The sequence below is a fragment of the Pinus tabuliformis genome, chromosome 4_1 (assembly GCF_031772625.1).
Source record: "Pinus tabuliformis cultivar Carrire ecotype Pingquan chromosome 4_1, CPIR1, whole genome shotgun sequence".
In the NCBI taxonomy this organism is placed as follows: domain Eukaryota; kingdom Viridiplantae; phylum Streptophyta; class Pinopsida; order Pinales; family Pinaceae; genus Pinus; species Pinus tabuliformis.
The window spans coordinates 214,241,000-214,352,728 of NC_142303.1; the positions used below are offsets into that span (position 1 = coordinate 214,241,000).

General features: G+C 39.3%; 2 protein-coding genes across 5 annotated transcripts; both read right to left on the bottom strand.

Moving 5' to 3' along the window:
• Nucleotides 1-27,148: 27,148 nt before the first annotated feature.
• Nucleotides 27,149-94,081, bottom strand: LOC149174994 (uncharacterized). Of its 4 annotated transcripts, none has more exons than XM_089419473.1 (9): nucleotides 93,993-94,081; nucleotides 93,746-93,847; nucleotides 93,025-93,290; nucleotides 91,864-91,995; nucleotides 91,614-91,736; nucleotides 74,819-74,971; nucleotides 29,352-29,605; nucleotides 29,011-29,164; nucleotides 27,149-27,822 (listed from the first exon to the last, which is right to left on the bottom strand). In XM_089419473.1, exons 1-9 carry the CDS (start codon nucleotides 94,048-94,050, stop codon nucleotides 27,604-27,606), a joined length of 1,461 nt encoding a protein of 486 aa, XP_089275599.1. In that variant the 5' UTR covers nucleotides 94,051-94,081; the 3' UTR covers nucleotides 27,149-27,603. The 4 variants fall into 4 exon arrangements, with proteins under 4 accessions (XP_089275599.1, XP_089275598.1, XP_089275600.1 ...); XM_089419472.1 differs by having other exon boundaries at nucleotides 27,149-27,825; XM_089419475.1 differs by having other exon boundaries at nucleotides 27,704-27,940.
• On the bottom strand, nucleotides 76,055-85,020 carry LOC149174995 (uncharacterized). Its single transcript, XM_089423855.1, has 4 exons — nucleotides 84,892-85,020; nucleotides 84,473-84,768; nucleotides 76,410-76,492; nucleotides 76,055-76,204 (listed from the first exon to the last, which is right to left on the bottom strand). The coding sequence occupies exons 1-4, from the start codon at nucleotides 85,017-85,019 to the stop codon at nucleotides 76,055-76,057; spliced, it is 657 nt and encodes a 218-aa protein (XP_089279981.1). The 5' UTR covers nucleotide 85,020.
• Nucleotides 94,082-111,729: the final 17,648 nt, after the last annotated feature.

Consider the following 111,729-nt stretch of genomic DNA (forward strand, 5'->3'; position numbering starts at 1 on the left):
GTTTCTTGTGAACTATTTCACAAGATAATTAATGATTCTTTTAGACATATGTGTGTGTCTTTATTACGATAGTACTATTACTTTTCTTCTAATAACTCACTTTTCCTTTCACTTTCGTGAAAGAACCTTTATACACATTGCATTTGAGTACTTCACAAGGCTAACTTACTTGCTCATCTCGAAAGTATATGCGTACCTTCATATGTTGTTTATGACAGTCAAGAAAAATCATAAAGATTATGGTAGTTGGGCCTATTTCCTGGATGGGGATCCTATTTCAAACGGTGTGAGGTGTAGTTGGGACTTCATATCGGGGAGACCCCCTATATGTTGGAAATTTCGAGCAATGTCAACACCTCCTAAGATAGTGTCTCATCTTACTAGGAGATTTATTGATCAATAAATTTTCATAATCCAATAATCTAATCCTCATATTAGATTCCTAGGTCTTATATCATCAAGGGTAATTAAATTCAACCATTAACATGCAACCCATACTTTCTCTTTAGCCATTTGTAACCTCAGAATTATTTTTCATATTTTTATTAATAACTTAACAAAACATATTTACATAAGGTAACTATCAATAACACAATACTAATAAAGTAGTCCCAATTAATTCTTAAGTTATAACATCTAGCACATTTGACATATGCAATATTCACAAATAAGTACTAAGTCAGGGGATATCACATAGAGAGGTTGATGTATTTTACTTCCCTTACTATTTGTAGCCTTAGAAGATTGTCTCTTTGTTTTTCATGCTCTAATTTCTTTCTAAGGAAGTCTGGCATAACAATCTAGAGTAAGGGAGAAAAGGGTAGCCTTCATGCCACCATATTGAATCTTTGAAGAACCATGTGGATCTGGCACTGAATTAAGAAGTGATCCAAGGGTTTTTGATACAGGAAGAGACCTATGTAATGAATTAAGCCAAAACCTCTATAGGACCTTAAATAAGAAGTTGTGTCTAACTCGATCAAAGGCATTGGCTATCCAACTTGATGATCATATTTTTTTCTCCTTTGGAATGGATGGAATGGATTGTTTCATTGACTAAAATGATATTATCAATGATATGGTGTTGTCCCACAAAGTCCATTTGATTGTAAGAAATAGTATTTGGAAGAAGGTGTTTAAGTTGATTAGTGACATTTTTTGACAAAATTTTGTAAGAAATTTTGCATAGAGAGATGGATTTAAAATGCACAAATGAAGATAGGTTTACCTCTTTTAGAATAGTGTTATAAAATAAGTTGATGCCAACACTATCCAAGATGATTTATGAACTTACTGGACCATTTGTATTAGATCATATTTGATCATGGGCCAACATTTACTATAAAAATGGATTTTCAATATATCTAGTCCCGGATCCTTATTTGATTCAAAAGATTTAAGGATTGTCCTAATTTACACTTTTGCAATGGGAAGCATGAGACATTCATTCTCAAATTTGTTGATAAGGGTTGGGATATGTTCCAACATCATGTATACATCCTCAATATTATTATTATTTTCCTTAATGTATAGGTCACATAAGTGTCGAAATGCTACTTCTTTGATGATGTCATAAGTATTGAGTTCATTTCCCTATGATGTTGTGATTTCACTAATGATGTTTCACCAAAGACACATTCTAGCTTGCTTGTGAAAGAATTGGGCGTTTTTGTCCCCTACTCAAAGCTAGAGGCTTCTTGACTTTAGATGCCACTTTTCTTATTCAACCATTAAAATTATCTGAAAGCAATAAAAAGATTCATTTTCCTCAATCAACAGGGCGGCCATGACACGACCCTATTTTATTTGACTTTGAACGCTTTCCAAACAATATTTGAGATTGTCAATCTCCATATCTGAAGATTGAAATTTTTCCTTTTCCCATGTTTTTAAGGTAATATTTGCTTGTCTAATTATCTTTCTCAAATATCCATTGGTGACCCCACAATCCAACAAATCTAGGCTTTATATACCACCTCAAAAAAGGATGGATCATGGATCCAAAATAGTTTGAAACAAAATGGAAGTGGTCTATAAACTTCCTAGTCACATAGGAGAATATAAATGGGGTGCTATTCAGATATTCTTCGAGCCAAAATGTGTGAGGAGAGGGACATAAAGTCCTCAAGGAGAGAGTTAAGAAGAAGAAATTGGATAATATGCATTACTATGTGTCCCAATATCTTCCTTCCATTTATCCATATGAATATAACTTTGGCAAGGTGAATGCCAATCATATAAAACATGGATTTAGGTCCTCCGTTCATTCTTCAAAGGGGTCATAAACCAATTTACTTCATTTTGCCTCTCAAGGATGAAGAATAGTGTTTAAATTCCTAGTGAAGGAAATACTTGAGCAAAAATTATGTCAAAGCATAGAGAGAGTTTTGACATTCTACTTTCTCCTTGTATTGGCAATGGACATATACACATTAATTATATTGAATTTTTTCCCAAAATTAATGTGGGTTAGACTGATCGCCAAAAAGTGAGATAAATACCACATCTGGGAGAGGCTAAAGAGAGATGAGTTCCAAAGGGTTCACAATATTGATGAGCACCCATAAGAACTGAGTGTTTTTCTTGAGCTATTTCACCATATGTTATTGTACTTTTGAATGGATTCCCAGTCCTCCAATTGAGAGTACTTGAGAAATGGGATTTTGGGATTTTTGCATTTGGTCAGATAATGAACTAAAAATAATTTTTTGAAGCTATCCAATCCCCAACAATCTACAAGATAAAATTCACTATTTACTTGGGTTCTTTGTGTTTCCTCCCTTGGGAGAAACAAATATGCCTTGATTTTATTTAAACTAGAAATTTTGTTGTGTATACCACTAAGTGTAGGCTAGTAGATCCTTATCCATGGCTATTTATTCTTCTCTTTTTTCCTAATTTGGTTTATGACCCTATTACATGTCTATTTGGGCACATCAGTCCCGACGATCAAATTAGTACAATTAGGGCTCATCAAACCCTAATTCAGTTGCAACATGCACTAGAAAAGTCATCAAATTGAATGATTTCATCCATGAACGTTTCCTAGCTTGAAACCCTACTAAAATGCCTCCTTAGGACACCAATGCAGCCTTGGTCAGGGGCAACTGTACTGCAGAGGAGGTAGGCCCATTAAGACCTGCACTGGAGTGCACTTAGGCCCACTTTGACCTGCATTGGGCGAGAATGAGCGAAATTGACATAGGATTATGGGAAAATTCCTTGATTCTAGAGAATCCTAGAAGGATGCGCAACTCTTATCCCATCCTATGAGCTCGACTTTGGATAGTCTATGGATCAATTAACCCTCTATCCTCTCATCCCTTTCTCCATCGAAACTAACTCCAATTTTCGAAAACCATTCAATGCCCAATTTATGACAAAACCACTTGCATTTCCCTATAAATTGACCACTCATCATAGTGATCAAAGGGGATTGGAATTTGAATATTGTAGTGAAGAACTGTTGGTTTGAGACTTGAAATCATTGTCAAGTAATGTTATGTTGTTGGATTGATGTTTTGTTGGTGTGATGAGGGTTTGCACTAAGTTGGATGAGTGACATGGGATCGAACCGCATTGGGTGTAACTTCTCCTTCTATCAATCAATAAAGTTGCTTGTTCCTTTTCCCATATTATTGTTTATATATATGATGAATGTATGTTAAAATGTTGTCGATTCCATTTGTTTATAGTAGATAGATCATATTCTTTGATTGTTGTTGTCTTCTGTTTCTGTTGACAGGTATCGATTAAGAGAATTCAGTTCGAGCAAAAGCGACAAGAGAAATTCAAAGGAGATCAAAGGAAGCGAAAGATCACAAGTAGGTTATTTCATCTCATCTATCTATTGTAGGAAAAGGTTAAATAACTTTCTTTCTATTGTTCTAAGTGTAACCACCCACTTAGGGAAGATGTACTTATCCATAGGTATAAATTCCATATAACAGACCCACCTTTCTATTTAGATTATTAACTACAAATTCCCTTTTTTTCCCTAGTTTAAATGTTCATCTATAAAAGTAGGGTCCTATAAAGAAGGTTAAATGGATGAATATAGAACTTTGCTAGGGGAGAGTAATACCTCATCTCCTAGATTTGGCTATGGAATAGGATTATAGGAAAAAGGGATACACATATACTATATGGGAGGTCTAATCCAGGTGGATATTGGTGGCCACCCGCCAATTCCACTTGGACCCCCACCATTATTTCTTTCAATTTTTCAGTTTCCTTAATTGTAGCATAGTTTACTATTTTTAGCAGTTTCTCGGGTCTAGAACTTTCGGAGCCATTTTGAGGCCCTAAACGACGTTTTTTTAGGAAAACTGGGAGCAACATGGGTCCATGAATTGATGTTGCTCATCCCAAAGTTGTAGTCCTCAGATAGATATTTTTAATGAGGTATTTTTCCCGCTAAATAGAGATCGTATGCCAAAGTTATGACCCCGGGAATTTGATGTACCAATTTACCCAAACGGGGCCCATAGTTTGGCGCTTCATCTCCTAGGGTTATGCTTTTGGATGTTTAGGGTTTTCCATTTTTTCTCAACAATAAATAGGCCTTCGAGCCTCATTGTAAGATAGTTCAAAGGCATGTCATTGCCACATCTCTCCTCATAGATAAGCTACCATCATCCGAGCTAGTTTATTTCCATTTCTGTTTGTAAGCATATTTCAGTATTTTACATTAATGAAATGAAATATTATTTCTGCTGCATCTCTCTATTTATGGTTATCTCTATAATTTGTTGCGTGATCCAGGTGGATTTTGGTGGCCACCCGCCTATCCCACTTGGACCCCCACAACTGTCTCTTTCAGTTTTTCAATTTCCTTATTTGTAGCACAATTTACTATTTTTGGAAGTTTTTTGGGTCCTGAACTTCCGGAGTCGTTTTGAGGCCCTAAACGACGTTTTTTGGGAAAACTGGGAGCAACATGGATTTCTAGACCAATGTTTCTCATCCCAAAGTTGTAGTCCTCAGATAGATCTTTCTAACAAGGTATTGTGCGTGTCAAACGGAGATCGTATGACAAAGTTACGACCCCAAGAAGTTGATGTACCAATTTACCGAAAACGGGGCCCATAGTTTGGTGCTTCATCTCCTAGGGTTAGGGTTTTGGATGTTTATGGTTTTCCATTATTTCTAAACAATAAATAGGCCTTCGAGCCTCATTGTAAGAGTTCAAAAGCATGTAGCCGCCACATCTCTCCTCGGAGATAAGCTACCATCGCCCAAGCTAGTTTATTTCCATTTCTGTTTGTAAGCATATTTCAATGTTTTCCATTAATGAAATGAAGTATTATTCCAACTGCATCTTTGTATTCATGGTTATATATGTAATTTGTTGTGTTCCTATTTAAATCTGGATCAATGGTATCAGAGCGGTATGCTCTTTCTTTGTTTTTCTTTGCATGTCCCCAACAAGGTCGGGATATAAGGAGTTAGGGCTTGAGCTGGTCGAACCGATGCAAGACCAGCCTCGCAAATCCCGACGGCCTCCCATGGCGGATGAAATAAAGATGAGGAGGCTGAAGAACCTATCAAAATCTTGCTCGAAGAAGCCCTCGAGCAACAAAGGAACGCGATGATGGAAAACATTGCCCAGATTCTTCAGCGACTACCCAGGGGCGACGCATCTACTTCCAACAGCTACTCTCGAAATGCCACACCCTTTAAGGTACAAGTTAACTTTTAAATCACCATATTCGAGGGTCAGATAGACGCAAATCCTGTAGATAAATGGTTAAATCTGCTAGATGGTTTTTTTTTTTTTCATGATTTTTCTAGTTGGGAAAAGATCACTTTTTCACTTCTCAAAGCAGCCCCCCGTGCCAAGGACTGGTGGGAAACCTACTACGAGTAGAAAGATGAAAGTACAGGCTCACTATTTTCAGCCGCACCCTCTTGGAATTTATTCCGGGATGCCATCAAGGAGCAATACTACCCTGTCAAGAGCTATGAGGACAAATACATAAAGTGGACCACGCTGTGGCAGGGAAGGGACCAAGATGTGTCGGAGTTCACAAATATTTTTCATACCCTTCGCACAAAGTTGGGTATCAAGGATTCTGAGTTGCATTTGGTACTCAAATACCGTGGATGCCTACATAGATACATCCAGGTCGAGACATCTCATCGCTCGGCACGGCATACCGATATGTTGTCAAGATCGAGCAGAAGTTTAAACAAAAGAAGTGATACTTTGGATCTGCAAATCCAAAGAACAAAGGACAAAGCCAAGGCGGGATGACCCAAGACAACCCGTCGAAGCCGCAAGAAAAGAACAACACCACGAAGTCAAAAAAGGACATAGGAAAGTGGTGTGAGTTCCATAAGATCTCCACTTATAACACAAGTGATTCTCACACCAAGCAGTCGCTGGTGGCCGAGTTGAAGACTTCTAAATCAGATGTGTGTTCCAACCCTGAGTCAGAACCCGACAAGGGGAAGGAAAAAGGAAAGCAAATCATTGATGTGGAGCCCAGCACCACTGTTGCCACCACCAAGGTCCAGAATATTGAGCTCGAAGATATAGAAGAGGGGGAGCGTCTTTTCCACTCACAAATGTGGGTGAAGGGTTCGCCACTGCAACTCATTGTCGACAGTGGAAGCCAAAAGCACCTCATTTCAATAGAGGTCGTGAAGTGGCTAGGACTACCAACCATACCACACCCGCAACCGTACAGCATCGGGTTGCTTACCAAGGATGAGATCTTTGAGTCCACCAGTAATGTCGCCTTCCCTACAGCATCAGGCCCTTCATAAATGAGGTATTGTGTGATGTTGCACCACTTGATGTTTGTGATGTCTTATTATGCCAACCATACGGAAGCGACATGCTGTGTATGAGTCAAGGCTTCACGTTGTTATTATTTCTTTGTGTAAAACATTATACAGGATACCAGAGGTAGCCCCACCTACCACCACTTCTTTGATCTCTGCCAAGAAAGGTAGTAAGATCATCTCCCAGACTACGAAATTTATTTTTTGTCTAGTGCGCCCTCAAAGTAAGGGGAAGATCATAGCCACATCCATCACCCCAGCAAAGGGTTCGTCCACGCAGCAGCAGCAGATGTATATGGTCATGAAAGAATACAGGAACATCTTCTCCTCACCCACAGGGGTACCGATGCACTGTCACGTTAAGCATTCATTCGATCTGGCTCCTAGAGCACCTCTACCAAATGGGTCGAATTATCACCGCTCCATTCTGGAAAATGCCAAGTACAAGCAGCGACATGATCAACATTGGGTGCCACACAAGTTTCATGTGGGCGACAAAGTCTGGTTTCATCTGCAGAAAGAATGCCTTACAAGAGCCCATCAGTAGCTCAGACCACCCTGATATGGTCCTTACACCATCACCAAGGTTGTGGGAAACAATGCTTTGGAGCACAAAATTCCCCCATTCCTTCGCTTGCACCGAGTGTTCAATGTGGACCGCCCCCGACCATTCTTCCCACCATTACTGGCCACACCAAAGGTTGCAGAACAGCTCGGGGACCAAGTTCAACAGAAGTTTCCTCATCTCATGGAGGAACTCAATGCAATGGGGACCATTGCTTCCTAAGGGGGGAGGAATGTTCCAGGTGGATTTTGGTGGCCACCTGCCTATCCCACTTGGACCCCCACAGCTGTCTCTTTCAGTTTTTCAGTTTCCTTATTTGTAGCACAATTTACTATTTTTGGCAGTTTTCGGGTCCTAAACTTCTGGAGTCGTTTTGAGGTCCTAAACAACATATTTTGGGAAAACTGGGAGCAACATGGGTCCATGAATTGATATTTCTCATCCCAAAGTTGTATTCCTTGGATAGATCTTTCTAACGAGGTATTGTGTGCGTCAAACGGAGATCGTATGCCAAATTTATGACCCCGGGAAGTTGATGTACCAATTTACCCAAAACGGGGCCCATAGTTTGGCGCTTCATCTCCTAGGGTTAGGGTTTTGGATGTTTAGGTTTTTCCATTGTTTCTCAACAATAAATAGGCCTTCGAGCCTCATTGTAAGAGTTCAGAGGCATGTAGCCGCCACATCTCTCCTCAAAGATAAGCTACCATCACCCGAGCTAGTTTATTTCCATTTCTGTTTGTAAGCATATTTCAGCATTTTACATTAACGAAATGAAGTATTATTGATGTTGCATCTCTGTATTTATGGTTAAATCTGTAATTTGTTGCGTTCCTATTTAAATCCAAATCATTGTGTTCCTATTTAAATCCGGATTAGCGATATCAGAGGGGTCTGCTCTTTCTCTGTTTTTCTTTGCATGTCCCCAACGAGGTTGGGATAGAAGGAGTTAGGGCTTGAACTGGTCAAACCTTTGCAAGACCAGCCCCGCAAATCCCAATGGCCTCCCATGGCGAATGAAAAGAAATATGAATGGGTGGGAGATCATATCAAAATCTTGCTCGAAGAGGCCCTCGAGCGACAAAGGAACACGATGATGGAAAATTTTGCCAAAATCCTTCAACTACTGCCCAGGGGTGACACATCTACTTCCAGCAGCTACTCTGGAAGCGCCACACTCTTTAAGGTACAAGTTAACTTTGACATTCCCATATTTGAGGGTCAAATAGATGCAGACGTTGTAGATAAATGGTTAAATCTGCTAGAAGGGTATTTTTCTGTTCATAATTTTTCCGGCTGGGAAAAGATTACTTTTGCTCTTCTCAAGGCCGCCACCCATAACAAGGACTAGTGGGAAACCTACTGCGAGCAAAAGGACAAAAGTGCAGCCTAATTTTTCTCAGTCACACCCACTTGGAATTCATTTCGAAATTCCATCAAGGAGAAATACTACCCTGTCAGAAGTTATGAGGATAAATACATAAAGTGGACCATGCTGCAACAAGGAAGGGACCAAGATGTGCCAGAGTTTACCAATATTTTCATACCCTTCGCACAAAGTTGGGTATCAAAGTTTCTGAGCTACATTTGGTACTCAAATACTGCAGCTCCCTACACAGGTACATCCAAGACGAGATGGATTTCTTGGACATCTCCTCTCTTAGCACGGCATACCGATACGTTGTTAAGATCGAGCAGAAGTTTAAACAGAAGAAGCGAGACTTTGGATCTGCAAATCTGAAGCAAGGGAAAGGCACCCCCAAACCGCTGAACAAAGGACAAAGCCAAGGCGGGGTGGCCTAGGACAACCTACCAAAGCCGCAAGCAAAGAACAACACCGCGAAGCCGAAGAAGGACATGGGAAAGTGGTGTGAGTTCCATAAGAGCTCCACTCACAACACAAGTGAGTGTCGGGCCAAACAGTCACTGATGGCCAAACTAAAGTCTTTGGAATCAGATGCATGTTCCGACTATGAGTCAGAACCCGATAAGGGGAATAACAAAGGGAAGCATATTATCGATGCGTAGCCCAATGCCACCGTTGCCACCATAGAGATCCAGAAGGAGGCACCCAAAGATCCAGAGGAGGAGGAGTGCCTCTTCCACTCCCAGAAGTGGGTAAAGGGCTCCCCACTACAGTTCATTGTCGTCAGTGGGAGCCAAGAGAACCTCATTTTAGAAGAGGTCGTGAAGCGGCTCGGCTTACCGACCACAACAAATCCACAACTGTACACCATTAGGTGGCTTCATCAAGCACAGGATCTTCGTGTGAGCGAGTAGTGTCACCTTCGATACAACATCAAGCCCTTCACAGATGAGGTATTGTGTGATGTTGCTCCCCTTGATGTTTGTGATGTATTACTAGGCCAACCATACTTGTGGAAGTGACATGTTGTGTATGAGTCAAGGCCTCGTGCTATTATTGTTACTTTGGGAAATAAGTTGTACGGGATACCGGAGGTAGCACCGCCTACCGCCATCTATTTGGTTACTACAAAACAATGCAGTAAGCTCATTTCCAAAACTGGAAAATTTGTTTTACTAATGATACGCCCTTAAGGAAAGAAGAAGATGGTGGCCACGACCTCCAAACAAGGCCCCTCCGCACGACAACTACAGATGGACAAGGTTGTAGAGGAGTACGAGGATATATTCACCTCCCCCACAGGGGTTCCTCTGCACTGCCAGGTCAAGCACTCCATCGACCTAACCCCAGGTGCGTCGTTGCCCAATGGAGCAATCTATCGGCGCTTCATTCTGGAGAACGATGAAATCAAGAGACAGATTCAGGAGTTGTTGCAGAAAGGTCACATCCGACCAAGTTCATCGCCCTGTGGGAGCCCGATCGTGTTGGTACAGAATAAGGATGGGACTTGGAGACTCTGTATTGACTATCGGGCATTGAACAAGATCAATGTCCGGAATAGGTACCCGATCCCATGGATTGATGACCTTCTGGAACAACCGAAGGGGGAAAAATATTTTAGCAAGATCGATTTGAAGTCAGGTTATCACCAGGGACCAATCGAACCCTTTGATGTGTGGAAGACTGCCTTCAAAGCCAAAGAGGGCCTTTTTGAATGGTTGGTTATGTCTTTCGAGTTGACGAATGCTCCTGAAACCTTCATGAGGCTAATGGATGACATCTTGCAACCATTCACCAACTCATTTGTAGTAGTATACTTGGATGACATCCTGATCTTCAGCCAGAGTTGGGAAGAGCACCTCCACCACATCCAACATATTCTGCAAATACTGTGGCAACACAAGTTATGTGCCAATTTGGAGAAATGCACTTTTGGCATGACTTGAGTTCAGTATCTAGGATACATTATTGATGAACGGGGGGTTGCATGTGGATCCATCCAAGATCCAAGTCATTCAGGATTGGTCATCTCCAACCACTCTGACAGAGCTCCGCAGCTTTCTAGGTCTTGCCAACTTCTACCGCAGGTTCGTGTTGGGATTTTCTCATATCACTTGGCCCTTGAGTCAAGTCACCAAGGGAGGAGCGAAAGCAAAATTCTTTTCATCTGAATCTCAATAGAAGGCATTCACAGAGTTGAAACATCGCCTCTACTTGGCACCAATGCTCACATTACCAAACTTGAAACAACCATTTTAGATCAAGACAGATGCCTCTAACTATGCTATTGGGGTAGTCCTTACTCAACATGGGCATCCAGTGGCATATCACAATGAGACACTTTCAAACACAGTCTAGAAGTATCCCACTTATCACAAAGAGATGTATTCCATTGTGTAGGTCTACCGACAATGGAAGCATTAAATTTTGGAGAAGGAAACAGTCATCCACACAGACCACCGACCCCTGCAGTTCATACAGACCCAAGGGAAGTTGCAGAATGATCACCATAAAAAGTGGTCCACATACCTGCAATAGTTCCATTTGAATATCAAGTATAAGAAGGGCAGCGCTAATAATGTTGCAGATTGCCTGAGTCGACCACCGATCATGGCGTTAACCACCGTGCTCAACTATTGTGGGCACGAGACTTATGATTGGCCACTTCTCTACAAAAGAGACCCAGAATTTAGCCACAAATACCAGACATTCTTGGAGGGTCAGCATGGTCCATATTTTCACCTCTAGGATGCCCTATTATGCCACCTGGGTCACATTTGTGTTCCTTCAAGCGAGCATGCCAAGATGATTTGGGAAGCACACTATAGTTGGGTTGTTGGGCATTTCAACATCGAGAAAATGGTGGCAATACTGCAAGAGTATTTCCATTGGCCGAATCTTTGACAGGATGTCGGGAAGTACATCAGATCCTGCACTGCCTGCGTCATTTCCAAACCGACCATCAAGAAACAAGGCCTCTATACTCCGCTGCCTACCCCTAGTCGACCTTGGTAATCCATATCCATGGATTACATGTCGGGTCTTCCTTCTAATAAGCATGGAAACCATTGTATTTTTGTGGTCGTCAATAGGTTCTCGAAGATGGCCATTATGGCAGCCTGCAAGAAGAATATCATAGCAGAAGCCACTGCTAAACTCTTCTTTGAACGAGTGTGGGTACACTTTGGGATCCCACAGTCTATCATCTCAGATTGGGATAGCAGGTTCCTCAGTACATTCTGGTCCAGTCTCTGGTCGATGTTGGACACCAAACTCACTAAGTCCGCAGCCTTCCATCCCCAAACTAATGTCCAAACAGAGGTTTTCAACAGGATGATCGTACACATTATGCACATGTACAACTCAAAGCATCCACACACATGGGATGAGAGCCTCCCCTATGTTCAACATAGCTATAAACGGGCTCTCCACAGCTCGACTGGCCATAGTCCTTTTCAGGTGGGCTTGGGATTCTAGCCACTATGTCCCATTGATGTGGCCATGCCATTTGCAACTACTCAGGCAGATTCGACTCATGTCCAGTCCAAAATAGATAAGGCAAACCGCTTCAATAAGAACATCCAACATATCCCCCAGCAGGTCCACGACATTCTAGAGAAATCAAATGCCAAGTACAAGCAACAACATGATCAACATCGGGTGCCACACAAGTTTCAGGTGGGCGACAAAGTTTGGTTGCATTTGCAAAAGGAACGCCTTACCGGAGCCTATCGAAAACTCAGACCACTCCAATATGGTCCTTACACCATTACCATGGTTGTGGGAGACAATGCATTTGAGCTCAACATTCCCCCATTCCTTGGCTTGCACCCAGTGTTCAATGTGTACCGCCTTCGGTTATACTTTCCACCATTACTAGACACATCTGACATTGCAAAACAGCTCACACCAACAGAGTTAAATCCAAATTGCATGGAACAAGTTGCAACTAATCAGATCATGGACACACAGATCAAGCACACTCACCAGCAGAAGATCCAACTATATCGAGTTGTCAAAGCAGGCCAACTCTTCCATCAAGGCAAGTGGCTGACCAGGTACCAATTTCAACAGAAGTTTTCTCATCTCATGGAGGAACTCAACGCAATGGGGACCATTGCTTCCTAACGGGGGAGGAATGATCCAGGTGGATATTGGTGGCCACCCACCAATTCCACTTGGACCCCCACCATTGTTTCTTTCAATTTTTCAGTTTCCTTAATTGTAGCACAGTTTACTGTTTTTAGCATTTTTTTGGGTCCTGAACTTCCGGAGCCATTTTGAGGCCCTAAACGATGTTTTTTGGGAAACCTGGGAGCAACATGGCCCCATGGATTGATGATGCTCATCCCAAAGTTGTAGTCATCTGATAGATCTTTCTAATGAGGTATTGTGTGCGTCAAAAGGAGATGGTATGCCAAAATTACGACCTCGGTAAGTTGATGTATCAATTTACCCAAATGGGGCCCATAGTTTGGCGCTTCATCTCCTAGGGTTAGTTTTTTTGGATGTTTAGGGTTTTCCATTGTTTCTCAACAATAAATAGGTCTTCGAGCCTCATTGTAAGACAGTTCAAAGGCATGTAGCCGCCACATCTCTCTTCAGAGATAAGCTACCATCGCCCAAGCTAGTTTATTTCCATTTCTGTTTGTAAGCATATTTCAGTATTTTACATTAATGAAATGAAGTATTATTTATGATGCATCTCTGTATTTATGGTTATCTATGTAATTTGTTGTGTTCCTGTTTAAATCCGGATCAAGGTCATTTCGAGTGAATTTTCTCCCTCCATGATATTAATATCTAAGGTCATGGTGGGTGCAAGGCTCCCAAATTTAAATGAAGAATAATTTCAAACCAATTTGCAAAGGGTGATATTTTGTCATGTTTATTGCTAGAATGGGATGGGGAACTCTATGTGGGCTTAGATCCATAGGGGTCTTGACGTGAGGGATCAAATGTGATATGGGAGGGGCATTGAGGCACTTCATGATGGGGGATTGTTTTATTATGCTTGGAATATTGCCACTAGTCATCTAGTTCTATTGTTATCTGCGTGGAAGTTCATTTAGGGTAGTTTTTGGCAAAGTGGACATACTCCTAGAAAACTTTGTATTTGAAAAGGATATGTTCATCATCCATAGGTTAGATGAAGGTCCAAGTATCAAGGATGAGCTAAACTACCTTTTTCAAGCCCTTATGTAAATCTGCCTCAACATGTGTACGTGTGTGTGTGTATGAAAAAGCAAAGAGATCATATTGTGGGTTAGATACATCAAAGTATTTCCCCAATGAGTTCCTTATGCTTTTGATTGTTTCTTCATTCTAGTAGTGTAGAGAAAGGTGTGAGAGCTTCATCCACACATATATGTAGAAGGGATGTCATTTTCAAAATTGTAATTAGGAGTCCAATGATTAAAATATATACTTTAATATCCATAGGGAATAATCTAACTATTGGATGTCTTGGATTTTTTAGCCACTATACGAGGATAAGTTTTTGGTGTGAATGTTATTTTTCATTATTTAAAATATTTTCTTGAATGTTTACTTATTCTTATCATAAAATCTCAAAGTCAAAACATTACAAGTATAATTAATGAATAGTTCTCAAAATTGAGCTTCATTTGCAAAAACAACTTAAAATTATCTACAATATCATATAATCCATGTTCATCATCTTCTAGAGCTTCATTATTGTGTTCTTCCATAGTATTTTGTGCTTTAGTTTTGTCATTTTTCTCTTTTGATGGATCTTTGATGTTTGCAAATCTCCCAAAGTATCCCTTTCCAATCATTCCATATGATGGTGGTTGAGGTTCTTTTCCCTTTTTTGCGACATATGATTCATTAAAATCTTATTTCCCAAACCAAATTCTTGCATTGCATGAGAAAGAAAATAAATAACATTAATTCTTTGTTGAATAAAATTGTATTGTAGTGAGTCTTTTTCAATGGCTATGCAAATTATTCCTTTTTGTATGCAACTTGCTAGTGTTGTACCTAATCATCAAGTACAAAAGAAATATTTACGTAAATTAGTATAACACATAAAAATTAAAAAAGGAAATATTGAAATTCAATTTTTTTATGATAACACTTACCTGACCCTGAGATAAAATCTAAAACTCAATCTCCTTCATTTGAAAATAAATCTATAAGATAGTTAATTAATGCATGTTTTCTATAAATGTTAACTAACTCTCCTTTCGCACCTTTATGCTCATATGTTAGTTTTCTTACAACAACATCATGAACGAGTACTTGGTTTTGACTTTCCATCTAATAGATTCATAAGAAAAGGGTTACATCTATCATATTTTATCCAAGATTCACATGAATGAACTCACAATCACTTATAATTGGTTGATCTCCGCCAACCAATAAGATTTGACTTTTCCTTGTAATATGAAATAGTAAAAATTTAATTAACTTGTACATTAATAAAAAAAATTAACATTAATCAAACATACAATTTCAATGTTTTTTTGTTCTATCAAACTCAAAATGGTGATAAGCTCATTATCACATTTAGTCTATCAAAACATTCCTCTAGACAATTGTGCAAGTAGTTAAGAATTTGATATCATGTTACGAAATTCTATCTTCCAACAGGTTCATTTCCAAGAGTGTTGTAAAAAAAAAATGATTGGGTGAAGTGGCAATTGTTACTATGATTTATAGGATGGCTCACTAAGCAATGGAAATGGTTGCAGAGAATGTCTTTGTTGTAGGTGAATTATACTTGAAAGATCCAGGCTGGTTTTTGGGCCATATAAAATTAATGGAACATGACAACAACATAAAATTATTACTGGAAATAATGTGCAGGTCAAGACAAAAAGAGGCAACATAAAAAAGACTCCAATGTTACTCCAGATGGTTCACTGAACAAATCAAATCAGTTTATAAGATGATGCTAGAGAAAATATCTCATATTTCAAGGAGAAAATATGAGAAAATATCTCATATTTCAAGGAGAAAAATGAGCAGATTAAGGATTATTTCTAAGAATTCACAGAGCATCTTAAAAAAAAAATTAGGATTCAGGGATTTAGATGGTAGACCTTTGACGGTCTCAAAGGCTCAAGTTGCAACATATTTGTCTTAAAAAACAATTTGACTTACTTCACAATTTGACTTACTTCAACACTATTATAAGGAGGTTTTATGCAAACATCGAACTTCAGTTTAATGAATACAGGTTTTATAAAATTGCAAAAAAAAAGTAATTACCAAACAAATGTCATTTTGAAGAATGCAGAGACAAATTTTTTTGTGTTTGCAAGTGAATCTTGGTCAAAATATTTTTCAATAGATTAAAGATTGAAGATGGAAAAGGTTTTTGTAAATTATATCTTCAACATATGACAAAATTTATTTTCCAAAATTAGACCAAGGATGAACTGATGGATACAGGTAGTGATATAAACCCTAAAGGGAAGAGAACAAATTTACAAGGCAGAGTCTTCAACAACTTCAAATTTCTCAGTAGGAGAATCAACATCTGGAAGATAAAGGATCACATTCCAAATTTTAGGTAAACATTATAGTCCAAAGGTGGCAAAGTTGACCAATATTAAATAGACGTGAACAGATTTTTAAGAACAACTTCAAACAACTCGAAATTTCAAGGAGAAAAGTCAGCAGTCAAAGAATCCATTTCCAGAATTGGAGGCAAAGAAATTTCCAGCAGTTCCAAGTTTTTTGCAACAAAGTAGAGATATTATTTATTTTAGTTTCTTATTTAGGATTTTATTCCTAAAAGTTTGTAACTTTTTTCAGATTGATGCTTTCCTATATATTGTTTGATTTTCATTGTAAAAAGGGTTGCCTTTTGAGGCCAAAACCCTGACATTTTTTGTAAATACTTCTATTGCAAAAATTTTAATCAAGGGCTTTTGGCTTCAGTTTTATGAAAAAACTTGTTAACATATTTGTTCTTTGAGTATTACATATTTTTTCTGCATATTTTTAAGGTTGTATAGGACACTAGGCAAGGATAGGTTGAGTATCATCTTCCCTGACATCCTACCACAATGTTATGATCTTTACTAAGTAGATCATGGTGACAATGTGTCACTGTTGATTGCTCTAAATCAATAATTTGTTTTTTCTATACAAATTCTTAAATGTACTATTGTTTGTTGTTGAGATCCTTCTAAACGGTTATGCTCTTGATTAGATGATTAGATATTCAAGGGGTATTTAATCATTTAATTTTTCCTCCTTTCCTTCATCAAACCCTTTCAAGCTATGTTTTTCTTCCATAGCTAAATGTTGGCACTTTGATAAGGTCTCTGCAAGAGAGGGCTTTGTTTGTGAGTAGGGATTTGTGACTCATCAACAACCACATATACAACAATCCTAGATCTTGTCGTTGTGCTTAATAGGTTGTTTTCCGGCGACAGTGAACAACATTAAAAAGCCTCGTAATACTTGAGGGAGCCCCCTCTAGTTCGAGGGACAGCTTGAACCTAAATATTGGTCGAATTGGTTTCTCAGCACAATTTCACGGCCAAGAACTTCCTTCAAGAAATGGATACAACATTTGGCACCATTGTCGTGGAGCGAAGTAACGAAGATATTTATCCCCGGAGAACGATAGTTGACTAGTTCTATGCCTTTCTAGTGAACAAGGATTAGACATATGATATTGGTTGCATTGCTTTCACCTGGTGGCTCCACTTTGTTTATATGGTGATTCTACTGTGTTACTATTTCCACTGCTTTGAGATGTCATCTACATTCATTGTTGGGCTTACTCAAAGTCTTGTAATGGCAGTGTTGAGAAACCTATTTTTCTTCCTCATGGAAATGGTCAATAGTTTCAGATGTATAAAAAGCACACACTCTTCAAAATTCATTTGTAAGTATCAGTTTCCTATGGAGTTTGATTTTTATATTTTAAATATGTTTCAAATTTTCAGTGGGTGGCAAGGTGGTTTATCACTTAATCCAGTGCTCACATGGTTGCACTGGAAGCATGACTACACTTGATAGTGTACAATTTCAGCTCAAATAAGTAGTGGTGTGTGAATATATATGTTTGTTTTCAGAGCATTTGGTGTGCAGTTTATGGATTGTTTCTGCATCTGCAGTTGTTTCAGTTTGGTTTTCAAATTTAGTGTGCATATTTCATTTTGTAACAGTAGTAATTTTCATAATTCAGTTTGTTGTGTGTGGCTTTATTTTTTTAAATCCAATAAGTTGCAGGAGTTGGAAAGGAGAAAATTTATTGTTGTTGACCGATTGACTCCATGTCCCAATGGATTAGGCACTTATGTTCTTATTTTCATTTACAATAATTGGTTTTTTGTTGTATGGATTGATGATGAACATAAATGATTTTATATCACAAGAAGTTACAGCTTCATTTCTTCAATGGCAGAGACTTTGGAATCGAACTTTGGGGTTAGTGATCTCAAAATATTTTCAACTGTAGTATCCTTTATTTCGTCACCAATATTTTTCATTGAATTAATAATCTCATCTGCTCTAAGGAAAAGGCCTTCAATGATTTCATCATCATTATTTCCGCTATGTTAGGTTCTTATAAGGATCATATTTTTATTCCTTTGAGGTATGTTACAGCAATCACTCTCGCTTCAGTCGAAGACTATTTATAGGTAGTGTTTTGAACGTGTGTTCGGCCTTGAAGAAAGTAGAATCTCAGCTCTCTTGTAGCAAGACTTCATCTCGGTTGAAGGCTTGTCTGAGGCAGCATTTGAAGTTACATTCGAGATGATTTTCCTTTGATAATTCTCGGTTGTTTGTAGTTTGTTATCGGTCCAATTAAAGAGGCGAAATGTTGTTCTCATCAGAACATCAAATGTGCTGCTAAAGGAGCTCAAATAAGCCCAAGTTGACTTCACGTCAAAGGTCTGCTTAAGCCCTATTACCTGGACCAAATTCTAAGAATGCTCAAGAATTGTTTCTAGCATTGATCTAGATCCACGAAAAGGAGAGTATTAAGGATTGAGTAAAGACCTCCTTAAATGAAATTTCAAGAGCATTTTTGTTGATCAGAGGCACATCATTGGCAACAAGAAAAACGGCAGAAAAGTAGCTTCTCAAAGGACATATCAATGGCAGAAGAAGGTAACTTCAAGGCAAAACAGTTGTTAGGTATAACTTGCCGTTAAAATCCGAAAGTTATTTTACAGGGAGGTGTGAATTGATGGGTCTTAGAGTAGTTCATTGTGGTTCTGATCATTGGTGCTTAAGATGATATTTGAATGTTTCATATTGTTGGAATACATCATATGACAGGAGCAAAGGACATAACTCAACTCTGATGTTGATAATGTGATCCTAATGCTTGAACATTTTGTTGCTAACGAAGAAGAATGTGTTGAGGGACAAAACTCCTGTAAAAAATTGTTGTTGCATTGATTAGAGGTTTGATGAACGTGTGATGAGGATCTTATTGCCTTTGTATATCTTTGTTTATAATGTATGTCAAGTTAGTGTATTGATGTATGTGTGAAGGCATTATTATGGCCAGAGGCTTTTAAGACAGTGTATACAAAAGTCGAATGCATGACTACTTTTGTAGCCACTCAAATATTATATATTGATTTTCAGGGTTTATTGTATATGTTAAGAAATGCTAGTTGGTCTTAGGGGTTGAATATAATATGCATCAATGTTATGGTGCAGTGACAGTGCCAGAATATGTCAATTTATTGGAATATACCTTGTTTTTTCTTATTGCTTTGTTAGGGGTTTTAGCACGAGGTATTGTTGAGTGAAGTGGAGAGCACAAATTTGTTGGGGTTGAAAGTCCACATGTTGAGAAGACGCAGAGAAGAGTTTCTACGGTTATATGTTGATGCCATGAGTAAGATGATCCTTATGTTATAGTTTTGTTGCTACATTGATATTGCTAGGGTTTAAGGCATGAGACTTGCATATAGTATTGTTTATGGGACAACACATAGTGATATGTTCGTAAAACAATGGTATTTCTAGCTTCAGGGGAAGTCTTGAGAATTTTTTATAATAGCAGTGATCAAAGCAGTGATTGTATTGTACAATGATCAAGTGATCGCTAGTGATCAATATTATTATTTTTCTTCTATCTTAAGGGTGGAAAGGTAGTGTAAGGCGAAGATGGGAGTCCCTTTTAGGATAGATACTGAGAACACTTTAAAGCGATAGGGTGGTAGTGTAGCGGCTACAACCACCCTCCAAAATTTTGCCTATGCTTCAATTTTGGAGCCTTCCTTCCTATCCATAAGAGCTTACCTTGTGTTGTCCTTAAGTATTCATGTTTTGACTAAGACTTATATTTTTCATTTGTGCTTGTGTTTACTCATTTTACACTTAATTGACCTATCTAACTCACAAGCTAATCTCCCGACTTGGTCTTACAGGAGTTTCGGGCTTGCCTCCAGAAACTGCACAATCCTTGAGGGCAAGCAGCCTTGATGATTGGAATTGCACATTTCAAACTAGCAGTCATCCTTGAGCTCAGAAATTGCACATTCATGGAAGTTATCCCATCATTGAGCCTAGAAATTGTGTAATCCCTCACTGGGCTCAGAAACTGTGCAGTGCACTGAGCCAAAAAGTTTCCCAATCTCCTAGAATTGTGTAATATTTCCCGGCAGTGTGCATGGAAAATTTCAACGGAAAAGAAAAAAAGCAAAAAATCTAAAAAGTGAAAAAGCATCCCTAAAAAATAGGGATCCATTATTAGTATCCTGAAGGAAACATACTCATTATTTTTAGAAACTTCTGCCAAGTGTCACTTTTTCCTTGATTTTAGGCATGCGTGTTATAAACCCTAATTCGCTCAAATCTATTTAATAGATGCCTCTAGAGCTCATTTTCACATTTGATCTTGGAGATAGAGCATTCTTGAGGAGATCAAGCAACCTTCGGTGCGGTCATCGTCGCTTTTCTGAGTGAGTTTCATTTTTATCGTCTTTTGCCACTTTTTCTGTCGTTTCGCTTGTGTGAGTGTTGTTTTGGTTATTTATCTTCATGGTTGCTGAAGTTTCAACTTAATTTAGCTTGTAGAAGTGTTGTTCTAAGTTGTATTTTCCTTTCACAAGTGTCACATCAGTTTTCTTCTTTTTGCACCGATGGTCGTTGTTGCAGGGACTCTCCTCACATACTTTATTTTCCTTCTACTTGTTGAGTTTATGCACTTGGTTCACATTGATTGTATTCATACTCAAGAGTTTAAACAAACTTGAAGTAGAGATTGGTCAATACAAGGAAGAGGTCTCCTCCCTTAGATCTCAACAAGAAAAAGCAGGCAAACAAGCACAAGGAGTTGAGAAGGTGATAGAAGCCTTGGCACTCATAGAAGGACAAGTCGATGAAGCAAAAAAGGAAAGAAACAAAATGACATGCCAACTAGAAGAAAAGGGCAATGACATCACCAAATTAAGATCAGAAATCACCTCACTTAAGGCCCAATCATGTGAAGCAACCAAGACGAAGGAATAAATAGAGATCAATCTATCAAAGAAGGATGAAGAATGCAAGAAAATGAAAGAAGAAATTGATATCCTTAAAAAGGAAGTTGATCATCTGAACAAGAGCCTAAAGAGCTCTCAAATCCTAGATGACATCCTAAGTCATCAAAGATCTCATCTTTATAAATCAAGTCTTGGCTATGTAGGTGAATCCTGAAGCAAGAATGATAATGCTTCAAACAACAAGGACGAGAGGAAGCCAGAAAGAAATGTTGATGCTCCCAATTCCAGCAAAGGCAAGGAGAAGAGTCAAGACAACTATGGAAGAAATCCTACTCCAAGGAGACTTGTAGATGGTGTTAAGAATACAAAAGGCAATGAATAGCATCAAAGAATCCCAAGGCAAAAAGACTTTAGAAATACATCAAGGAAATCTTCATCTCCCAGGTACCAAAGTATATTTCTTGGTTATTGCTATTCTTGTACAAATTTTGGGCACATGGCAAAAGATTGTAGGTCATATCACAAAGACAAATATAATGGTCCCCATCAATCTCCTAGAAGCAATTTTGCAAGAAGAAGTCATGATTACTCATTCATAAACAAGATAGAGTGCTTCAATTGCCATAACATTGGACATATGGCATGTGATTGTAACTTGAATTGGGTTCCTACACAACCTAGAATCATGACCACTGAGCTAGAAAAGAATGTTACACAAATATGGTGAAAGAAGCAAATTGGATCCGAAAATCTCTTGGACACTCTAACCAACAACACATGTTGTTGATTTGATGAAGATATCAAGATGTGATATCTCAAGTTTTGATGGTGAAATTCTGCGAAAAAAGGAGACCATGCATATTGTTAGGGGGAGCTTGTGATTCTTGAATATTCTTGGGAAGCTATCCGTGAAGAGCCCTATGAAACCCTTAATGAGTCACACATGGATAATCATCTCTTGATAGATCATCTATTGGGAGTAACTCCATTGAAGAACATGATCCCTTACTCATCTGATGGACTATTGTTGAGAATCTCTTCCATTTGATCACTAAGCAAGTAATATTTCTTGAGGTAGAGGAGTTCATGCAGATAGGAAGAGTTGGTTCATCACATGAAGAAATGTAAACACGTCTATCATGGACCACATTGCCAGAAGGAAGAGTACCATGATAGGGAGAGTAACATACCTATGAAGAACTATTATTCATGAAGAAAAGAAGTAGCTTGACAGGGGGAGTACTTAGGCATCCCGTTTACCATTGATGTTAAAGGTGAGAGAATGTTGGAAGGGCAAGAATATTGTCATCAATGACAAAGGGGGAGATTGTTAATCAAGGTTGTCATTGATGTCAATATGGCATTGACTGAGATGTCAATATTCTTGAGATGCCTGGTTCCAGACGATGATACCATGACTCTTGGTGGTTGGGTTACTAGGATAACATCAATGAAGATGTCAGGTCACAAAGAAGTCAAACCACTAAGGAAGGAAGCCCTAAGAAGTACTTGAATTAACTATGATGTTGCCAAATGCTACTCATGTGCCTTGATTGACGATCTAGATCCTAAGTGCCAATATACAACCTCGTGATGTGAAGGATTATACTTGATGAAGCCATACTTTTGATGATGTCATACGCTTGAATGACCACACTTAATAATGGTACTTAATGAAGGTTGGAAGATTAAATGATGACATGGAAGATCTCATTTGATGGTTGGAAGACTATCTTACTATCTTGGAACTTTCCTAATGATGAAGTTGCCTATGTCATATCACTGCACTACATGATGACACTATGACATATCAAGATGACATGGATGAAGCATATCATGATGACATTATGACCCTATAACAATGAAGAACCCAAATGGCCTTACTCTCCATGAAGCCATTCTGTCCTACCTCCAATTCTGCACTAATTGATGACCAGTCATTAAAAATTGTTTTTTCACTACCTTAGAGCCAACCTCTCAATATGATACATCTACAATCTTTTAGAGCATAATTTTGTCTTTCCAATGAGCTCTTACTTGGCCCGAAACTCCAAATAGTTTGGGAGATATAAATTTTTTAAGTTAAGGATATTATTCTGGACATTGAGCCAACCTATTCTCAATGACACAAGTCAGCCTCCAAACAAGGACGTGTCTTTTCATTTTGTTGTGCGAAAATCACTATATATAAGGATTTCATACCTCATTTTAACCATCCAATTTTGGTGAAGAAAACTCAGAACTAGGATCTGAAGCAGAAGGACGAAGTTTGTAGAAAGTTATACTGATATTTTCGGCCTTGGTCACAATTACACTTTAGCAAATTTTTGTGGCACTTTGATACAAGTTTTCTCTGTTGTTTTGTGACACCTTAGAAACAGGTCATCTCAAGATAGTCTTCAAAGAAACAGATCTCAGGCGTGATATCATATTCAGTCCTGTAGTGGCACTCATTTGTGGATTTGTGGAGGAATAAGGAGCTTGGACCTGTCTACAAGTGCTTCAGAATTCAGACCAGATTACAGGTGTCTCAGAGTTGTCACTATTTTTCAGATCTTTTGTGGTCCTATTGCAGACCTTGTAAAGATTATTGGTAGACCTGTTCTGGTGTTATATTTAAATATGTTCTAGTCCACCGTACTAACCAGTAAAGAATTGTTTTGGTATAAATTCAAAGAACGGACTTATTTTATGTTTTGATCTGTTACAAGCTCCAGTACTATTTGATGATATTCAGACCTTGGAAAGATCTCATTCCAGATCATTCTTATTGCAGATCTTGGGGCAGTACAAAATCATAATCTCAACTTCTTGCTAGAACTCAATCATTGATCTTGAGAAGATATTTTGAGCAGTGTCGACATCAAGCTGATCGTTGACACTCCTTGAAGAGTCTCTTTGAAGTCTTTAAAGCAAACCCCTGAAGCAATATTGTTATAGAAGAGTGAAGACTTGATTGAAGAGCTTTTGAAGACCCATTTAGAGCATCATTGAAGACCACTTGAAGTCCAGTGTGCATAATTATGAAAGACATATTTGGAGCAGCCTTGTAAAAATATCTTAAGCAACTTTTGAAGACCTCTTGAAGCTAATCCTGAAGACTAATTGAATTTGTTGAAGCTTTGTGAAGACATATCTTGGGGCTAACATTTTGAAGGCACCCTTGGAGATCGTGATGCATTGCTGAAGTCATCATGAGCTGACCTTGGAAATTTTTTGAGTACGATGAAGAGCAGCAGTGACACCTTTTAAGAGATCAAAGTTGTCATTGATGAACTAAGTGGTTTGGAGATCAACGGCATTGTTGAAGCTGAAGATTGACAAGGCTCATTGAAGAAGACATTGGGAACCGTGAAGTATAACCAAATATATCTTAATGAAGTAAAGCAAAGGTTGGGGCCCAAGAGGTTGGAGCCCTAGAGGATCAGAGTCCTCAAGAAACCAAGTCGGAGCCTAAACCAAATATAGGGTTGGAGCCCTCCAAGTTGGTGCCTCAAAATTGACAAGGTTGGAGCCTTGGAAGTCGAAGTCAGTGCTTCGCAAATACAAGTTGGAGCCTAGGAGATTGAAGATTAGTGTCTTCATCTAGGGTTGGAGCCCTACATATATTGCATTTGATTTGTTGAAGAAATTAATAAAAACATTTATTCTTATTATTCATTTTGTGTTCTAAATATAAGTGATCTAACTAGTAAAAGTACCAATTGAAAAGGAATATTGATTCACCCCTGCTCTCACTATTTCCAATAGACACGACTATTTAAGTTACCACTCGAATGTTTATGTTGATTGTCATGGTTTATTGTATATGTTAAGCAGTGCTAGTTGGTCTTAGGGGCTAAATGTAATATGAATTGTTGTTATGGTGTAATGACAATCCCAGAGTATGTCAATTTATTAGAAAAGACCTTGTTTTGTATTGTTGCGTTGCTAGGGTTTTTAGCATGAGGTAATGTTGAGTGAGGTGGAGAGCACAGATTTGTTGGGGTTAAAAGTCCACATCTTGAGTAGACGCGGAGCAAACCTACTAGGGTTATATGCTAATGCCATTAGGGTTTGCAGAGAGTTTATTTATGTCATGAGTAAGATGAGCCTTGTATGTGCTACATTGATGTTGCTAGGGTTTTAGGCATGAGACTTGCATATAGTCTTGTTGATAAGACAACACATAGTGCAGTGTTCGTACAATATTGGTATTGCTAGCTTCAGGGGTAGTGTTGAGAGGTCTTAATAGCCACAATGATCAGAGAAGTGATAATATTGTATAGTCATCAAGTGTTGGGCAGTGATCAATCTTATTATTTATCTTGTATCATAAGGGTCGTGGGGTGGTGAAGGCGGAGATTGGATTTTTCTTCAAGTTGGATCCTCAGAACACTTCGAGGCGACAGGGTGGTGCTAGGGCAGGGTGGAGCCCGTGCAAAGTGTTGAAGCATCCTTCTAATTGGAGTTGGTAAATCAGGGCATTGGAGCGCCCTTTCAGCTAAAGCTAATAAATCAAGGTGTTCGAGCATCCTTTCAGTTGGAGTTGATAAATCAGAAGGTTGGAGCCTCCGTCCAGTTGTTGTTGAAGAATCTCGGAAGTTAGAGCTTCCTATTGATGTAATCTTTAAGACCTATATTAAAAGCATTCAGTGGTGTCTCTCCCAAGAGGGTTTCCACCTAAAAAATATTGTGTATTGTCTTGATGTTATGCATTTTTTAATGTTGTTGCTTATTTATGTTTTGATCTAATGCTAATGAAAATTAATGCTCTGTGAAATTTAAATTAACTAATTGAAGTGAAACATTGACTCGCCCCTCTCAGTGTTTCCAACAATAGTTAATCAAGGGAAAAGTAAGCAAGTGTAAGACCAATCAACTATAAAACAGCTCCAAAGAGAACAAAATCTAATCAACTTAGAACTGAAGTTGTAAATCTGACATGTTTTTGATGTTTTATAAAGAGGTTTTACTTCAAGGAACTTAGGTTAAGATTTACACAAATTGTTTCTTCATGAAGTTAAATGCCCTCCATTCCCCTTTTTTTACCAAGGTAGACAATTACAATAGAAATTTTGTAATGAATTACTTTGAATATATATATATATATATATATATATATATAAACAATTGGGTGTTATATTGATAAAAGACTGCAAAAAAATATGGTAGATAAGTATATTTGTTAAAAGTAATGTTATTAATATTTCTTCATATTAAGTATTGAAAAAATGACACATCTTCCACTGAAAGTAGAAATTCCATATTAATATTGAAGGAATTACACATTTCCCTCATACTCAAAGTAAAAAGCAATTATAATGAATAAGAAAGTCTATATAAAGGTAGAGCTGATATAAAATTATATTACTTCAAGTGAACATTGAAATATTTTATTTATAATTGACATTGAAATATTGTGTTATTAAAAATTTTGTTATAAATACATGTCAACTACATAGTGAGGACAGAACAAATTACACATATCCCTCTTACTGAGTTGTAAAAACTGCCTTTCAAGACAATGATTAGAAACCTTAAAGCTATGAATCCTTGATATAACACTTCAACTGCGATAGCTCAAAACTCGTATAATAGATTTTCTTATCATATCGAATTTCGAAATGTTCTGGTCATGACTTCTATGATTGTTGCATAACTCGTTACATCAATATTTATATTATTATTTATATTATTGTATATTAAGTTTTCTTGTTTTACTTTTTCTCAGCTCTATTTTATTAATGGCTACATATTTCATATTTATATACATGTGGCATGCAGCCCAAGGAACCTGATTTTCAAAAATCACTTCCCCACACCAACACCCACACCCACAAACGTTGAAACCTTGCTGGAACAATTTTACACAGGCAATACACACAAGTCAAATGATAGAACAATTTCAACCATAAGAAAACGAGTAAGAGAGACAAAAACCTGAACTTTGCAATATAGTGGAAGCATAATTTTAGAATTAAAAAATAACAGAACGGAGAAACTGGACCCAGCTGTGCTCAAGTGGCAACATTAGAAAAAACCAATGCCAATGCAAAATAGTTGAAATGGTCTACACTCACTTCAACTCCTAATTATTATGGAGGTGGAACCATTTTGTGAAAAGCCTTTTGATGTGAATCATCTGCTTTTACCACGCCTGACAAGTTCAGATTCAGAAGACATTAAGGATAAGGCCACCCCCATGATATGATGAAATGCATCCCCATTCACGTTACAACTCCAAAGGTTATGCTATTCACAGGATGAAATTTATCTTCGCTGCTTAAAAATTCTATACAGATGATAACACAAATAGCTAATGATACAAACAATCTGCTTATTCTTTTGCTTTAATCTTTTAAACCTTCGCATTATTTCTTGGGAAGAAATAAAGCCTTCTGTATGCCCTCATAAAGGATACAGTCACCATACAATACAGAAGAAGTCTTTGTTTTACAATCTGCAAATTATGCTCCAAGCCATAATTCATATACCTGGCCAGTGTTCTCCCTGCCAACTCGTTTCAAAGCTTCAAAACTCCTTCGGCTTCCAAGGAATTCACTCCTCTTTACTGGGACATAACCAAGATCTAATGCTTCGTTGCTGGCATATAGAAGTCTAAGGCGATCTGCGTGCTTTGAATCTGTATGAATTGCTACTTCTATTTCATCTGGTGACAAGTTTTCCTGCTAAAATTCAACCCAATATCATCAAAAGATTTATCATGGTAATCTCCCCCTACAGGGATTTGTGCTTTGAATCTGTATGAATTGCTACTTCTATTTCATCTGGTGACAAGTTTTCCTGCTAAAATTCAACCCAATATCATCAAAAGATTTATCATGGTAATCTCCCCCTACAGGGAAAACAAATCGCAAAGAACACTTCAAAAATACAGCAATATTACAAAGGAAACCTCAACTAGAAAGGTGAAATAGGAAATCAAGAATAACCTGAAAATAAACATCCCATGAAGGCAGGTATTGTCCCAAACAAGAACTAGGTACAAAGTGAGATAGAAAGATAGAAGGAACATAAAGAGGAATGGGAGAGCAGGAAAAGTAGGGAGATCGAACAGCACTTCCTACACCATTGTGAGGTATTTAGTCACGTAAGGAAGGGAACATCACTAGAAATGAGCAGCTGGGAAGCAGCATTCCAGGAGAATCATGTAGATGATAGGACAAAGAGACTAGCAAGGATGACACACAACAGGGACAAGTTGATGAGAGCCAACCCAATTGAAATAGATGACCCACCTTTAAGGGTTAAACTCATATTAGTAACACAACGCATCCTTGTATAGGCCATAATTAATGGAAACTAGAATAATATGAAAAGTCTAAAAGATGCAAACCTGAGGAAGCCACTGAAGCTTTGCTTTGATTTGAGTAGGCTATAAATTAGGATAAATTATAAACACATCAGCATACACAGCACAAAGCAAGGCCTCAAGGGTCATGAAATCCTCATCATCAACGTCAAGCAACAAAATTTCAAGTTCAAAAGTATGCCTGCTGAGGAAGGCATGCTCCACAATTCAAACAATATGTGCCGCGAAATCGATGCTGAAGTTAATGAAGTCAATATGTTGAATATTATAATAAAAAACAAAGAATTAATTAGGATTGAATTCCTTCACTGGGAATATTGCTCTAGTTACGTCATGTCAAGTCAGCTGAATAAAATGAAGATGATAAACATCATCAATCGATGTATGGTGTCAACTGGCTAGTTTTATGGAAATCAACTGTAGTTGGCCAATCTCATGGTGTCCAATACACATTCATTTCATATGTATTTTATCATGTCAGCATATAAGAAAACATGCTTGTTCTATAGATACGCACATCAATATAGATAACTTTACAGACCTGGTAAAAAGAGTAGATATGGTCTAAAATCTGCAAACGTGTGAAGCCTTTCTCACTGAAGAAAGTCCTCGCTGATGGACCCATCTCTCCAAATCGGTCAATTGGAAACAATATTGTCAAAAATGCACCCTTGTAAATTACCTCTCGTTTCTCACTGCAACAAAGGATATTTTCAGCAGGCATCAGTTACACAAATAGTTTTGCAAAACCAAATGCTTAAACTACACAAACAAACAGCTTTGGAGAAGAATTGTCATAATTAGATCCCTTGAGTAAGGCCAAAGTGAGTATTGGAGAAGATAAAGCATATCATATAATCAAAACATATTTTTAAACCTCACCTCTCTCTCATTGGTTGAGTTAAAACTTCATCCTCTGAAATGCCACTAAGGGCTTCAGAATGTCTTCCATCATCACGTGCATCAAAGAACATGGAAGCCCTTCCATTTGCATCCATGTCTGATCCATTTTCTAGAAGTGTGTTCCCCAAACTATCCATATAAACACAAGCAGTAGATGTTGGCTCAGATATTGACCAACATATGGAATCCAACAGGCTGCTTGGAGTTAAGGGCCGTGGTATTGTTCGACAAGGCTACAATACAACAAAAACACAAAGCCAATGAAATCCTCTTTTTGCCTATAAGAAAAACGATGCTACTGAAAAAAAGAGTTATGCAGCTTCAAAGAAAAAAAAATTACAATACTTATAAGAAGAAAATACATAAAAAGGAAATGAATATTATAGAAAAGGTCACCCAAAGTTGTACTAATTATTATAATTTGTCAAGAGCATTACAATGAAACAGTAAAGCGTTGTGTTAGAAAGCATGATCCAAAGTACTGATAAGACTGAGAGGTTTAAGACAGCAAAGCTATCAAACAGCATATCTATAGTAACACTTATTCCAATGCAAGTCATAGTCCAAATTTTGGATAACATGGAAATGCACAAGGCATATGATCATACTAATAAGTTGACATTACATTTTAATATGGTTTATGAAACACGTTTCCTTTTATAAAAAAGAACAAGTCTAAGAATTTTAGGAGGTATTTATAACCATAACTAATATGTTTCTTTACCATCAAGTATTCAAGAAATTACACCTTAAGCAAGTCAAAGCTTGAACTACATAAGACCCATATTAACGATAATCAAAAGGCTGGAATCGCTGGCTTGATTGCAACCCATAATAATGTCATCCACATAATGTTCCCCAAACTTCACTACACAATGCATAGTTTTGATCACAGAATTTTATCAGGCCTGTATACAAAATGGATCAGGACATATACAATTAAAAAGTTATTTGAAAGATAGGTGGTTCAAAATTGGAAGTGACAAGGCAGACATGTGGAATGAGTTGTGGGGTGGCAGCAGGTTTCCCATTAGTGGATGAGCTAGCTGAACTAATGAATGTTTTTATTTCTGGAGTCCCACTATGTCAACATTCCAAATATAAAAGTAGAAAAAGCGCTAACTGGAAATAATAAATTATTTGATTGCAAACTGTTCATTGCATAAGGAAAGCTGCCACCAACTCTGAACCAGTTCTATATCTCTATTATAGGGAAGCCAAACAAAGGAACCTATAGAATGGAGACCATCTGTGGAGTGTGCAGGGTTATATGGGGCACCAAATTACTAAAATTGCTACTTAACGACTTGTGTTGAGAATCAAGATCACTAGAGATAAACAGGGATCAAATGGAACCAACCAGCAAACCCTAAATCAGCATAAACCATAAATACATAAAGAGGAGAAGATGGACACTTGAGCAATAGAAACACAAGATGTAGGTGCCCATAGGCTCAAGAATTAATCACTAATAAATGAATGTGTTATACAAATGAGGGATGGGTTGTGTATTTATACACAACTTATGAGGTGGGGAGCCTCCCCCCCATAAAGGGGTTATTGATCCATATAAATACTAGATCCGCCATAACCACCCACAATATAATAAAATAGTGTTGAATAGGTCAGCTGTTAAACCATAACCTAGTATTACAATAATGAGAGCTCTTAGCCATAACAAGTAACCACAAAAGAAGATTGCACACCACCATTTCAACATCCCCCTTAATCTGAGCATAGGGTCATGGAGAACAACAATGAAGTACAAATGAAGGAGTGGGCATGGTCAACTCAATAGAAAGACAGTTACAGCTGAAATATAGAAGATAATGGATTTGTAATAACCCTACTCAATCTCTCCTTTGGCCTCTTGAGAAACGTTCTTCTACCCTTCTCCTTCATGTCTACCTCCAATAACAGCCAACCAATATCTACACAATGTTATTGTTGCCACAAAATCTAGCAAGCCTTGTAGAGGGAAACCCTACAAGGTATAAACTAGACCTATAAGCAACAATGGGGTAGTGGCCCACTGTCACCACAGCCAAAACCCCCTGCTCTTTATAAACTTTCATCGATGAGAAGACTCCCAGTAGGAAAGAAATCACTTATAATAGGTATTCTAGGGTTAGAGTATTAAATGATCTCGCTAGGAGGTCTTCAAGAAAGACACAATTTTGTTTCAAGGCTTCACAAGGAAACAATTCATGCATTGATTTGACAAGTGTTGGAGTAACTCAAGGTCAAGGCAAGGAGAAAAGGTTTCTTACAATGTATGTTAATTAAGCCAAGACTCATGAAACCTTCAAGAAGTCCTTAAGTTGAGGGAAGAAAAAATAGGGTTTCCCTCTTAAGGCAAACACCTATGGCAAGAGAATTTATGGATGAAATTCAAGTGGATGCCCAACAAAATGATAATTTTTGTGGCAAACCTATCCTCTTGATGTTTAGGTTGTCCAACCACCAAAATACCTCTTCCCTAGAATTTCTCCCTAAGCACTAGTACTTTACCCTAGCCTTGAAAGGACCAAAAAATTTAAAGCAAAGAAAAATGATTAAAGAGATGACCACCAAACAACTTGACCAGTGCCTTGCCCCTGGGGAAAATGGAGTGAATGATGATTTAGGATAGACATACTTGTTCCTAAGGAGATCGAAATTTGATGCCCTTGCAAGAAAATTTCAAGCATTTACCCACTCAATGGAAAAATGGATTTTTATGGGAGAGCTTCAATGAGTTCACCACTAGGACTATTCAATACATGTTATACGTGAGTAATGCATGCAATATTCATCTAGATAGCAACATTAATTAATTTTAAATAAATTAGTGCACAATTTTGCATGACCTAGAATCAATAATTCCATATATTAGACATAGAATAATATATCTTCAACAAATTGGGGCACTTACAAGACAACATGCAAGAATTCCTTTCATTATACCAAAGAGTAGCTCCAAAAAATATCCAAGACTAACTCCAAATATCAAAATGCACCCATGGATTCTAGTTCATCCACAAGGGAGAAGTGAGTTCCTCTATGATACCGAAATTCCAAGTGTGATGATGATGAGAGATCAAATGACGTCTCTCCAATATATATGTGTTCTAACATAACCTATTTTAGCCTACAGGCCCTTCTAGTAATAAAATAAAAGGCATAGGTCACAAGTTGACCTAGTAGCTTTTACAAATTTAACTTTATCTCCATAAATGGTAGCCGAAATGTTGACGTCATGCTTGTGTGGGTTGATAGGAAGTTGACGGTCTGGCCTTTTGGTGCCATGACAAGGGCCTCTAAAATCAAGATCTAGTAGGGGTTGGCCCCTGTATCTCAGTGCAAATCATCTTGTGGCCCCCAAATGTGGGTTTGGGGCACAAAACTGGGTCTCATGGGTCTCCAAGTGACAAAATCTCTATCTCTGCTCCAATGTTGAGGGCACTGAAGATGGTGCTAGCCCTCCCATGTCTAAACACATGAGACCAACCTCATCTAGGCCCTGGATCAACTGCCACATCCTATATATATATGCTAAGTCGACCGGTGGCAAATTGGTCCAAGTGCATCATCCCATGAATAATATAGGGCAAAGTGCAGAAGCTGTGGGTGTTGAAGGTGCCCATGGCTATGATTGATGCTCTACAATTATTTGAAGTCCCATGGCTCTCAACCAATGTTGCATGAAGTGGGGACGTTTTTTGGAAGCGGGGACGCGGAAGCGTCATTTTCCAAAAATCTAGGAAGCGAAGCCTCTGCTATATATATATATATATATATATATATATATATATATATATATATATATATATGCATTTATACTCAAAACAAACATCCCAAACAGGCGGAAGCATCTAGGAAGCGTCCAGGAAGCGTCCAAAACAGGTGGAAGCGTCCAGGAAGCGTCCAAAACAGGCGGAAGCGCGCTTCCGAACTTTGGAAGCGTGCTTCCGGGGACGCTTCCTGGACGCATCCGCACGGGACGCGCTTCGAGCCTTGGAACCGGGGGGGGATGCTTCCTGCAACATTGCTCTCAACGCATTCACCTATTGGTGTCAATATGTCCCTCTCGAGGACATGGACCCCATTTAAGTTGTTAAAACCCATAGATAAAACCATCTGCCAATCACATATAATATCCGGTGTTGCGACTTTCATCATTAGGTAAATTAATCATTATTGCGTTTAAGTGAACCAAGCTTGAAAGAAATGGGCATAATAACACTTCATATGTGGCTTCTCTTCCCAAATTGGGGCCTTAGTCTCATAATGGTGTTACCTCGCTAGGTAGGAGTGGTTAATAGACGACCTTATTAGGTGTTCCCATCCCCCAAAAGAGAAGTGACATGTCCTTAGTCCACCCTTTAATTGATAGGTGCCATGTGAATAATAATGGAACGAAGGGGGAAAGAACTCGATGGCCAAGTGCCATGATTAAAGGGACCAACTATGTTGGAATAGCTCATCCTGGGTGTATAGATTTGAGGGAGCAATCGTGGATGCATGAGTTACCTCGGCCTCTGTTTTTCCACCCCTCTATATTGCCTTCTACTTTTTCTTGAATTTTTCTTCTATTACTGCTCGTAGCTCGAGGAATGAGAGCTTGCTTTGTATGATGTATAGTAGTTATTACCCCTTTTAGGATAGGGCAGTTCATCGCATGAAAGAGTTCCTTGTCTTTTGTGAGATACGGCAACAATGACCTAGGAACAGGGTGATGGCCATATGATAGAGGTAGAGCTCATGCTTGGATTTTGCCCACGTGCTAATTTGTAATCTTGACCATCTTTTACATTTTGATTCTTCTTTTGCTATTCTTGTGGCCATCATATGTTCTTTTCTTTTTCTTTTAGCTGCATCAACCTCCTGGGGTGCATTTCCAAGCGCTACCCAAGGTATGAGAATGTTTGAGTGCCAAATCCCAATGAACCAATGGTCAGTTGACCCAAGGAAGGGAGGTAGAATAGGGGCTCATAATGTAAGATGGAAAGTGGTAAGTATGGAATAAGGATATATGGAGCTACGCTATCTCAATCATGGCTTCCCAAGCAATGCCCCTTCCTAAACCCATAGGCCATTTGAGGAGGTCCCACTGGACTAGGATAGAAAATTAACCCCCCATTTAAGGTGAGGGAACAAAACTATAGTCAAGACCCTTCTTTCTTCCATGCCCAAATACAAACAAGCATAAGCACTTGATTGCATAATGAATAAAGTACCTTTTGATCAGAAGCCCACCTTCCAACACATGCTCTTGACAAATGGGCAAGGAAGTGTTACCACAAAATCTAGCAGGCCCTAGTGAGGGAAAGCCCATAGGAAAAAGAGCTAGACTAAGTGCTAACAATGGGGCAATGACCCACTGTCACCACAACCAAGGTCCCCTGCTATTTACGGACTTTCAACAATGGGAGGATTCCCATTGGGAAAATAATCACGTTTGATAGATATTTTAGGGTTTAAGGTGCAAGGCCATGGATTAGGACCTCTCAAGGAAAGCTCAAGATTATGATACAATGCTTCAAAAGGTACTTTTCTCCCTTTAAGAGACCTAGAGATGAATTGCACAAGACCTAGGATTTTGTGAATAATCGTGGATGGTGGCACTCCCGAGATCAAGGCAACAAGGAGAAAGGGCTTCTTATGATATACTTCACCAAGTACTAAGTGGATACAACCCTCAAAGAAGTCCCCAAGTTGAGGAAAAGCTAGCTAGGGTTTCCCTCTTAAGGCTATAGCTAGGGCTAGAAATTTTATGGATGAAAACTAAGTGGATGCCCACCAAACATGGAGGTCTTGTCGCCAAGACACAAGACTCGATGTTTAGGCTCTCAATTTCCCACAAAACCACTCCTTAAGAATTTCGCTCTAAGCCTAGTTGGTCGTCCTACATTAAGAGCACTGAATTTTCAGAGAGAGAAATTATGGGGAAGAAAAAGGTTTGACTATCAAGGACTTGGACTAGTGCCTTGTCCTTTGGGCATATGGAATCTTAGGATGTTCAAGATAAACTAAATCGTCTCTAAGGAGGCTCAAAAATGATGCCCTAGGTACCAAGTTTGAGCATTTACCCACTTTATAGAGTTCAAGGAGAGTTCAAAGATTTTCCTCCACTAGGATCATTCATTACACGCCATACACTGAATAACACATGCAATACTCTACTCGAAAGCCTTTCAAAATTAATTTTTAATAATTAAGGCACAATTAGCACATTCTAGAGATAGCAATTCCATACATTAAACAAAAGTTCAAGAGAAAAATTCCAACAAAATTAAGTACTTACAAGATGACATGCAATATATCCATCCAAAACTCAGGAAGTAGCTCCAAAGAAGAAGTGTGAATTAGTTCCATACATTGAAATGCATCCACAAGAGTCTCCAATAGTCAAAGAAACAAGTGTGAAACCACCTCTAGAGATCGAATCCAAGTGTGCTTATAATGAGAAGCTCAAATGAGCTCTCATCTATCTATACATGATCTATCAAGTCTAATTTAGCCTAGAAGCCCCTTATTAGTTGTCAAATAGAGGGAAAACTAATTGTGGTTAGAAGCCAACCATATAGCCAATGAAAAATCATAAAGATAAACCCACAAGAGGGCCAAAATGTTGACGTCATCACTACGTGGGCCTCTTGGAGGCATGTGTTGAGCTCTCTCTGTGCCAGAATGAGTTGAGAGGGCTCCAAAAATGATCTACTAGGATTTGGCCACTAAACATGCATGCAAATCATCAAGTGGACCCTAGTTTTGTGTTTGGCGCACAAAATGGGTTTCATGGGTCTCCTAGAGGAAGAATAGCCTATATCTACTACAACATTGAGGGCTTAGAGGATGGTGCTAACCCTCCCAAGTCTCAATAGCGAGACAAACCTCATCTAGGCCTTAGCTCAGCTGCCAAAACCCGTATATACTGCTAAGCTAGCTAAGGGCATGCTGGTCCAAGTGCGTCATCTTGTGAATAATATGAAGCAAAGTGCAGATTGTTGTGGTGTTGTAGGTGCCCATGGAGTGAAGTAATGATGCTCTGCAAGTATAGGAGTCCCACATCTCTCAGCGCTTCACTTGGAGGGTGTCATATGCTCCTCTAGTAGACTTGGGCCCTAATTAAGTTGCCCAGACCATGATGAAACCACCTGCAAGTCACATATAATGTCCAATGCTGCATACTCACCATTAGGTACAATAATTCATTAGTGCATCTAAGTGAATCAAGCTTGTTAATCAAGGGCACATTGAGACTTCATATGGGGCTTCTCTTCCAAATTTAGGGCTTTAATCTCGTAATAGTGTTACCTCCCTAGGTAGGAGTGGTTAATAAACAACCCTATTAGGTGTAGGTGGCATATGAATGATGATGAAATGGATGGGGAAATAGGAATCTCAAGGTCAAATGCCATGGGTACAAGGATAACAATGATGAGGGATGTCCACATATTGGGTATATACGTAGGAGGGAGCAATTGGGGATACATGAATTACCCCAGCCTTTATTTTTCCACCCCTCATTATTTTCCTTTTGCCTTTTTTTTCTTTGTATTACTGCTCGAGGTTTCAGGAAATGAGAGCATGTTGTGAATGATGTAAAGCAGTGATTACCCCCTTAAGGTGGGGCAGTTCATTGCCCACCAAGGGTTGGGACATACATGGGTTCCTTAATGATGTGGGGGCACTCATGGGCCCTAGGAACCAGGGTGATGACCATGATAAAGGGTAGAGCTCATGTTTGGGTTTTGCCTACGTGCTATATTTAATGTCCCAGACGTCTTTTGCATTTTTATAATATTCTTTTTCTTTTGTTCCGTGCTTGTGGCCATGATGTGCTTTTAACTTTCTTTTCGCTGCATCAACCTTCGAGGCAACATATCTAGGCTCAACCCAGATTTGTGGACAAGGGGAGGAGAGTGTGCCAGTGCCTTGTGGACCCAGTGGTCATGTGGACCCAAACAAGGAAGATGATGAAATAGAGCTTGTAATGTGTGGAGAGGAGTGAAAAATGTGAAACAGGAAAACGGGACCACACTACCAAAATCGAGGTTTCCCAAGTAGTGCCCTTCCTAAAGCCATAGGCCAATATGGGAGATGCCACGATACTAGGATTGAGGATTAAACCCCCATTTAAGGTGAGGGAACAAAACCATGGTCAAATTCTTCCTCCTTCCAAGTTACCCACCAATCCATGCCCAAAGTGACCAATGAAAAACAAGCATAGGCACCTGATTGCACAATGAAAAACATATCTTTTGGGTTGGATTTCCCACCTTCTAACATGTGTTCTCGACAGATGGGTGAGGAAGCATACAATTGATGCAGGGAGCGGAGATAAAGTGGCACATCACATTGGCTATGAGGTAGCTCCCAAGGGTTGCTGGCTGCCCGCTGAAGAAGATGACTAGGAAGGAAGCTCTCCTAGGGGTCCCCACTTTATGGTGGGTAATAGGAAGCATATAATTGATGCATATGGCCGAGATATAAACGGCACATCATATCGGCTATAAAGTGGCTCTCAAGGGTTGTTGGCTGCCGGCTGGAAGAGATGTATAGGAGAAATGTCTCTCCTAGGGAACACCCACTTTTGGTGGATAACAGTTACTAATGTTTCATGGTCAGTTGGAAGACCACTGGCCTCCAACTCTCAACATAACCTCAAACCATTGTATCTTTTATAGGTATTTACAGTCCCAACTAGCACATGATCCCTTGGAGGTTGTTGGGCATGTTCCCCAACTTTTAAGTTTTAACTACCATTTATTAGTTCCACAGCTTCCTCCAACTCAATGTCAATCTCCTTTGTTTTAACTGCCATTTATTAGTTCCACAGCTTCCTCCAACTCATTGTCAATCTCCTTTCAATGGTCTCTCCATATTACATAGGGTTCTGTAGCAATGCTTCTACAACACTGTTCCACGGCAACAGTTCTATAGCAGCATTTTGCATGTTCTGCAACTACACTTATGCAGCAATGTTCCATAGCAACAGTTCCATAACAGCATTTTGTAAGTTTGCCAGCAACTTAGGACTTCTTCAACCTCACCTAGCCATTTCCTTTTATTTTCTCAATGATCCATTCAACAGTTCTACAGCAGCATTTTGTATGTTCTGCAACAACACTTATGCAGCAATGTTCCATAGCAACAGTTTTACAACAGCAATTTGTATGTTTTGCAGTAACCTAAGATGTCTTCAACCTCACCTAGCCACTTCCCTTTATTTTGTCAATGATCCATCCAGATTACTCACATATACCACTAAGCTAATTTCCCTCTTCTTCTCTTATAGACGAAGAAGAGTAATACGTAATTACTAGTGCATTAAACTTAACCATGTCAACCTCAATAAGTGCACCCCCATTATAAGAGAGGGTAATTTCCTTCATTAACGCACCCCACTAGTGCTCATTGATGAAAGGAATCACTCTTCCACTAATTCAGCTAACCAAAAGGACATAACAAACATCATAGATGCACTAAGTCAGTGAAGTAATGTGTGCAGCACCAAGTGTAACCACCATCACTAAAGCACTCTACCATTTTAGCATTAAAGCATCCACCTAGGAAAGTGCACCCATCATGGAAAAGATAACTCCAATGAGATAGAAATGGTCAAGAGGGTTCATAAAACAAGCTACCCTCACGAAAATCACCCTCACAAGTGCAGCCTCTCTCTCCAATTCTGGTATCTTTGTTCTTGCTTGCCCAGGCATAAGGGAGAAGACTTTAGAGAAACCAGGTAAAGTTTAACACCGTTCAGATTGGTTAAGATGATAGATCCCAAGCATTACAAGGTCCCTCATGTTGAAAATATAACTAGTGTCGGTCTTCATAATGTAATAAAGATGTAACTTTTATCATTGACATTTTATTATATTCATTATAATTATTTTATTTTTAGTCAAAGCATGTTCTTCATGATTATAGAGTCAAAAGAATCAACGAGAATTTATTATGAGTCAAAAACATGTATTTAAGTCATGTCCCATTTGGACTTTTGTACGAAAAAGAAAAAGAATTTTTATTTTGAGCCAAAGTGTCAACACAAGACCAAGTCGGCCTATGTGGCAGCTATTTGACCCTCCTGGACAGCTATATATACAAGTCAACTTGACCTCTTGGAGACACACATTCACACATCACATCATCCATCGATTTTTGTGCCTAATCGAGAAGAAAGAGAGCCGAAGTCAAAGGAGAGATAAAATTTGGGTTTTCTATCTTGTTTTCTACTCACATGCAAAGCTTTTGTGGCATCTCTCCGAAAGTTACAAAGCCTAGCTTTTAACCATCATACCGAATCTCAGCAATATCTCTATTATGTATTTACATTGACCCAAATATATCTCTCCGAGTTTTTGCCAGACTTCCAAACCTAAGTAATAGTGCATAAGTCCCAGATCTTTCATTTCGAATTCATCTACCAGTATCTTCTTGCATTCTTGTATTATGCACTCCACACCTGTAATAAACAAAACATCCACATATAGAAGTATAATAATTGGTTCATTGTTCACCACCTTTGTAGATATTTGGATCTGCAAAACTTTTGACAAACCCAGTTCTTAAGAGATATGCATCCATCCTTGCATACCATGTCCTAGAAATTTACTTCAAGCCGTATAGGGCTTTCTTGAGTCTGCAAACATGTGTATCTTTGCTATTTATTTTGAAACCTTCCGGTTGTTCAATGTATACTTCTTCATCAATGGTTCCATTTAGAAATGTTGTTTTGACATCCATTTGATGAATATTCCATCCCATAGTAGCAGCTAGCGAAACCAAAGATCTTATAGTAGTATACTTGGTAGTAGGAGCAAAGGTTTCTTCATAGTCTATGCCTTCCTTTTGTGAGAAACCCCTTGCAATGAATCTAGCTTTGTATTTGTCTATGCTTCCATCAATAGCATGTTTGATTTTGTAAATCCATTTTGAAGTGACAACCGATTTGTCACTTGGTCTAGGAACAATTTCCCAAAGCCCATTCTCCAAGATGGATTGATATCCTTCTTGCATTGCCTTCTTCCATTCTTCTTGATGAGCAGCTTCTTCAAATATAGTCGTTTCAACTTCTATCAATTTTGTCATATGTGTTGCATATCCTGAATATCTCTTTGGTCTTTTGCTTTCTCTAAACATTCCTTTAGTAGCTCCATGTCCTTAGGCATCTTCAAGAGTAGCTTTTAATCAATTTGGTCTCTTTCTTCTTTCGGATATGATCACGGGTTGAATCGGCTCACTTGGTCCTTCTTCTTCTTCTTCTTGGTTTGTAGTTGTCTTATCATGAGGCTCTTTTTCTTCAAATAGTGGAATATCTTCATCATCAGAATCAATTGAAATGTCTTTGAATCTTTTGTAGGCATGATTCTCATCGAATATAACATCCCTGATTACTTCAATTTGTCTTCCTTCCTTGATGTAGATTCTATATGCTTTTGAAGAAAGATTGTAGCCAACAAAGATCCCCTTAATGTTTGTGGAATCTAGTTTCTTCCGCTTGTCCTATGGAACATGGATGTATGCGGGACACCCAAAGATTCTGAGATGGTCCACACATGCCTTCTTCCCTATGAATGCTTTTTTAGGTGTTATATTCTCAAGGATTCTATGAGGACTTCTATTTTGTATATATATTGTTGTCGTTGCTACTTCTCCCAATAGAAACTTTGGTAGATCTTGATCAAATATCATAGTTCATATACATTCTTCAATTGTTCTATTTTTCCTTTCTGCAACTCCATTCTGTTGATTATAGGGAACAATGAGCTCCCTCTTAATACCTGCTTCTTTATAATATGCAATTAGTTCTTCTCAAGTGTATTCCCCACCATTGTCGGATCTCAAAGTCTTTATCTTTCTTTCAGTCAAGGTCTCCGCTTCAGATCTAAATTCTTTAAACTTTTCAAATACCTTGTCCTTTGCCTTGAGAAGGTAGAGCCATGTCTTTCTAGAGCAATCATCAATGAAGGCCACATAATAAAGATGGCCTCCAAGAGATTTGTTAGACATAGGCCCACACACATCGGAATGAACGAGGTAATGAATGAGGTCTAATATTTCCTTAGATCTTGTATCACTGCTCATAAAAGGCTTCCTTGTATTCTTTCCTAAAGCACATCCCTTACATACTCCTTCACGATCTTCCTTGATGTTAGGGATGCCATTTACCATTTGATTGAGAGAGGGAATTATTTTGTAATGTATATGACCATATCGATGCCATGGTTCGATAGGATTGATCTCCATGTGAACTAGGGCTTGAGGAGATGGTGTTAGAACTCTACATAGTCTTCCTTCACGAACTCCAATAACTTTTGCTTTTTCAGTGCTTGAATCCTTTCCCCAAACCAAAACTTTACCATCTACAAAGGCAACCCTATCTCCTTTATCCTCTAAACAAGAAATTGAAAGTAAATTCTTTTTCAAACCTAGAACATAGAGTATATTGTTGAGGTGTAGCTTTGCTCCATTTTCCAGCTTCAATGACGTAGATCCGAGGCCCTTGACTACATAATTTTTGTTGTCTCCTAGCTCCATTGCATGAGATGATTGTTCATTTGATAGAGTATGAAGTTGTCCACTTTCTCATGTCATATGCCTTGATGCTCCACTATCAATGATCCATGCATTGTCATCATCAAGAGTACCGGTAAGTACAACCAAGAACCCTTCGCTTTTGACTTTCTTACATAAGTTGTAGATGATCCTTCCAATCCAACTTCCTGCGATTCTTACAATATTGAATCCCATCTTCAAATAGCTTGTCATAAAGGGAGTAACCTTTTCTTTCAAGCCAACAAAGTGATCTCCAACCTTCTTCAGCCTTAGCTCTGATACCATGTTGAGAAATCAATGCTAGTAGGATTTAGGGTTTGATTCCTCTTTCTTGATAATTACTTGTAAATTATGTTGCCTTCTTTTGCTTCTTATTTAGTTTATCTTTCATCAAGCAATTACCAAATTATATGTGAGTGAAGATCACAAGAACAAGAGACATAAGATGTAGGTGCACAGCCAGGGCAAAACCCCTAGAAGGGGAAAACCCAATCAAGAACTCTTCCTTCAGCAAATCCAAATCAAGATGAGACACTTCCAGACTTCTAGATCTAGACAAAGACCGCCTCTACCACCAAGTCAGCCCTTCCTCCTTGTAGATGTCCTTTTCTTGTCCTTCCAAGTGTCAATGCTTCAAGGTGTAGCTTCGGTTCAGAATTTCGGCCCCAATAGTAGATTTTTTGTCCCCCAGCTTCAAAACTTCGACCCTGCAACAGAAACAAAATTTCAGCCCCAGCTTCAGTGTAGTATCTTCACACGTGTGAGAGAAAGGTGGCCCAAAAACTCAATTTTCTTCTTCCCATCCTCTCCTTCTCCAACAAATTTGCACTCTTTTCTAACTATTACTTCTTAGAGATCAAACTTGTTAATGATGCTCTCCAAATGAAGTCGAGTTGCTCAACATATAGGCTTCTTGTGAGGTCGAATTGCCCTAATCTAGGCCAACTTGTTGAGGGCAGGGCTGACTTGGTGTGGAGGTGACAAATTATCTTTTTGACTCAAAAATAATTCCTTTTACATGATACAAAAGCCCAAGAAGGGTCTAATAATAATGACAATGACTCAAGACAAAACCTAGGAGCCCTCAATGGGGGCTTTGACCTAGAAAACATTGACCCAAGCATGAAACCCATGCTTTAATAAGTCATTTTCTTTACTAATAATTTTTCTTTTGCCAAGTACAAATATGAAGACCGAAGCTAGTTACATTCTTGACTTGGATCTTTGTGGCAATTTTTTGGTCTTGGCCTTGCTGAAAATTTAAGGAGGGTACCAAGGAAGTGTTTCCTACGGTCATTGGTCTCTAGGCCTAGGAAGACACTTTAATAACTTTTGTGGTGGACTTGAGGTGTTATAATTAAGTCACCAGGAGAAATGTACTTTTGATGTATTATGTATTTTGTACTTTATTATTAAAATGATTTGTGTTATAAAATCACTTCATGAGTTAAAAGCACATGTCATATTTTTTTAAAATTAAAGTGCCTTTATGGTTTAAAGTTCACTTTATGAGAGAAAAGTGACTAAGGAGAAAAGACATTATAAAGTACTAGGAAGTCACTTAAAGACAGGACCAATGTATGCGGGGTCCAAATCTTGGGAATTAATCTTAGCCCTCCAATCTAAGATCTCAAGATTAAATCTCGGCCCTCTATTCATAGGGTTTTCCCTCAAGCAAACAAAAGGGAAAAGAGACCATCATTTTGCCTATTATCTCATGAGAGTTATTGAGAAGAAAGAGCAAAAGGGAGGAAGGAGACTGAGACATTGCTAGAATAAGGGAAAAAGACATAACAAGCAAGGATTCCAGCTCGAGTTCCTACAGTTGCGTGGCAAAGAATCCAAGCTTTTCGGGCCAGTTTTTCGGGGCAATGCACAGTTGCATGACAGAGGAAGAAAGTGTTGGTTACTAGGCTAAGTAACCAACGGCTTTTTCTTTTTAGTGAGATACACCAGCACAATATTGTTATGAATTTCACTCTGAGCCAGCGCAAGTTTTGGGATTTTGTTGATTTTTTTAGGCATTATGAGCAGACTGTGTGACCCGACTTTCTGGGAGGAGTTCACTTCTGTTTTGGTCAGAGATTGATGAAGATGTCAGGGTTCAGTTGTGTTACCACTCAAACTAGCAGGGGTCCTAGCAAGGGATCCTATAGAGCAACTACTAGGTCAAGGGCGACAATGGACCAATAGCCCACTGCCACCTCAGTTAAAGCTCCCTGCTCTTTACGGACTTTCACCGATGGGAGGGGACCTAGTATAAAGGGGAATCACTAGATGAAGGGAAAAATGAGAGGGCAAGGAGTGATTCCTAATGCGTATTCATAAGAGAGACTCAATTATATGGTTTTCTTGCTCGGGAAGCAAGGTGATATGCTCTCTAGGAAGGGCTAAGAGGATTCTCAAGGCTAGGGTTTGAGAATATATAGTGCAAACACGATTCCTAGGCCTAGAAATCCTTATGGAGAATTGGCCTTTGTGTGATCTTTGTGGAATTGGCATCAATAGGTTGTGGGACCACCCAAAATTAGGTCAAGTGTATGGAGTGGATCACCCAATGAGTGGCTTGACCTAACTAGTGAGGAGAAGAGGACCAAAAGGACAATTTTTCTTTGAGATTTGAATTCAATGATCCTAACGAGGACACTAGCCAAGGGAAACCTAGGGCAAGAAATGGTCTTTGAGCTAGGGCTTGCTATATCTCGAGATCCCACCATCAGAATTGCTTCAAATTTGGAGGGCCTCTAGAGCAAACCTTAGTGCAATTGTGGACCAAAAATTGAAATGCTTGGATGGCTAGATTTTGAGATAATTGATGCCCTAGGTGCCCTATGTAGGTTAGGCCTAGAAAAATAGGGAGGTGAAAAGAATAATCGTTGAAAATGATCACCAATGGAGGATTAGTGCCTTGTCCTTTGGGAGAGATGGAATCAAGGAGAATTTATGGTTTGGGAAGAATTCACCCAATCAAGGAGGCCTTCAACAACTTCGCATGCCATTTATAGCATGAGAACAGTTGCTGCAAAAAAGTTATAATTCGGTTTGCAATATACATGGCCCATGACATGATGCAACGCTATAAAGAACAAAATTTATCTCGAGATCCCACCATCGGAATTGCTTCAAATTTGGAGGGCCACTAGAGCAAACCTCAGTGCAATTGTGGACCAAAAATTGAAGTGTTTGGATGGCTAGATTGTGAGATAATTGATGCCCTAGGTGCCCTTTGTAGGTTAGGCCTAGAAAAATAGGGAGGTGAAAAGAATAATCATTGAAAATGATCACCAATGGAGGATTAGTGCCTTGTCCTTTGGGAGAGATGGAATCAAGGAGAATATATGGTTTGGGAAGAATTCACCCAATCAAGGAGGCCTTCAACAACTTCGCATGCCATTTATAGCATGAGAACAGCTGCTGCAAAAAATTTATACTTCGATTTGCAATAAAAGATGACTTATCGAGATGTATTTAACATAAATTATCTCTAGGAACATTCACCCATTTATACATGGCCCATGACATGATGCAACGCTATAAAGAGCAAAATTTTCCACAATTTCATATAGAGCAGTAGTAAATTTCAGACTTGTAAATCCCAACAACATTCATGTGACAAAAGTAAATGACAAGAATAAGCATTAAAAGAGTACTTACATGTATAAAAGAGTATATCCAATCATCAAATTATGCCAATAATGAAGCTCCAAGACGAGAGATATCCAAACATCAAAATTCATCCATAATATCGAAACTCGTCCTCCAAAAGGGATAGTGAAAATTTCAAAAGAGTAAATAACTCAATCCAAGTGATAATGATCAAAATGAATCATCTCAATTCTATTTATACACTCTAATGAATTTGATTTAGCTAAATTGGCTTAATTGAACCCCTAAAATAAAATAATGTGCATAATAACAATATTTTTGGTGACAAGCCCACCAAATAGCTCCATAATAAGAATAATTAGCCTCTCAAGAGGGCAGAATGATCAATATAGTGAGTCGTTGGGCCTCTGAGAAGGCCTAATGAAGTCCAAGGGGTGCCATGATGTGAAAATGGACTCCAAACATAGTGGACAAGGGGTTGGCCCCTTGTTTTCCAAGCAAGAACCTGTGGTGCTCCCAAGTGGGTGTGGGGGCATAAGGACATCCTCATGGGTATCCAAGTGGGTCGAAAATGCCTATAGACCATTTGTAAGAGCTAGGATGATGATGTCAACCCTCCCTCTGCAGCAGGAAACATCTTCGAGATCCTGGAACATCTGCCAAGTGTATGGTGCAAGTGAGGACTCGACTGGGCATAGTGAACCAGGTGCATCATCCTCATCCAAAAGGTGGAACACGAGCAATCAATTAGTGGTGTCGGGGATCCATGAAGTACTGTCTGCTATGGTGGAGGCCCACAGCTCTCAACACTCACCCTACAAGTGTCAATGTGGCCCTCTGGAGGGCCAAGACCCCGTATAGGGAGACCAAGCCCCAAATGGAAACCCACCTGCAATCCTGCATAAAATCCAATGTGTCCCCTTTCCCTCCAATACAACAAATCATTAGAGTAATCAAGTAAAAGAGCTTACAAGTCATGGGATCAATAGGGCACTTCATGGTGGCATGCCCTTCCATAGTGGTCTTTGGCATGTACAAGTGTCTCCAAGCTCAATAAGGGGTTAATCAAGGACCCTATTAGGTGGTTTCAACCTTTAAAGGGGGTGACATGTCCATGGTACATTCCTCAAGTGGCAGGTGGCAAATGATATAGTAATGGAATGGAGTGGTGATGAGGGGAAACATTCAGACCACATGTCATGGAACAAGGGTAGCTATAATAGGGTAAGCCCACACCTGGGTATATGAGTGTAAGAGGGAGAAAATCGTGGTACATGAGTTACCCCGACCCTTGTTTTTCATCCCTTCTTCATATGTCTTTTTGCCTTTGATGGATTTTTCTTCATAACTGCTCCGGGCCCTAGGAGATGAGAGCATGATGTGTAATATATAGCAGTGGATACCCCCTTAAGGTGAGGCAGTTCATCGCCCACCAAGGGTTGGGACAATCATGGGTTCCATAATGATGGAGGGGACTCATCTAGGGCCCATAGGAGCTAGGATGATGGCCATGGATAAGGGGTAGAGCTCATGTTTGGCTTTTTCCCAAGTGCTAAATTTGTATGTCCCAGCCATCTTTTGCACTTTGTAGTACATTTCCTGTTGAGAGTGGCCAAATTATGCTTTTTCTTTTCTTTTTAGTTGCATCAACCTTCCAGGCATCGTTCCAAGCCCGACCCAAAGTGTGGACAAGGGGAGGGGGAGGCTAACCTTATGTGGACCCGGATGGGGAAAGAGATGAATGGGGCCAAAATGAGTGGAAAGGGATTAATGTAGGTGGTATCAGAAATAGAATCACGCAACCAAAATCGGGATTTTCCATGTAGTGCCATCCGTAAAGCTAATGGTCAGTAAAGGAGATCCCACGGGACTAGGATACAAAGGTAACCACGAAATCAGGGAGAGACAAGAATACAGACCTAACCCACTCTTTCCGCCAAATCCCCTCAACAATCCATGCCTAAAAGTGCCCATGAAAAGTAAACAAAATTACTCAACCAAACCAATGAAAATTCATACCATTGGGGTCGAGAGGCCCACCTTCAAACATACATTCATAACATATGGGCCAGGGACCACATGGATGGCTCAGGTGGTGGAGAAAATGGCACATCGAGCTATCTAGACGCTGCAAGGGGTTGTTGGCTAATGGTTGAGGACCATCTAGGGGGAAAATATTCTCCTATATACACTACCCACAGGTAACAAGCTGCATATATTTTGAGAATATCAGTCATATTTTTTATTGTGTGAAGACTCTTACCCACAACAACCTGACTGTGACATCATATAAAACAAAGGAGAGATAAGTACTTTGCTTTGTTGTGTAATTAATTCACTTATATGCAATAAAAGCCTTCCTCAAACTGGTTTTCCTCAAGAGGCTATGGGGTTTTTCCAAGGTCGTTTTGATCAAAAATCATAGTGTTGAAGTGTGTGTATGCTTGAAAATCTTCCTAGTATCAGTTGTGTAAAGTCTTTCAGTAGATGCACTCTTTATTGTTTCAAGTGAATGCATGAAAAATTATGTTAGTCTACCAAAACATGTGGGTTGGGTTTCATTAACATATGCAATACTTGTAGACTGGGTAAGGGTGCAGATCATTCACATTTTTCTACATGGTATCAGATACAGGTAGCTCAGAATTAAGATTTTATCACAGCTGATAAAAAGGCCAGCAAGCTTAAACTTCTAATAACAGTGAACAAAATTTATAGACCTTGCCAGAATCCCAAAGACTTCAGTAGTTGAGAGGGAGGAAGGTTCCTAGTTCACAGAGTTGCTCCATTTTGTTGGTTGTGAAGGTCATGGCAACAGGGTTGAGGGTAGAGGACAGATTGACAGGGGCTGATAATTTTGGCCCTTGGAAGGAGAGAATGGCGCTTTTGTTTGAGGAGTTGGAGGTATGGGACATTGTGGAGAGTCTTGTACAACCTCCTACAGATCTTGTTCAGTTGAGTGAGTTCAACAAGAAGAATGTAAAAGCAAAGAGGATCATCCTTGACACCATCAAAGATCATATATTCCCTCATGTGACAGGAATGAAGTTTGCCTATGAGATGTGGGAGTCTCTTGTCACATTACACCAAAGTTCTAATGAGAACAGGAAGATGATGTTGAGGCAAAAGCTAAGAAACACCAAGATGACCAAGAGTAACAGTGTGACCTCATACCTCACCAGGATCACACAGGTGAAGGATGAGTTGGTTGTCGTGGGAGAGGTTATCCCAAAGGGCTAGTTGGTTAGGATTGCCTTAGATGGGTTCACCGAGAAATCAAATGGATTCATACATGGCATTTGTGCCAGAGAGTACTTTCTAGACTAGAGGAGGGTGTGGAATCATTTCATCCAGGAGGAGTGCCAAGGCCGGCAACAAGAGTGGTGGGGGAGTTGAGGAGAATGTTGCTCTTGTGGCGAAGGGCAAGAAGAAGAAGGCCATGAAGGGGTCTTCTAGTGGAGAAAACCAGGAGAAGGGGAGGTAGAAAGAAATGTTATCAGAACTGAATCAGTGATCAAACCGAAAAACCTTGTGCAAAACATCGTTGAACAAAAAACATCAAGCAACAGGCTCTAAAAGGCCTTTATAGTCCAAAACAACATGATAGTATGATACTACAGTCTACAATACTACAACTATAGCCTATAAGTGCTAATTGCCAATGTCATCATCAGAATCATCACCTTGATCATCCTCCTCATCCTTATTTGAAGAATGAGTACCATCCAAGTCTGCGATCATTGCCTATACTAGGATCTTTATCATGATTCATCAATATAGCCCTCTAAGCATTAAAATAAGATTGAAAAAGCGCACGCATGTCAAGTCAAGATTTTGTTTTAGTGATGGGTACATTTTTCGTAGAGTCATGAGAGAGGAGTTCGACAACCATTGCCACTAACATCAAAGTACATAGAGGGATTGGTGTTCTTTATTAAATACTAGTTCCTTACCCTCGTACATGACAAAATCCAATGGAAATGTTGCAATCCCCGCAATCCTGATATCCTGAAAAATTGTTAAGTCTGTTAGATTTTGAGTGAAATCTAAAATTCTACTTTCTCCGTATGAAATCCAACGAGGTTGGAACCACTCTCAAACATCCTGAGTCATTTCATGGTAATGTTAAAAATTTAAGTAAAATGATGGAAATGAAAGATTAAGGAGAATGTCACTTTTACTTTAAGAATTTAACATTACCATGAAATGCATAGCAATAATAGGACCATAGGCTTGAATATTAGGCTGAGGACCATAGGCTTGAATATTAGGTTGGCCTAGGGGAGAATTAGAAGTGGGCCAACCAATTGAAAAAATCAAAAAATCAAAAAAGGTAGTTTTTTTGACGTTGACCTGGGAAGGGACAAATAGAACAAAACCAGTCCTGAATTGGTCAGTTCGATACCAAACCAGCCAATTCTAGTTTGAACTGGTCTTGGGCCAAAAACGGTCGGACCGGCCAGTTCACTGGTTCCGGTTTGGTTCTAATAACATTGGTAGAAGGTGAAGGAGAAGGATATGAGCAAAGTGAAATACTTTGCTTGTGAGAAGATGGGTCACTATGTTGTTCAGTGTCCCAATAAGTAGAATAAGAAGAAACAGGGAGTTGCAGCTTCAACAGAGGTGGACGAGTTCACCTCCAAATTTGACACTAAGTTTGCCTTGGTGGTGAGTTTAGCTACTCATGTTACATCTTCCCGTGCATGGTTCATTGACAGTGGGGCATCCTGCCATATGACTGGTGTGAGGGAGCACTGTTCGAGTCTCCCAAAGAAGGACATTGACTTAGAGGTTGCACTTGGAGATAACTCCGAGGTCAAAGCAACAAGACTGGGAACAGTATCATTTCATAGGGAGTCTTTACCTCGGTGACAGATGTTCTTTATGTTCTAGGGATGAAGAAGAGCTTGATATCAGTCTTTAGCCTGGAGGACAAGGGTTATGAGGTGTTGTTCCAAAAGGGACAAGTGTTGATATATCCCAGGGGATCTAGTGTTGAGCATGCTAGACCTATTGGAGCCCGGAGTGGGAGGCTATATAGGTTTATGTTTCAGCCTATTAGAGCCTTGGTGGCACAAACCAACAGTAGTGAGTTGTGTGAGCTATGGCACAGGAGGATGGCCCACTTGCACCATGGAGCTTTCAGGATGCTGAGGGAGATGGTTACAAGATTACTGGAGTTCAGCACTGATCATCATGATGTGTGCAGGGGGTGTGCTTTGGGAAAGTACACCAAGACACCTTTCCCAAGCAGTGACCGTCGAGTTGCGGTATTCTTGACCTCACCAGGATCACACAGGTATCCAAGGATGAGGTCTTCAAGAGGTTGAGATCAAATAATGGGGGTGAGTATACCTCCATGGAGATGAAGGAGTTTTGTAAGAGTGTGGGCATCAAGAGGGAGTACATTGTGCCTTATAACACCCAACAAAATCGGGTGGTAGATAGGAAGAATAGGGCCATAGTAGGATCATCTAGGGCTATGTTGTATGACCAGAGATTACCTTTCTTCTTATGGGTCGAGGTATGTAACATTGCAGTGTATTTGCATAACAAGAGCCCACACAGAGTCTTGGGAAGCAAGACTCCCAAGAAGGTGTTCACCGAAAAGAAGCCAAAGGTTGGGCACATCAAGATCCTTAGGTGCCTTACATATTCACACGTCCCTAAGGAGAAGAGGACAAGGTTGGAACCCACTGCAGAGAAGGGTATCGTAGTGGGTTACAGTGAGACTAGCAGGGACTATCGTATATACATTCCTGCACAAAGGAAGGTTGTCCAAAGGCAGGATGTGAGATTTGAGGAGGAGAGGGCCTTAAGGAGGTCTCAAGAGGTTGATAAGGTAGAGCAGCAAGCTCCTCAACAAGGGGCCACACAACAAGTTTCAGGAGCATCAAGTGGTACACCAAGATTAGGAGGGTCATCTACTTTTATAGTGACAAGGTCTCAGACTCCAGTATCACCTGATGTAAGATCGTCAGTTGCAGGATCTCTATTGATCATAGCAGATCCTTCCTCGTCGAGAGGTGAGGTCGCAGTTGAGGCTTCTTCAAAACCAACAAAGGAGGCTACTACAGGGAAGAGGAAGCCAAGATGGCTTCGTGAGACCCTGAAGGAGGCTCGAGAGGTTGTGGGGAAACTCAAGTGGTCAATGAGGGAGAGAAGACCACTAGAGAGGTTGGGTGGCTTTGTGACAAATGTTGTAGAGACAAAGCCAGCTAGTTTTGAGGAGGCCGCCAGTCAGGAGATCTAGGGAGATGCCATGGTGGAGTATGCCTCCATCATGAAGAATGATGTCTGGGAGGTAGTGTCACGACTTGAGGGAAAGTCAGTGGTGACTTCTAGGTGGCTCTACAAGATCAAACATGCTGCAAATGGCAGTGTGGAGAAGTTCAAAGCTCGTTTTGTGGCGCGGGGGTTCTCACAGGTAGAGGGAGTTGACTATGAGGAGACCTTCGCACCAGTTGCTCATTATACTTTCATTAGAGCAGTCATATCTATAACAACTGAGATGGGTTGGAGGATTCACCAAAGGGATGTGAAGACCGCCTTTCTCAATGGCATTATATAGGAGGAGGTGTACATTGAACAACCACACGGCTTTGAGGTGCATGGGAGGGATTCTCATGTGTGCAAGCTTAAAAAAGCCTTGTATGGACTGAAGCAGGCGTCGAGGGCATGGGACGAGAGGATAGGTGCCTACTTGCAAGTTGCAGCAGATGGGTTTCCAAAAGAGTGATGTTGATCTGAACCTCTATTTTATTATGGTTGGTGACGATCCACTCATTCTAGGTTTGTATGTGGATGATTTGTTTATTACAGGAGAGGATAGACTCGTCCAACACTGCAAGAGAGATCTTGCTTCAGAGTTTGATATGACCAATATGGGGTTGATGCATTACTTTCTAGGGTTGGAGGTTTGGCAAGAGGATGGGCATATCTTCATTGGCTAGGGCAGGTATGCAGGTGATATCTTGAGGAGATTTTGTATGGAGGGTTGCAGGCCTATGGCTACTCCTATGATCACCAACTAGAAGAAGTTGCATGCTTCAAATTCTGAGTTGGTGAACCCCACCTTGTATTGTCATATAATCGGTTCTTTAATGTCTCTGGTCAACACTAGACCAGATATTTGTTTCCCAGTCAAAAGATTGAGTCAGTTTATGACAGAGCCCAGGAGAGTGCGTTGGGTGGCTGCAAAACATGTGTTGAGGTACCTACAGGGCACAATGGATTATGGTCTAGACTATGTCAGGGGAGATGGAGTCAAATTGATTGGTTGCACAGACTCTGATTGGGCTGGCAATGCCAGTGACCAAAAGAGTACTTTTGAGTGTTGTTTCTCGTTGGGCTCAGCAATTGTGTCTTGGTTCAGCATGAAACAAAAGTCATTGGCATTGAGCAACGCAGAAGCAGAATATATGGCAGCTAGCCAGGCAGGTTGCGAGGCATTGTGAGTTCACAAGATGCTATTGCTTTATTTGGTCAGAGGCTAATACTAACTACAATATATTGTGATAATCAAAGTTGTATCAAACTCTGAGAATCCAGTATTTCATGACTGGTCAAAGCATATTGAGATCAAATACCACTTCATCAGAGACTTGGTTCAGAGGGAAGCAATGAGACCAAGTCATTGCCAAAGGGCAAGCATGTATTCTTCGAAGACAGCATGGGAGTGGTGAGAAACAACTTCCTCAGTAAGAGGGAGTGTTGAAAAATTAAGGAGGATACCAAGGAAGTGTTTCCTATGGTCTTTGGTCTCTAGGCCTAGGAAGACACTTTAATAACTTTTGTGGTGGACTTGAGGTGTTATAATTAAGTCATGAGGGGAAATGTACTTTTAATGTATTATTTATCTTGTACTTTATTATTAAAGTGATCTGTGTTATAAAACCACTTTATGAGGAATAAGTACATGTGACATTTTTTTAAAATTAAAGTGACACTATGTTTTAAAGTTCACTTTATGAGAGAAAAGTGACCAAGCAGAAAAGACATTATAAAGCACTAGGAAATCACTTAAAGATGGGGCCAATGTACGAGGGGTCCAAATCTTGGGAATTAATCTTAGCCCTCCAATCTAAGATCTCAAGATAAAATCTCAGCCCTCTATTCGTAGGGTTTTCCCTCAAGCAAACAAACTGGAAAAGAGACCATCATTTTGCCTATTATCTCAAGAGAGTTATTGAGAAGAGAGAGCAAAAGGGAGGAAGGAGACTGAGACATTGCAGAGAATAAAAGAAGAAGACGCAACAAGCAGCCATTCCAGCTCGAGTTCCAACTTCCTACAGCTGCATGGCACAGAGCCCAAGTTTTTTGGGCCAGTTTTTCAGGTCATCACACAGCTGCTTGACAGAAGAAGAAAGTGCTGGTTACTAGGCTAAGTAACCAGCCTTTTTTTATTTAGTGAGATACACCAGCACAATACTGTTCCAAATTTCACTCAGAGCTAGCGCAAGTTTCGGGATTCTGCTGTTTTTTAAGGCATTCTGAGCAGACTCTGTGACCCGCCTTTCTGGGAGGAGTTCAGTTCTGTTTTGGTCAGAGTTTGATGAAGATGTCAGGCTTCAGTTATTTTGAGGTAAAAATATCAGTCATATCTTTTACTGTGTGAAGACTCTAAGGTACAGCAACCTGACTGTGACATCATATAAAACAAAGGAGAGATAAGTATTTTCCTCCTTGTATAATTAATTCACTTATACATAATAAAAGCCTTCCTCAAACTGGTTTTCCCCAAGGGGCTGTGGGGTTTTTCCAGGGTCATTTTGACCAAAAATCACAATGTTGAAGTGTGTGTATGCTTGAAAATTTTCCTAGTATCAGTTGTATAAAGTCTTTTAGTAGATGGACTCTTTATTGTTTCAAGTGAATGCATGAAAAACTTATGTTAGTGTACCAAAACATGTGGGTTGGGTTTCATAAAGATATGCAATACTTGTAAACTGGGTAAGGGTGCAGATCATTCACATTTTTCTACAGGTCTTGGGTCTTGGATATCTCATTTTGATCTGATTCTATGAGAAGGATTCTTGGGTTTTCCAGTTCCCCCTAGTGGGGTTTTGCCCTGACAAGGAGCCTAATTTCTGGTGTTCTTTGTCTCTTTGTGATCTTCATGTTTTGCACATTTGTATAATTACTTGCAGAAGAAGATAATATAAGTAATAAGAAGCCAACAAACTGTTCAGAAATATATTAGGGCGGTAACTAAGGTTTTTCATTGATTTCTCTTATTATGACATTATCTTGTGACATTTAATTATTGGTTCTTCTTCCTAATTATCTTGTTCTTATCACCAAGACTGATACCAAAACAAAAGAGGACACAAGATGTAGGCGCGCAGCTAGGACAAAACCCCTAGGTATGGGAAAACCCAGTCAAGAACTCTTCATTCAGTAGATTCAAAATAAGTTGAGATGACCAAGACCCTTATAACCTAGACCAAAGACTTCTTCCATCCATCAAGTCAACCTTGTTACATCATGCTTCAGTTCTGAGTCCTGTATTCAGTATTTCGTTCTTCAGTCCTGTACTCAACACTTCGTTCCTGCAAAAATATGATATCACAGTCCTGCAACACTTGACAGGCTTCAGTGCTATGCTTCAGTCTTGCGATTATGTCATGCTTCAGTCCTGTAATGGTATCAAACTTCAATCCTGTAATAGTGTCATAATTCAGTCCTACAATGGTCCTGTAACAATGTCATGCTTCGGTCCTGTAGTGGTCCTGTAATAGTGTCATACTTCGGTCCTGTAGTGGTCATGTAATAGTGTCATACTCCAGTCCTGTAGTGGTCCAGTAAGAGTGTCATACTCTGGTTCTGAAGTGGTCCAGTAAGAGTGGCATACTTCTGTTCTGAAGTAGCTTAATGTCTCGGCCTGCAATCATATAATACTTCAACCTGCTAAATAATCTGAATTATCCTTCTTTGCTATTTCTGTAATCTACCCAAACTTCATTCTTCTTCTCTCTGTTGAGCCAAGTTTACATGTGTATTTATAGTTGTTTCCGACTGTAAAATGAGCCGACATGAGTAATTTGTGAAGCCGACTTGTAGAAGATTATTTTGGAGGCCTTGCAAGGTGACTTGAAGGAGGAGGCTTTTGACATGACAAAAAAGATTTTGTCTTTGACTTAAACAAAAATCCTAAAAGCCTACAATGCAGGCTTGACCTATGACTATTGACCCGAGCATGAAATCCATGCTTTAATAAGTCAAATTAATAATAATAAAGATTTATTTTGACAAATATATTACATTATGACTCAAGTACAATTATGAAGACCGACACTAGTTACATTCTTCAACACTCCCTTTTAATTAGGGAGGTATTCATAATTACATATAGATACAAGTGCATGGAAGATCTCAAAATAACATGAACTACGAAGAGTTTTGGCACACTCAATGCCTCAGACTAGAAACCTGACTAGGGTATATCCGGGTGAGACTAAGATGGACTCAAGCTTTCAACCACTCTAGGTACCATCAGGCTTACTTGATAACCATCAATCCAGGGATCTAGGTGCATATTCAAGGTAGGAGCTCCATGACCAACGCCACCCCCCTTATTTGGGATCAGATGATCATCATGGTCGGCCAAATGTTCTCCCAAGCATCCGCCATTAGATGATTCAACTTTCCTAAACTAGATATATCCATTTGTTCAAGCATGCTTCTTCTTGTGGAGAGATTTACCTATACAAACACAACCCCAAACAGTGATAAAACTTTAAATATATATACAAGTAAATACAAACCTCCAAGGTCCTCAAATGCATCTTATTGGAAGCTTCTTCTTTCATTTTTTTCAGCAGCACCAAATACAATCTCAGTATTTTGCAATTCCATCTGTAATACTTTCATTTAATCTTTGGTTTCATTCTATCTTCAAGGTATCTATATGCCCTCCCTCTCAATTGGGGAGATGTATTCATCTTCTATCCAGGCACCCTCTTCACTTGGAGAGATTTAACAACTTCTTTATAACAAAGGAGACACATAAGACTTTCAATGCCTCATAGCATCAAGGTAATCTTAATCATCATCATTCTTAAAGCTTCTTTCATCGTGCTCAGCATTATGAACTTTGAACATGTTCAATCTCTTAAAGATCGTGTACCTGTAAAATGTTAATAGCAAGCACATCCAAATATATATATATATATATAGAAGCATGAAGTTAACTATACTGAAAATCATATCATTATAATGGAAGCATTGAATCATTCAAACTTTCGACATCAAACACTTAAACCTAGATAGGTTCATAAGAGACACATACTAGATTTCAACCTCTTGCTAGGGTTTTGTTATAAACCCTAGACTACATCAGCAACTTTAGTCAAGATATTAGTCTCATTATGCCTCAATATAACTTTCAGAGATATATGACAGACTCTACTATGATTTATTGTAAATCCTAGATTCTATTTTCAAGTTTTAGATATCAGTAAATAATAAATCTACCATACATCTAATGTTTCAATTCTACTAGGGTTTGTTCAAAACCCTATATTTTATCATCAAAGCTAAATTCATATCAACAATTGAAAACAATATCATTATCTCCTAGAACATCAATTTCTACTAGGGCTTAGTTACAAACCAAACATGAGTATTATTAATAAGATTAGCATACTAGCATATATCTAGGATAACATAATCATATATTAGCACACAACTATATCTACTAAGTAAGCCCAGGACACAAACATTAATACATTAGAGTTAGATATACAACCATTTTTCTTTCAGGCTAGGGTTTTGATCGGGGAAATGAATATTCACCTACAGTTTCATTCCTAGGAACTTACTATGACTATTACAATGGATTTGCTTATAAACCCTAAATTATCAAACCCTAAAGGACTAGGGTTTCCATAACAATACCAAATCCCTAAACATCAAAAAGGAATGGGATTTCTAGACTTCATCAACAACCCTAAGTAGACTAAGCTTTCATAAATATACCCTTAGGTTAGGGTTTTACGGTGAACCTTTTTAGGGTTCCACAAGAATGATAATATAATGAGGGTAGCTTCAATTTGATGATTAATCACCCTAGACATAACAATGTTAGTAATGTAAAGTAAATTTTAAAAGAGAATGAACATACATTTTTCTATGAAGAGATCCTTGCAACAAAACTTCTAATCTAAGGCATACCTTGAGTTACTCTTTTGGTAAGTTTCCTTAATGAAAGAGCTCCTCCTTAAATATGATCGCATTTTTATTTGATTTACCAAGATCCTGCAATATTTCTTGACAAGTACAGCCAAAATATACAAGTACAATAGTGTGATGATTATCTAGAATCTAAAGAGGGTTTCTAGAGTTTTGAGCTACAAAATTTGGACACCTTTAATTTTACTATTGCCAAGAATCATCATATATGGATTATTCCTAAACAATTGAGAAAACAAGTGAGAGAGAGATTTACATATATACTATTCTAGATATTAACAATCTTTAATGAGGATTTGTTATTCCTAGAGATACACTAGCAGTTAACTCTAGAAACAAACCTCAAAACTTACATACCTTTTCATAGAGCTTCTTGCCTCTTCTTGTAAGTTGTATACACATTAGTTAGATGACTAAAGCATGAAGAGCAGCGACAATACTTGAATTTTAATGAAGACTTTGAGTTGATCCCTAAAATATTGGATGCCATTTTCTTGACAGCAGTAGATGCTTCCTAGAGTTGCTTCTTCCGATGATATTGATTCCATAACAAGATGCAATATGCTATTACTTCCTTGCTACGGATATTCTCGGCTTTTAAATTATACGAGATGGTGAATTTTATTATTGACTATATATAGGTGATGACTGAACATACGTCTTCAGTTCCTTTTATGGAGGCTCTATAACAGTTCTTAAAATAGACCATTAATACTTCTAAACCATTCGGCTTATGTTCCTTTCTTGCTAGCTATCTAGTCCTCAAATAATACTTTATTGAAGATAGACTTTGGACTTCTGAGGTTACAGATTTTCATATTTCTGGAGAGATTTCAGATCATGATATTTATGTCTAGGATTTCGATTCTTTCTTCAAGGGATTCAGTCTTGATATGGCTATTATTCTTGCCTCTTGACTCTACAAAGTGATGCTTCTTTCTTTCTTAAATCTTTCACTCACTTTGCTCAGGTCGGTGGACCTAACCACAAAGATATTGACTAGTGAATAAGCCCAGAGTTCATAATTTCTTCCCTCTAGGAGCTCAATTCTAGGTGAATGTCTTCCTTACTATTTTTAAGTTCATGTGTCCTTTCTGCCCTTACACAAGTGAACCTCGCTCTGATACCATGTTGAGAAATCCGTTAGGGAAGTAACTAAGGTTTTTCATTGATTTCTCTTATTATGAAATTATCTTGTGACATTTAATTATTAGTTCTTCCTAATTATCTTGTTCGTATCATCAAGACTAATGCCAAAACAAAAGAGGACACAAGATGTAGGCACGCAGCCAGGGAAAAACCTAAGTCGTCGAAAACGGCTACCTTCAACCCCAAAAACGTCGGATCACGTTTTAGATCCAGATCCTCGTACAAAATGCTAGAAAAACGGATCAAAAACATATTTGTGGCATTTTTTTCGGAAATGGGGTGTATGAATTTCAGACGTTTTTCCGGCGTTTTTGTTGAAACACGGCATGTTTCCAGTAAACGTCAAAACATTTTGTGATTTAGTGATCTATATTCGCCAAAAATAAAATGTACCTGATATCTGCCCGCCAAGAACGGTTCTTTAATTTTGTTTTCATATTTGACAGAACCTAACCTAAAAGGTCCAATACCTTTTGTGACTTGTCCGCCGCTGACCAGAGTGAAAGCTTTTCACTAGAGTGAGTGCCTCAGTGAGTCGTTGACTAGAGTGATTGCTTTTAAGTTTTCACTAGAGTGACTATGAGCCGCCAACTGTGCAGAGTGAGTCGTTGACAAATCCCGACTGTGTACATTATAGAGTAAGCCTCATGTCCTCACTTCACATCCATGGTTTCGTTTCCAGCGTTTGATTACACTCGTGATTATACCAAATGTTTAGTATGAATACATTGAAAGTTACAAGCTTCGAAATGACATCGAGTTAAAGTGCACAAATAAACAATATGTGCCACGCGATAAATAAATAAGAGAAAAATATTGAAAAATCCCAATAGTGATGGCATGATAGGAAATGTCATTAAACTTTTAAAGCTTCTATTCAAGTCATAGTCATATGCAATCCACTAAGAGGGAGTTACAGTACATAGCATACAATGATGTTTCCTACACTTGTAATAATAACTCAATACTAGATAGATAATGGAGGGTATAGACAGAGACAACACTACCATTCATCCAACTATTTATACCCGGTTGTCCTTGCGATTAGTTCATGTCCAGACCTGAGATGTGCAATTGTGCTATTCTTGTAACTAGAAAATTCACACTTTTGAGGAAGTGAAGTAGGCATAGCGAGCTCTGTTCATGAGACTTTAATGACTGTTGAAGGCTCTTTTTACGCATGAGGTTGACACCTATAGGGAATGTCCAGATCACTATTAAATGTGACAATGATTACACATCCTATTCATGGTGAAGACGAGCATAGCAGATAGGATTTACGAAAGTTGTTTTTGAAAATGGGGGTTGCAATTATGAAAGTAGAATTGCAACTGGCTCACTCACCATGTAAACCAAGTATCCCCTGTCATAGGATATAATGACCAGCAACAAATTTGAAAATTTCTCGAGATTACATTTCCAATCACTAGTTTTAATAATGATTATTCTTTTTTAAGGCTTGTAAGTTTGTAACTTGTTTTGAAATACATATTTGTCAATTTTATTTTGCAGTTTCATTTACATCATCATTATCATTCACGGCAACTTCAAAGTCAGTCATTTGTGAGGCAGAGGAAGTGGAACATGAAATTGAATCTGCCCCTAAAGTTGATCCAAAGTCACCACTTTGGAAATATGTAACTATTGTTGAGAAGATCCAAGGAGGGGGATCATTGGCATGGGTTTGCAGTGAGTGTAAAAAGGAGTATAAGGGATCATACACACGCGTTAAAGCACATTTACTTGGGTTAAAAGGCAATCGGATTCGAATATGAAGTGGCCCAGCTAAAGAGAATGGGACAGATGGAAACAGTTTAAGCAAAGCAAAACTTGCAAAATACCAGAAAGAACAAGACGAGGCAGATGCTAACGCAAATGAAGCAAATCCTGCCTCTCAATTAAAACACCCAACAAGGTTGGAAGCATCTTCATCAAAGCCTCCACTTCATTCTCATGGAATTGTTGGTTCAAAGCGATCTAATTTGGGACCACTTGAAAGAAGTTTTAATAATGATGCTCAAGAGACAGCAATTGCAGCTATAGGTCAAGGGTTCAAGATGTGAAAATTTCTTAATCTGACACATCAAAAACGCCTACTGCATTTTCTGGTTTACTATCTCCTACTTGTTCTTTGCATTAACAAGTTATTTAAATGTGTAAACATCAAAGTAAACACAAATGCAACCTTCACAAATATACAGATCAACAACTGAAATAAACTGATACAACACAAGGGACACCATTATTTTTGGACAATCGTCCCTGGAAAAACCCAATGTGGAAAAATCGGTGCAGCATATATGAGGGTTTTATTATTAAACAGATTTTGAATACAACTAGGGTGCCAGAAATGGCTCGCCCTTCAGAGAATATCCTTGGCAGCAATACCTCTATCCGGAGACAAATATTTCAGTTGATCAGCAACCGGATGAACAATCCCACAGTGACTCTGGTTGTTCCTTGCGCTGGATAGCGAAAGTTGCTCCACACACTCCTTTGGAACTGCGTCCCTCTCTTCGAAACAGCGTCACCCTCTCTGGCTCAGTGTCAGCTAATCATCTCTCAGTCTGTCCCACTGAATCACCTTAGCGCAGCCCCAGAAGCTCTTTTTGTCCTCTGCATCAGCCTTTATGGTTTCTGTGTCAACCTTTATGGCCTCTGTGTCAGCTTCTTTGGCCCTCTACATCCTCTGCGCTGGCCTCCTTAGCATCTGCGTCAACCCTTGTTGCCTCTGCATCAGCCCTCCTAAGCTCTGCGCTGCCTATTCCGGCACTCTGTTGCCTCTCTGATATGTATTCTTCAGCCTTGGATCGAAATCCTCTTGCTGAACTACCCCTCGTTGCAACTGATCACTAACTCGATTTCCTCAACAAACCTCACCCCAGAATATCGAATTCTTGATCTCCCTTGGTGTATCTCCAACTGACCCTCAAGCATCCCCTTATACTTTTCCTGTTAACGATTCAACGACCGAGATTAAGTCCCTAATCAATGGCTAAGCTTAGATCTAGCTTGATCCTCGTTATTTAAAACTTTCTCACCCATTTTATATTAATCTACATTAATATTTTAATTTTCCTAAGTTTAGACTTAGGAACTCCATTAAAAATATTAATTATTTTAATATCTCTTCATCCGGGTGGAATTTCTCCAAAAGATTTCTAGGCCTTGGAGATCTTATGTGCCTTAGCCTCTCCACCAATTTTCAGGGCTAGAGCATATCCGATGCTACCAAAAATCAACACTCCCTCTTAGCAAGGAATGTGCTCTGGTAATGCTTCACCATAGAAACATCACATTGATCTTCCACATCGGTACCTGTGTTGATGTTTGGCTTGCTGCCTCACATCCCTTGCACTGCTACTTCTTGTACTGCTGCTCATGACACTGCCACTGCCACTGCTACATCTGTACTGCAGCTCCCTCTCAACTTGCTACATCATGCTGCCCATAACACTGCCACTGCTAACTACTGCATTGCAACTCAGTTATCGAGAAGTAAGTAACTGACTTTATCTAACCACTAACATCCCAGTCAGTCTGGAAGGCTCGTGACGCTGAAGCTACCTCAGTTGCTATCCTCAACTGCTATCATGTGCTCCCTCTATTGCCACTGCGTTGTTGCAAACACCTATGTGCCTCTTACACTATTGCAACCTCTGTTGCACTGCTACAGACTTCTGCACTCTAGCCCTGCCTTGCTTCTCCACCACCACTTTGCTCCACCCGACACATGTCATCATGCTACTATAGTTAAGGGCTCTCGTAGCCGTATGTGATCCAAGAGTTTGGGCACCTCAAGGATCTTGCCCCACTTCCGTAGCCCTCTCCACTACAACTCTATGTCTCCCCACCTCTTCTCTAGAGGTGCATGAGCACTCATGGCACAATCATCATCAGTCTCGACATCCTTCTCCGCCTTTTCTAGAGTTGCCTTTGAATCGGAAGCTTCTCCCTTGCCTCTCTTCTTGGGGCACTGAGATGCATAATGTCCCAACTCCCCACAGTTGAAGCACTTGACTTTGGAGATGTCCTTCTTCTTCCTCTTCCCTTGTTGTTCCGTAGATGCTAGAGTTGCATCCTCCTCCTCTCTTTCTTGACTCGAACTCCCTTACCACCACTCCCCGCCTTGGTCAACCTCCTGATCTCTTCCTGTCGAAGAGCTGCCCACATCTCTTCCCAACTAGGGAGAGACGCTCTGCCCAAACTGCTTTGGACAAATGTCTCCCAGTCCTTAGAGACTGCATTCAGAACAGCTCTGACCATAAACTCTGGATCTGGTGTAGACCCCACGGAAGTAAGTTGGTCGCAAATTCCTTGCAATCTGAGGAGGAAGTGATCTATCTCCTCTCCTTTTCGGCATCTGATATGACCTCAGCTGATTTTCCAATAACATCTTCCGCTGCACGAAAGAGCCCTGGTATAAGGTGGTTAGCGCCTCCCATATCTCCCTTGTTGTGTTCTTCTCAGCAATATGTCGTATGACATTATCTCTGACCCCGTCTAGGATCATGCAATTTGCCTTTGCCTCGGCCTCCTCATACTTCTCATTAGCATTCAAGTCAATTGGGACAGCTACGGTTTCCAAGCATAGTCTTTGATACGATGTTTATCCAGGATTACCAGGATCCTGGCCTTCCAGATGACAAAATTGGAAGCCCCGTCCAATCTAGCATGATCCCTCAATCTGTTCATTGCCATCTCTGCTCCTCTTCTAGACTCCCTCTGAGTCTCGACTTCCCTCCTGGAAATCGACTAACTATCGAATCACTCCTCTCCAATCCCCCTTTGCTACTGCAACTCGGATCTAGATTTCTTGGCTAGAAATCTGTTGAGGTAGTGCTTCCCTCTACCTTGGTTTTGTCTCCTTAGACATTGTTCTGCACAAACAGAAACAGCGTCCCACCAACTCCTCAAATCACAATTTGCACAGCTCCCTTAGCCTCGGCAACTGAAGAATCTGAGCCCTTATGGCTCTGCGCAATCACAGTGAGAGCTGGATCAACGCCTCTTGGCCTCAGCGTCAATCCTTCCTGACTGAGAAAGATGACCGGGCACTGATCTGCCCATCATCTGCCTCTGCACTGGCTCTCCTTCTGGCTCATAATGTTGACGCGGGCTCTGCGTGAGCCTTTGCGTCACCCTCTTTGCTCTGCGTCTCTAGCTATGGAACAGCGTTGTCTCTCGGGACAGCTGCTTCTTGTTGAAGTTTCTAAGTTTACTTAGTTAGAAACCCTCCATGCACTTTATCTAATTTATTCCTACCTACTTGTTATTTTCCTTAACAAGTTATTTACAATGTAAACACTGAAAATAAACACTAGTACATGCTCAACATATTACAGATCAGCAACTAAAAAAAACAGAAACAAACACACCATATGACACCATTATTTTTGGACTAATGTCCCCGAAAAAACCCAATGTGGGAAAACTGGTGCAGTTATCTGAGGGTTTTCTTATTAAGCAATATCAAAGTACAATCTGGGTGCCGAAACTCGCCTACCCAACAGAGAATTTCCTTGGCAGTAATACCTCTCAGTTTCTGACAAATCTCCTGGCTGACACCTTGGATAATCCTTCTGGCAATTACTCAGCACAAATCAGCCCCACAAACCCCAGCGTCAGCCTCTCTCTGGACTGCGTCAGCCCCTCTTTGTCCCACGCTAGCCCTGCGTCACCACGGATGGGTCTATGTAAGCCCTAGATGCCCTGCATCAGCCCTCTGGCTCTCTGCGTCAACAACACTGGCCTCTCTGAGGCTCTGCGTAGCTCCCAGTTTCCTCTGCGTGAGCCCCGGCTGGCTCTACGTCACTCTCCTTGGCTACTACGCTGCTCTCCCGGCACTATCTCTGCCTCTCTGTCTCTTTGTACTCAAATGCCCTTCAGTTGCATCTTCCGATCACTAATTCTATCTCTCTTAGCAAACCCCGCTCTAGAGAATAGAATGATTGATCACGCTGGTGTATTCTCCAAGTGACCCTCAAGCCTCCTCCTATACCTTTCTTATTGACATATCAACGGCCGAGATTAAGTCCCTAATCAACAACTAAAATTAGATATGGCTTGATCTATGTCTTTTGGACCATTCTAACACAGTTTCATACTAATACACATTAATATTTTATTTTCCCTAAGTTTAGACTTAGGGACTCCATTAAAAATATTAATTATTTTAATATCTCCTGAACTGTTTAGAATCTGTCCAAACCCTTTCTAGGTATTGGAAATCTCATGCGCCCCAACCTCTCCACCAAATTTCATGGCTAGAGCACATCTGATGCTACTCCAAATCAACACTCCCTCTTAGCGAGGGCTTGCTTTAGCAATACTCCTCACTGAGTATTACTCTAATCATTCGCCATCAGTACCTGTGCTGATGCTAGGCCTTCCTGCGCAACATCCTCTGCACTGTTGCATCCTGTACTACTTCCCATGGGTTCTGCCACTGCCGCTGCTGCATCTGTACAACAGCTCCCTCTGCATCCATGTAGTTGTTGGTCCTTTCTCCCAGCACTACATCCGCACTGCACCTCCTCTCATCATGCAACATCGTGTTGCCCACTGTTGCACTACAACTCAATTACTGAGAAGTAACTGATCTCCCAATCTGACCTCCTTGTTGGGGTAGAGACACTCACTGATGTTGAAGCTCCCTCTGTCGCTGACAAGTGCTCCCTCTCTGACCTCTGCATTGCTGCAACAACTCCCTACATCTCGCACCGTTGCACACCTCTCTGTGCCATCCTGCATTGGTGCAACACTCTCGTGCCTCTTGCACTGCTGCAGCCTGCTACCCTCGCGCTGTCTCGGGACTCCTACACTGTAACTCTCTCTACCGCTACATCTGCATCCATCTCTACTCAACTCAGCCAATCCTACTACTCTTCGGGGCTCCCGTAGCAAGGTCTAATCCAAGAGGTTGGGTACCTCGAGGATCCTGCCCCTCATCGCCTGTAGTCCGCCTAACTACAGCTCGATGTCTCCCCACTTCCGCTCAAGTGGTGCATGTGCACTCATGGCACAGTCATCGTCTGTCAAAACTTCCTTCTCTGCACGTGCTAGCGCTGCCTTAGTCTCGGAAGACTCTCCCTTACTCTTTTCCTCAGGCACTAGGTTGCATAACGACCCAGCTCCCCACAGTGGAAGCACTTGATCTTGGAGAGATCTTTCTTCTTCTGCTTCTCCTGCATTCCCTCAGACGCTAGGCCACGTCTTCCTCCTCCTACTTGACTTTGATCCCCTTGTTGCTGCTACCCGTCTTCGACTTTCATCTGATCTCTTCCTGGCGAAGAGTTGTCCACATCTTGTCCCACGGTGGAAGTGTCCCTCTGCCCAGTATACTCTGGACAAATACTTCCCATTCTTCTGAGGCAGCATTCAAGGTTGCCCTCACCATCAGCTCCTGATCTGGTGTCGCCTCGATAGCAATCAACTGATCTCGGATCTCATTCAGTCCTCCAAGGAAGGTGTCAATCGGTTCTCCCTTCTTCATCTGATACGACCTCAACTGATTCTCAAGTAGCATTCTTCTCTGCACAGAAGTATGCTGGTATAGCTTCTTGAGCGCCTCCCACATCTCAAATGTCGTTTCCTTCTCGGATATGTGTGGTACTACATGATCTTTGACCCCATCAAGGATAATGCTCTTGGCCCTCGCCATCGCATCCTCGTACTTGTCATTATCATTGGGGTCGACTAGGATAGCTATTACCTTCAAGGCGAAGTTCTTGACACGATTCCTGTCAAGTACGAATAAGATTATAGCCTTCCAGACTACAAAGTTCAACGCCCTATCCAGTCTATCCTAGTCTCTTACTCCGTGTAGTGCCATGATGCTCCTCTACTTCCCTCATGGAAGTTCCCTGTTTGACTCCTCTGAGTCTCTACTTCCCGTCTGGAAGTTCTCTTATGGACTCCCTCTGAGTCCTGATTTCCCTTCTGGAAATCCTTCTGTTGCTGTCGAGATGCCCCCTACTCTGATCGTCTTGTGCAACCACACCATTGATCCGAGTTCCTCGGCTAGAAACCCTTGGTAGCAACTCCTCTGGCCTTGCTCTGTCAGGTACTATTCTGACTACAGTACCTCACCAGCTCCACTTCGCAATATTCCCGCAGCATTCTAAACCCCAGTAACCTGAAGATGAGAGCTCCTAGGCTCTGCGCAATCCCAGCACCAACAACCCGGCCTGCTCAGCCCACTGAGTCAGACCTCCCAGCTATTGTGTGGCTTTGCCTGAGGCTTCTTTTGCCTTCCTTAGCCTCTGTGCTGCCTCTTCCCGGCTCACCCTTGATGACGCAGGCACTGCGTCACCCTTCCTTGTCGCTGCTCTGCTAAAAACAGCTTGTCACCTCAGGGACAGTTGTTTTCTGCTGCTATTGCTCTGCTCGGCTAATGTCCTTTAGTCTTCCTGTGATCTACAATCACGCTCTGATACCATGTTGAAGTTTCTAAGTTTACTTAGAAACCCTCCATGCACTTTATCTGATTTATTCCTACCTACTTGTTATTTTCCTTAAGTTATTTACAATGTAAATACTGAAAATAAACACTAGTGCATGCTCAACATATTACAGATCAGCAACTGAAAGAAACAGAAACAAACACACCATATGACACCATTATTTTTGGACTAATGTCACCGGAAAAACCCAATGTGGGAAAATCGGTGCAGTTATTTGAGGGTTTTCTTATTAAGCAATATCAGAGTACAATCTGGGTGCCGAAACTGGCCTAGCCAACAGAGGATTTCCTTGGCAGTAATACCTCTCAGTTTCTGACAAATCTCCTGGCTGAAACCCTGGATAATCTTTCCGGCAGTTACTCAACACAAATCTACCCCAGAAACCCCAGCGTCAGCCTCTCTCTGGACTGCGTCAGCCCCTCTCTGTCCCACACTGGCCCTGCGTCACCATGGATGGATCTGCGTCAGCCCTGGATGCCCTGCGTCAGCCCTCTGGCCCTCTGCGTCAGCAACACTGGCCTCTCTGAGACTCTGGAAAGCTCTCGGTTGCCTCTACGTGGCCCTACGTGAGCCCTCGCTGGCTCTACATCACTCTCCTTGGCTACTGCACTGCGCTCCCGGCACTATCTCTTCCTCTCTATCTCTCTATACTCAAATGCCCCTCAGCTGCATCTCTCGATCACTAATTCTATCTCTTAGCAAACCCCGCTCTAGAGAATAGAATGACTGATCACTCTAGTGTATTCTCCAGGTGACCCTCAAGCCTCCTCTTATACTTTTCCTGTTGACATATCAACGGCCGAGATTAAGTCCCTAATCAACGGTTAAGATTAGATTTGGCTTGATCCATGTCTTTTGGACCATTCTAACACAGTTTCATATTAATACACATTAATATTTTATTTTCCCTAAGTTTAGACTTAGGGACTCCATTAAAAATATTAATTATTTTAATATCTCTTGAACTATTTAGAATCTGCCCAAACCCTTTCTGAGTATTGGAGATCTCATGTGCCCCAACCTCTCCACCAAATTTCGTGGCTAGAGCACATCCAATGCTACCCCAAATCAACACTTCTCTGCTGCAAACTCTCAAATTTATTCTACTGGTGTCTTTAGTCCTTCTTGATCTGCAATCACTCTGATACCATGTGAAAATTTTTGAATCTAACACATCAAAAACCCCTACTGCATTTTCTAGTTTACTATCTCCTACTTGTTCTTTGCATTAACAAGTTATTTAAATGCATAAATATCGAAGTAAACACAAATGCAACCTTCACAAATATACAGATCAATAATTGAAATAAATTGAGACAACACAAGGGACACCATTATTTTTGGACAATCGTCCCCGGAAAAACCCAATGCGGGAAAACCGGTGCAGCGTATATGAGGGTTTTATTATTAAGCAGATTTTGAATACAGCTAGGGTGCCAGAAATGGCTCACCCTTCAGAGAATATCCTTGGCGGCAATACCTCTATCTGGAGACAAATATTCTGGTTGATTAGCAACCGGATGAACAATCCCACAGTGAATCTGATTGTTCCTTGTGTTGGACAGCGAACGCTGCTCCACACACCCCTCTAAAACTGTACCACTCTCTTCGGAACTACGTCACCCTCTCTGGCTCAGCGTCAGCCAATCATCTCTCAGTCTGTCCCACTGAATCACCTCAGCACAGCCCCAGAAGCTCTTTGTGTCCTCTGCGTCAGCCTCTATGGCCTCTGTGTCAGCTTCTTTGGCCCTCTACATCCTCTGCGCTGGCCTCCTTAGCCTCTGCGTCAACCCTTGTTGCCTTTGCGTTTGCCCTCCTAGGCTCTGCAATGACTCTTCCGGCACTCTATCGCCTCTCTGATATGTATTCTTCAGCCTTGGATCGAAATCCTCTTATTGAACTATCCCTCGCTCAAACTGATCACTAACTCGATTTCCTCAGCAAACCTCACCCGAGAAAATCGAATTCTTGATCTCTCTTGGTGTATCTCCAACTGACCCTCAAGCCTCCTCTTATAGTTTTTTTGTTGACGATTCAACAACCGAGATTAAATCCCTAATCAATGGCTAAGATTAGATCTGGCTTGATCCTGATTATTTATAACTTTCTCACCTATTTTATATTAATATACATTAATATTTTAATTTTTCTAAGTTTAGACTTAAGAACCCCATTAAAAATATTAATTATTTTAATATCTCTTCATCTGAGTGGAATTTCCCCAAACGATTTCTGGGTCATGGAGATCTTATGTGCCTTAGCCTCTCCACCAATTTTCATGGCTAGAGCGCATACGATGCTACCAAAAATCAACACAGGAGCCTTGGATATGAGAAGGTCCGCACCACAATGTTGATTGAGTGCTGAAAAGTTAGATTTGGAGACTAAATTAAGCCCCATTTGAATTCATGGCACATTTCAGGGGTGTCCATCATTTCTGATGGATGGAAAGTTCAAAGGAATAGGCCTTTGATCAATGTGATTGCTCAGAGCCCAAAGGGGGCAATGTTTTTTAAGGCAATGGATTGTGAAGGGCAGATGAAAGATTCTCAATTCATTGCTGACATCTTGATTGAAGTAATTGAATTGGTGGGGCTAGAAAATGTTGTCCAGGTAATAACTGACAATGCAACAATGTGTAGAGAAATAGGCCTACTTATTGAAGGCAAATCAACACATCTTTTGGACCCCTTGTGGTGTACATTCATTGAACCTCATGTTGAGCAAGATGGGGAAGCAAATTGAGTGGATTCGAGTTATTTTTGAAAAAACAAAAGAAATTCAAGCATTCATCACAACCACAACATGTCCCAAGGCATCTACATGGAATTTGCGAAGTTGGAGCTCCTTGAGGTACCTAAACTTTAAAGTTTATTTCATAAATTCCAATTTCTATGACTAAATTCAAATATGTAAATTGGATTCTCAAATGTCATGATTCGTGAATCATAATAGTTATTCAATCAAATTATGATTTTAAATTTATTGAAACATTGGCAATTTGGCACCTGCAGGTTGTCGAGACTCTATTTGCTTCTCACATCATAACCTTAACAAGGCTTATGCAAGTGAAAGATGCATTACAATCAATGGTATACAGTTCTCTTTGGAACCAATGGAGGCAATCCCAATCTAATAGAGCATAAGCAGTGAAAAATTTGGTTGTTAATGATGAATGGTGGGATAAGGTGGAGTACCTCTTGGCATTTATTAGGCCAATTGTGGATTTGCTCCGTATGTTTGATACAGATATGCCTAATTTGGGAGAAGTGTATGAGGGCATTGATTCCATGATAGAGAAGATAAGGGTGGTTATAAATGCCAATGAGAATGACCCGGATGAATTCTTTTACAGAGAAGTAAAAGATATATTAATCAAAAGGTGGAACAAGATGACCACCCCATTGCACCTTTTGGCCTATGTAGTGAATCCAAAATATTATGCTGCAGAGTTGCTAAGTGATCCAAAAAGAACCTTACCAAACAAAGGACCGAAAGTCTCACAAGGATTTAAAAAGGATTTTAGAAAGCTTTTTGTAGATCCTGAAATTGGGCTTCGGATCCATGCAAAGTTTGCTCATTTTGTGGAATCAGAGGGTTGGGGTTCTGATATTGATTGTATGAGAGACAAGAGAGCAATGAGTCCAATTGAATGGTGGAACTACTATGGTGGGGAACTTCCACATATCGAAAATTTGGCTATCAAGATCTTGTCACAGGTTGCTAGTTCCTCTTTAGTGGAAAGGAACTGCAGTACATATGGCTTCATCCATTCGGTGAAGCGAAACAGATTGAGCTCTAAGAAGGCTGAAGAACTAGTGTATGTTCATTCAAACTTTCGTCTTCTGTCACACAAGAGAGACGAATACAAATTTGGGGACACCAAATTATGGGATGTGGAACCAGAGTTGCCTGACTTGGATATGACATTGAATGTCAGGTCTCATATGACTTTGTTTGATGCGGAGTCACCAATAGGTGGATCTTCAAGTGGACATGGCAGCAATGTTCCCACTTCTGGAGAGGATGTGGAACTTCTTAGTGATAGAAATGAAGACATATTTGATGATATGTAAATGTAATTTATGATGGTATTTTAACTTTTGAACAACCATATGATTTATGAATAATGATACTACACTGCCAGTCATAGTTCATTTTGTACTTTGTACTATGTAGTATGCATTATTAATTTTGGTGATGATGTTGTAACTTGTCATGTTGATGATTGAAATTTGAAACAGAAACTTGATGATATGTTGAATCATGAATGTTATAATAATCATTAATGATGATGACAATGTTTATGCTAAATTGATGATGATAGATGATAATTGATTATGTATTTTTAGATATAATCTAGATTCTAAAAGATGAATGGTAATATGAAATTCTTATTTTGTATATATAAGTGTGTGCGTGTGTGTCATTTCCTAACGTATCGTATCCAGATTTTTTGAAAATTTGTCGTATCCATTTCAGTGCAACTTAGGGCAAAACCCCTAGGTAGGGGAAAACCCAGTCAAGAACTCTTCCTTCAGTAGATTCAAAATAAGTTGAGATAACCAAGACCCTTATAACCTAGACCAAAGACTTCTTCCATCCATCAAGTCAACCTTGTTACATCATGCTTCAGTTCTGAGTCTTGTATTCAGTGTTTCGTTCTTCAGTCCTGTACTCAACACTTTGTTCCTGCAAAAATATGATATCATAGTCCTGCAACACTTGACAGGCTTCAGTGCTATGCTTCAGTCCTGCAATTATGTCATGCTTCGGTCCTGTAATGGTATCATACTTCAGTCCTGTAATAGTGTCATAATCCGGTCCTGTAATAGTCCTGTGACAGTGTCATACTTCAGTCCTGTAGAGGTCCTGTAATAGTGTCATACTTCGGTCCTGTAGTGGTCCAGTAAGAGTGTCATACTTCGGTCCTGAAGTGATCTAGTAAGAGTGTCATACTTCCGTTCTGAAGTAGCTTAATGTCTCAGCCTCCAACCATATCATACTTCAACCTCCTAAATAATCTGAATTATCCTTCTTCGCTATTTCTGTAATCTACCCGAACTTCATTCTTCTCTCTGTTGAGCCAAGTTTACATGTGTATTTAATAATTTATACTTGTTTCCAGCTGTAAAATGAGCTGACATGAGTAATTTGTGAAGCCGACTCGTAGAAAATTAGTTTGGAGGCCGACTTGCAAGCTGACTTGATGGAGGAGCCTTTTGACATGACAAAATAGATTTTAACTTTGAGTTAAACAAAAATCCTAAAAGCCTACAATTGTGGCTTGACCTATGACTATTGACCCAAGCATGAAATAGATGCTTTAATAAGTCAAATTAATAATAATAAAGATTTATTTTGACAAATATATTACATTATGACTCAAGCACAATTATGAAGACCGATACCAGTTACATTCTTCAACATAAACATTCACAAGTAATTATCAAGATAAGAGAAATCAATCATTATTTTTTAGCACTTGGTTTCTCAACACCTCAAACTGCCAACAAAGAAATCCAGACACTGTCTGTCAAGCCATCAATGCAAAAGTCTTCACATCACATCATTAATAATGTCACAAATCTGAAAAGGACCTTTAATGCCTCTGGAATTGTTGACACACTAAAACTTGCCAACGGGCATCCCCATCCACTTCCCATATCCCCATTTGCTGGCAAGGGCCAGCCCTTGGACTTTACATCAAGAAGGTCCAAACCCTCTTAAACTCAAGGTAAGGTACATATGTCCCATGCCACCAAAAAGGTCCCCTTTGTCCCTCCCTATTTGCCCAAAGAAATCTCCAAATAAGACACTCAAGAGCTTTGAACACTAACTGAAAGGAAAGAGACATGAGCAGTAATATAAATATCCTGAAATTAAAACTATGTTCTCAAATGTTTTTTTCAAGTGGCAAGTCAAGATAGAGTAAGCAAGAAGCTTCTATTCAAATTTTCCGTGATCCACCTGCATTGATCTATGATAGAAACCCATACACAAAGGGGATGCCCAGATACCAAATGATCATCTCATGTTTGACGCAAATAACAAATTTAAGAGGTATGTCGTCCTGTGGTGCAGTGATGAAGACATTCCATCACCATGATAATCACTCAAGTTCAAGCCTTGTCTAGCATAGAGGTATGATCATGTGTATCAGCTAACTGAGTTTGATAACCCATGCTAAAGTGATCTTTATGGCGATAAAGCCAAGTTGGTATTCATAGCTCCCCATGGATCAAAAAAAACATTATCAACAAAAACAAGTTTGCAAAGTACAAAAGGAATTATTAAATGGAACACATGGAATATATAAAAACATGGAAGACTTATATTTTCCATGAAAACATACTATTACCAAACAGCCTGTGGGAATCAAGCACTCACAAAATACAACAACTAAAAACCTCAGAAAATAACCGTCTTTTGTAACAAATTGACATTGTATCAGGTAAGGAACAATAATTAAGTCTACTTGTCATATTATAATAATTATTATTAATAATGCAAATATATAAAAACCAAAGATTATATTTAAAATTTATCACCATGAAGAAAGTGAAATTAGAAGATCAGTCTCAGAAAAAGCTTCTCTTTGGGAGCAAATGCTAATTGGGACCTGCAAATAAACAGAACCAAATGGAATTTTTAAGGAGTCGCATGCATATTTAAACAACAATAGAATTAAAGAGAGGATATCTAATAATGGGATGAAATTCTATAGAAGAGAAATAGTAAAAATCTCAGAAAATAATTCTCTGGTAATAAATTGGTATGGTCTCAAGCACGAAGCAATGATTAAGTTTACTTGTCAAATTATAATACCTAATATTCATAATGGAAATACACAAAAACCAAAGCTTATATTTAAAATTTAACACCATGAAGAAGGGGCAATAAAAAGATGTGGCCAGAGATCTATACAAAGTTTCTTTCTTTCGACCTCAGATACTAGGAGTATCCCTCGCTCCTACATCCCCCCAGGATCATAGAGCCTGACCCATCGCTGATTCCAGCAGACTTCAACAGCAAGCCAGTGCCCAGTTTGTCTCCCTCACCAGTAGTCATCAGACTCAAGAGCCCTCGACATCCTTAGCTCCATTGCCAGATCTTCCTGTCTCACCCATTCTTTCTTGGCAGATTATTGATTATTTTGAATTGTGCTATGATCTTTTATATGCATGTCGCAGCAGTACTAGCGCTTGTTTCTTCTTTTCTCTAGATTATTTTCTCTAGGAGCTACACTTACACTCCCACATTATATTGTACTCTTCTTCAGTCCCATTGGCTTACTTTTGTGAGCATTTGTTGGACATTAACAAAATTATCTTGTTTGTTGGAACAAATGCTATTTGGAGCTTGCAAATAAACAGAACTAAATAGCATGCATACTTCAATAATAATATAATTAACGAAATAATATATAACAACGGGATGAATTTCTATAGAAGATATGTAACAAGACAAATACAAAGCACTTACTTGAAATTGAGGTCCACGTCTTCTTCTAACACAAGTTTTAGCTTCATTCATCTTTTGTTCTCTTTCTTCAATCTCTTTTTGTATACTTTTTTCATCATATGCTCCATCTATTGCCAAGGTATTACCACTGCCGCGTCCATGCCTATTTGTACTCTGAATTTTTCATACAGGACGAGAGATAAACTGCATTACTGAAAAAAATCTAATCAAGGAATTCAAATCATTTAAGCATAACAAACAAAACTCAGCATGACCTAATGGTTGGTAACCCGGTCAGGACAAGTCTCGGAAATATCAACCATATACAATTTAAACTTAAATGAAAACTTATTCAGTTTACTATACCTGGATTCCAAATAATCGGCACCAAGCCTTAGTTTGGTTACAACATTAGTTAATTAGTTACATTTTAGTTGATATAACAACTTACCTTATCAAATTTTGTTGACAACTAATCCTTGGGATTGGGTGAATATGTGTAAAATAATGTAAATAGAAAATAAGTCGAGTTGCAATATGAAGAGAGACTGGGAGATGAAGCCCAAGAGTCTCTCCCTCCATGTATATATCTATGATCAGCCCCAACGCAAAATCACAATTCGTTTTGAGGGGTTACATCCTGGCCTAACATGGTCTTAGAGCACAGGTCCCATTTTAGACGTGTAACTCTTGTCATTGGTTTCCATTATTCTGCTAGTTTTCTGCCCCTCTCCTTTGACAGAAACTTTGTCCTTCATTTCCTGCCATGCATAACCGTGGTGTCCCAAATCTTTGTGTGAAGTTGTGAAGGATTGAACGTCGGTGCAGTGAGCATGGAGCAGAGGAAGGATTGAACACTGGTGCTATGACTGGTATGTCTTCGACTAGTAGTATGTGACTTGTAACACATTGTTGCATTACTGTGTGCCATATTGTAATGCATTGTTGTTACTATGCACTTCGATTTCTACTTGGGTTTTGAACAGTGACGAGGTGCATGTGTTGCTTCCATCCCTGCGGCCCCTCCAACTTCTGGCCCATCCACTGTCCTATATACCACTGACAGTCATACCTCCCACTACCACTGTATACCACCGTTTTCTTATATAATGTTGGCCTAACACTTCGTTGTTACGTTATTTGACTGTTGGCCTCTCCATTGCATAATACATATAACGTTGGGGTAAACATCAGGCTTGTATTGCCCCCATCCATGGCACCCAAACCGCCTGACTCCTAGTTACCAACCCACCATACCTAGTGTGGATGTGTTGCATCCCATATACCACTATACCCATACCATATACCACCCACCTGACTCCGTCTTGTGGCATCCCATAGCTTAGCATATACCACCCACCCAACTTCGTCCTGCAATACCACTGTACCACTATACCGCCCTCCATCCTGCGGCATCCCATTAACAGTTATACCCATACATTTAATCCTTGGCATTGTGTTTGTCCTCCGTATATTATTACGTAAATGGCAATTGGTATTACATTGGGGAATTACGTTAATATGTAATGCCCATAATTCGAAATACAGAAAACATATACATATTCATAAACTAGAAAACAGGAAGCTTAAAAAACTTAATTTTTGCACTTACCTGAACTGCTAGCTGATCCTGTGAAGCTGTCGATACTGTTGCTGTTGAGCTCCAATTACCCAGGGAGACCAATTCCGCCCAGCCTGATTGAGTAGAAGCTGGCTACTCAATCCAGCAAGCTTCTCACAGAAGCCCACTGTCCCCCGTGCCCAGGACCTCAGACGAACTAAAGCTCTGCCAGTAGCAAATCTCTCTCACTGCTCAATTTCTCCTCCTCTGGTTTCAGTGCTCCATTTTCCCCCTCTGGTTTCACTGCTCCATTTCCCCCCCCCCCTCTGCTCAGCCATTTCTCGGTGATTTTATAGTCAGGGCTAAGCGGTGGCCGCCCTGTACACCGACTCCACCGCTTACTCTCGCGGTGACAGCTTCCTCCAGCTGTGAGTCATCCTCCCGTACAGACATTTCTGCCTTGCTTAATGTTTTGTTCTTTTATGCGATGGTTTATATTTATAAGGTTTGAAGGTATTATAACATTTTGATCATCGTATACATATTAACCCTATTAGGTTATATGACATACTTTTTACTACTTGATTATATTGATATGTACTTTATATATATATACTTTGCTTTATTTATATATATATTTTTTCTAATATATAAAGTTTATTTATGTTTGCTTTAATATAACTTTAAAACTTTAGATTAATTAATTAATTATTGGTACCATACTAAATCCTTATTCTATTTTATAATTATCATTTTTATTCCTTTATTATTATATTTTAGTATTATTATTATATTTTTTTTTTATACAGGGGCACATAATATGTGAAATTAAAGATGGGTCGTTACATAATACCTCCCCCACATATAACTCTCCTTCCAGTTTTTAATACCCAAATCCACTGCGTACTGTGTTGCCAGACCTGAACCCGCCTCCTCATATCACATTGGCCCGTCATATGATATTAAGTTGAATATAACATAACGCTTGCTCCGTTGAATAACATTATTGTACCACCGTTATTTGAACAAGGTCTGCTCTTTATACATCTATCCCCCACCGTGGGTCTCGGACCCATTACGTGTATAACACCACCCCACCGTGATACCTCCCCACATACCCCCTCCTCCATATACCACCTCCCTCATACATAACCTTCCCCATATAACCCCTCCCTCAATAATACCTTTGTTTTAATATATCAGAGTGCATTTTTTACACACATTACCACCAAAAGTGCAATTTTTTACAATATATTGGTAGCAAAGTACATTTGTTTACACAGTACACACATTTAAAATGCATTCATTGATATCTATTGTTGGAGTAGTTCTCTCAAGAAAAGAGAACTATCCTAAATGGTCACGGAAGATAAAACACACTCTCACATTCAATGAGTTGTGGAAAGGAGTTTGTGTAGGAGAAGGAGATAATGAACCTGCAAAACGCATCTCAGATAAGGAGATTGCCATTTGGGAAAACAAGAACAGCAAGGCCTATGACTTGATTGTAGCATCTGCAAATAAAGAGGTGAGTCACCATATTTCACCATTTCCAAATGTTTTTGAAGCCTTACAGAAGTTGAAGGAACTCTATGACTCACACTCTTAACTTGAAGTTGTCCAATCAATGATTAAATTGTTCAGTCTTGAATTGAAAAATGATGACCCTCTTGCTTTAGCATCAAAAGTAAGATCTATTATGCATGATATCAAAACCATTGGTGTTCAAATAGACATTCCTCTCATAGATTATGTCAAGGCATTATATCCCACTTATTCAAATTATCTTGAGTCATTGCAAGCAAGTGGAAACCTCAAGGAGATTACCTTTGACTCCCTTGAGAAGAAGTTTGTTGAGAGAGAGAAGGCTTTTGGGAAAAAAACAGCTCCTCGGTCTTCTGAAGAAGTTGTGTGTCTTGTACATAAAGAGAAGAATTGTGCACAAGATTCTTCTAGAGGAAGAGGTGGCTGAAGAGGTAAAGGAAGAAGGAATTTTAGAGGCAAGGGGGCAGACAGTTCCAAGGAGAAAATTTTGATCTTCATTGCATAAGTTGCAATAGAGATGTACATGATGCATCCACATGAAAGTTGCCTTGGGACAAAATTCAGAAGGAAAGAAATGAAGCCAAAGGTAAAACCAATGACAAAGGGAAAGGTAAAGCACCTGAATCCGCTCACTATGTTGTGCCACATTGTAATATTGTTGTAACTAAAGACTTGTTTAATGCTTCACTTACTTCTTGGAAAAACAATTGGTTGCTTGATTCAAGAGCAACTTGCCACATGACTTTTAGAAGAGATTTTTTCGAATAATTTACGGACAAAGTTGATGGAGCAGTATATTTTGTAGGCAAATCAAAACTCAAGCGATCAGGGCTTGGCACAATCAAGCTCAAACTGCCTAGTCTTCCAGACTTTCTTCTGCATGATGTTTTATATCTCCCAGAGCTGAGGAGAAACTTGTTGTCTTTGGTCCACATCCACCAGCAAGGACACTCTATTCATATGTTTGATGGCAAAGTTGAGGTCAGAAAAGCATCAGATCGCTCACTTGTCATGACGAGGATAGAAGAAGAAAGACTTCTCAAGTTGCAAGGTACCTCTGCTCGTGCACAGAACTTCTCATCTATGTCACATGGTTCGAGTTCGAATTCGAGTTCGACAACGATTAAGTTCGATTCAAATTCGAATTTTCCGATCAAGTTCAAATGAGGTTCGGCATTAGGTTCGACTATACATATTTTTCAATATATATATATATATGACAAAATAATAGAAAATTCAAAACCAGATGGCTTGCAACATTACATAGATATCAACCACAAGCCAAATTGACACACAAGGTATGACAAAAACACTATCAGCAATATTATTACAGAAGTGAGGGAAGATGCTATTGCATAAACCCAGGAGCAAACATAGGATATGCCACTGTAGTAGGTGAAAGTGCTGCCCACAAAAGGATGAAAGGTGACCCTTTATTGCTGCCCAGAAAAGGTAGAGTAACTTGTCTAATGACTCACTAACTGGTAGAATGTTGTCATAATAATTGCAGATCAGCTCTGTCAGCTGGTTGCCATATTTCTGCCAAATCCGACAGGATGCCAATGCCTAAAATAGGTAAGTGAAGGGTGAATATAACTCTGGAGGAATGCACCCTCCACTCTAGTCAAGCATAAAGCATTTAACTGTCATCATGAAGGCATGAAGACTACATGAAAACTTGAAAGAAATTACTGCTAGACTGCTATCATACTGACACCCTCCAGGCTGCCACAACCTGTTAAAATCAACACCTCAAATAGATTTTCAAATCAGGTGTCAGATTGTCATATAATTTTGTTAAGATACTGCCCAAAATAGGATTAGAAACTACCAGAAGCTATGCCTTTCTGACTGCTACACGACTGTACCCTAGTGCTATCATAAACGCTGACATACTTATGAAATCCATTTTTAGAATAGGCTGTAGCCATCCATTTTCAGAATAGGTTGTAGCCTGTAACAACCCTAAAACAAACCTTGTTCCCAAGTCAACTCCAACCACATGATTCAGACTCATCCCATCAACCAATGGTATCCCAAGACACGTGTAAAAGGAAAAACTACATTTTAACAAATATTAACCCGGACCTAACGGTGGACTTACAAGTTACATAATACATTTTAGCACTGATCTAAAAACATATGGAACACAAATCAGAATGTTGTGAACATATAATTAACTGTGTGCAAAGATAATCACGTGCCTAATAAAAAAAACCAGCGAACCCTAAATCGAACCTTAACAAATTCGTTTAAATTCGCGTTCAGGTTCGTTGAAGTTCGTTCAGGTTCGTTGTAGTTCGTTCAGGTTCGAGTTCTTTCAGGTTCGAATTTCAGGTTCGGCGAACCTGAACGAATTTCAAATTTTTTTCAGGTTCGCTGAATTTCGAACCTGAACCTTCAGGTTCGCCAAACCCTGTGACATAGCTTCTCATACAGTTCTCATTATGACGAAGGTACATTTCCATCAAGTCTTTTATGGCATGCTAGATTTGGACACTTGAATTATGACAGCCATCGTATGTTGAAGAAAAGTGGTGTTACTGGTTTGCCTACAATTCCTAGGAAACTTAAGCAATGTGATGCTTGTATCTTAGGATTCATGATTCACATTCCAGAGCACATAAAAAACTCAAACTTATTCATTCAGATTTATGTGGCCCAATGCTTGTTCCTTCTGCAAATGGAAATAAATATATGATGACATTTATTGATGACTACACCAGAATGTGTTGGATTTATTCATTGAAGAACAAATCTGATGTTTTTCAAACATCCAAGAACTTTCATCCATGGATTGAAAATGATGCACAATCTCATATTGGCTTTATTCGCACTGATAATGGAAAAGAATACACTTCAAATGAATTTAAAAACTGTCTTGGCGAACATGGGATCAAACATCAAACAACTGTGCCTTATAATCCCTAACAGAAAGGAGTAGCTGAAAGAATGAACAGGACAATCTTAAATATGGTACGTTCCATGATGTTTTTCAAGAATGTAAAATTGATGTTTTGCACTGATGTAGTTCTATGTGTTGTGTATGTAAAGAATAGGTGTCCATCTAATGTTATTAGAAACAAGCCTTCTTATGAAATGGGGTATGTCCACATTCCTTCGGTAAAGTATCTCAGAGCCTTTGGTTCCACCTATTATGCCTTGATACCTAAGGAACAAAGAAACAAACTTGGTGCAAGGAGTCGTAAGTGTATCTTCTTAGGGTATTCAAATACCTCCAAAGCATATTGTCTCTATGATGAAGTTAATAAGAAGTTTGTAGTGTCTAGAGATGTGATCTTTCTTTAATCTTCCAGGGTTGACAATGTTGTTGAGCGACAGCTTGATCGCTTGAATAGATTTGGACATGCCAAGTCTTTTCAAGAATTTGATCATGAGATTCCACATCTTGAAGGGGTGGTATTTATACTGGATCAATATGTGGAATCTTCTTCTAAAGCACTAACTCCCCCACATGAAGCTCCAGCTATCAATGACACTTTGCATCATGTGATTAACAGAATTTGGAGACTCAATCTCGATTTAGCCCCAACTCAATCAACTGAGCAACTTGGGCCATCTCAAAAAGGTCCTCCAAAATGGTTGACAAAGACACTTGAAAGTGTTCATCCTGATGAGGTTGGAAAGACAGGAACAAGAAATTCAACCAGGAAAAATGGAGGTGATGTAGACGATTCTGATTCACCTGTTGATATGGATGTTTCTTATGATTTGAACTGAATTTGTCTTCATATTTTGAACCAACTTCCTTCAAAGAAGCCGCTTCTCATGATGAATGGAAAGAAGCAATGCAAAAAGAGTATGATGCCTTGATAAAGAATGGCACTTGGAAGTTGGTTGATCCTCCATTGGGAACCAAACCAATAGGCTGCAAGTGGGTGTACAAGAACAAGTATAAAGTTGATAGCTCACTTGAAAAGCACAAAGCCAGACTTGCAGCAAAAGGTTTTGCACAGAAGAAAGGGGTCGACTATGAGGAGACTTTTGCCCCCACAGCAAAATGGGCTACCATGCGGACACTCTTTGCCTTGGCAACTCAGAATGATTGGAAAGCCCATCAAATGGATGTAAAAACTGCTTTCTTGAATGGAAATCTGAAAGAGAATGTTTTTATGTCCCAACCAAAAGGATTTGTTGTGAAGGTTCAAGAACATAAAGTATGCAAGCTTGTAAAATCCTTGTATGGCCTCCAGCAAGCACCGTGACCCTGGTATGAGAAGTTAACTGAGCATCTTTTGAAACTCAACTTCAAATATTATGATCTTGATGATGCAACTTTGTTTGTCAAAAAAGTTGGCAAAACAGTTGTATATCTTGTGGTGTATGTAGATGATCTTTTGATGATAGGGAACAATGAGAACTATTTTGCATCCATAAAGGAGGAGTTGAGGAAAGGTTTTGAAATGACAGACTTGGGGTATGTTCACTACTATCTTGGTATTGAAGTAACTCTAACATTTGAAGTTTATATTCCTCTCTCAGAAGAAGTACATCAGAGATTTGAGGATGCAACAAAATATAGACAGCTTGTAGGAAGTCTCAACTACCTGACTACTACCAGACTAGACATTTCATTTGTTGTTGGAATCCTCTCCAGGTTTATGCAAAAGCCTTGTGAGGGACATTGGTCTATTGCAAAAAGAGTTCTAAAGTACTTGAAGGGAACTCAATACTTTGGACTTAAGTATACACAGGTGGGCAACTTCAGCTTGATTGGATACTCTGATTCAGACTTTGATGGAGATAAAGAAACAGGGGTATCTACTTCAGGTTATGCTATGAGTCTTGGATCAAGAGTTGTCTCCTGGAGGTCACGCAAACAATCAGTTCCAGCAGATTCCACAACAGAGGCAAAATATGTGGCAGCGGCAAAAGAAACAAAGGAAATTGTGTGGCTCAGGAAAATTGAGGAAGATTGCAAGTGAAACAAGTACATTCAACTCCACTCATGATTGACAACACTTTTGCAATAAAGTTGGCCAAGAACCCAAAGTTCCATGATCGAAAAAAGCACATCAATACAAAATACCATCTTATTTGACATCACATTGAGGCCAAGACAATCCATCTATGCCATTGTTCCACAACTGAGCAGATTACAGACATCTTCACCAAAGCACTTGGAAGAGAAAAGTTCGAAAGATTCAGAATGATGCTTGGACTCACCAACGTCCCTTCAAATTAAGGGGGGGGATGTTGACACTTGTTCCTTGGGATTGGGTGTAAAATAATGAAAATAGAAAATAAGGAGAGTTGGAATATGAAGAGACACTAGGAGGTGAAGCCCAAGAGTCTCTCCCTCTATGTATATATCTATAATCAGCCCCAATGCAAAATCACAATTCATTTTGAGGAGTTACCTCCTGGCCTAACAAATTTTATACTTTGTATAAAAACATGCACCTGCATTTTACAGATTTTATTGAATGGCCTTTATAAATATAGTATACACTATAATACACCTCTAATATGCTTCACATGAATGGCAGAAATAAGTGCATGGAAAAACAATGCCATGAGGTTTTTATCAAAATATACAAAACAAGTGTAATATGCAATGTTGCCGCTTAGTACCTGCCCTTATGCAAAATAGATTAAATAGATATATTTTTGAATATATAAATAGATTCAAAATTAAAGTATTTTAAAAAAAAATTGATTATGTAAATTATATAATTTATAATTTCAATACATTTTTATTTAACGTTAATGAAAACTTTAAATAATATATTAAAAAATAAAATGAAACAAAACTTAATAACAATATATTAAAAAACAAAACATAAAAAATTTAAACTATATCTAAATTATAAACTTAAACCTCTGTTACACCGGAACCGCTCCCAAGAGGTGGGAAACCAGTTCCAATAGTTCCCGCACTTCCGGGAGCTTTGGAACTGTACGGGAACATTACCTTTTCAACAGGAGCTGCGTGCTGGGGAAAGTTCCAGGAGCTTTGAGGACTGTTTTTTTGGAGTTATGGCGTTCCCTCGGGTTGGGGAATACAAAATGTTGTTAAAAGCGCGATCGGGATTAAATCGGCGCCGGGAATAAAGCGGAAAAAATCGGCAAAAGCGGGAAAAAAGCGTTTGGCACAAAAATATTCATTTTTTTTCATTTTTTTTTCAATTTTTTTAATATCTAAACCATCTACAACATAAAATAAATACATTGACACATAAATATGATAAAAAAACTAATATATAAGATGTTTAATATCATTTCTAGCGCTAAAATCACACATAACATTGGATCATGTCCTGAATAGTAAGTCCTGAGTCCCAACTCAGCCTCAAAATATCAACAAAAAATATGATAATGTATCTCATCATGTCATAATGTCATATACAATAAAATGAAAGTCTAATCCTATTGATTTCCTCTGCCCCTCTTGCGAGAAAATGGCACAGCTTTCTCTTTCCCTCTAGATGTAGAAGCTGGTGCCTGTGCTGGTGGAAATGGCAGTGGAGTCTGACGTGCTCTAGAAGCTGAAGAACTAGTAGTAGCAGCTATAGGAGGCTGAGGTAGACGGAGACCACGTCCTCTACTGGTGGTAGTGGTAGCCCTAGCCCGGGTAGGCGGTGTCACCTCCTCCTCCTGCTCCTCCTCCTCCACCTGCTCCTGCTCCTGCTCCTCCTCCTCCTCCTCCTCCCCCTCATCCTGCACTAACCAATCATCAGTGGGATCCATGAGAGGCCTCTCGGTCTCAACCCTCCATTCAGCAGTGGTGTCAATCCCATCCAATGAGATGGCTTCCGTATCAGGTGTCCTCTCTAGTTGTCTCACCCACAATCGAAGATTGTAGTAGACATAGACCATGTCATTAAGTCTATGGGACTCCAACCTGTACAAAGTTCATGAAATAATAATTAATAATTAATATTATAAAAAAAATATTGTTTAAAACTTTAATGAATTCAAAAATTTATTTGGAAATTTGCAATATTTTAAATGTTTAAGTGTTAACCTATTGCGCTTCTTGTTGTGTATTTTTTCAAATACACTCCAATTGCGCTCACATCCCGAGGAGCTGCATGTTTGGCTGAGGATGCGTACGGCAAGCTTTTGCAAAAGGGGTACTCTGCCACCATACATCTTCCACCATGCGTCTACAACAAAATTACAAATAAAATTTTAAATAAACATAAGAAAAAAATGGAATTTGAAGAGACAATGAAATTTGAAACAAAGTTACAAAGTACAAACTAAAAAATACCTGGCATTTTAATCGTCCTATCAATGACAGCCATCTCAAAGCCAAATGTGCCACCTGACATCTTATATGTCTCAATTTGTCTAGAGATCTCTATACGTTGTTCTGGAGATCTCACCATCTTCTGGACACAGGCTAATAATCCTTCCACGACCTCAACATCAAAATCAAACCCACATGCATAAGAAAATGCAGGGTTCAGGAAAAGCCCAGCAGCATGAATGGGACGATGGAGTGTGTTGTTCCATCACTCATCAATGACTTCCCATAGAAGGAGTTGTCTCTGAAACCCATCATCTCCCTTATCATCATAGTAGGACCGAATGGCTTCTTTGGCCCTGTCCATGGCTTCATACAAATAGCCCATTGCGGGCTTCTCACCATCAACCAACCGAAGAACCTTTACCAAAGGTTCAGTAACAGCGCACACCTCCTGCACTCCCGCCCAGAAGTCTTCCTGGTATGAAACTAGTCTGCACACGGCCTCTCCTTCTGGTTTGCGGCTCATTGACGAAGCACGCCACTCCTCTGAAAGAAACATTCTCTTCAAATCCCACATAGAATTCAAGAGGGATTGAAGAGATATGAAACTCGTCGCAAACCGTGTAATGGCGGGGCGCACCAACTCTTTGTTGTTGGTGCATTTTCTCATCAAGCTAAGCACAGATGTGTGATTGTAAATAAATTTTGTGATGCTTTTTGATGAGTCAACAATCTCTTTGACAAAAGGAATTTTCCCTATGTCCTCTAACATCAAATCAATACAATGGGCAGCACAAGGTGTCCAAAATAAAGTAGGATGCCTGTCCATAAGCATTCTACCAGCAGCAACATAATTTGCAGCATTGTCTGTTATGACTTGGACAACATTTTCTGCACCCACCTCCAAAATAAACACATCCAGCAAATCACATAAAGTTCTTGCATCTTTGATTTGATGAGTTGCATCAATAGATTTGATAAACATAGTCCCCTTGGGACAACTAACCAAGAAGTTTATAAGGGTTCTCCCCTTTTGGTCAGTCCAACCATCTGACATAACAGTGCATCCTGTTTGTGCCCATGATGCCCTAAAATCCTCCAATCTTTGGGTGCAGTCACGCTTTTCCTCTTGAAGAATCCGGCCTCTGAAATCATGAAGAGAAGGGATTTTGTACCCCGGGCCAACACTGGCAATAGCATCAACAGCAGGTTGGAAAAATGGATTAATCCTTACAATGCTGAAAGGAATATCACTCCAGAGGAGAAATTTTGCCATCAACCTATCAGCTTGTTCTTTTTCAGTTCTTTTTAGCATTGAACCGATAGTTGGTTGTGAACCAGGTGTGGTTCGAGGAACAAAAAATGATGATGCAGCTACCGGATTGACTGACGCTGCAGTAGAACCAGTGCCACTTGGCCCACTTCCTTCAGCTGACCTTTTTAGTTGCCTTTTGAGTTCTTCTTTGGCCTCTCTAGTGTGCTCTAATTCTCCCAATGCTCTCATGGCTCTTTGGATAATTTCAGGATTTGTATTTATACAGGGCCCCACATCACGTCCAGGGATTTGTGCAAGGTGGAACTTCAACCTGTACACCCCCCCGGATATCTCCTTTCCACACAACTTGCAATTCAAGTTTTGTCTATCATTCGGAGCTTTAGGTTCACCATATTCCCAGAAAGGATCCAATTTCCTTGGCATGTTTGTTTTTGAATTTTGAATTTGCAAACCTATGGAAAAATAAGGATTAGGAAATAGGAATTTAGGATTACAAATTACAATTTAGCATTTACAAAATTACAAGTTAATTATTTCCAAAATCCCAATTTCCAAACCCAAGTTACCCAACCAAATGCCAATGGCAAATGCCAAAAAACAATGAAAATTCAAAAAACATAAACAATGTTTAAAAAAAATGAGAAAATAAAAATAAAAAATTGGTTCTCATAGTCATAACAAATTACCCATCCCAAATCAATGAAAAATTACAAAAAATTCTTTAAAAACAATGAAAAACAAAGTTTTTAAAGAAGCAAAACAAAAAAAAATTAATCTACATACCGTTTTTATGGACAAATTGGTGATCTTGTCTTGGATTTCTCCTAAAAACACTTGGATTCGCTCCCAAACTCGACGGAAACCCTTCAGCTCCTCTCCCTCAGCTCTTCTCCTCCTCCTCCGCGCGGCGACAGCATAATGACATAAAAAAAATTCGTTTTTGCCTATTAAAAGCCCGCTGCCCGCGCATCTGACGATTTTTTCGAAAAAAATCGCGATTTTTTCAAAAAATTGCGATTTTTTCGGAAAAAATCGCTATAAAAAAAATGCCGCGATTTTTTGGGATAAAAATCGCGATTTAAGCGGATTGGTGATAAAATCGCGATTTTTTCAAAAAATCGCGATTTTATCGCGATTTTAACAACACTGATACAAATCCTATGGAGAAATATGTTAAACTGCCCACAAAACATGAGCCTATGTTGAAACCTTCGCAGGAAGAAAGGCCAAAGACATCCTTAACACCAATATCCTTAATTGAGAAACTGGAGCAATCTCTTGATGGGTTAAGGAAGCGTGTGGCACCTTGACGTAAGGGCGATATCTGGGATGTCATGCTGATGAGTATTTCTTTTGTTGTTTATGTATATATATCGCAGAAGATTGTGTGTGCATATTGTATGTGGCAGTCAATGCTTAAACATTAGAGTTGCTTTGATTTTTCTCTTAAAAATAACTAGAGAAACATATGTAGAACTGTTCCTTTGTATTTTTAAGCCAGATTGTTTCAAAGACTGATCATGTGTCAGAGCACTGATAATGAACTTGACATTTTATATATATAAAAGGGAGAGACTCAGGGAGAGAGACACCCAGAGAATATATTTATATATATAAGAGATTATATATTTAAATTGATTTTAATATTTGAATATTTTGATACAATATTAATTTTGATTTTTATATAAATTATATAATTAACAAAATATTTTTTATTTTTTTATTAGCCGTTTCCTTTAAATTTTAGGGAAACCTCTAGCCGTTCCCGACACCCGTACCTAAGTTCCCAACGTTCCCACATTCCAGAAACTCATGCAACATAGACTTCAACTAATATAAACGCATCTGACCTCAAAACCAAGATTAAAAAGATTTAAAGATAAACCTTTGGCTCCATCCTCAAAGCACAATCAAAACTTAAACAACACCAAAAACAATTACTTGGGTAATTTATTGAGGTTGAACCTGAAGCTCAATGGTACTGGACAGTAGTACATCATTTTAATAAGAATTGCACCAATAAATCACAACTACTTCAGCACCCAATCCAGGATCTTGCAGAACCATTGTAACTTGTACCAATAGATCTCCAGCAATATGCACATCCAATAAATCACAACTACTTCAGCGCCCAATCCAGGATCTTGCAGAACCATTGTAACTTGTACCAATAGATCTCCAGCAATATGCACATCGCAGATCACCATGCCCGTAATTTTGCTCACTGCCTCCAAGAGTGATATTTATTCTATCCGTAAATCTCAAACAATGCTGTACTGCTATATATTTGTTGTCAAATTATAAGATTTTCTAAAAGATTTGGTAAACGAAACTTGTATTTTATTGAACATTGACGCATTGATACATAGTAGTTGTCATATTGTAAGAGATTTTTTAAAAATTTAGTACAAGAGGTATATTTTTTTCCTTACATACGAGTTATTTATTTATTTGTTTTTTCTTTTCTAAATTTGGTGAACGATACTCATATTTCATTAAATGCTCCAGTATATAAACACCGGTTGCTGTCAAACTGTAGGTTGTGTTAAAAGATTTGGTGAGCGAGAATCTGACTATGCAATATATTGACTCTGAGATCGGTGTTTAACTGCAATTATATCATCACTCTGAGATCGGTTTATATCATCACTGTCCAAACTGGCCCTCAGTGAATCGCAGTACCATTTTCTGTCCAAATTAGTTCTTAGTTGTTTAGTTAATTGCAGCACCAATTTATTTTATAGAGCATAAATGTTTGAAAGAAAGTTCATAGTTTCTTCTTCTGTGAGTCTGTCAAAATATATGGTAATATAATTTATTTGGTAGCAAGTAATGGAATTATTTTATGCCTCATTATTAATAAACTTCAAAATAAAAGTTTACCAATTATTAATCATATATTTTTAAAATACAAAAATTATTTGAAAAAGATATAGAGATTCATTTAAAAATTTATTTGATAATTTAACTTAATATTTTTATAATATCAATTTATTAATTTATTCTATAAACTATATTATATTAGAGTAATTGACTATATTACAATGAGTGACTTGGTGGTCATAACCTTCGTATAAAAAAAAATTGTGCATGCCACCCAATATCTATAAGACTATACATAATATATAAAATAGTCTTACCACTATAATGGAGGATTCATATCAAAACTTTTAATGTAACGATTGACAATTGATTTGAAAAATGACAGCAGTAGCACTCACTCATAAAACTTTTAATTTTATTTTCCACAACATCTTTACTATAGGTGCAATTTAATAATCTCTGACACATTTATTTCCTAAGTTTGTACATCACTCGAAAAAGTTTCAAGACTTTGACATAAAGTATCATAAATATATTGGAAATGAGTTGGGCCGAAAAGGTAGTAACAGATTCTTACACGTTGGTTGTCCCATTAATTTAATAAATGATCGACGCTTCTCTGGATTGCGATTGTAATGTGTAATTACATACATACACTGCGATTGTAATGTGTAATTTACATACACTGTGTGGCCATAGGACTAGGGGTAATACTTCAACTACTTTCAAGTTTCTTAAATTATGCAACTAATTCCTTAAATTAAGGTGGGCAGCTATCCACATAGCACAACTACTTGCTTAAATTATGGTGGGCAGCTATCCACATGGCATTGTGTTGTGCAAAAAGACTATAATAACAACCATTAGTATGCACTTGGTGAATAGAAACTTTTTTTAGATTTTTTTTTAATATAATTTTTATATCTCAAAATTCAATTTAAAACCACATAAAGTTAGTCATCAACCAATTAGAAAAAAACAAGTTATATTTTAAAAAATTAAAAAATATTTTTTAGTTTTCAAAATATTCAGTTTAATATTTAATTTTTTCAAAACTTTAATAAACTTCAAAAAATCTGTTTAAAATTTTCAAAATTAACTGAATGTCAGCTTTTTAACCAAAATCAAAAACAATATATCCTGCCTTTGGCAGGTATAATAAGCAGAATTAAATTTCATAAGTAGCATTAATTTTTTACAAGACATGAGAATCTAAAGGCTATACTAATAGTTTCAAACCCAAACTCGGACTATGAATCAGTCGAGGGTCAACTCAACTCCGACTTGGACTCAGATTGACTCAGACTGATCTGATTTCAATGACTTGGTCCACAAAAAAAATATATAAAATAGTTAAATTTTAATGAAAATACGTTATTCTAAGGATTCCAAACCATACAAAATATGCAGTCTGCTCACGTATATACCATGTAAGGGGAATATATCAAAATGGCACTGAATGCAATACATATCAGCGACAAAATACATAACCAATGAGGCTGTAAATGGGGTCTACAGTCCAAAAAACATGCTACAAGCTAACGGCCTACTACATAATAGTACAAATCATTTATCAGCATGATCAATCATCAAACTCAAGACAATTGCCAAACCAGCTCCAAGCTCAAACCCCACAACTGCTGTTCAAGATTTCAACACTGCTCCAAAACTCCAAATGCTCACAAATGCTCAATGAGAGAAGTGTGAGGCAAATAGGAGTGGACGCCGCACAAGGGGATTCCTAGATCTACTCAGCCGAGTAGGGCTGGTTTGGTACCAAACTGGTCAAGTCATGGTTTGACTCAGCCAAGTAGGGCTGGTTTAGTACCGAACTGGTCAAGTCACTCTTTGACTCGGATGGTTTGGTACCAAACTGGCCCACCAAACTGATTTGAAGGCCAAGTCGGTTCGACCAGCAACCAACTCAGAATGATTTTCAAAACTATGATACTACTATAATTATAATTTTAAGCATAAAACAAGGCCAAAACTAAAGCTTCCCAAATTGCATGGAGTTCAGATATTGTTACAAGGTTATATGAACCAAGGCATGCCCATCAATTTATTGCAAACTAGGCTTCCCAAAAAGCTTTTAGGCACTTACTTTCATGACTGGAGAGTTCTAATTATGCGATCACCACAGCTCTATTTTCATACTCCCAATAGTTTTGGACGTTGGTAATCAACATATTGTACAATAATTTGGCAGGTGGTTTTAAAAACCATGGGTCAATTTTATATCTAATAGAATTTTGAATTTTTATTTTATTTGTCACCGACAAAAAAAACACACAGTAGTCACAAAGCAAACATTTGCATTGTGGATGTGCACACAGCCATACATACAAGTCACAAGCATACAGCCACATAAATAAGCAATGTGTTAAAGATTAACCTTTATCAAATGCTTGCTTTGAGAATCATCCAACGTGATGGCAATTTGTCTAGCCAGGTCTGCAGAAAAATGAACAAGTCGCTGCATGAATCTCTCCCTTGTTGTCTTCAATACCCACAATGGCTGATGATTCATTTAACATACAATCAGATCAGTTTACTAAATAGGATTGAAACCCAAGTTTACAATAAAATCACTGAATATGGCGGTCACAAAAGTTCCCCAACCAAAGGAGTGCAATACCACTTACCGTTACTAAATTCGTCGCATACCCTATATATTTTTGAACTGATGCTCCCTCACATACAACATGTGTTGCACTGCAGCCAATGAACCAATGATCCACACAGGTTGCACCTTCTCTCCTTGCTGCCTCAACTACCTAAGCAAGCATAAAACATGAGTGCTCAAGAATGGCCCTGTATGCAAAGGCAGTAGCATGCCAAAAATAGATCTTCTGAGTGAAAATTGTATGAATACAAATAGACAAGGCAGATTGATTTCCTGAGGGTTGCTATGAACTTCAGAAAAATAAAACGGAAAAGGAGAAAGGAGCAGAATACAACAAGAGAAAAGAAAGAAAATACTAAATGAGAGATGGGTAAAGATGATTCCATCAGGTCTGTTAAAAAAAAGGATTCGATCAGGAATAAATCCCTTCATAAGTCTTGATATAGTTCTGCAGTAATCCTCCATTAGATGGTCTGGGGACACTTCATTAAGTTCTCTAAATCCTTTCATACAGGGAATCTAGTTTGAGATGCCTTAGGGCAAAGAGAATTCTTTGTCTGCTTGGCATATTTGTGCAGCAAATAGACCATCAAGTTAACAGTATAATATTTCAAACCAGACAGTGAAAATATTTAGACCAGCTTGGCAGTGTCATAGAGCAAGTACACTGAGAAGCTATAGCTAAAAAGCACAACACAATGTCTTCAAGGAAATACAAGCTTAATGCTAGGTATTACTATATAGTAAAACAACTAGGATAAACTTAAAATAAGCATTCCAAAAAGAAAGTGCAAAATAACTGGCTACATGTAGCTATGAATCATTCAATATGTCATATATACTTTATGAATTCATTGTCCAGTGGACATTTTAGATGACAGTTGGTATAACTACACCAGAGGAAGAGAACACAATAATAAGCCACACTAGATGAACTGCTTCACACCAAAAGAAAAGGGACAGAAGACATAGATGTAATATGGTCGACAATCATTAAGAAATAGTATTCATGTTTTGTCAATGCATGCATAGTGAATCACAAATATGAATATGGGAAAGAAACAATTTTATTAAAGCAACGGGATGTAACCAACAACTCAGGCCAGGACAAATATCTATCTTAACATATTTGTAAGGCAACTACAAGAAGCACAAGCATATGCATGTTTTGTGCATTTACCTTTTTATGCAATTCACTTGACACATCCGTGTCAATGTACAAGCAATGACCGGAGAGTATAGATCCTGCAGTTTTAGAGACTTCTTTACCAACAGATTGAGAGTGAGATTGCAAAGATATGCTTAGTGACTTGTTATCCTCGCGGCTGATAGGAGGCAAACAAGAGTATTCGGCATTGGTTATTGCAACAAGTTGGGAAAATTCTTCTAGAGGCAATCCAGGATGTACAACGCTATTCACACTATAAACTGATTCATCCAACCTTGCTGCAAAAAAGAATGCAAAAAGAAAAATTCAACCATTGACGAGCAAATGTCTCTCATAGTAATATCACTTTTCTTTGTCAAGAACGTTTCTTACTTACCTACTTCAGCTAGAATCTCCATTTTTATGAAAGGATTTAGTAGCAAAGACCATTGTATTAAGCATAAACTGAGTTTAACAATATAAACTTTATTTTCAACTTAAATTGGAAGTTGGAACTATTAAATAATGCTTTTCCAACCAAATATAAGCCCGTGATGGGAAAAAATGACAGAAGCAGAACATCATGTTCACATACTTTCTTCTTGATATTATGAACTTACACTATGAAGAAGGCAAATGGGATAACATGTTCATAGCCTAACAAATTATGTAGATTATCTTCCGGATCCATCCCATTCAGTTTGCCAGAAATACTGACTGTAAAATCCTAAGGCATAAGAAGAGAAGTACGCACCATTGAGTCTCACACAACTTACAAACCAAGCCAAAGTGACAACAAAAAGGCCCCGTCTCAACCCATGCTTCAAAGCATGCTCAAATTTACGCCCAGCAAAGCTGTTAAATGTGTTAAAGTTCCATACTAAAGGACTTTGGAACAGTTCATTTCAGAATATTCAGGAGAGATTTTGAAAAATAAAAATTAAATTTGACTGATCTAATTTAATTATTTATAGATTAACTTTAACCAAAAGAAGAGGATATCTGAACCACAAGATGTGTACACTGAGGATGCAGATCAGGGCTATATTGGCCCCCCATCCTCTCTGTAGCCGCCTGTACCTGTTTCCGTGCCTCTGCAGCATATCAAATACAACAATATGAATCTGCAAGATTATGGTATGGCATAACTTGCCAGTATCTGGAATATATAGTGCAAAAACAGAGGCACGTGTGCCAAAGAGGGGTGGTTGAAAATCTTCATAGCAGAAATCTAGTTAGCCCACACATGTACCATGACTATGGTAATAGACTAAAAATTTTAAACATACAATTCTTTGAAGCAAGTCATGCCAACAACATTTTCTCAACAACACTCATGCAGCTTCTTAAAAAGATAATTTAGTTAATCCAGAAAGATTAAATGTTATCTTAGAACCAGATAATTGCTGACTTTGTAAAATACCATTGAAACAAAAGGATGGCCAAAAAACGAACCACTTCAATCTCATTTATATTTTGTTAGCCTAAGTTTTGTGACAGAATTATATTCTGTGTCTATTTGCCACGTAATTGATGTTCTAAATGCTCAAATGTTGTAAGTACTATGATTTTTATGAAGGAGACTTAAAGTTAAGAGGCCATCATAAAGTCTTCAGTAGGAAGTCCCAGTTCATTGGTGATGGATAGTTTTTTCCCCAAGCATTGTTCGCATACAACCTCGATGTATATAAGAGGCTTTCTTTTTCCAATAGAGTTATAATGTCAAGTGGATGCACTATTGAGTGTTGTAATTCCTGGCCCCATTCTGTTGAACACTCATGGAGAAAAACTTTTGTGTTGAAGAAAATAATAGTGCTGTTATTTGTGTTATTATAGAAATTGCAATTTCTGCCCTCTTATATGTTTAAATCATGTGTACACACACGCACACACTCTATTTACTCCTCCTTCATTGCCATTACGCAAAACTCATAACAACCTTCGGAAATCAACATTCAACATATTTGGAATTTTATTTTTTTGTATACCACAAAATAATTACTGATAAACATCAGAGCTTCAACGAACACTGCATTGGCAACCTTAAAAGCCAGTGCCCATAGGACCAGATCTAATAACCTAAACTTATGCATTTAATATGACACTAACAATAAATACCTTTAGCTCAAAAAAAAATTATACCTTCACTTCTGCCTAGATCTAGACTCTAGATAACTGACAGAAATAATCTTGAGAAGGGGCAAGCTCCACAAAGACAGACACGAAGTGCTTTTGAATGTCAAGCATTACTGGCAACTAAATTATAGCATAGCTTCGAACAGTCTTAACCAATAAAATACATCTCAGGAGGTATTTCACTTTTCAACTACCCGAACTAAGTTGAAAAACATCTAGGTGACATAATTTATATAAAATTCACGTCCCTGCTCCTTTGGCAATGCCAACAAAATCATAATCAGTGTTAGTTCTTACAATTATTTCTTAATCTGATTTTTGTCTGATGATTCTGACTGGCTGTGACAATCTTGAATGTTAGACTGTCTCTTCCTGTCTTCATCACTATTTGTGTTTAGGCATGTTCATGATCAAGTTCGTCATTCTTCACTCTTTCACAACTGCGTTCAGCACATCATTTTCTTTTCTGTTTGCTAATTTTGTTTTTCTTCAAGATTTAGCCTGCTCTTAACTCTGCTTCTTGATCAAAGGCTGCTATCATGGCATGCACGTCCCTTGCCTCATAGGGCAGAGGATATCCTTTACTGTTTGCATAGATCAACATTCATGTATGTTGTTTGTAGAGTTAATAATATGGAATGTAGCCAGTGTGACATGTGCAGAAATTTCAAGAAACTGACTTTTATAGCACATTTCAGAAATTTCACCTCATCCTTGAGGTTTATATTTCCTAAGAACTTCCAGTCTTAGAAATGGACATAGTTTTAAAAACCAGAACCGGGTTTTGAACCGGCAGCCTATCTAACCAGGATTCGAACCGGAACCGGATCAAACTGAATTCAATATACCAGAATTGGAAACTTATTTTTAATATTACAAACCATGATCCCAAACCATTAGAGAGAAAATATGGAAAGTCTTCTCAGGGTGCATATATCAAAACGGCACTGAGTGCAATACATGTCAATGATATCATCAAAAAAATACATAACCAATGAGGCTCTAAATGGCCTCTAGAGTCCAAAAACAATGCTACAACTCAAGCTACTAGGCCACTAGCCTACTACAAATCACTGATCAACATGATCACTCATCAAACTCATCACCACTACTACACATGAGATCATCACCAGAAGCTACATAAACATCATTTGGTTCAGAGTCTGAGGACTCCTCGAACTCCACTCCAGCCTCCGTAGTAGTACTGGTAGTAGCATGAGCAACAACACTAGGCCTAGCAGAACTAGAAGCACATGTTCGCTGAGCTACACGTCTATTGCTTCCCTCGCCATAAGTCATGCTTGATCTTGGTGGTTTGCTTCCTTTAGCTCTTGGTTCAACTACCAAATCTGCTTTGGGATCAACACCCCCTAAATCCATGGCATCAATGTCAAAATCAGGATCAAACTCAGTTGGTTGAGTCTCCTCCAACCATTCTGAAGTTGGATGAATATCATCCAACACAATGGGCTATGTATCTGGTCTTTTGTTCAGCGACTGGTTGCGCCTTAGTCAAAGGTCGTACTGCACGAAGACAAGTTCATATAATTGTTTTTGTTCCAAACAATTCCTCTTCTTCTTGTGAATCTGTTCAAAAACAAACCTATTGCGCTCACACCCAGAAGCACTACAAGTTTGGTTGAGAACACTAACTGCAAACTTTTGCAATTGAGGACATTGGCTGCCAACTGACTCCCACTAATGTGCTACAAGGACAAAGATTAGAGTTCATTGTTCAACAATTTAGATGGTAAGTTTGAACAATTTACATATTACAGCTTGAATTTTAAACAGCTGAAATTAGAACAAAAAAAAATGGAATTGCTTAGTTTGTTGATCCACGGCTCTTGCAATCTTTCCCAGATTTTTGCCAAAGTTGTCTGTGGCCCTAGAGAAAGTAGTGAGTTGTCGATGTATTTCCAACTGCTGCGACTCTTCAAGTACCATGCGCTTCAAACACTCCTACAACCCATCTCTGACCTCCCCAGTCTAACCTTCTCCTAGCTTAGATTTATTATGATACTTTGGGTTCCAGAAATACCCAGTTGCATGTATAGCACGATGGAGTTGATTGTTCCATCTGTTATCAATGATCTCCCAAATACGCCCATATTTACCTACTCTATCCTTGTAAGTTGCCCGTATCCACTCCTTTGCCTCATTCATAGCCTCAAAGATGTAGCCCATGGCCAATTTTTTCCCATCCACCAAACTGTAACACCTTAACAAGGGCTCACCAATTTTTACAAGCTCTGTTGCATTTTTCCAAAAATGTTGCCAAAAATTTTCTTTTTGGAGTCCTTTCCAACTACTATGCAAGCCCCCTGTTGGAAAATGTAACTATGTTCGGTCTTCAATAATGTACTTTGAGTCATTATGTAATGTACTTGTCAAAAGAATAAAGAAAAGAAATTTTATTATTATTATTGTGACTTATTAAAGCATGGGTTTCATGCTTGGGTCACCATGTTTTAGGTCAAAGTCCCCATTGGGGACTTCTAGGATTTATTTTAAGTCTATAGAGTTATTGTATATTTAAAGAGACCCTTCTTGGGCTTTTGAATCATGTAAAAAGGTTAAGTATTGAGTCAAATATGAATTATGTAACCTCCACACCATGTCGGCCTAAGTACCCTATTCGACCCCACAAGAAGCCTATAAAAGGAAGCACATCGAATTCATTTGGAGCATCATTCTCTCATCAAGTTTGAATTCTCTTGTAGCTAGGGAGAAGTGCGAAAATCTCATGTTGCTAAGCAGAAGTGCGAAGTTCTCTTGTAGCTGGGAAAAGCTCTGAAATTTGTTGCAGGAAGCCGAAGTGAATGTGAGTTTGGGGAAATCTAAGAATAAAGGAAAAATCGAAATTTTGGTGCCTCTCTCTCTCTGTGTTTCGTGTTCTGGATTGGGAGAACGAAGTCTCCTAAGTTTCGCTATTGCCGGAAACTACCAGTTGCCATAAGTTGCTGCCCTAGTCGAAGTTACTGGAAAGAGGTCAAAATTCTGGGAGGCTGACTTGGTGTGGAGGGAAGGTGTTGTCTTGGTCTAGGGTGAAGAGTCTCAAAGAATAATATTGAAAGGAAGAATTATCTTGACTGGGTTTTCCCCTCGAGAGGGGTTTTGTCCTGGCATGTGCTTACATCTTGTGTCTATTGTTTTATGTGTTGTTGCTTTTGGTAAATGCTTGATGAACTAAAGAAAGAAGATATAAAGAATCGTAATAATAAGAAACATCACAAGTAATTATCAAGATCAAGAAAATCTTTACTGCCTTTCTAATTTTCTAACATCCCCGACCATGATGCATTCCAATCATCACTCACTGGAAAACATTTTCTACAAGTTTTTTTGTTGGGAAGTGAGAGATTGTAATGTGAGAAAGTGAGTTGCAAATCTCGTGATGGTAGGTCTAACAAGCTCCTTGCCCGCAGTGTTTTTCCTCATTAGGCTCAATATCCATGAGTGGTTGTAGTTATATTTTGTGATACACGTGGCATGCTCTACATTGTTCCTATGTCCTCAAGCATGACTTCTATGTAATGTGCAACACATGGGGTCCAAAATATGGTCCTTATTGGACTTTAGCATCTTTCCAGCAAGAACATAGTTTAAGGCATTATCTGTGATGACTTGTCCAACATTCTGCTCCCCCACTATTGTAACTGTTGGAAATACTGAGAGGGAGGTGAACCAGTGTTTCACTTCAATTAGTTAATTTTAATCTTCAAAGCATTAAATATCATTAGCATCATATCACATGAACAATTAATAACACCATTCAACAATGCACAACATCAAAGACAGTACAAGAGATTTTTAGGTGGAAACCCTTCCAGGAGAAAAACCACTAAATGCTTTTAATATAGGTCTTAAAAGATTACATCAACGAGAAGCTTCAACTTCCAAAATTCTCCAACAACAACTAGAAGGAGGCTCCAGCCTCCTAATTTATCAACTTCAACACCCTGATTCACCATCTCCAATCCCCTAGTTTTATCAGCTCCAACTGAAAGGATGCTCCAACTCCCTGATTTACCAGCGCCAACTGGAAGGAGGCTCCAACCCCCTGGCCTTATCAGCTTCAACTGAAAGGATGCTCCAACACCCTGCAAGCTCTAACTTGCCCTAGCACCACCCTTGTTGATTTTCTTAGTGCAATAGAGACGAGCACAGTATTTCTGAAAAAATGATAATTACTTTTGATGTTGATCTTCCTTTAAGTTATTTCAATATATCATTCAGTAATTATACTTCAAAAATTCAACCATACAAGAACAGTAGAATAGTAGAGATCACAATGCACAAAAAGGAGAGAAAACCCACCAATGGGAAAATCCATCAACCGTTTTCAATAGAGGAATTCTTTTGTTCAACAAGAGACACGCCTAGACCTATGGTCAAACCTAGTCAACCCCTCCAAGTCAAGCCTCCCAATCTAATGCAAAATTTCAACCCCCTGTAAATCGTGCGAACCTCCTATGACTCATGTGCACTTCCTGTTACTCGTGCACACTTCCTATTACATATGCGCACTTCACGTTCATTGCGTGGACTTCCTGTTACACATGCACACTTTATGTTCCCCGCACAGAATTCCCATTACATATGTGCATTTCCTATTCCTCGCGTGGAAGCTAGAAGAGAGAGAGAAGAGATGAATTTGTGTTTTTTCGTCCTCCTTGTCCTTCGTTTGCTTGCCCGAAATATTCTTATGAGATGAGATGCAAATTTTCCCTTGTAGAGGAGGTCGAGTTGCCTTTATATAATGTCTTGTTGAGTTGAATGGGTGTGTCCTTTGCCCTGGGTCGACTTGAGTTGGAAGGGAGCCAACTTGACAACTTTTGGAGTCAAAAATTATAATTTCAAACTTCAAATTTTATTCTTTTAAAAGTCACAATGGGACTTTGACTCAAAATAAATTTTCTTTTGACTCTAGCATTTAAAATATGCTTTGCAATAATTAATACAATTACATCAAGTGGCCAAATATACATTATGAAGACCGACCATAGTTAAAAATTCAACACTCCCTCTTAACTAGGGAGGTATTCATAATTATTGTCATAGATGTTCTCAAGTTGACAAATTTCTCTAAAGAAAAAGGTTGTATCAAATCATCATCAGCATCATCATCTATACCTTTAGCATCCACTAGTGGCCATATCTGAGGAGGTACCAAACTCATGGCATTGTCATCTGCATGTCAGGACTCGCTCTTCCAAAGTGATCGGTCCTCAAATCCCAAGGCCTCTCCCTAGGCCAAAATGTTGAGAACCTCAACTAGCAAGCACTCACTCACCCTTCATGGTGAGCACTCTAGGCCAAGACCTCACTCAACCCCTTCTTGGTTGGTGATTGGGTCTAGATGTTGAAAGACCTCACTACCTCACTACACCCTCCCTGGTGTGTGATCAGGTCTAGATGTTGAAAGACCTCACTACACCCTCCTTGATGTGTGATCGGGTCCAAGACCTCATTACACCCTTCTTGGTGTGTGATCAGGTCCAAATACTGACAACCTCACTACACCCTTTCCTGGTCTGTGATTGAGTCTCCTCCGAGAGGCACTCACTCAACCCTACCTAATGAGCACTCTAGGCCTCTCAGGAGAATGTCTATCCATGTTGCAAATATGTTAGCACTCCCTCTCAACAAAAGGGGTAATCTCCACAAGCCCCAACTTGTCTCTGAAGTACACAAACTTCTCTCTGGGCAATGGCTTCGTCAAAATATTAGTTATCTACTCATTAGTGGAGACGTACTCGAGCCTTATTGCTCTCCTCTACACCATGTCACATATATAGTGGTACTTAATCTCAATATGCTTTGACCTATCATAGAACATGGGATTCTTTGAAAGCGTCACACAGCTTTGATTATCACAGTGTATCATCGTAGGTTCCAACTCTTGGTCAAACAATCTTGAAAAAAACTTCTGAAGCCACATTGCTTTTGTGCATGCTTCATTTGCTACAATATATTCTGCTTCTGCAGTGCTGAGTGCAACCGACCTTTGCTTCCTACTCATCCAAGATATCATAGCGAAGCCCAAGCTAAAGCATACCCTCAAGGTACTCTTCCTGTCATCGGCACTTCCAGCGCAATCCACATTTGTATATCCCTAAATTTGTACATCCTTGTTTGCAACATATTTCAAGCCATAGTTCATAGTACCACGTAGATATCTCAGAATGTGATTTGCTGCAATCCAATGCTCATGCCTCAGTTCAACCTAGTCTAGCTCAAGGTGTTCACAGCAAAGCAAATATTCAACCGCTGTTAACCAAATACATCAACAAGCCAATCAATCATCAGCACGTCAATGGATCTACCAAACTAGATTCGGAGCCTTTTAACTTCTTCAAGTTCGACATCATGGGAGTAGCCATGGATTTACAATCCATCATACCAAACTTTTGAAGGATCTCAATAACATACTTTCCTTGACCAAGGAAGACTTTGCCAGGTTTCTACCATACCTCTAGTCCTAAGTAATAATGCATCAACCCAAGATCCTTCATATCAAATTCAAAAACCAACTGCTTCTTGCATTGAATAATAAGAGGCTCAGCATGTCAGTTTTTGGTAGCATCGAAGAGGTATTCTAGTCTCTATGGTGTCTAGGAGGCTCGGGAACACAAGATCTCCAAAACCCATAATAGGTTTCACAAGAGAAGCCTTAGAAACAGCTCAATTAGATTAATTGACCAATTATTAAAATTTCCCTAAGTCTAACTGGTTAATTAAATTAGATTAATTGAGGGAAACCGATTTTGCTCTAGAGACTTCCGAAAACGTGAGTTGATGGAGTCAAGATGATCTAAGCCATCGATTGAGAGGTGACCATGGTCGTTGGTTACTCAACAGAAGATTATAAGAGCAAGTCGATGGGGTTTGAAGAACACATCGAAAACATTTGAGTAGTTCAACTACCCAATTGCAGTGATTCAGCAAGGGCGCAGTTGAAGCTAGGGAGACATCGAGCAGCAGGGTTTAAACAGAGATTTGAGAGGAAATTTTCCAGAGAAAATTTCTCCAGTGATTTCCAATTTCCAGAAGCATGAAGGAGGTTAATTTATCTACAGAAGAGGAGGCAATATTCAGCTAGTGCGAGTAGCCAATTTGAAAGTGTGAGTGGCAGACAGGAACTCGTTTCAGAGTACCAGTGTTAGATCTATCACCCGAAGGCAGAGCGAGTGGGCCAAGCAAAGTATTGGAGGCAGATTTACTTGCAAGGATGAATTCCTAGAGGTTGTGTGAATTTCCCAAAGCAGCAAAGTGCATTTCTGACAGGCAGAGCGCATTTCTGACAGGTAGAGCGCATTTCTGACACGCAATGCGAGTATCCAAAGGGAGTGTGAGTTTGCTAGAGGAGGCTAGATCGAGTTGCAGAGGAGACATTGAGTCTCCAGTTTATTTTTGATAGTGGAGATTAGTATTTGTCAGAGCTTTTTCCAATGAGGCAAGCAGAATAATTGTACTCCTAAATTGTTGAAGATTAATAATAATAAAACCCTCATATGTTGCACTAGTTTTCCCTTCGAGGTTTTTCAGGGACAATTGTCCAAAAGTAACAGTGTCAAAATTATCGTGTGCATGCATTATTTTCTTAGTTCCAGTATTTTATTTTCCGCAGCATTTTTATTTGTGAAGAAGTACAGTGTGAGTTATTCGATATTTGTCGTTAATAATTAGCAAAGACAAATAAACTGCATAAATTAGGAGAATAATTTCCAGTTGTTGCAGTTTGTGGAAATTTCACACAAAACCTATCAAAAACAAATCATCAGCATAAAGTAATAGGATCACAGGTCCATTCTTCACAACCTTAAAATAAAGGTTTGGATTAGCATCGCTTTTGGTTAATCCCAATCTCATCAAATTGTTGTCAATATGAGCATACCAAACTCTTGGAGCTTGTTGGAGTCCATACAAGGCCTTCTTTAACCTGCAAAATGAGATTCCCTTGAGGGTCACTTGAGAATACGCCAGAGTGATCATCCATTCTATTCTCTAGACGGGGTTTGCTAAGAGAGATAGAATTAGTGATCGAGAGATGCAGCTAAGGGGCATTGAGTACAGAGAGACAGAGAGGCAAAGATAGTGCTGGGAGAGCAGCAGAGCAGCCAGAGAGAGTGACGCAAGAACAGCCAGTGCTCAAGCAGGACCACGCAAAGGCGGCTAAGTGTTGTGCAGAGCACCAGAGAGGCCAGCATAGCTGACGCAGAGGCTCAGAGAGCTGACGCAGGGCCTCTTGGGGCTGACGCAAGCCAAGATAGGCTGGTGAAGGGCAGCGCCGAGCTAGGAGAGGCTGACGCAGTCCAGATTGGGTAGACGCTGGGGTTTCTGAGCAGTTTTCTGTCGAGGAACTAACGGAAGGATTATCCAGGGTTTCAGCCAGGAGATTTGTCAGAAACCAAGAGGTATTACTACCAAGGAAATTCTCTGTTGGGTAGGCCAGTTTCGGCACCCAGACTCAGATAGCTGCACTGGTTTTCCCACATTGGGTTTTTCCGGGGACATTGGTCCAAAAATAATGGTTTCATATGGTGTGTTTGTTTTTGTTTCTTTTTAGTTGTTGATCTGTAATATGTTGAGTATGCACTAGTGTTTATTTTCAGTATCTACATTGTAAATAACTTGTTAAGGAAAATAACAAGTAGGTAGGAATAAATCAGATAAAGTGCATGGAGGGTTTCCAACTAAGTAAACTTAGAAACTTCAACATGGTATCAGAGCGTGATTGTAGATCACAGGAGGACTAAAAGACATCAGCCAAGCGGAGCAATAGCAATAGAAAACAGTTGTTCCGAGGTGACAGAAGCTGTATCTAACAGCGCAGAAGCCAAGGAGTGTGATACAGAGCCACCAAGGCTCACGCAAAGGCAGCCGAGAGCTGCGCAGAGCCTCAAAGAGGCCAGCATTGCTAACGCAAAGGGCCAGAGGGTTGACGCAGGGCCTCCCAGGGTTGACACAGGGCCATCCAAGGTGACGCAGGGCCAGCATGAGACAGTTGACGCAGTCCACAAATAGGCAGTCGCTGGGGTTTAGAAGGCTGCAGGAATATTGCAGAGTAGAGTTGGTGAGGTACTGTAGTCAAAACAGTACCTGACAGAGCAAGGCTAGAGGAGTTGCTACCAAGGGTTTCCAGCCGAGGAACCCGAATCAGTGGTGTTGTTGCACAAGACGATCAGAGTAGGGGGCATCTCGACAAGCGGTAGAAGGATTTCTAGGAGAGAAATCAGGACTCAGAGGGAGTCCAGAAGAGAACTTCCAAATGGGAAGTAGAGACTCAGAGGAGTCGAACAGAGAAATGCTAGGAGGGAAGTAGAGGAGCATCATGGCACTACACTAAGTAAGAGACCAGGATAGACTGGACGGAGCATCGAACTTCGCAGTTTGGAAGGCCAGAATCTTATCCGTACTTGACAGGAATCGTGTCAAGAACTTCGCCTTGAAGGTAATAGTTGTCCTAGTCGACCGCAGAGATAATGACAAGTACGAGGAGGCGATGGCGAGGGCCAAGAGCATTATCATTGACGGGGTCAAGGATCATGTAGTACCACACATATCCGAGAAGGAAACGGCATTTGAGATGTGGGAGGCTCTCAAGAAGCTGCACCAGAATACTTCTGTGCAGAGAAGAATGCTGCTTGAGAATCAGATGAGGTTGTATCAGATGAAGAAGGGACAATCGATTGACACCTTCCTCGGAGGACTGAATGAGATCCGAGATCAGTTGACTGCTATAGGGGCAACACCGGATCAGGAGCTAATGGTGAGGACAGCCCTGAATGTTGTCTCAGAAGACTGGGAAGTATTTGTCCAGAGTATACTGGGCAAAGGGACACTTCCACCTTGGGACGAGATGTGGGCAACTCTTGCCAGGAAGAGATCAGACAACAGTCGAAGACGGGTAGCAACAGCAAGGGGATCAAAGTCAAGCAGGAGGAGGAAGATGTGGCCCTAGCATCTGAGGGAAAGCAGGAAAAGCGGAAGAAGAAAGATCTCTCCAAGATCAAGTGCTTCCACTGTGGGGAGCTGGGTCATTATGCGACCCAATGTCCAAGGAAGAAGAGTAAGGGAGAGTCTTCTGAGACTAAGGCAGCGCCAGCACGGGCAGAGAAGGAAGTTTTGACAGATGATGACTGTGCCATGAGTGCACACGCACCACTTGAGTGGAAGTGGGGAGACATCGATCTATAGTCAGGCGGACTACAGGCAATGAGGGGTAGGATCCTTGAGGTACCCAGCCTCTTGGATTAGACCTTTCTACGGGAGCCCCGACGAGGAGTAGACTGGCTGGGTGGGTAGAGACAAAAGCAGATGGAGCGGCAGAGAGAGCTACAGTGCAGGAGTCTCGAGACAACGCAAGGCTAGCAGGCTGCAGCAGTGCGAAAGGCACAGGAGTGTTGCACCAGTGTAGGATGGCACAGAGAGGTGTGCAACGGTGCGAGAGGCAGGGAGTTGTTGCAGTAGCGTAGAGGTCAGAGAGGGAGCACTTGTCAGTGGCAGAGGGAGCTTCAGCATCAGTGGGTGTCTCTAGCCCAACAGGGAGGTCAGATGGGGGATCAGTTACTTACTTCTCAGTAACTGAGTTACAGTGCAGCAGTGGGCAGCACGATGCAGCATGATGAGAGGAGGTGCAGTGCGGATGCAGTGCTGGGAGAAAGGACCAGAAGCAGCACGAATGCAGAGGGAGTTGTCATATAGATGCAGTAGTGGCAGTGGCAGAACCATGGGCAGCAGTACAAGAAGCAGAAGTGCAGAAGATGTTGGGCAGGAAGGCCTAACATCAGCACAGGTACCGATGCCGAATGATCAGAGTAATACTCAGTGAGGAGTATTGCTAGAGCACAGTCCTCGCTAAGAGGGAGTGTTGATTTGGGGTAGCATCGAATGTGCACTAGCCACGAAATTTGGTGGAGAGGTTGGGGCACATGAGATCTCCAATACCAGAAAGGGTTTGGGCAGATTCTAAACAGATCAGGAGATATTACAATAATTAATATTTTTAATGGAGTCCCTAAGTCTAAACTTAGGGAAAATAAAATATTAATGTGTATTAATATGAATCTGTGTTAGAATGGTCCAAAAGACATGGATCAAACCAGATCTAATATTAACTATTGATTAGGGACTTAATCTCGACCGTTGAGATGTCAACAGGAAAAGTATAAGAGGAGGCTTGAGGGTCACTAGGAGAATACACCAAAGTGATCAGTCATTCTATTCTCTAGAGTGGGGTTTGCTAAGAGAGATAGAATTAGTGATCGGGAGATGCAGCTGAGGGGCATTGAGTACAGAGAGACAGAGAGGCAGAGATAATGTCGGGAGAGCAGCAGAGCAGCCAGAGAGAGTGACGCAGGAGCAGCTAGTGCTCACGCAGGGCCACACAAAGGCAGCTAAGTGTTGCGCAGAGCACCATAGAGGCCACCGTAGCTGACGCAGAGGCTCAGAGAGCTTACGGAAGGCCTCCTGGGGCTGACGCAAGCCTCCTGGGGCTGACACAGGGCCAGCGTCGGGCTAGGAGAGGCTGACATAGTCTAGATTGGGCAGACACTGGGGTTTCTGAGTAGTTTTGTGCTGAACAACTGCTGGAAAGATTATCCAGGGTTTCAGCCAGGAGATTTGTCAGAAACCAAGAGGTATTACTGCCAAGGAAATTCTCTGTTGGGTAGGCCAGTTTCGGCACTCAAATTGTACTCTGATATTGCTTAATAAGAAAACCCTCAGATAGTTGCACCGGTTTTCCTACATTGGGTTTTTCCGAGGACATTGATCCAAAAATAATGGTGTCATATGGTGTGTTTGCTTCTGTTTCTTTTTAGTTGTTGATCAATAATATGTTGAGCATGCACTAGTGTTTATTTTCAGTATTTATATTGTAAATAACTTGTTAAGGAAAATAACAAGTAGGTAGGAATAAATCAGATAAAGTGCATGGAGGGTTTCTAACTAAGTAAACTTAGAAACTTCAACATCCCTTTCCTCGATCTATTTTTATCACCCCTCTGGTGTGCCTTTTACTTCAATGATATTTCTTTTCTTGCATATCTTGGGTGACCAGCTTGCTTAATGCCTTTTTGACATCCCTTAAAGATATAGCAATTTACCACTAATCAAGGTTAGGACATTCATAAGTTCCTTTAATTTAGAGAGAGCATGAAATGCTTAGGATTTTGGTGGGGGTTAATGAGGGGGTAGAGCTTAGGCTAGGCTTTTTCCCATGCTTATTATTAGTCCCAGCCATCTTTGGCATTTTTCATTTTCTTATGGCTTCATATGTTTATATTTTTCTTTCCGCTGCATCAACCCCTTAGGGCAGAGTTTCAGGGCCCTAACTCAAAGATGAGAATAAAGGGTGCCAGCGCCAGTGACAAATGACCATCAACCCAAAGGATGGAAATGGGTATCAAGGACGAATGGAAAGTGACAAGTATGAATTACCTTGGGCACACTATATCAATTAGTGCCTCCTATTTGTGCCCCTCCTGAACAGTGGAAAGAAAGGCCTCAAGGGAGGTCACACTAGACTAGGGGCAAAGGATAACGTCCCAAGTAAAGCATGGGAACAAGGCTACAATCAAAAGCTGCCAATCATCCAACTTAACATGTGATCCATATTAGTATGCCCTTAACGTTAAATGAAAGCACATGATTAAAAAAAAGGTTGGTGTACCGTCTCATTGATGACCCACCTTCCTTCAAGAATATGCTATATGGGAGAGAGCATTGACTGGAGCATAAGTGGAGAGCTCTAGAGTAAAGCTATTTGTGGGTCATCATAGGGTTGCAGGCTAGCTCGCTCATCAAAGGGAGAAAAAATTTCTCCTGTGGGTAACAGTGTTCATCATTGTTTGTACGGTTTCATATAGAACTAGTTGATTCACTACAATAATGGTTAGTTAGGACATGGAACCAACCTTTATCATTCAGAGCAATCAAAATACCAACTCAGCCCCAAAACTAGTTGGACGATGGGCCAATCGATTTTGCAAGAGTCAGCCTCTTTCTGAAAACATTTATATATGCTAACAAGATATGAAACATTACATTGGGAAAAATGAGTTTGAGATATTGTTGATCATAAAGCTCTAATTTCTTTGCCACCCAAAGGAGAGATATGGGATCCAACTTCCAAACTGCCAGCAAGACATGCCCTTGAGGATTTTTGTACTAAAATTAACATGTAGGGGAATGAAAAAGAATTGGTAGTACAACAAGCTATCAAGGCCATGGCAAGCATACAACGTCATGATCACATCGATCTAATATCACTTCGTGGAGAGATAAAAGAACAACAAAAACAAGGCACTTGGTCTCAAGCCATAACACAGTGATTGGAAGGAAAGTAAATTCAATGCTTTGAAATCGAAGCTCTTTTACAAGCTGCAAGAGAATACTTTAGCAAATTAATTATGTAAATAGAAAGTTAATTATGTCAATACACACACAATGCAAATGAATAAAGAAAAAAGAGATCAACCAATAAGTTTGTCATTACCAAAACAAAAAGTGTTTCCATGATTTTGTTATACATCATCAAAGACCAGAAAATGATGTTATCAAATCATGATAGTTAGCAAGCATCTTACACAAATAGGAAATTCTTCGTTGAGGAACTATTCTCCACACTTAAAATGGAGCATTAGAGAGCAAATGGTTAAAGCATAGTGTTCCACGAGGACAAATACCCTCGCTTATCACACTTCAGGGACTTGGGAGCACCTAGGGAAACATTTCCCCATGCCCCCCTTTTGGAAAGCACACAATGAAATATTCCTCCAATGTGTGGAGCCAATTTTCCATAAAGGGCTTCTAAGCATCCCCCCTAATTTTTTCCTATAACACTTAAAATTAAAAAGGCATTAAGCCTTCTAAAGCCTAAAAAATAACTCTATCTCACATTTCAAATGCAAAGTTCAAACTTCGTCCAGTGGATGGAACTAGAGGACCAATCAATGGGAATGACTCCTTGATGCTCGTTTTATTTTTAATGTTCATTGTCCAATGTTAATTTTCAGTTTTAACTTTTGAATCTTGATTCTAAATACTAATGACCTCAAATCAAGTGTTTGACTTGGCACTCTATTATTTTTGAGTAATTCAAACTATTATTTCTGACTTCAATATCTACTATTTTGCTTAGTACTATTTATATTCTAGAATGATGAATGTTGATTCTCAATCAAGTATAGTATTTCATCTATGAATGAATGTATTTCATTTCTGAATCTGAATCTAAAACTTGTTTTTATCATTTACAAATTTAAATTTAGTATTTACATTGCAAATTAGTGAATTTGAATGGGATGAATGGTTATTGTTGGGACTTTATCATTTTTATAAAATTAGACACAAGGCCCCTTATGCTAGGGACCTCAACATCCCCACTTTACCCATGGATTTCCATAAAACTTGATGGTGTCTCTTCACATCCCCCATGTGTGTTTCCTTGCTCCTGCGTCCCAAAAACTTGGTGGAACATTGTTAAAGCATTAGTGTGGAGCATGCCTACTCATTAATCAAATTAATGTGATCATCCAACACAAACCTATGAAGTATAGTCATCCCATATATAGAGAAAGTTCTATAGCCAGCTCAAACCTTTCACAGAGTGCCCTCTACAATGAATATATGTGTAGCCAAGTCCGTAGCCTTAGCATGTGAAGGATGCCACCTAAAAAATCCCAAAGGGGACACATTTCACATCTGGATTTAAGTCTCCACACTCTCGAAGATGTCCATCCATGAATCAAATAGATGAACACCACCACACAAATGAGCTCCAAAGCACCCAATGTCTCATAACACTCTCGATGGGACATCTCGAAGAACTTCATGAGGTTCCGATAAGTGACCCCCAAAACATTATTAATGAACAAAAAGGAAAAAAGGGTAACACATACTTACCTAACCCATAAATAATCCCACCCATAAATGAAAAAGGAACCTTTTGTGCAAAGTGCACTTTCTAGCAAGGGTGATTTTACTTTTCATGAGCAAAGACTTTCAATCAAGGTTTTTCTGTTACGAGCCTAATTACATATACAAATATGCAATTAATAATATCCATGGTTATGTTTACTATTAAGGATACAACCCTTCTCATTACATGTATATATGTAGTTGTTATTCCACAAAGATTGCATTGTATTTTGCCTTGTCTTATTCAGTATATCGATATTTATTATACAATCTTTAGTGTGTGTTATCAAGTGGTGTGATAAGGAATAACAATATAATATCATTGTTGGTAAATTCCAAATGGACTACAGATAAGACAAAATCATAAACATAAGCCATGAAGCCTTATTTGAGAGGTCCTTGACCATGGATGTGTTTCATTAAGCCAATGATACATACCATGTACAATGTACTATACAAATTAACAAACATGATTCTCTTATTTTCCACTCTCTCTTGCTTTTTTTTATTTCACACAAAATTTCTCTTCATGTGCATTTTCCGCATCTATTGGTATTGGAGTTAATTGTCAATTATACCTTTTCCTCCTTTATGACTCAATTCAGACTATTTTTCTCATTGCAAACCCTATAGTTGTAGGAGGCAAATTCTTCTCAATGGAAATTCCTATATGATTGTTCTCTAGATAGAAACAATTCAAAATTATCTCAATGTCTTGGAAGCAACATATCTTCTAAAATGATGAGAACTTAAAATGTTTTTCTCATCCCCCTGACTTTCCCTATATTGCACAGATCCATCAAAAAGATTGATAGTTATCCCTTCCTAGGCTCTATTTAATAAATTCAATGAAATACTAGTGATCTTATCTGTCATATTCTTAATAAATCATCTCATCTCATATTTTCAATAATTCATTATCTCATATTCTTAATAAATCAAATAGGCCCCTAGGGTGACATATAGTACTTAATATTGGACTACCTCAAAATTTAGCAAGTCTTGGGAGAGGACTCACTAGACAAGAGCCAAACCAAGGGACAACACTATGAGGTGGTAGCCCACTATCACCACATCTCACCACCTCCTGCTCTTTAATGGACTTTCACCACAAGGGTGGCTTCATTGTAGGTCACCTAATAGATATTCAAAGTTTAAGGCTTAAAGGTGACAAGCATAGGCCTAGGAATGACACTCGGTTTAAGGACAAGGCTTAAATCAACAAATACAAGGCAAAACCAATGTTTTAAAACTCCGACTCCGACTCCGATTCGGCCGAGGCTCGACGACTCCGACTCCGACTCGGTATCGACTCGGCCGGCTCGATTTCAATGACTCGGTCGTGCTAAAAAATACATTAAATATTTATTTTTTATAAAAACACATAATTTTAAAGATTTTCATTCATGTTTCCAAACACACAGCATTAGAATATAGATAGAAGACAACATATGATCAAAGTAGGCTCATGAATATATCCATTATATCAAAATGGCACCCAGTGCACTGTCCAATACATACACGATTATGATATAGAGATCCAAACAAAAACACATAACCAAGGAGGCTATAAATGGCCTCTACAACAAAAGTCTGTGACCAGTACTACTGCTACTGCTAGATTTGCCAACATCATCTGGCTCAGTGTTACTTGGGAGCGGGAGCGAAAGTGGG

Coding starts and splice junctions, on each gene's coding strand:
- LOC149174995 (XM_089423855.1), bottom strand. CDS start 85,019: ATGTATGGTGGCAGAGTACCCCTTTTGCAAAAGCTTGCCGTACGCATC. Junction 84,769..84,891: donor CACAACAAGAAGCGCAATAG/GTTAACACTTAA, acceptor AACTTTGTACAG/GTTGGAGTCCCATAGACTTA. Junction 76,493..84,472: donor TAGGGCTACCACTACCACCA/GTAGAGGACGTG, acceptor CTACTCAATCAG/GCTGGGCGGAATTGGTCTCC.
- LOC149174994 (XM_089419472.1), bottom strand. CDS start 94,050: ATGGGGGGCCAATATAGCCCTGATCTGCATCCTCAGTGTACACATCTT. Junction 91,737..91,863: donor ATGCGACGAATTTAGTAACG/GTAAGTGGTATT, acceptor ATGAATCATCAG/CCATTGTGGGTATTGAAGAC. Junction 74,972..91,613: donor AAAGCAAGCATTTGATAAAG/GTTAATCTTTAA, acceptor TGAAAAATTCAG/AGTACAAATAGGCATGGACG.